Source organism: Heptranchias perlo, chromosome 31 (genome assembly GCF_035084215.1).
Source record: "Heptranchias perlo isolate sHepPer1 chromosome 31, sHepPer1.hap1, whole genome shotgun sequence".
Classification (NCBI taxonomy): domain Eukaryota; kingdom Metazoa; phylum Chordata; class Chondrichthyes; order Hexanchiformes; family Hexanchidae; genus Heptranchias; species Heptranchias perlo.
Genome location: NC_090355.1, coordinates 4315096 through 4457634, shown reverse-complemented (window position 1 = coordinate 4457634; position 142539 = coordinate 4315096). Strand labels below are relative to the sequence as shown.

Below are 142539 nucleotides of genomic sequence, written 5' to 3'. Positions count from 1 at the left end.
GTCATCCAGGGGCTCTAGATTTGGCAATCTCACCCTTTTTCTTTGTGGGAATGTGTTTACTCTGAACCCCCACTATCTCCTCCTTGAATGCCTCCCACTGCTCTGACACTGATTTACCTTCAAGTAGCTGTTTCCAGTCCACTTTTGCTAAATCACTTCTCAGCTTAATAAAATTGGCCGTTTCCCAATTTAGTACTTTTACTCCTGTTCTATTTTTGTCCTTTTCCATAACTATGCTAAATCTAACCGAGTTATGATCACTACCAGCAAAATGCTCTCCCACTGATACTCCTTCCACCTGTCCAGCTTCATTCCCTAAAACTATATCCAGGACTGCCTCCTCTCTTGTTGGGCTTGCTATGTACTGGCTAAAAATGTTCTCCTGAATGCAATTTAAGAATTATGCACCCTCTTGCACTGATTGTATCCCAGTTAATATTAGGGTAGTTGAAATCCCCTATTACTGCCCTATTGTTTCTGCACTTCTCAGAAATTTGCCTACATATTTGTTCTTCTAGCTCCCTCTGACTGTTTGGGGGTCTATAGTACACTCCCAGCAGTGTGACTCATCCGTCATCCAGCTGGGTGGGACAACAGTCGCCTGGTTCCATCGTTATCGATCCAGTCGTAGCCAGAGAATCACCTGCAATGGCTTCTCTTCCCGATGGCATTACCTCCTTCAGTAGGCTCCAACTGCTGGCTAAATATGCAATTACATAACCTTGTCTTAAACACTAGGACTCTAACTTCAGAAAGGTCACAATTCATGGGTGGATTAACCAAGGAATAAGTTTTCAGGTGTGGCTGTAAATGACAACAGAATGATGAGTCAACACTGACGACAACCCCTCAAGCTCCCTCCCCATTATCTATGGGTCTACATACAGGGTCTGACCGTTAACACGTCTGCTGAAGGGTAAAAGTTATTGCATAGCTTGAGTGTCCAAACTACAGCCTATATGGCTACAAGCAGCCTGTGAGCCCCAGTTATCTGGACCAAGAAGCCAAAGGAATTAAGTTCTATTTGTGCTAATACTTGTTATTCGTGGCTAGTTTGTGGGCCTGAGTTTTGGAAAGGGCTGTTCTTAGTGCCATGTCCTCTTGGTGGATAAATCCTAAATCAGAACGAGATCTGCTAGTGGTATCAGCAACATTAGATATTATGTAAACGAATGGGAACATTGATTTACACTTTATATACAAGGCCCCTAAGGTTCCATCATAGAATATGCGCCCCAGAATGATGTGCTCCCCTCCTCCAATCCCACATTCTTACCCGGAGGTGGTGTCCCTTTCTTCGGCTGCTTGGGGGCAGTGTACTGGAAGGACTCGTTCCCCTGACCTGTGGCTACCTGATCCATGCCGAAGAGAGAGGCCAGTTTGGCACTGCAGGGAGAAAGGGCAAAAGTTAACAAATCATCCACCAGGAGTCCACAACTTTTCGAACGACATGTTGGAAAGGGAGACAGACGAGCAAAGTCTGCATTCAAGCCCCAGTTGATTATTTTGCAACATTTCTTGTGGCCTCCTGAGAAGCAAAAATATTTTTTTGAAACGTAAATCTGAAAACTAAAATAAAACAAATTCAAGATAGAGACAAGATTATTGTATTTGGGAAATAACACTGCTAGGCAACAGGGGCAAAGCAGCAAAGGCCCAGTATTCGTCAGTCAACGTAATGAGTGTGGGAAAAGTAGCTGTTCATCTGCATCTCCAAGTGACAAACCTATCCGTTTTGCAAGATTTATGATCAGTCCACTGTTCCCTCCCGTGCTCAGCAATACACTGGATTAGTGAGGAACTGGAGTCTGTATACAGGATGGGGAAGGCTTGCTAAACAGAGAAATAAACAGGGAGAATAAATTCTGATCAACCATCCCACACACAAGTCCATGTATGGCAAATTACAGGCCATCAGGCCCAACTGGTCAATGCCGGTGTTTATACTCCACACGAGCCTCCTCCCACTCTAAATATCTCTTCCCACCCAACCTCACCGTCTGCCCCCTCAGGTGGACTCGAAAGATCCCATAACACTATTCTGAACAGTAGGGGAGTTCTTGGTCAATATTTATCCCTCAACAAACATCACTAAAAGACATTATCTGATCATTATCACATTGCTGTTTGTGGGAGCTTGCTGTGCGCAAATTGGCTGCCGCGTTTCCTACATTACGACAGTGACTACGCTTGAAAAGTACTTCTTTCTTCTTTCTCCTTCCTTCCTTCCTTCCTTCCTTCCTTCCTTCCTTCCTTCCTTCCTTCCTTCCTTCCTTCCTTCCTTCCTTCCTTCTCCCTCAAGTTTATCCACAGTGTACTAATCTTTGTTTGTATATTATTAGGTAGTCACAGGGTGCAGCTGAATACAACTGTAACAAGGACAGGTTACTCATGAATTAGTCTTGAGCACAGAAAGGCTGGGAGAAATTTTACTGCAATACCAAAAGGCAATGTTTTCCACAGTCTAATCCTTGTACCAACAAGTGGCTCAGCAACTAACAGTCAAATCTGCATTTAAGCTTGTGTAGATGTGACAGCCTACGCATCATGCCATTGTTTGGGAGAGCGCTGCACCGGCAGGTCGAGCTACGCGTGATGTGCAGTGGGACTTTGAACTGCATCTCTTTCGTTTCTGTAATCAACGTGTAAGTCTGACTCGAGCACAAGCAACTCGTGACGCTGCTGCAGTCAAACTCTAATCAGTATGGTGACGTTAAACAACACGTCATACACCATACGTGGGCGGATGAACCACTCTGTGCAGCACTGCACACAGCACACATCCAGAAACAGAGCACGGCGGGCGGGAAAACTCTTAATTGGCAAATAATCAAGTCACAAACTGGTTGTACGGATCTTCCAGTCCCACGTGATTCAATGGAGACAAGTGCTGCTGAGATGCTTAAAGTTTGGGCAGGAAAGCCAAATTTTGATGGGGACTATTACAGGAGTGGAGGTCCCTTTAACATTACATTCAGTCAGTTACCACACCTTCAGAAATGAGGGCAGAGAGGGGAATAAGATAGAGATTAACCATGAAGCCGGTGGGGGAGGGGGGGGGGGGGGTGGGGAGGGAGGAGAAAGAGGAGAGCGCAGCACAAGACCCAATACTTGGGGTGGGGTAGGGGAGATACAATCCAATGCCTCCATCAGCTCATTAGGCAAATACACTGTGGGGAAGACCAGAAATTCCTAAGTTTGATTCCTGGTTTCTTAAGCCAATCTCAGCCATTGAGGGCTCCAACAGCTGGACTCACCATTGCCGGAGATCATATGTAATACATACCATCCCTGTCCGATACTAACCCTTGGGTTTCATGCCACATGTACTCACTGCTCCAGCGTCCCAGCATCTCTGACATGGTCTGGTGATCGCAAGGAGTATAGGTGCAGAGCCACGGATCAGCGAGTCAAATATCACACATTCGTGCAGAATGTGGCAGCTCCCCGGGCAGATTCTGAGCAAATCAAACATGCCAGAGCTGGGAGAGCCTGACGAGAGGCTCAATCAAGAAGCAACAGCCCCCTGACGACTGTCTACGCGCTAACTAATTGAAAGCATAGGGCGATTCTTAATGGAGTTAGAGAATGTTCCACAATAGGACAGACACTCCAATCTCAGAGAATGACTAAACTGCTTTCATTCACTCCAATGCTGCAAGATATTTTTCTAATTGGGAACAGCCACATTTGGCACAACTGCATTCAGAATTTCATAAACTGACAAAACTCATTTTTCTACTCTTCAGTTTGCTACACTTTCCATTTTTTTTGACCAAAGAGATTGATTTTTTTTTTAATGAGACAGCCTACCCGGGTGTGAACATTTAGTATCATTCAGTGATGTTACAGCACACCAGTGGTCCAAGACAGCTTGCAGACTTGCATAGCACAGGCTCACACTGGGTGGAAGCCACTGCCATACAGCCAAAAAGGGGCATAAACTAGAGGGCAAATCACTCTCTCTCACTTCATAGCAACCTAGAGGTCAGAGGCTGGGTATTCTGCAGCGAGTGACTCACCTCTTGACTCCCAAAGCCTCTCCACCACCTACAAGGCACAAGTCAGGAGTGTAATGGAATACTCTCCACTTGCCTGGATGAGTGCAGCTCCAACAACACTCAAGAAGCTCGACACCATCCAGGACAAAGCAGCCCGCTTGGTCAGCACCCCATCCATCACCTTAGACATCCACTCCCTCCACCACCGGTGCACCGTGGCTGCAGTGCATACCATCTACAGGATGCACTGCTGCAAGTTGCCAAGGTTTCTTCAGCAGCACCTCCCAAACCCACAACCTCAACTATCTAGAAGGACAACGGCAGCAGGCGCATGGGAACACCATCACCTCCAAGTTCTCCTTCAAGTCAAAAACAAACCTGACTTGGACATATATCACCGTTCCTTCATCATCACTGGGTCAGAATCCTGAAATCCCCTACCTAACAGTACTGTGGGAGAACCTTCACAACATGGACTGCAGCTGTTCAAGAAGACAGCTCACCACCACCTTCTCAAGGGCAATTAATGCCAGCCTTCCCAGCGACACCCACACCTCGGGAATTAATAAATAAAAACCTGCTCAAGTGGCACTGACAAGAGTCTGGGTACGTAAAGCTCAGCCAAACCAAAACAAGAAATACCAGAACCCTGCTGGATAGTTAAGACTTTTCAGAACAGAGTTAAACATGATAAGAGAAACCCTGTTCAACACACTCCCTGGTGTAGTCAGTACTGGAATTCCCCTGTTTCAACAGTGAAGCCTCCTTTTTTCCATTTCTTTGGGTGTCAGATTTCTTGGAGCTTCTGAACTTCAGATGCACACAGACAGAGTTGCGTGGACTCATTCAAACAAGATTCCAGAGATGCCAACACACTACAGCACAGAACACGCTTGCATCAAAATTGGCAAGCCTCCAACTTCTATCCCCCCCAAACACATGCAAAAACATTTACAGTCGAGTGAGTAGTATCCCCGAAGCCTGCTCTAATGAAAAGGATCCGATGTACTCAAACATCAGTTGACAGACCTGGACTTTACCCTAGATCAGTCAGCAAAACACAAAGAACGTCAAATAGGCACCAAACGAAGAATTAGTGGAGGATGAGCAGAAAATCACTGTATAGCTGACAAGGGCATGGAGGGAGAGAAACTTTTCCTTTAAGAGCAAGCTGTTCCTTTAAGACCCAAGACGGCATAGTGCTAACACGGCCCATTGACTAACTTTTCCTTTCTAGAGACTGCTAACCCAAGTACAGCCAATCGGAGAGAAAATCTTAACTCAAAATGGTAAAGAAAAGGGCAGCAAATCGAAATTGCTCAATGATCTGGAATTAAGCAACAAGGTACTGGAAAATTTACAGAATTAAGGAAAAGCAAACTTGTGTAACCTGTAAGATTATTTATTAATTTCCTTTTTGCAGTACCTTCCCTCTCCACACAGTCACCCCTGAGTATCCCAAGGTTCCACCCTTGGCATCTTTCTTTTCTTCATCCACATGCTGCCCTCAGGCAACATCAAAAGCAAACATGGCTCAGCTTCCAGACGTCAATGACCCAAAACTTTCCACTTTGGCATCCCCCTTGATTCTCTGAGTGCAGTGTCGTGTGACTGCCTGCCGAATATCATTCTGCATATCCAGGTCAGAGCTTTCTCCAGATCAACATCGGCAATACTGAAGCCACCCTGTTCAACTCCCACCTGAAACCTCAGACATGGATTCATCCCTCTTCCCGAGGCTGAAACCAAATGGTGCAACGTCAGTGCCCTGTTCAACTCTGAGCGGAGCTTCCAACCATACATTCAATCCATCACCAAGACCACCGACTTCCACCTCCACAATATGGCAAAATTCATCCCTACCTCACTCCCAATGCACCCTTGGGTTTGATTTCTTCAACGGTCACTTCATCTCCCAAGCTCCACCCTACATAAACGCCAACTCATCCAGAACTCTGCTGTCTGTATCCTATCTTGTACCAACACCCACCTATCACCCATGTCCTCGCCAATCTCCACTGGCTCCTTGGTCTGTCAAACACAACAACTTAAAATTATGACCCTCATTTTCATATCCCTCCATGGCCTTGCCCCAACCAAACTGGCAGTCTCCACCAGCCCTACACCCCAGCACACTCCCTCCATTCTTTGGATTCTGGTCCCATGCCATCATGTGCCTAACCCCTCCTTCTGGTCATCTCTCAATCACCTTCCAAAGCCTCCTCAAAAGTATCGCTTCAACCATGCATTTGATCAACTCCCACAACTGCTCTCCCACTTCCTGCTCAGTGGGTTCCCATTCCCTGTAAACTGCTGCGAGGCATTTGTTGCTGGAAGGTTGCCACATATGTGTTTATTACAATTATTTTATCAATAGGCTTTTACTTCCACCTTTCAGTTCTGATTGAAGTGATATTGTTTCAAACTGCAAGCAGTCTAGTGTCCAGGTTTAAGACCAGAGCAATGCAAAGATAAGCACCTGCCTAGATATCTCTGGATATTATAATTATAACCTACATTTCTGGCCGGTAATTATAACTCTAGGTGTAAATCTCTAGGAACAAAAGTCACTGTGCAAAACAGGACCATGACTCAGGAGACATTTCTTCAGCTTAATAGAAAAATGAAAGCTAGAGTTTTGAGTCTAGAATTCAGACGCTCTTCCTTTATGTTTTGGTACAGATGATGTGCTCTAAACGTAACTTCTCCCTGACCCTGCAGCAAAGGGCTAGGTCTAGAAATCACTCCTGTGAGAAGGGTGTCTGCCCATTCAACTGGAGATATTGCATATTGTTGGAGGCAAAGGGATTGTAAAAAAAGAAACAAGCACAGCACCCAACAACTCCGCAGAGGTCCAAGTCTGGAGTAAATTACTAACCTGCACCAACTATTAAACCAGGTTCAATTCCCTTTGGTTTTGTTGCGTGGACAAGTGCACATACTCCAATACAGGGTTTACAAAGTGGTTTCCATTTGTTTTAATTGCCTGGGACAGCCCAGTGCCTTTTTTTTAAAAAAAAATTCGTTCATGGGATGTGGGCGTCGCTGGCGAGGCCGGCATTTATTGCCCACCCCTAATTGCCCTTGAGAAGGTGGTGGTGAGCCGCCTTCTTGAACCGTTGCAGTCCGTGTGGTGACGGTTCTCCCACAGTGCTGTTAGGAAGGGAGTTCCAGGATTTTGACCCAGCGACAATGAAGGAACGGCGATATATTTCCAAGTCGGGATGGTGTGTGACTTGGAGGGGAACATGCAGGTGGTGCGGTTCCCATGTGCCTGCTGCCCTTGTCCTTCTAGGTGGTAGAGGTCGTGGGTTTGGGATGTGCTGTCGAAGAAGCCTTGGCGAGTTGCTGCAGCGCATCCTGTGGATGGTACACACTGCAGCCACTGTGCGCGGTGGTGAAGGGAGTGAATGTTTAGGGTGGTGGATGGGGTGCCAATCAAGCGGGCTGCTTTGTCCTGGATGGTTCTTGTGTGTTGTTGGAACTGCACTCATCCAGGCAAATGGAGAGTATTCCATCACACTCCTGACTTGTGCCTTGTAGATGGTGGAAAGGCTTTGGGAAGTCAGGAGGTGAGTCACTCGCCGCAGAACACCCAGCCTCTGACCTGCTCTCGTAGCCACAGTATTTATATGGCTGGTCCAGTTAAGTTTCTGGTCAATGGTGACCCTCAGCATGTTGATGGTGGGGGATTCGGTGATGGTAATGCCGTTGAATGTCAAGGGGAGGTGGTTAGACTCTCTCTTGTTGGAGATGGTCATTGCCTGGCACTCGTCTGGCACAAATGTTACTTGCCACTTATCAGCCCAAGCCTGGATGTTGTCCAGGTCTTGCTGCATGCGGGCTCGGACTGCTTCATTATCTGAGGGCTTGTGAATAGAACTGAAACTGTGCAATCATCAGTGAACATCCCCATTTCTGATCTTATGATGGAGGGAAGGTCATTGATGAAGCAGCTGAAGATGGTTGGGCCTCGGACACTGTCCTGAGGAGCTCCTGCAGCAATGCCCTGGGGCTGAGATGATTGGCCTCCAACAACCACTACCATCTTCCTTTGTGCTAGGTATGACTCCAGCCACTGGAGAGTTTCCCCCCTGATTCACATTGACGTCAATTTTACTAGGACTCCTTGGTGCCACACTCGGTCAAATGCTGCCTTGATATCAAGGGCCATCACTCTCACCTCACCTCTGGAATTCAGCTCTTTTGTCCATGTTTGGACCAAGGCTGTAATGAGGTCTGGAGCAGAGTGGTCCTGGCGGAACCCAAACTGAGCATCGGTGAGCAGGTTATTGGTGAGTAAGTGCCGCTTGATAGCACTGTCGACGACACCTTCCATCACTTTGCTGATGATTGAGAGTAGACTGATGGGGCGGTAATTGGCCGGATTGGATTTGTCTTGCTTTTTGTGGGCAGGACATACCTGGGCAATTTTCCACATTGCCCAGTGCCTGATCAAGATATAACCAAAACAATGCAAAAATCTGTGCACTTTTACTGGGATGTGGTGCACGGTGCAATATGGGTGTCTGGCTCCAAACCGATTCAAATGTTTATACAGCAAATGGGAAGAAGCAATAGCCATATCATTGTCCAGTGGCTGCAGTGCAATGCTGTTTAAATCCAGCAGCAAAGCCTGCCACAGAAACACAAGCGAATCTAGTTCCATTGGATCGCTCTTCAAACAGACATCCTCAGTTCACTCATGAGGTGTCAGCCGTGGCTCAGTGGCCACATTCTCACATCTGAGTCAGAAGGTCGTGGGTTCAAGCTCCACTCCAGCGACTTGAGCACATAATCCAGGCTGACACTCCCAGTGCAATACTGAGGGAGGGCTGCACTGTTGGGGGTGCTGTTTGTCGGATGAGACGTTAAACCGAGGCCCCATCTGCCCTCTCAGGTGAACGTAAAAGATCCCATGGCACTATTCAAAGAACAGTAGAAGAGTTATCCCCGGTGTTCTGGTCAATATTTACCCCTCAACAAACATCACTTAAAAAAAAATCATCTGGTCATTATATCATTGCTGTTTGTGGGATCTTGCTGTGCACAAATTGTCTGCTGCGTTTCCTGCATTACAACAGTGACAACCCTTCAAAAGTACTTCAGTGGCTGTAAAGCATTTTGGGATGTCCTGGACAGGCGCTATATAAATGCGAGTTCTTTCTATCCCCCATATTTGATGGTCCTGAAACCCACTGAACCAGACCCACTGAGCAGTTTATACCACCCGATAGGCTGATTTCCTCTTCAATCCCAACTGACCATTCTCCCCCCTCTACCCCCTCTACTAAGAGGTGAGGGCAGGGGGGAGTGGAAGAAGTACAAACAAATATTAAACCAAACAGCCACCCAAAGAGACATCTGAGCTGGGGACTGTCTGACATACCAGTACTATACAGATCACTGGAGGTAGGGATTCCAGCCCAAGGTGAACACAGAAAGACACTGTCTGGTCCTGTTTTCCAAGACACCAATACAAACAGTCATCAGATGTGCCAGTTTTTCTTCTGGATCAAGGAACTGTGCTTTTTTTAAATATAAAAGAAAAATCTGTTTGGCCTTTTTTTATCTGCTTGAGTAAAGACAAACCAGAAACAGATTTCCAGTTGCAATCGGCTACAATGCTGGGTTTAAACAGGCGAGTTAAAAAGTGGCCAGTGGAAAGAGGAAAAGGGAACAAAAAAGGGAGAACCAACAGTAACAGGAAACCTCACTGGAGGAACAGGAAATGAAGTCTAGAATTTTAATTTTTCCCCCTCCCACAATCTGCCCAGAGTCCACTTTCTGCAAACTATCAGCCGCAACACATCCCTTCCTTCAAAATGTGTTCAAGAAACTGCTTTTCCAGATTCCCATTATATTCAGGGCCAGCCAGAATGGTTGCCACTTTAATGAGTATGAAAATAACAGAACTAGGGGAAGTGGAGGGTCGTCCTTACTTCAGCTCAAATATTTCAACACAGATCCACCCAACAAAAAAAAGTTTCAATCTCGATCAATTCTGTCACAGCTCTGGGATTTTAAAACCTCCTTCATGGGGACATCGGAACCCTCTGAAGTATTGTAACTACAGGAGGTACAGAACTGATGGAGTATTCTGGGGTACCAGCGAAACAAAGGCATTAAATAGCGCCTTTCGCAACCTCAGGACACCCCAAAGCGCTTTACAGCCAATAAAATGCTTCTGAAGTGTAGTCACCGTTGTACCTTATCTACGTGACGATAGTGCGAGCCCCGACAGCGAGGCTATGCTATCGTGGAAAAATCAATTCTGATATAGAAGAGCTAGTCAGTGGGTTACCGAACTGCGACAGGAAAACAGAGACCAGCAATAAAGGGACAAACTCAAAGGAAGGTATTTTTCTCAATTCCTCAAGGCAGAGAAGGAACTCGCCCCTGAAGAGTCTAAATTATATTGTTTTGCCTGGGCTGAAGACAGGCCCAAAACTGCACTTCACTTTTATTTTCACCCCCCAATACTAATGTATCAGCTGGAGCTAATGGTCATCGACAGCTGCCAATACTAGAATGCAGTGATAACTTTGTTTATTTCCACTCTGTACAAATATAACTGCCAAACTAGGATATCAAGAAGGATTACTGCAATCCTTAGGATTTTGAATTGCCGCAGGGATTCTTGTGCACACAGTAACAACTTGCATTTATACAGCACTATTAACATAGAGAAAAGGCCAAGACGCTTCACAGGAGCGTAACAAGACAAAATCTGACACCAGGAGCCAACGTAGGTCAGCGAGCACAGGGGTGATGGGTGAACGGGACTTGGTGCGAGTTAGGATACAGGCAGCAGAGTTTTGGATGAGCTCAAGTTTATGGAAGATGGAAAGCCGGCCAGGAGAGCATTAGAATAGTCGAGTTCAGAGGTAACACAGCATGGATGAGGGTTTCAGTAGCAGATAAGCTGAGGCAGGGGCCGAGAGGGCAATATTATGGAGGTGGAAGTAGGCAGTCTTGGTTATGGAGGGGATAATGGGGTCAGAAGCTCAGCTCAGGATAGGATTAAATAGGACCCCTGGGTTCCAAACTGTCTGGTTCAACCAGAGACAGTGGCCTGGAAGGGGGATGGAATTGGTGGCTATGAAATAGACTGTGTGGACTGAAGACAATAGCTTCGGTCTTCTCTATATTTAAGAGGAAATTGCGACTCATCCAAGACTGGATGTTGGACAAGCAGTCTGACAACACAGACAGTGGAGGGGTCATGAGAGACGGTGGAGGGGTAGAGCTGGGAGTAGTCAGTGTACATGTAGAACCCGACGTCATGTCTTTGGATGATGTTGCTGAGGGGCTGCATGTAGATGAGAAATAGTAGGGGGCAGAGGATAGATCCTTGAGGGAGCAAGAAGAGAAGCCATTTCCGGTGATTCTCTGGCTACGATTGGATAGGTAAGAGTGGAACTATGAAAGGGCACTTGCATTCAGCTGGACAACAGAGGAGGGGCATTGGAGGAGGATGGTATGGTCAACCGTGTCAAAGGCTGAAGACAGGTCGAGAAAAATGAGGAGGGATAGTGCATCCCGGGTCACAGTCAGAGAGGATGTCGTTTGTGATTTTGATTAGGGTCATTTCAGTGCTGTGGCAGAACCCCAATTGGAAAGGTTCAAACATGGCGATGTGGGAAAGGCAGGCACAGAGTTGGGAAGTATTAGGAGGGGGCGAGCAAAAACTTGGTCAAAAGAGGTGGGTTTTAAAAAGGCTGGGGGGGGGGGGCGGGGGGGGGTCTTAAAGGTTATGGGAGGGAATTCATAGGAGTAAGACCAGGCAGCTGAAGGCACGGCCACCAATGGTAGGGTGAATCACAAGAGGTCAGAGGAGTGGAGAGTTATAGAGTGGGGATTGTAGGGCTGGAAGAGATTACAAATAGAGAGGGACTAAAACCCACTCACTGCTCAGCCCAAACAGAAAATCTCCACCCCCTCTCCACCCCTAACTGATGGGGGGCATCTGCGACTTAGGAGCAACAAGTTACAGTGATCCAGGAGGCTGGTGTTAGTCCCAAAATTATGAACAATCGGTATTGTCAAAAACAGTTCAATCGCCGTCCAGTGACCACCCCGCCAACGTGGAAAGTGCGGCCCGACCGTCCGTCGGGTCAGGGGTGGAGCTGCGGTGCGATGCCCCCCGGAGTAACCCAAGGTCTCGGCCTCGGAGGGCAAACAGCGAGACAGACAGACGGGGTGGGTGGGGATCGGGGGGGGGGGGGGGGGGGGCTGATGCGACACTGCCAGGCCGAGTGACGGTCGACAGGGACCAGGGACCCGGGACCCGGGCCCTCCCGGTTAGTGACGTGCCCAAGGCCGCGCCGCCGATTCACTCACCCGCCGCTCGGTGACAGGAAATCCACGTCGTCATCGTCACCGCCGAACAGCGACATGGTGCCACCACTCCGACACTAATCGATTAGCGCGGCCCGCGATATCAGCTGACCGCCCACCTGCTGCCGTCAACCGAAATGAACAGCGCCGCTTTACCACACACACCAGCGCGCACTGCCGCAAAACGAACCCCCCCACCTCCGCCGCCACACTTTACCGCACCGTGTGCCGGGCAGCTGGGCGCATGCGCGGAAATCACACCGCCCCCTGCAGGCTGGCGCTGCCTGTACAGGCGGAGTGTGGAGGCTTGAAACCCCCTTGATCTGCACTGACTGCCAGCCTGCACTGCAGTGTGATCCTGCAAAGCAAATGCGGGGGATGAGGGAGGTAATAGAATAAAGAATGTGACATAGGCAGGATTGAGTGAAAAGTGTTGGGATTGGGACACTATTTGTGTGCACAGCAAATTGTATTTCCATGGACCAACCTGTGTTCCCTATGAATTAAAGCATCTGCCGAATGGCAATATCATGCTGTAGGAAAAACAATCTATCCTTGTGCCACAGGATTACACATCAGAAATCATATGGGATGTCCAATGTGACTCTTTAGTCGGCAGGATATAGTCCTTTGTGTCAAGTTCAGGTTAAAACTTCCAAATCGATTTCTTATTAGAGGAAAATTTACACAGAAACAACATGCAAACTGCGGAGCATTGTTAGACTTGCAGCTTACGGTGTTAGTCGTGGCTCAGTCAGTAGCATTGTCGCCTCCGAGATAGAAGATTGTTGGTTCAAGTCCTAATCCAGAGACTTAAGCATAAGATCTAGGCTGATACTCCAGTGCGGTACCGAGGGAGTGCTGCACTGTCAGAGGTGCTGTCTTTCAGATGAGACATTAAACAGAAGCCCTGTCTGCCCTCTCAGGTGGATGTAAAAGATCCCATGACACTATTTTGAAGAACAGCAGGGGAGTTCTCCTGTCTTGGCCAACATTTATCCCTCAACCAACATCAGTAAAACAGATTATCTGGTCATTATCACATTACTGTTTGTGGGATCTTGCTGTGAGCAAATTGGCTGCAGCGTTTCCTACATTACAACAGTGACTACACTTCAAAAAAGTACTTCATTGGCTGTAAAGTGCTTTGAGCGCTTGGTCAAAGAGATAGGTTTTAAGGGGTGATTTATAGGAGGAGAGAGAGGTACAGAGGCGGAGAGGTTTAGGGAGGGAATTCTAGAGCTTAGGGCCCAGGCAGCTGAAGGCACAGCCAACAATGGTGGGGTGAAGGGGATGGGGGATGGGCAAGAGGCCAGGGTTAGAGGGATGCTGAGATCTCAGAGGGATGGTAGGGCTCGGGGAGGTTACAGAGATAGGGAGGGGCGAGGCCATGGCAAGATTTGAAAACAAGGATGAAAATTTTAAATTCAAGTCATTGCTGGAACACCCTCTTAAAACAATGTCTTTGGATATTAACAAAGTCTCTGAGTTGGCAACGTCAGCCTGTCTTTAAGCTCCCTTCCAGTGCCAGCCATGGCTCAGTGTGTAGCATTATTGCCTCTGAGTCAGAACATTGTGGGTTCAATCTCACACTAGGGACTTACGAACATACAAACAATGATGGATAAGAAAAGATCTCTGGTCCACCCAGCCTGTCCCACACTATATACTCTCCAACCCACCCAAAAAGATGTGATCTCCTGAGAGAGGCTAAAGACCCAGGTCAACTTAGAGAAAAAAATCTGGGAAATTCCTCTCCAACAACCCCCCCCACCCCCCCAACCCAGGTGATCAAAACTAGTCCAAGAGATCTCTCAGGCCCTGATACTTCAATGCCTTTTATACAAGGTGACCTCTGCCCCAGCCAGAAACAGGTCCAGCTCTCACTAGAGCACAAAAATATCCAGGCTGACACTCCAGTGCAGTACTGAGGGAGTGCTGCACCACCGGAGGTGCCGTCTTTCGGATGAGATGTTAAACTGAAGCCCCGTCTGTTCTCCCAGGTGGGTATAAAAGATTCCATGGCACTCTTTCGAAGAACAGCAGGGGAGTACTGGCCAATGTTTATCCCTCAACCAACATCACTAAAACAGATTATCTGGTCATTATCACATTGCTGTTTGTGGGATCTTGCTGTGCGCAAATTGGCTGCTGTGTTTCCTACATTACAACAGTGACTACACTTCAAAAATACATCAATGGCTGTAAAGCAGTTTGAGATTTCCTGAGGTCATAAAAAACACAATATAAATTTAAGTCTTTCTTTTTCTCTTCACTTTTAGTCTCAATGTTTATTGGGATTGAATTATGAAGTTTACATTACAAAGTCCTCCATATGACAAAATCCCAGAACTCAAATTGAACTGCACTATTTATTGGGTGTTCCGTTTTTAAGTACTCAATGTTCCGAAACAGCTGAACAATTCAGAAATGCAAAATCCACAATCAACAATTTGAGTATATACATATGCAGGTAGAGCTCAACCAGATTTCCAAAATAATCAGCAGGAGATTAATATTTCTGTCCATTGGGAATCACTTGATACACAAAATTCTAAACATTGTCAATGGATAAATTACACCAGAGATTGCAGTTCAGTTCAAATATAATTCACTGGACAGGAAGTGTTTTGGGACGCCCTGAGGATGTGATAAGGCGATATTTATAATGCAAGATTTTTTCTTTCTTCTTTCCATTCAGCATTGAGGGAAAAAAACAACTATGCAACAATTAGCAATTCAGCTACAGTCCATATGGTTACAACACCTAAATTTGTACTAAAAATCCATTCATATTTTTTTACCTCTAGCATAAGTTTCTCACATGAAACTGCCTTCTTTACTCAAAACTTCCTGTGCTGTGTGTGACATCACTAGCTAAACTATCTTAAGGATTGGAAAGTTGGTGGATGACCAGATTACCTTTGAAAAGATATGGTTAAATGTGATGCCAGGCTCCAGTCCCTTACTAATGTAACGTGGTTCCTGAAGAAGTTACCTCGAGGGCAGTATTGTCCAACAGAAATCGCTGACTGGCTACAGGTGTGGCTACGGTGGCATTGTTTTAGTCACATGCACTAATTTTAGTAGAAAAAACTTTGCACACAATATGGGTAAATGTACCTCGACGTGTATATTTACTTCACAAACATCTACCACCATTCAGTGTGAAATTCCGCAGTCTTTGGGGGTGAATTCAACTTCGGCTGGGGCACAGAACAGGTGGTAGCAAATCAGTGACTCGTTACACATTATGCCCAATCACTGAAGTCAATAGGAAGGAGAATCGGCACAGTGTATAACGGGCGGCCGATTCGCTAATCCTTGTTTTGCTCCGCCACTGAAGTTGAATTTCACTCCCTTTCTCATGCACTACAGTTTAGAATTCTAGCACGGATTAGTCAGGCACAGCACATCGTAGTGCAGTTTCTAGGTTTTTGTCCAAACGGTTGCAAGTGGTATTTTGACTTTCGATTGATTGCTGAGAATGTTGACTCACACAGCGACCTGCCACCCCCCCTTCATCCAGCCCCGCCCCTACTCTCCATCCAGCCCCGCCCCCGCTCTCCATCCAGTCCCGCCCCCGCTCTCCATCCAGCCCCGCCCCCGCTCTCCATCCAGCCCCGCCCCCACTCTCCATCCAGCCCCGCCCCCGCTCTCCATCCAGCCCCGCCCCCGCTCTCCATCCAGTCCCGCCCCTGCTCTCCATCCAGTCCCGCCCCCGCTCTCCATCCAGTCCCGCCCCCGCTCTCCATCCAGCCCCGCCCCCGCTCTCCATCCAGTCCCGCCCCCGCTCTCCATCCAGCCCCGCCCCCGCTCTCCATCCAGTCCCGCCCCTGCTCTCCATCCAGCCCCGCCCCCGCTCTCCATCCAGCCCCGCCCCCGCTCTCCATCCAGCCCCGCCCCCGCTCTCCATCCAGTCCCGCCCCCGCTCTCCATCCAGTCCCGCCCCTGCTCTCCATCCAGTCCCGCCCCCGCTCTCCATCCAGTCCCGCCCCCGCTCTCCATCCAGCCCCGCCCCCGCTCTCCATCCAGTCCCGCCCCTGCTCTCCATCCAGCCCCGCCCCTGCTCTCCATCCAGCCCCGCCCCCGCTCTCCATCCAGTCCCGCCCCTGCTCTCCATCCAGCCCCGCCCCCGCTCTCCATCCAGCCCCGCCCCCGCTCTCCATCCAGCCCCGCCCCCGCTCTCCATCCAGTCCCGCCCCCGCTCTCCATCCAGTCCCGCCCCCGCTCTCCATCCAGCCCCGCCTCCGCTATCCATCCAGTCCCGCCCCCGCTCTCCATCCAGCCCCGCCCCCGCTCTCCATCCAGCCCCGCCCCCGCTCTCCATCCAGCCCCGCCCCCGCTCTCCATCCAGTCCCGCCGCTGCTCTCCATCCAGCCCCGCCCCCGCTCTCCATCCAGCCCCGCCCCCGCTCTCCATCCAGCCCCGCCCCCGCTCTCCATCCAGTCCCGCCCCCGCTCTCCATCCAGCCCCGCCCCCGCTCTCCATCCAGCCCCGCCCCCGCTCTCCATCCAGCCCCGCCCCCGCTCTCCATCCAGTCCCGCCCCCGCTCTCCATCCAGTCCCGCCCCCGCTCTCCATCCAGTCCCGCCGCTGCTCTCCATCCAGCCTCGCCCCCACTCTCCATCCAGTCCCGCCGCTGCTCTCCATCCAGACCCGCCCCCGCTCTCCATTCAGCCCCGCCCCCGCTCTCCATCCAGACCCGCCCTTACGAGAATACATCCAGACCCACCCCCCCCACTCTCCATCCAGCCCTGCCCCCGCTCTCCATCCAGACCCGCCCCTGCTCTCCATCCAGACCCGCCCCCGCTCTCCATCCAGACCCGCCCCTGCTCTCCATCCAGACCCGCCCCCGCTCTCCATCCAGTCCCGCCCCCGCTCTCCATCCAGACCCACCCCCCCCACTCTCCATCCAGCCCTGCCCCCGCTCTCCATCCAGACCCGCCCCTGCTCTCCATCCAGACCCACCCCTGCTCTCCATCCAGACCCGCCCCTGCTCTCCATCCAGACCCACCCCTGCTCTCCATCCAGACCCGCCCCTGCTCTCCATCCAGACCCACCCCTGCTCTCCATCCAGACCCGCCTTTACGAGAATACAGTTGGATGTTGCTTGTCCTTTGCCGTGACCTGCCCTTTTGGAGCTGCTCGTTATTGGTTGGACTTGCTTTCTTCTGCTGGTCTGGAGCGGTTATTCCGATTGGTTGAGCTGACCACGATGACACCTCCCCTCGCCGTACAATGTTGCTGAAATCTGAAATTTTCACCTGTGTTACTCACCATTATAACAGAAACCTAATAAACAGGAACCAAGGAAGTAAAGCACAGACAACGATCAAACAACACCGACACACTCTGCTTTTCATCTTACCATTTTATCAACAAACGCATAAAAATGTTGAAGTACACTTGCACCCGCCATGCAAACATGAGTATTGAGATCAACTGCGTCTATTAATCATTTTTCATTTACTAATTAGAAATTAAATTAACAATATCTGCATTCCCTTCTATCCAGACCCTTACAGACAATTACAGCTGTGAGGAGGGATTATGTTGGAAGGATCATCAAATGAGGCCATATGGGTTGAGCTAAGGAACAAAAAAGGGGCAGTCACACTGCTGGGAGTGTACTATAGACCCTCAAACAGTCAGAGGGAGATAGAAGAGCAAATATTTAGGCAAATTTCTGAGATGTGCAAAAATAGCAGGGCAGTAATAGTAGGGGATTTCAACTACCCGAATATTACCTGGTATACAATCAGTGTAAAAGGTATAGAGGGCACAGAATTCTTAAATTGCATTCAGGAGAAGTTTTTTAGCCAGTACATAGCAAGCCCAACAAGAGAGGGGGCAGTACTGGATTTAGTTTTAGGGAATGAGGCTGGGCAGGTGGAAGGAGTATCAGTGGGAGAGCATTTTGGTGGTGGTGATCATAGTTCAGTTCGTTTTAGCATAGTTATGGAAAAGGTCAAAGATAGAACAGGAGTAAAGGTTCTAAATTTGGGAAAGGCCAATTTTACTAAGCTGAGAAATGATTTAGCAAAAGTGCACTGGAAACAGCTACTTGAAGGTAAATCAGTGTCAGAGCAGTGGGAAAGATTCAAGGGAGAGATTCAAGGGGTTCAGAGTAAACACATTCCCACAAAGATAAAGGGTGGGGCTGCCAAATCTAGAGCCCCCTGGATGACAAGGAGCACAAAGGGTAAGATAAGGCAAAAAAGGAAAGTTGGGCTCGATTTTACAATGGTGGTGGGTTGGCAGCTGGGGGGGAGGAGGGAAAGGTGCGCGTGGCAAACCCGCATAAACAAAACTTACCGTTTCCGACGCGATCGCACATTGATTGATAGTGGTTAACATCCTCTCCGGGTTTCACGCCCGGCATCTGGCCTGATTGACACAGGCTGGCTGCCGTCAGTGGGGGAGAGAAAGAGAGAGAGTGAGACGTCATCCCGGTGCTGGAAGGGAAGACCGGGGTGGGGGGGGGAGAGTGGAAGATCTGGGGGGAGAATGGAAGATCGGGGGGGGGGGAGAGGAGAAGATCAGAGGGGGGAAGATCGGGGGGGAGAGGGGAAGATCGGAGGGGGAGAGGAGAAGATCGGGGGGGAAGATCGGGGGGGAGAGGGGAAGATCGGAGGGGGAGAGGAGAAGATCGGGGGGAAGATCGGGGGGGAGAGGGGAAGATCGGAGGGGGAGAGGAGAAGATCGGGGGGGAAGATTGGGGGGGGAGGGGAAGATCGGGGGGGGAGAGGGGAAGATCGAGGGGGGAGAAGGGAAGATCTGGGGGGGAGAGGGGAAGATCGGGAGAATATCTGGGGAAGATCGGGAGGATATTGGGGGAAGATCAGGGGGGTGAAGAGGGGGACATCGGGGGGACATTGGTGGGGTGAAGAGGGGGACATCGGAGCAGGAGACATCGGACATCGGAGCAGGTTTCAAAGGAAGGTTCATTTAGTGTTTTCACTTCCTTCCATGGTTTTTTATTTAATTTATTTAGTTTCTTGTTCCCTGATCCGGCCTTTCGGCGTGAATCAGAAGCGGTGGGCAAGCCGCCCAGGTAAGTTAAAAATCATTACAATTACTTCATCTGTCACAGGTAAAGTGCCTTAAGCACCTCAATGAGTACATTTGGCTCTTTAACTGTCACCCCGCCGGCTTTAATTGGCTTCCAAACCCGAATGGGATTCCTGCAATTTTCGGAGCTCACCCTGGCCCCAACGCACCCGCAATTGCCTCCTAAAATCACCCCCATTATTTTTTTTTATTCGTTCTTGGGATGTGGGTGTCCCTGGCAAGGCCGGCATTTATTGCCCATCCCTAATTGCCCTTGAGAAGGTGGTGGTGAGCCGCCATCTTGAACCGCTGCAGTCCGTGTGGTGACGGTTCTCCCACTGTGCTGTTAGGAAGGGAGTTCCAGGATTTTGACCCAGCGACGATGAAGGAACGGCGATATATTTCCAAGTCGGGATGGTGTGTGACTTGGAGGGGAACGTGCAGGTGGCAGTGTTCCCATGTGCCTGCTGCCCTTGTCCTTCTAGGTAGTAGAGGTTGCGGGTTTGGGAGGTGCTGTCAAAGAAGCCTTGGCGAGTTGCTGCAGTGCATCCTGTGGATGGTACACACTGCAGCCATGGTGCGCCGGTGGTGAAGGGAGTGAATGTTTAGGGTGGTGGATGGGGTGCCAATCAAGCGGGTTGCTTTGTCCTGGATGGTGTCGAGCTTCTTGAGTGTTGTTGGAGCTGCATTCATTCAGGCAAGTGGAGAGTATTCCATCACACTCCTGACTTGTGCCCTGTAGATGGTGGAAAGGCTTTGGGGAGACAGGAGGTGAGTCACTCGCCACAGAATACCCAGCCTCTGACCTGCTCTTGTAGGCACAGTATTTATGTGGCTGGTCCAGTTAAGTTTCTGGTCAATGGTGACCCCCAGGATGTTGATGGTGGGGGATTCGGTGATGGTAATGCTGTTGAATATCAAGGGGAGGTGGTTAGACTCTCTCTTATTGGAGATGGTCATTGCCTGGCACTTGTCTGGCGCGAATGTTACTTGTCACTTATCAGTCCAAGCCTGGATGTTGTCCAGGTCTTGCTGCATGCAGGCATGGATTGCTTCATTCAGACGAGACTGACAGTTCATCAACTGTCCCCCTATGGACTGGTTTGTCATGTTCCACGCTGCCCAATAGTTTTGGTGCAGATATCAGGACTGTTTCAGAGGTGCATAGAGTGACCATTTCAGTTCCAATGTAGTTCCTTTAAAAGCAGGGTATGGTAGTGTACTGGTGATGTTACTCGACTAATAATCCAGAGAATGTGTGTTCAAATCACACCATAGAAGTTTGAGAATTCAAATTGAGTTAAAAAAAACAAAAATCTGGAAATAAAAAAGTGGTATCAGTAAAAGTCTGGTATTGGGTGGTCGTAAAAATCCAATTGATTCACTAATGTCCTTCATGGAAGGAAATCTGCTGTCCTTACTCGATATGTGACTCCAGTCCCACAACAATGTGCTTGACTCTTAACTGCCTTCTGACATGGCCCAGCAAGCCACTCAGCTTCAAACCAATACCAGTAGTTCAAAAAGAAGGCCCACCATCACCTTCCCAGGGCAATTAGGAATGGGCAATGAGTGCTGGCCTTGCCAGTGACGTCCACATCCTGAGAATGAATTTTTAAAACAGCATATCGTGTAGAGCAAGAAGGTCTGAGTTCCCTGAGTCTCCATCCTCTCCTGCTGATAAAAGGAGGAGGAGTAAACGATACATACTTTAGTCATTCCTAATCTTCCACCTCCAACCACAGCAAAGTATCTATAGTTGTGTCTAAGTGTGAAAACCAGCCTCAGATTAATATCCCTCTTTCCATCTGATGATTTATTGGATAAGTGCATCATGTGGTGTGGTGACAAACCATAGACCAGGAAGGCTTCAGGATTGACCCCCGATTTGTACTGAGTTAGCCGATCTCAACCAGGGCAGGATTTGGGGTGCTCGGTGACTTGGGACTGAGAGGGGGAAATGAATGAGCCAGCAATCCTCGCCGCTATCTGTTGACTCCTGCTGGATAGTGTGCAGGTGTGGATATTGGGTGAGGAAAGGACCGGGTTCAACCTCACGATCAAATAACCCGCTGACATCCAGTATCTGGGCTCACAGATAAAGAATGGCCACTTGGGTAAAGGACGTCCATTATCCATGGAACTGTACCCCAGCAAGAATCAGCAGTGCCTTCGGGAGGGAATGGATAAAACTGCAAAAATAGCACTTCTTCCATAGCTCCCAATGACTTAGTGAATAGGAACATTAGGAACAGGAGTAGCCATTCAGCCCATTGACCCTATTCCACCATTCAATTAGATCATGGCTGATCTGCACCTCAACTCTATTTTCCTGCCTTCGCTCCATATCCCGTGATACCCTTACCTAACAAACATTTATCAATCTCAGTCTTGAAAGCTCCAAATGTCCCAGCATCGATAGCCTTTTAGGGGAGAGAGAGTTCCAGATTTCTACTATCTTTTGTGTGAAAAAGTGCTTCCTGATTTCGCCCCTGAATGGCCTAGCTCTAATTTTAAGATTATGTCCCCTCGTTCTTGATTCCCCCACCAGAGGAAATCGTCTCTCCGTATCTACCAATCAAACCCTTTTAACATCAGATCATTCCTCAATCTTCTATGCTGAAGGGAATACAAGCTAAGTCTATGCAACCTGTCCTCCTGATTTAACTCTCTAAGCCCCAGTACTATTCTGGTGAATCTGCACCGCACCCCCTCCAAGGCCAATATATCCTTCCTGAGGCATGGTGCCCAAAACTGAGCGCAGTGCTCCAGATGGGGTCTGACCAAGGCTCTGTACAATTGTAATATAAATGGAAAGCTTGATACGGAACTGAACCGTACACATCGAGAAGGATTTAGATACGATCCCTGTTTTGTACTGAGATGGCTGATTTTAGCTTGGACGGCAGTGGGGCAATATAATTGGTCTCAGCCTCCCCGGGCTAGGAGAGAAAAACTACCTCTGATTGTTACCCAGTTCGACTGGCCGGAAACCATGCCAATCGTGCATGGGTATTTGGAGAGGAAAGGATTGTGTTTGGATATGATGCTTCTTACAATCAAATAACCTGCTGACAATCGTTGGCCAAGTTCACACATGAAAAATGGCCACTTGAGTGAGATAAAGGGGTTGTCACTGCCTTCAGGAGAGAAGAAAGAAAGGAAAGAAAGTCAGAAGCAAAAAAGAGTGTTGAGTTAATTTTATAGTCGAGTCAGCCCTGGAGGTGGTGATCCACCCCGATCAGACCTGCACTGTACCCGGCAGGAAGATCTCTGATAGCCTGGCGCTACTCAGGGATACGATCGCCTACGTACAGGACAGGGGGGTGAACACCTGCCTGATCAGCCTGGACCAAGAGAAGGCCTTTGACAGAATATCCCACATGTACATGATAGACATGCTCTCCAAAATGGGGAGGGAATCCGCAATTGGATCCAACTGCTCTACACAGACATCAGTAGCGCAGTTTCAATCAACGGGTGGGAATCAGAAAGCTTTCCGATCAAATCTGGAGTCAGGCAGGGCTGTCCGCTCTCCTCCGTCTTGTTCGTGTGTTGCATCGAACCCTTTGCTGAGTCCATCAGGTGGGATGCAGGCATAAGGGGGAGGTGACGCTCCCAGGCAGCGGAGGCACTAAGGTCAAGGCCTCCCTGTACATGGACGACGTCGCCGTCTTTTGCTCGGATCAGCTGTCGGTCCGCAGATTGATGAGCATCTGCGACCAGTTCGAAGTGGCCTCGGGCACCAGGGTAAATCGTAGCAAGAGCGAGGCCATGTTCTTTGGGAACTGGACCAACCGATCCTTTGTCCCCTTCACCGTCAGGTCGGATTACCTGAAGGTGCCGGGGATCTGGTTCGGGGGGGCCGGGGCGTGCACCAAGAACTGGGAGGAGGGTATTGCCAAGGTCAAGCAGAAACTAGGACTGTGGGATCGACGATCCCTCTCGATCATGGGCAAGAACCTGGTCATCAGGTGCGAGGTGCTTTCAGTGTTGCTGTACGTGGCGCAGGTCTGGCCCATACCTCGCTCCTGCGCCACGACAGTCACCTGAGCCATCTTCCACTTTATCTGGAGATCAAAAATGGACCGTGTCCACAGGGACACGATGTACAAATCTCCAGAGAGAGGGGGGAAAGGCGTGCCCAACGTGGCCCTCTTCCTGATGGCCACCTTTGTGTGCGGCTGCATCAAGCTGTGCATAGACCCTCGGTACGGAAACACAAAGTGTCACTACGTGCTGAGGTTCTACCTGTCCCCGGTGTTGAGAAGGATGGGCCTGGCCACGCTGCCACGGAACGCTCCATCCAGTTGGACCGTTCCGCCCCACTTGTCCTTCATGGAAAAATTTGTGCAGAAAAACACCTTTGACCACAAGGCGGTCAGCAAGTGGTCCGCACATAATGTCCTTGAAACCCTACGGGAAAAGGAGGCGGTGGATCCTGTCGGTTGGTTCCCCGAGCAGACTGTCAATGTCATTTGGCAGAACGCCTCAGCGCCAGAGTTTTCAAACAAGCACCAAGACATAGCTTGGCTGGTGGTGAGAAGGGCCCTTCCTGTCAGAAAATTCATGCACACCCGGAGTCTCAGCGCCACCGCGCGCTGTCCCCGAGGAGGCTGCGGTGAAGACGAGACCGTCACCCATCTCCTTTTGGAATGTGCCTTTGCAAAGAAGGTCTGGAGAGAGATGCAGTGGTATCTGTCCAGGTTTGTCCCGAGCAGTTCCGTAACACAGGACTCTGTGCTCTATGGGTTGTTCCCGGGGACGCACACCGAGACGGACATCAACTGCTGCTGGAAGACCATCAACTTGGTCTGCCCAAAACTTGCTGGTCTTCCAGTGCATGGAGCTGTCCTTGACCGAGTGTTGCAGACTGGCACATTCCAAGCTCCAGGACTACGTGCTCAAGGATGCAGCCTCCGCAAAGGCTCTGTGGGGAAAGGCAACCGTTTCGAGCCTTCCCGCCATTGTATACCGAGGGGCTGCAATCAGGGAAAAACTCCCTCGGGCAGAATGTAAAATGCAAATTGATGCAACGTACCTGTAATGAATCTGTAATGTACCTGTAATGAATCTGTAATCAATAATCTGTATTGAGTGTAATGCAATGAGGCACCCTAGTGTGTCATGAACTGTAATTATGTACAATGTGTTCATTGAACTGTACTTGATGTAACCTGCAAATTGTACAATCTGTATTGTGTACGTTTGAAATGTGATATGACAACTGTATTGTATATATCGTTGCAAATTTTATGAATAAAGTATATTTTTTGAAAAAAAATCCCTCTTACTGTGTAATAATGAGCTGTTTGCCCTTAGGAAGTTTTTTTTTAATCTTAAGTACCAACATTTGTGGTCTACAGCAAAATAAAGAAAGATAATGATCTGAATGTCCCTTGACTGAAGAATCCCTGATCATGGGTCTGTGACATTAAGAGTCTTTGAGGCATTGTCTCAAAGTTGTCGCAGTTTTATCAGCATCAAGCTGTATGGCCGTTTTCTTCAACTGTTGTTCAAGAGTTATAATTTAATTGAGAAAATTCCCATAATGGGAGAGATGCTATCAAGATATTCTGCACCTCAGGGGAAGACAGCAACATATTGGATAATGTACATTCTGCACCACATAGCCAAATTCAATTGCAGTTCACTTTAGCATAAACCCCCCAAGCATAGTCCTCCCTTTCAGTGCAATCTGGGTCACTCAGGTAAGATTCTCTTTCCTGGTCCTCCTCTCCCACTAACTGAGCCTGTGGCCCAGTTGGTGTCACGAGATAATCTTCACGGAGAGTATGGTTCATATCTTTCTTCAAAAAGATCTCAAATGATATTCTTCTAGGACCCTCAAGGTCGCCGCACTGAATGGACCGTGCCAGAGATCCATGGAAGTCACTATGGTTGCACATGAGCAGTCAACAGAATGTTAGTTTAATTTTTACCCTCGTCCAATAATGAACTGGTTTCTCTGTTTTTGATAAAATAATTATACTCCAAAGTTGAAAAAAAAAGTGCTGGTGGGAGTGGATGAGAAATGTTGATTATGGCACCAGGATTCTTTACACTGATGAGCTTAATTACAAGGCAGGCTCTGAGTTCACAGCTTCTCCACCCTGTCTTTTAGTGCAGTGACACAGGCTGTAATAGACAGTGTCTCTCAGACAGAATATTACAACCTCAGCAATCAAAATCCAGAACACAAAAACATCAGACAGAAAGAGGCTGAGGGAATGAGCTGGGAACTTTAGTGAGCTGAAAAAATTACAATTTACGCATATATTAAAAGCGAGAGTGTAAAGTAACATGAGAGAAGCAGGACTCAGGAAAAGAAAAATAGGAAAAGGAAGAAAACAAGGACTAATTGTTATTCTTGAGTACAAAAGAATCTAACCATGCATATTACATCCTCACAACTGTGGTCATGTTTAAAAATATTTTTCAGTTTAATATTACACAGCACGTTTCCTGGATGGACTGTTTGAGCAATAGGCTGGGTGGGGGCCCGGAAGTCTTTCTTTACTGCTACACATTAGGACCGATTTTCCTAGTTTACTGTACCTACAAACAGTCTTGTCCACGGCCGTGGGAGATCGGGGGTGGGGGGAGGGTAGGTGGCAGTGATTTCCAATATGCACAACCAGCCGGAAAGCCTCCTTGCTGATAACAGGAACAGGGAACAATTACCCCCAATAATTCACTTCAACTTCAAAAGGAATAAACTTCTCTCTTGTGTTGGTGGTTTTAGTTATGAGTGGATTCCTCATGAAGGGGCATTCAGACGGAAGCCTGGATTCTCCAATTGGTTCAACCTCCAAACAAACGGCCACTGAATGGGCAAAAAATGACTGGAATTCTGGGTGGAGAAAGAAAGACTTGGATTTATAGAGCGCCTTTCACAGCATCCCAAAGTGCTTTACAGCCATTGAAGAACTTTTGAAGTGTAGTCACTGTTGTAATGTAGGAAACACGGCAGCAAATTTGGGCACAGCAAGCTCCCGCAAACAGCAATGTGATAATGACCAGATAATCTGTTTTAGTGATGTTGGTTGAGGGATAAACATTAGCCAGGACACTGGGGAGAACTCCCCTGCTCTTCTCTTGAAAATTGTAAACAATTTTACAACACCAAGTTATAGTCCAGCAATTTTATTTTAAATTCACAAGCTTTCGGAGGCTACCTCCTTCCTCAGGTGAACGATGTGGAAATGAAGTCCTCGAAAGCCATGGGATCTTTTATGTCCATCTGAGAATGGAGGCAGGGGCCTTGGTTTAACATCTTATCTGAAAAGACAGCACCTCTGGCAATATAGTGCTCCCTCAGTACCGCACTGGAGTGTCAGCCTAGACTATGTGCTCAAGTGTCTGGAGCAGGATTTGAACTGCATGACCTTCATTACTCAGAAGTCAAGAGTGTTGCTCACTGAGTCACAGCTGACAACATCTAGTTTCAATTCTGCACTGAGGGAGCTGATCTCAACTGACTGGTTTTGGATCAGACTGCCCAGATTTTTACATTTTTATATGTAAACTGAACACCAAACGTCTTGTTAAAATAAAGATTCGGTTTTAACGCTTTCTCCTGATGTGGAAACATATGTGTTATTAATGTTTTCCAATGATTTTCATCAGCATCAAAGAAAACAGAGCTTAAGTCATGATCCAACCCTAACCTGTCCTATTTACGGGTTTGGCAGATTTTAATTGGATCAATAGGGGTGGCATTGAGTTTCCCACTGTCACCTGACAGGAGTTGGCACCACTGGGTCTCTTTAAGGGCACCACTAATATAATGAACAAACATCTGGCCCAATCAAACTAAAGATGCTTAAAATAAAGAAACAAAGTCCCATCCATCAAAACCAAAAGTAACCTTAACAACTAAATCTTGCTGTTATTACCAATGTCCATCAGACACTCTATTCCCTGCGGTGCCCACTGGTCGCAGAAGGGGCCGTGTTTGGTATTGGCTTCTTTATTTCTATCACAGTACATAAGGAGTTAAAAACCAGCTTCATTCAGAAATCACATCCCAGCTGAACTGGACACAATCTGTTGATTGGTCTCCCGGACAGTTGTTTGAGGAGCCAAGCCGTTCCAATCTCCATTTCGAGGGAGTTACCAGCCTGCAGCTTTAAAACAATATTTCAATCTGAAGTCTTTGAAACCAGGTTGTATGACTCGAGCCTCTGAAAGTAAGACAAGCCAGACGACTGAGAAAATAATTAAAAGCTGCTTAATTATAGTGCTAGTTTTAGCACTAGAGTTGCAAACCATTTATTCTTTCTGGCTAGTGTATCGACTACTGTAAATATATAAAGCTTCTGTTTTTAATTACTTCTTCAATTATTGTTCAATAAATTTATTTGGCTGCTAAAGGCCAAAACAAGGTTTACTCTGCCACTGTTAAAAGCAAGGAAGATCCCATGGAGAATCCGAATAAATACAGCTGAAGAAACCTAAAAAAGGGTTTTCATTTGTTACTTGCTTGCTACAATAATTTACTCCAGTTATCAGAGCTAGTGAAAACATTCTCGAGGATGTCAGGAGCAAGAGCTCACCAACGAGACTGGTCTGACGCACAAATGCTTAGGGTAAAAAGCATCCAAAAAGCAGAACAGAGGAGTTTCATAGCATTCCCATATTAGAGCAGGGAATGGTTAACCAAGGTCTCTGCTTCTGATAGCTATTCAGGGGCCCTTGCTGGAAAATATTGTGTTTGAAGAATACTGGGCTCAGGCTTGACGCCATCCATCCTCAATATCCTTAGTACTTATGGTCTGTCCGCACATACGAAGAATTGCCATAAAATGCTGGTAACACACAGCAGGCCACCTGAAAATAACAATACTAACATTTTGACTTTTGACAGAGCGTCAGCCTGTCCTTTCTCTTTTTTGGGGACACTTCCCACACCGGCTGCATACTTACAGCATTTTTCAGTTTTTATTTTAGATTTGCAGTTTTCCTCTTTCTAGCTGAACAATAGGCAAGGTGTCTGAAAGCTGGTGGCTTGTGTCGAACCGTACCCTTGCTCCAGCCAACACAATAAGGGGTGGGAGGGGAGAAAACTGAAAAATAAATTCCAGCCTGGTTCAAAATCAGATGGGTGGCAACCCTACGGCTGTGACAGGTTGGAGAGTAAGGGTGGTTCCCATAGCACAACAGTGACTACGCTTCAAAAGTACTCCATCGGTCGTGAAGAGCTTTGGGACATCCTGAGGTTGTGGAAGTCGCTATATAAATGCAAGTCTGTCTTTTATGAACAGGACACCTTGACCAATAACCTCAATGCCATGCACCTCTAGAATGGGGCAACTACTGGCTGCTTGCCCCTCTTTTTTTTTTCACAGCCTGAATAAAACAGAACTTTATAAACCAGTTGACTTAAGGGGAAGAGACAAAAACGTCACAAACATGCGCCAAACAGCCAGCCCTCCCGCTCCCACAGGACAGAGCGGCCGCTTCAGGCCACCGGGGGGGGGGCGGCATTCGCGATGACGTCGGCGCGCGCGTGACGCCATCACGTCCGATCCCCTACCCGACGCACGGTGCGGTGGGCTGGGCCGGGCCGGGCCTGCTGCTCCAGGTTTTTTGGAGGACGTGGACGGCGGACGGTGAGGAGTTGGAGCGCCGGCTGAGGGAGGGGGGAAAGCGGAACGAGGTGAGGAAGTGCTCGCACTGAGGGACCGACTTACCCGGTGACCCCCCTCCCCTCCCCTCCCCTCCCTTGGGGAGCACGCTTGACAGGGTGACCCGGGTTGGCCTACTCCATAGGTGACCCCGGAGTGTCCTGGGGTGAATGAGTTTGGGCTTCATTTCCTCTTGTCCTCTTCCCGCCCACTGTGTAAACCGTTAGTTTTCCCACCTGGAGTCCAGGGGGAGGGGGTCGGCCAGCACGTTATTTGCTGTACTTTGCACCGAGGCGCTTTCTGGTTGATGCGCCCTGTTTGCCTTTGGGGGAGCTGCCTTTTGGAAATCGGCTCCTCCTGAAGGCTGCACTGATCTTCCAACCCCGCCTCACAGAAAAAGTTTGAAGTACCTGGCACAAGCCATGCACCAGTGCATGTTTCCAGCTGATCGGCTGCAAACAAATTGAACTTTTTAATCCACCTTTGTGATTTTTAATCCTTTGGTAGCAGTGTCATTAGAAAGCAAGAACTTATGGCGCCTTTCAGGACGTCCCAAAAACTCTTCACAGCTAATGAAGTATTTTTGCAGTGTAGTCACTGCTGTAATGTAGGAAACGCTGCAGACAATTTGCGCACAGCCAGGTCCCACAAACAGCAATGTGATAATGACCAGATAATCTGTTTTAGTGATGTTGGTTGAGGGATAAATATTGGCCAGGACATCGGAAGAACTGCCCTGCTCTTCAAATCGTGCCATGGGATCTTTTACATCCACCTGAGAAGGCAGGCGGGGCCTCAATTTAACATCTTATGAGAAAGACTTCATCTATGATGGTCCTGCACTCCCGCAGTACTGCATTGGAGTGTCAGCCTAGATTTTGTGCTCAAGTCTCTGGACTGGGATTTGAACCCAAATTCTTCTGACTCAGGTGAGAGCGCTATCACTGAGCCAAGGCTGACCTAATCTGCTCCAATCCCTTCCCTTTAAAGTACTTTGGGACATTCTGTTATGTTGAAGTGGCATAGAAGTGCAACTTCTGCTTGTATTGTGAGCATTTTTTTGCATTATACGCTCTGTACCAGATGCAGATCTCATGGTTGTCAACTGCCAGTTATTTCTCAGCAATCATATGACAATCATTATTTCTTCTACATAAATGTTGAGGCCTGATAGCAAGTCATCTGTTGTGGGGAGTGTGAAAACTGACAAAGCAGAATAAAGCCATTCATAGAATGCATGGCCACCACTGGCAAGAGGTTGTAACTACAGTGTGACAAGTTTAGATCAGCAGTTCCCATTATAAATATGGACATAGGAATTTATAATGCAAATATAAAAATAAAGACAGAATGTATGCTTTTAAAATGGGAGCTGAATTATGTCTGTGTGCCCTAGTCCAATTGTCCCCTGCACTCTAATGCAGCTTCATCTGAAGTCTACACTTATCTTGACTCCCTGTCTGCAATGCCACAGGAGATTGACAAGAATATTATGTAACGTTAATAAAAGACACTCTTATCTGCAGTTAATTATGCTTGGTCTGCTGCTAGTATTGAGAAATGAACTGTTTGCAGTACTGTCACGGGTATCTCTGATATACATAGTTCTCCTTCAGTCAGAATTGTATGAAGCACTTTGTATCAAATGCTATAGTCCAGTAATAGTTTGTAGTGTGCAGAGGAATCAGAGATGATTGTGTACTGATTGATTGTCCCTACTTATGGGAGGGGAGGAACCTTCAGTTATCTGCAAGAATGGTTTAACATTCTGTTTCAGCCAAACATGATTGCAGTATAAACAAAACTGCAGATGCTGGAAATCTGAACAAAAAAAAACAGAAAATGCTGGAAACATAGCTATTAGCCAAAAAGAAACTACTTTTAAATGCTATTCCCCCTCTTCTCACTTTGGTAATTATTATGACTATAATTATGGGACTGGGTGGTGCAGTGGATTTGCACCTTGTCTTTTCACCTAGGTTTGAATCCAGCACAGACTGCTGAATGTTTGGGTTCTATGTAAAATGAGATTGGGGCTATTATCCCAGAGCCCAGAGCACACAACTGCTGAAGATTTGTCACTACTTTGTCAGCCTCACTTAGGCCGTAAGGAAAGCTGAAAATGGAAATGTCACACTGGTGAAGTAGTACTGTTCAGAGATTGGGGCTGAATGCAGGGAGCTTTACTCTGCATCTAATCACTGCCCTTGCAAGTGGGCATTTTTCATGTGTGAGCCTAGAAAGTGAGTGTCATCCAAGCAATGGGGGACGTTCAGCTGAGTCCAACCCCATCCTCATTCAATGTCCACTTTCTAGTTTTGGGGGGTGGGGGGGTCACTGGATAATTGATTAGGAACAAGAACCTCTGTTGCTTTTTTTCCTCCTGAGCCAAGATGACTTGAGACCAATTATAACATCCCTCCTGCCGCCCCCTCTGAAATTGACGACTCAGCACGGACCATGGATCAAATGTTGGTCCATTCCTGGTGCGCTTTCAGTTCACACTGGGCAGTGCATCCACCAGCCGAGTTACTGGGGATGCTTATGGCTGTATTTTTACTCAGTCTCTACAGTGCATGAAATCAAAGGGTGACATGTTGGTAGTACATAGGGATGCAATCCTGAGACACGTGCTTCAGCTGATGGGGAGATTCAGTCACAAGCCCAGTAACAGTTTTTGCAGCACATACCTAAATCTGCACTTGTATAAATTCTACCCACAGGTGGACCTGATTTATTTTGTGCTAGAGGGGCTAGATTGTTTTACAAGTTTTTGAAGTGCTCAAAAGTTTGAGTTTCTCAGATTCCTATTAGCTAGCTGGCTGAGCTGCACTGTTGGTTGAATCCTGGTTGTGGTGCTTTAATTGAACGTTACGTGTTGGCACAACTGTGTAGGCTTGTGAGTGGATGGAACCTGAGAGTTGTGCCCAGTCATTGTAATGGACTAGGCTGGTTGGTGGAATGAACTGACCAATCACTTGGGCGGAAGTAAACAATCGGATCTTTGTTCAGGAGTTAAACACTGTTCCTAATTCAGTTTGATTCAGGAGTCTGAAATAAGTTCAGTGAGACACTGTCTATTTCCAGACTGAGTTCAACTTGGACACAGCCAGGTTTGTCTCTTTTTTTGGGTCTGTATTTACTTTACTCATTGACTCCTTTGCTACAGGTGGATGCCCTACTTTTATCAAGTAGCACTGATGCTGTGTTTTAAAGTATTAGCTTAAAAGTATTCAAGGGTAAAAATAATGAATAATCTCATAGGTGATATCTCACCTGCACTTTCATGAACATTGTGTGGTGCTGATGAGGAAGTTCTGAGAATGTTGCAGAATCGGTCGAGGATTATTTAACCCTGCGAGTGCAGTATTCAGTGAGTTTAATTGATGCGATGCAAGCTCATTGCAGACAAAGACTCCTGTATTGTGCACAACCTTCAGTGAGTGATGACCTGTTCAATGTAATGTTAGATACAGTGTAAGTAATAGGTCTTGGCTTTATATCTGTATACCTGTTTATTGTTTGTTTTTAATCAAACTGGTCTGACTACCGATTACATTGAATCATAACTGTGTTTCAACTGGATTTGTCAGCAAGGGAGTTTGGGATGACAGGGAATGTGGAGAATGCCATAATTGGCACCTGTCCCCATGCACATGATGTAATAGTTTTCACGCGTGAATAAGCCTCAGTGCTCCAATGGAAATTGCTGGGTTTCTGTTGTGAAATTCTAAACGTAGTGTAAATCCATACTCACTTTTGTTTAGATATTTGAGCAGTACGTGCAATTTACAGCAACAGTGTTGGACTCTGTTACCCACTGATGTAATCAGGGCATATTGTGATTGGAACTTTAAATGATATATTTTTAAAGTCAGGAAGTTGCATGCATGCATTTACTTATCTGACTGTGTCACCCCTGCACCAGTACCTTTGATTCCGATAGGCAGTACTCCACTTCTGTTATTTTGATGAGTACTGAGGTATTGGACACAAGCTGAGTTGCACCTCGTACACTGGTTCTGTTGTCCTAACAACAGCTGACGCAGCAAAGTTTCAGAAACAAAGTGCTTGCAGTACATAGTCAGCGTATGAAAGAGGAAAATGGGAGTGAAAGTTTGGGTGGGACCCTTCATCGACCCATTTTATAGAATTGATCAAAACAAAGGTGGGAAAGGGTAACAGCTGGAGGCTAAGAGTTCATATATTCGAGCTCAGGGATGCCCAGATTACAGCCCACAGGGCAAGGCAACTCAGTTCTGTTTGTATTTATATTTCTTATTTGCTGCTTTGTCCTATTTGTATTTTATAGACTTGGAGGTCTGCAGGGGCTTATTAACACTGTTGCCTCATTGGTGGAATTCTTATAAATCAAAACATCAAGAGCTGTTCATATCTGCAGCGGCATGAGAGACCCACAAAGTATTGAATTAAACGTTTTGTGGGGACGAGACTCCATGATATGCACTTAAACAGCCTAAGGAGACAAAAAGCTTTGGGGAGTTCCTCCTAAGTTTTAATTAAATCCTGCTCCTACCCTAACTACTTTCATATAGAGGCAGTTGATGGGTTAAATAGTCTGTAAGAAGAGTTTTTAAACACAGTCAAGAGGTGTAAAAGGCTGCATGCTATACTCAGGTCATTCCAATTCTGCAGTTGAAAAGTCGTTAGACTGGTAATGCACTGTCTGAATGCATTTGTCAGATGGAAACTTTCTATGAATGTATAATTATGCATGGGTGCTGCCCAGTCTTTGTTGTTATACTTTGTTACAGCCCACGTAAAGGTTAATGGACCAGTCTCTGCCACTCCTGCTATTGAGGCTGCTGCATTACTGCTGATGGGGAATGAGATATTCCCGTATTTGGACAATAACCTTGTTGTGCTACATGTGAAGCAACCTTGTTCAGCTGACTTTTGGGCTTGCGAGAAACGAACACATCGTTTATCACAAGCATCAGTGTTTTGCGGAATTGGGTCCTCAGGCAAGCAATGGAAAAGGCTGGTGGTGCATGATTTCATTAAAACTTAGGAGGAGCCCTCCAAATAGTAAAGATAGCGTAGAAATATAGCTAATAGAGACCAGAAGGTTCCAGTTTTGACTTCTGGTCTGTGCTGAGTTAGTTGATCTAAACCAAGGCGGTGGTAGGGGTATTGTGTCTGTGTGCTTGGAGTCAGCAGAACTTGGGATTGGCTGTCATACCCCTCAAGGCTAAATGCACGTCAGTATTAACTGTCTAGATTCTTATGGAATGGCCACTTGGTGAAGATATTGGAGGGCGCTCGACCCTTGTGATCTATATCCCAGCAGGAGTAAATTGGCAAAGAGAGGTGGAGAAAGCTTGGATGGATGTACCTTACTGATATCTCATTTACCATAACAGAGCTTCAGTGCAGCATTGGCAGATCTTAAGATGCAGTTTAAGGCCATGTGTTTTAAATAACTACCCTTTGCCTGTATTTAAATGATAAATGTCCATAGAGCGCTCTCTTAATTCTATATTGTACGAATGTGAGGAATTTTAAAAAAGCCCCACAGGGCATGATGTCCATGCTATTACACAGCGAAGTGCTGTACTACGCGAGCAGTCATCTTAATGAGCTTCTTGGCCAGTGGAATATTTGTTTTAAAAAAAAACCCTACAGAATCCCTGGTGTGTGCTGAGTTAGTCAATCTAAGGGCAGTGGTGAAGTGCTACAGTTAGCCACCATCATACTAGGGAGAGGGGAAAAATCTGCCAGGGATCCGGCTCTTGACTGCTATCCAGCTGATTGCTGCTGGAAATTCGATGTGTTAGGAGTTTGGCCGTGATCTCCGACCTTTAAGGCAGACATAGATGATCCTGTAAAATCCTGTCGCCTCCAGAATTGACTATTCCAATGATCTGCTGGCTGGCCTCCCATTCTCCACCCTTCAAAAAACCTCAGCTCAGCTAAAATTCTGCCTGTATCCTATTCTGCACCAGGTCCCACTCACCCATCACCCCTGTCCCCCTTGACTCCCAGTCTACCAATGCCTCAAATTTAAAATGATCATTCTCATGTTTATATCCTTTCATGGCCTAACCCCTCCCTCTCTCTCTAACACCCTTGGACACCCTCCCCCCCCCCCCCCCCCCCCCAACCCCCGAGAACCCTGTGTCTGTTGTGCACCCATCGTTCCATTGGCAGCCGTGCCTTCAGCTGTCTAGGCCCTACTCTCTGGAATTCCCTTCCATAATGTCTCTGCCTCTCCACCTTCCTCTCGTCCTGTAAGGCCCTCCATAAAACCCATCTCTTTGACCAAACTTTTCATCACCCTCCCTAATGTCTCCCTCTCTGGCTCAGTGTTTTTGTCTGATTACACCTCTGTGAAGTACCTTGGGATCTTTTTCTGTGATATATAAATGCAGCAACAATGTTGATGTGAAATGAAAGGTTGCTCTGGATTTCCCAGTCTAAGGCTCGATATTGTGTTTTGGCAATTGAACCCAGAGCTCTTTGTAACTTTACTAATGAGTTACTGCTGACTTTTATTCAAGTTACAGCAGTAGTTTTAAGTGAAATCCCAAGGGTCTCTTCAAAGTTACTGCTGACTTTTATTCAAGTTACAGCAGTAGTTTTAAGTGAAATCCCAAGGGTCTCTTCAACTTGATTAATTTTGAATAGAATTTATTGAGAGAGCATCTCTTTGTTGGTTGAGTGGGTGTGATGCGATTTGAATTAAGAACTATACAGACTACCATAATTGAATAAATACGTTCAATGAGATTACTTTCCCTTGAAAATCCTGTTGTTTTTAACTCCAGTTTAAGAATTCAGCATGTAATAGAGAAAAGAACTTGCATTTATATAGCGCCTTTCATGACTTCAGGAAGTCTCAAAGCTCTTTACACCAGTGCTAACTCTTTAACTTACTCCAATCGTTCTTCCCTGCCCTTTCTCGCTATTCTTTTATATTCTTCCTTTTCAAATGCTTATCTAATTCCTTTTAAATGATAGTCTCTGCCAGTCACTTGCAGTAAGTCATTCCATGTTCTAATTACCCATATGATTCTTCTAACTTCTTCCGCTATTCACCCTGTAAGAACCATTCATAACTTAGAAACGTCTATTAGATTAAGCTTCCCTACCCCAGTGAAAAAGCCCAAGTTTTTCTAGCCTTTCTGCTTCGCTACAACGTCTGGTATTTCTGCTACACGCATTCCGTGCCTCTAATATTATTCCTATAATATGCTCAGAACCGTACAGAATAAGGAGCTGTTGAGGCGACGAGCATAGATGCATTTAAGGGGAAGCCAGATAAACACATGAAGAAGAAAGGAATAGAAGGTAGTGCTGATTGGGTTAGATGAAGAGGGGTGGGAGGAGGCTCATGTGGAGCATAAACACTGGCAAAGACCAGTTGGGCTGAATGGCTGCTTCTGTGCTGTAAATTCGATGCAATACTCCAGCTGTGGCCAAATCTATGTTGTATGCAAATTCAAAACACTTTTTTTCTATTCAGTGAACCTGTTTATAAGACCCAGAATCCCATTTTCCTTTTTATGATCTTTTCTCCCTCCCAACTTTAAAGATCTATGTACTGGCTCTAGATCTCATCCTCCCCGCCCCCCTCCCCGCTTTCTGTTAAGAATCTAACCTTTCGAGCGTATTTTTCCCCAAAATACACTACTTCACATTTGAACTGCATCTGTCATCTATCAGCCCACTCAGTTAACCTGCACATTCTTCTGAAATCTCCACCGTTCTTTCTCACAGTTGCTCCCTGAATTGATGTCATTAGAAAACTTCAGAATCTATGTCCCAGCACAGATCATTAGGGAACACTATTAGCACATCCTGCCAATTCAAAAAGAAAACCTGTTTAACCCTACTCTGCGTCCTGTCTCCTAGCTATCTGCATGCACCTACATCCCCCTTATACTATTATTGTCTTCATTTTTGCAACAGGTTTCTATTATGATAGCTTACCAAACTCACCCCGAAAATGCGCATATACAATATCCACCACAATCCCTTTATTGATGTGCTTGTGATTTCTTCTGAATTTACTTCTGTTTCCTACATTACAACAGTTATTACACTTCAAAAGTACTTCATTTGGCTGTAAAGGGCTTTGGGATGTCCTGAGGCCATGAAAGATGCTGTATAAATTGCAAGGTCTTCCATTCTATTCAAGCAAGCACGCCCATTACAAATCTGTCAACCTTTCTACCCTGAGGCAGCCAGAATAGTTCTCAATGTGCGCTTAAATCTCTGCGTAGACAATTAGTGTTTTCCCTCATGCTAATTTCTGGCAGACGACCCTGTCTGAGATGTGGCATTAAAAGCTTCAAATGAGAAAACTGTGCAGTATTGCCAAAGCTTGATATCAAGAAGCCTCCTCAATGTGAGGCTCTCATTTCTTAGAAACCATACTATGGGTCTGATTTGGGGATGTTTTACTACATTAAAAGCACTATATAAATGCAAGTTGTTGTTGTGTAACAGTCTCCATTACATGTGTGGAGCCGGTGAGTCTGCAAGAGCAGACATTGCGTGGAGAGGGAGGCAGGGGGCTGGGTTCTATTGAAAGTTTCCTGGATGCTCGGAATTTATTGCAACTGTTAAAGTTAAGTGACGATACGACTTAACAGTTTCATCCTTTCTTCATATCCTAAAGGCTTCATTAGAACAGCTCTGATTTTATAAATGGGACCGTGTAGGCTGAATCATTCGGTTTGTTTGAGGATCTGGATCATTGTGAAACACCTTGCAGTTTAAACATAGTTAAAATAGAACTACTTCTGTTTGTTTACTTCTTTCTTCTCTATACCTCTTCCAAAAATGACACATCTGTCTTGGAGATAATTTATCACAGGAGTATACATAGCCTGTAGATTATTTCACTTTGTCGTTACTTCCTTCAGTTTTCTCTCTCACCCTTTGTTCTTCCTCTTAAAGGCGGTGATTCAAGTTGGGATCTGGTTTCATGGGTGGTGGTAGCATTGCCATGGTACCTCATCCAATGTGCATTCTTTGTGTGAGGAAGGGTAGCGAGTTATTCCATTGACAATTCCCTAAGGCAGGGGGTGTCCAACATGCCCCCCTGCCTCCCGTAATCTTACCTCAGTTCTCTTTGTGCTTATTTTTTGTTTGCTTTGTTAGAAAGGACTAGTTTTAGTGCTGTTGCCTCTTTGGTGGACTAATTGTAACTCGGAACATTTAGATCTGTTTGGTGTCAATAACTTGAGATATATGCAAGTTAGTGGGAAGGTGGATTTAAACTATATGTGTGGCCTCTGAGGCTCCATGATACTCCTGCCCAAAGGAATGAAGTTATCCCCAGTTTAAAAGCTCCTTATAGAGAGCCAAAGAGCCCTTCACGATATTAACAATGTCCTATGGCAGGGGATGCGACACAAGGCACTTCAACCACAGGCAGCAGATTCCTGTGCAGTGTACCGGTTCTGCCATGTTGAGTGGAAAAGTTTCTGTATGAAATCTGGAGTGGTTCATTTGTTCTGGACTGACCTTTGCTGAGCTTTAGCATTCTTTGCTAACTAACAGCGAAACTAAAATAAGTGCTGTCAATCATTATGCATCAAAGCAATCTACTGAATGATGCTGGCCAATGGCCGCACTTCATGGGGTCTCCTACTCTCTTTCAGAATGCTTCCTCTTTGAATTTGCTTGCTGAAATCGAAGACTCCTACCCTCTGCAAAGGAGCTTGTGAATTGGGGTTAACTATAAAAGAGATTGGTCTTGTTCAAGGCTTAAATATTGGGATGGGGAGACAGGTGGTCAGTAGAACAAGCACAAACTTCCTCCAACACCAATAATTCCCTTTTAGATGAAACCTCTCTAATGATCCATGTGAGACCCCCCAGTTGTAAACCAAGAGTACTTGGGCGTTCAGATGTGAAACTGTATTGAGATCAAGCGAATTTGAGTAGGATTCATTATCCAACAACTGCAGTAGTGAAAATTCTGAACAATTCACAACCATGTAGATGATCTATTACACGTACGCCCGCGCACAAACAAAATGGAAACAGGAGACCACCCTGCCAGCAAGGTGTTCCAACATGGTGTTTTTGTTTGACTTCCAGCCTCTGTAGATTTTTGCTTTTTGGACTAAGCAAACCTTGGTTTTGTGTATTTCAGTTGAAAGTTTTAGCACACTTATTTAACTTGCAAAACCCAACTTGTACTGCTCTGATTGTGTTTGAATGCCAGTGTGAGAATAGTGCTCTGTACTGTAACCTTGTGATTGTGTCACTGCACTCTGCCTGTGAGGTTTCTTAGCTAATGATGGCAATTTTGTGTTGTGTGCGATGAATATGGCCTCCATCTCAACATATTATAAGACGTTTCTGTATCGTACCTTGTTAATGAGGAATTAATGAGGCTGTGATTTTTAAAGTTGTGCAATAGCTGCTCTTTCTGATAATTTCCTTAGGCCCTTGTCTTGAAGGCCTGTGGATAGAGTGAATACACAATGCTGGATAGAGGCAGACATGAACTGATTGTCTGTCTGTGATTGTTAACAGCCATTAAAGGAGGTGCTGTGCTAGATGAAATTCCAATAGTCTGTACAACTCCCCAGGATGGTTTTCACGTCCCATCCACCCAAGTGCCACAATTAATATTGGTTAAGAAACTATTGAGTGGATGTGGTACTTCCTCTAAAAGCATTTGCACATTGTGAAGGCTATGCTTTCGGTCTGAGGTGTCAGAAGCTGCCTTTCGTTATGTCTTTAGTTCACTTTTTTTCAGTGGTGTCAAACAACTTGATTAAAATATTCCAAGAGCACAAACACTTCATTTTGGTTTTGAAAACCCGTTTAAAGTATCAGGGTACGCCAAGCACTGCATTGTTGATTTATCAGCCAGTTTATTTTTGCTTCTGTGTATGTTTCTTGTAATAAACTTGACTGGTAGTTTAGCCTGAACAATATGGGCAGCCCACGTGGAACTGTGGTAAAAGCGTAAAAATTAATCATGCAGTGCATTCCATGTGCAAGGTTATAGGTTTCTGCTTGTAGGTCTGCTTTCGTCTGTGGTTGCTTTCTTCTTGAAGGGAGTATCTATAGGGAGTGTTGGGAGAGAGTTTGAAATGTAACCGGCCAGCACCTCACTTTGAACCTTAACTAAGTGCCAAGAAGTGAGAGAATCGAGTTCTTATACTTGCTATTTGGCCTTGTATCACAGAAACAAAGCCTTCAACCTTTCTATCTGTGCTGAATTTGAACCAGAGTAAATTCTGTAATACTTGTATGGAAAGTTGGATCCGTGTTCTAGGCTTGGTGTGTGAGCTGTGCATGTACGTTGAGCAGACCTGTGCATTTTTCTGTTAATGGTTGGCTGTTGGGCTTTTCCATATCTTGTTACTTGGTACAGAGTGATACAATGGGGAGTGAATGTGGCCAGGAATCCAGGAGCCATTGTGCAGCAGTGACTTGTATTTGATCTAAGCAATGTTTTTTAGATGTGACCTACCCTCCAATACAATCTGTGCTTTGTATCTATCTATCAATCAATCATCAATCAGCAGAAAGGAGACCTTCATAACTTCCATCTAGGTTGGATTAAAACCAGGTTCACGATGTGAGTACATAATGTGCCAATCAGGTTCCAACGCCACTATAAAAAACATATAAAAGACCTATATGGCAACTGAGGCTAAATCACTTCCGCAGGATAAAGTAATCAAAGTGTAATCAACTTGCTCAGAGATCGGAGGGTTTAACTTCTAACTGACATTGATTGCGTTTCTTTTTTTAAAAAATTATTCCCCTAGTTTTTACCCATGTTCTTAGAAGACTTAGATGGCTCGATGGGTTACCGCCTCATGCATGGATGGTATCCCTTGGGTACCTGACTCAAGGGGCCATTATTCATATTTGATACTAGACGATGAGTATTGGTAGACTTTTTAAACTGAGGGCATCACAGCCAAGCTTGATCCCAGTCGTCACCCATCATCCACACGTACTTTCCAGCAGGAGGCACTAGATAATGGTCGACTGGGAAAAGCTGGCTGACTTTTACCCTCCCTAGCCTGAGTAACCAAGATCACTTTTAATGCACCCATCATCACTCTGGTTCAATTATTAGGGTTGCCACCCTCCAGGATTGTCCTGGAGTCTCCAGGAATTAAAGATTAAGCTCTCAGACACTGCTGCAAGCAATCTGGGAAGAAATTTATAGGAGCATTAAAAAAAAAGTTTTTTTTTCATTGAACATTTTGGTTTATGAATTATAAAAATATTAGAGAAGGGGGAGAAAAGGCTGTTTGACTGATGGTCGAGCATCACCCAATTGGGTAACTGAGTTTGTCCGCTTTCCTGCAGTGGCAATACTGGGCGCTGCGAGGATAGACATGTCGTATGATCTATAGCGGGGGTGGGGGCATGGGGGACGGGACGGTTGGAGTTCGGAGGTCATGTGATGAAACCTTGGAGAATATGTCCAACCAGAGTTGGCAACCCTGTGAATGAAGTCAGCACCGAATGTAGATCAAAACCTGGGATGCTCCTGGTCTGTATTACTAGGTAACCTGAGCCACAGTGAGGCGACCCTGTTGATTGCAGTTCTACTTACATCATCAGAACAGTGACGTGTTGTTAACAGCGAGTTATCGATGTCGACTGGTGCTGACTTGTATGCTTTTAGCAAACATTAACCAGTATCTTTATCAGCGTGTCAGCAGATGACGGTGTGGATGTGGGGATCCTGCAGCACTTAGCTGGCACACAGCCACAGGCAGCCATGAATAATAGCACCGGGGTAAGTAGGATTCCAAAGAACTGTTGTCAGGTCACGGTGAACTCTTGAGATATAGGATAGAGTCTGTTGGAAAGGCAAGGGGAGCAGTATAACTTCAAACTGTGTGGAGTTGTTATATTTGGCAGAGATTGTGTGCGATGACTGTGTCCGGATAGATGCTGTATGTAGGTTTGGGAGGGAGCTGCTCACATTCAGCAGGTACGTCTCTGGGAACGACCCTGTGACTGTGTCGTATCTGCATTGGGGAGAGAATCTGAATTCAACTTATTAACTGTGTGAAGATTAATTTTTCAGCAGCAGAACTCCTGTTAACCCAGACCCCTCGATTCGTCCAGCTGTGAGAATTACAGATGTTTAAGATATGTTTGCTTTCTTTCCCGTGTATGCTAGTTTTCAGCTCTGATGTCCATCTGATGTGTGGGTAGGGGGTTGTGTCCTGATCCTTGTGTAGTGTCTATCAAGCAAACTGTAGAATTGTAACCTCCTGGCTCCAGTGTGGATTAGCAATGCTGCCCTTGCCTTTTGTTCTGAATGTCTCATCTCTACCTGTTAAGATAAGACTTTATGGGGAGGTTGCTCTTTATATCATTTTTATTCTGCATTATTCAATCTGCTTTGTTCTGCAGGTGCCTGATACTATTCTCGCCCGAGCAGGACTCTTGTCACCCCACTGTATATGCTATCATCCTGCTGACTTCTAAATCTTGTACTCGATAACTATTTTGTGATTGCCGCATTATCTTTTTCTCCCCCCATGGCTAAGGTGCTCAAATACTCTGTTGGAGTGAAAATGCTCTTTTTTTCCATTGGTTGTTCCATTGTTAAGCTGAATTAGTGTCATTACTATCGAAGCTTTGTTGAGACTTCATAATTCGCTGGTCAGACCATGTGTATAGAAGGGGTTTACATACACTGAGGAAGAGGCAAAGAGGAGAAGCAAGACTGATCCTAAATGTAAAGAGGAATGCGTTATCGGGAAAGATTAGAGAAGCATAAACTTTACAATCTGGAGAGAAGATAAGGGAGGATTCTTATCAAGGCACATGAAATATGAAATAGAATGGACAAGGTGAACCTAGAATATTACCTTTGGTAGTAAAGCCAGCCAAGAAAGAAGAAATGAAAAAAACTTGCATTTATCTAGTGGCTTTCATATCATCAGATGGTCCCAACGTCGATTTTGTTTTAAATGCAGTCCCTGTTGTTATGTAGGCAAATGTGGCAGCTAATTTCAGTACCACAAGGACCCACAAAATCAAATGAGAAATGACCAGATTGTCCGTTTGTGGTGGTGGTTTTGGGCTGACTATTGCTCAGGATACCAGGAGAAGTATCCATGGGGCCACTTGTGTCCACCTGAACAGGCGGACGTGGCTTCGGATTAATGACTCGTGTGAAAGTTAGCACCTCCAGCAATGCAACTCTCCTTCAGTACTGTCTTGCAGTGTTGGCCTAGATTATGAGTTCGAGTCCTGGACTGTCTCTGTCTCTGTCACTCCCGCTCCCTCTCTCTGTCTCTGTCTCTCTCTCTCCCGCTCCCTCCCTCTGTCTCTGTCTCTCTCTCTCCTGCTCCCTCCCTCTGTCTCTGTCTCTGTCTCTGTCTCTGTCTCTGTCTCTGTCTCTGTCTCTGTCTCTGTCTCTGTCTCTGTCTCTGTCTCTGTCTCTGTCTCTGTCTCTGTCTCTCCCTCTGTCTCTGTCTCTGTCTCTGTCTCTGTCTCTGTCTCTGTCTCTGTCTCTGTCTCTGTCTCTCCCTCCCTCTGTCTCTGTCTCTCCCTCCCTCTGTCTCTGTCTCTCCCTCCCTCTGTCTCTGTCTCTCCCTCCCTCTGTCTCTGTCTCTCCCTCCCTCTGTCTCTGTCTCTCCCTCCCTCTGTCTCTGTCTCTCCCTCCCTCTGTCTCTGTCTCTCCCTCCCTCTGTCTCTGTCTCTCCCTCCCTCTGTCTCTGTCTCTCCCTCCCTCTGTCTCTGTCTCTCCCTCCCTCTGTCTCTGTCTCTCCCTCCCTCTGTCTCTGTCTCTCCCTCCCTCTGTCTCTGTCTCTCCCTCCCTCTGTCTCTGTCTCTCCCTCCCTCTGTCTCTGTCTCTCCCTCCCTCTGTCTCTGTCTCTCCCTCCCTCTGTCTCTGTCTCTCCCTCCCTCTGTCTCTGTCTCTCCCTCCCTCTGTCTCTGTCTCTCCCTCCCTCTGTCTCTGTCTCTCCCTCCCTCTGTCTCTGTCTCTCCCTCCCTCTGTCTCTGTCTCTCCCTCCCTCTGTCTCTGTCTCTCCCTCCCTCTGTCTCTGTCTCTCCCTCCCTCTGTCTCTGTCTCTCCCTCCCTCTGTCTCTGTCTCTCCCTCCCTCTGTCTCTGTCTCTCCCTCCCTCTGTCTCTGTCTCTCCCTCCCTCTGTCTCTGTCTCTCCCTCCCTCTGTCTCTGTCTCTCCCTCCGTCTCTGTCTCTGTCTCTCCCTCCCTCTGTCTCTGTCTCTCCCTCCCTCTGTCTCTGTCTCTCCCTCCCTCTGTCTCTGTCTCTCCCTCCCTCTGTCTCTGTCTCTCTCTCTCCCTCCGTCTCTGTCTCTGTCTCTCCCTCCCTCCGTCTCTGTCTCTGTCTCTCCCTCCCTCCGTCTCTGTCTCTGTCTCTCCCTCCGTCTCTGTCTCTGTCTCTCCCTCCGTCTCTGTCTCTGTCTCTCCCTCCGTCTCTGTCTCTGTCTCTCCCTCCGTCTCTGTCTCTGTCTCTCCCCCCCTCTGTCTCTGTCGCTCCCTCCCTCTGTCTCTGTCTCTCCCGCTCCCTCCCTCTGTCTCTGTCTCTCCCGCTCCCTCCCTCTGTCTCGGTCTCTCCCGCTCCCTCCCTCTGTCTCGGTCTCTCCCGCTCCCTCCCTCTGTCTCGGTCTCTGTCTCTCCCGCTCCCTCCCTCTGTCTCTGTCGCTCCCTCCCTCTGTCTCTGTCTCTCCCGCTCCCTCCCTCTGTCTCTGTCTCTCCCGCTCCCTCCCTCTGTCTCGGTCTCTCCCGCTCCCTCCCTCTGTCTCGGTCTCTCCCGCTCCCTCCCTCTGTCTCGGTCTCTGTCTCTCCCGCTCCCTCCCTCTGTCTCGGTCTCGGTCTCTCCCGCTCCCTCCCTCTGTCTCTGTCTCGGTCTCTCCCGCTCCCTCCCTCTGTCTCTGTCTCTCCCGCTCCCTCCCTCTGTCTCTGTCTCTCCCGCTCCCTCCCTCTGTCTCTGTCTCTCCCGCTCCCTCCCTCTGTCTCTGTCTCGGTCTCTCCCGCTCCCTCCCTCTGTCTCTGTCTCGGTCTCTCCCGCTCCCTCCCTCTGTCTCTGTCTCGGTCTCTCCCGCTCCCTCCCTCTGTCTCGGTCTCGGTCTCTCCCGCTCCCTCCCTCTGTCTCGGTCTCGGTCTCTCCCGCTCCCTCCCTCTGTCTCGGTCTCGGTCTCTCCCGCTCCCTCCCTCTGTCTCTGTCTCGGTCTCTCCCGCTCCCTCCCTCTGTCTCTGTCTCTCCCGCTCCCTCCCTCTGTCTCTGTCTCTCCCGCTCCCTCCCTCTGTCTCTGTCTCTCCCGCTCCCTCCCTCTGTCTCTGTCTCTCCCGCTCCCTCCCTCTGTCTCGGTCTCTCCCGCTCCCTCCCTCTGTCTCTGTCTCGGTCTCTCCCGCTCCCTCCCTCTGTCTCGGTCTCGGTCTCTCCCGCTCCCTCCCTCTGTCTCGGTCTCGGTCTCTCCCGCTCCCTCCCTCTGTCTCTGTCTCGGTCTCTCCCGCTCCCTCCCTCTGTCTCTGTCTCTCCCGCTCCCTCCCTCTGTCTCTGTCTCTCCCGCTCCCTCCCTCTGTCTCTGTCTCTCCCGCTCCCTCCCTCTGTCTCTGTCTCTCCCGCTCCCTCCCTCTGTCTCGGTCTCTCCCGCTCCCTCCCTCTGTCTCTGTCTCGGTCTCTCCCGCTCCCTCCCTCTGTCTCTGTCTCGGTCTCTCCCGCTCCCTCCCTCTGTCTCTGTCTCTCCCGCTCCCTCCCTCTGTCTCTGTCTCGGTCTCTCCCGCTCCCTCCCTCTGTCTCTGTCTCGGTCTCTCCCGCTCCCTCCCTCTGTCTCTGTCTCGGTCTCTCCCGCTCCCTCCCTCTGTCTCTGTCTCGGTCTCTCCCGCTCCCTCCCTCTGTCTCTGTCTCGGTCTCTCCCGCTCCCTCCCTCGGTCTCTGTCTCGGTCTCTCCCGCTCCCTCCCTCGGTCTCTGTCTCGGTCTCTCCCGCTCCCTCCCTCGGTCTCTGTCTCGGTCTCTCCCGCTCCCTCCCTCGGTCTCTGTCTCGGTCTCTCCCGCTCCCTCCCTCGGTCTCTGTCTCGGTCTCTCCCGCTCCCTCCCTCGGTCTCTGTCTCGGTCTCTCCCGCTCCCTCCCTCGGTCTCTGTCTCGGTCTCTCCCGCTCCCTCCCTCGGTCTCTGTCTCGGTCTCTCCCGCTCCCTCCCTCGGTCTCTGTCTCGGTCTCTCCCGCTCCCTCCCTCGGTCTCGGTCTCTCCCGCTCCCTCCCTCGGTCTCGGTCTCTCCCGCTCCCTCCCTCGGTCTCGGTCTCTCCCGCTCCCTCCCTCTGTCTCTGTCTCGGTCTCTCCCGCTCCCTCCCTCTGTCTCTGTCTCGGTCTCTCCCGCTCCCTCCCTCTGTCTCGGTCTCGGTCTCTCCCGCTCCCTCCCTCTGTCTCGGTCTCGGTCTCTCCCGCTCCCTCCCTCTGTCTCTGTCTCGGTCTCTCCCGCTCCCTCCCTCTGTCTCTGTCTCTCCCGCTCCCTCCCTCTGTCTCTGTCTCTCCCGCTCCCTCCCTCTGTCTCTGTCTCTCCCGCTCCCTCCCTCTGTCTCTGTCTCTCCCGCTCCCTCCCTCTGTCTCGGTCTCTCCCGCTCCCTCCCTCTGTCTCTGTCTCGGTCTCTCCCGCTCCCTCCCTCTGTCTCGGTCTCGGTCTCTCCCGCTCCCTCCCTCTGTCTCGGTCTCGGTCTCTCCCGCTCCCTCCCTCTGTCTCTGTCTCGGTCTCTCCCGCTCCCTCCCTCTGTCTCTGTCTCTCCCGCTCCCTCCCTCTGTCTCTGTCTCTCCCGCTCCCTCCCTCTGTCTCTGTCTCTCCCGCTCCCTCCCTCTGTCTCTGTCTCTCCCGCTCCCTCCCTCTGTCTCGGTCTCTCCCGCTCCCTCCCTCTGTCTCTGTCTCGGTCTCTCCCGCTCCCTCCCTCTGTCTCTGTCTCGGTCTCTCCCGCTCCCTCCCTCTGTCTCTGTCTCTCCCGCTCCCTCCCTCTGTCTCTGTCTCGGTCTCTCCCGCTCCCTCCCTCTGTCTCTGTCTCGGTCTCTCCCGCTCCCTCCCTCTGTCTCTGTCTCGGTCTCTCCCGCTCCCTCCCTCTGTCTCTGTCTCGGTCTCTCCCGCTCCCTCCCTCTGTCTCTGTCTCGGTCTCTCCCGCTCCCTCCCTCGGTCTCTGTCTCGGTCTCTCCCGCTCCCTCCCTCGGTCTCTGTCTCGGTCTCTCCCGCTCCCTCCCTCGGTCTCTGTCTCGGTCTCTCCCGCTCCCTCCCTCGGTCTCTGTCTCGGTCTCTCCCGCTCCCTCCCTCGGTCTCTGTCTCGGTCTCTCCCGCTCCCTCCCTCGGTCTCTGTCTCGGTCTCTCCCGCTCCCTCCCTCGGTCTCTGTCTCGGTCTCTCCCGCTCCCTCCCTCGGTCTCTGTCTCGGTCTCTCCCGCTCCCTCCCTCGGTCTCTGTCTCGGTCTCTCCCGCTCCCTCCCTCGGTCTCTGTCTCGGTCTCTCCCGCTCCCTCCCTCGGTCTCGGTCTCTCCCGCTCCCTCCCTCGGTCTCGGTCTCTCCCGCTCCCTCCCTCGGTCTCGGTCTCTCCCGCTCCCTCCCTCGGTCTCGGTCTCTCCCGCTCCCTCCCTCGGTCTCGGTCTCTCCCGCTCCCTCCCTCGGTCTCGGTCTCTCCCGCTCCCTCCCTCGGTCTCGGTCTCTCCCGCTCCCTCCCTCGGTCTCGGTCTCTCCCGCTCCCTCCCTCGGTCTCGGTCTCTCCCGCTCCCTCCCTCGGTCTCGGTCTCTCCCGCTCCCTCCCTCGGTCTCGGTCTCTCCCGCTCCCTCCCTCGGTCTCGGTCTCTCCCGCTCCCTCCCTCGGTCTCGGTCTCTCCCGCTCCCTCCCTCGGTCTCGGTCTCTCCCGCTCCCTCCCTCGGTCTCGGTCTCTCCCGCTCCCTCCCTCGGTCTCGGTCTCTCCCGCTCCCTCCCTCGGTCTCGGTCTCTCCCGCTCCCTCCCTCGGTCTCGGTCTCTCCCGCTCCCTCCCTCGGTCTCGGTCTCTCCCGCTCCCTCCCTCGGTCTCGGTCTCTCCCGCTCCCTCCCTCGGTCTCGGTCTCTCCCGCTCCCTCCCTCGGTCTCGGTCTCTCCCGCTCCCTCCCTCGGTCTCGGTCTCTCCCGCTCCCTCCCTCGGTCTCGGTCTCTCCCGCTCCCTCCCTCGGTCTCGGTCTCTCCCGCTCCCTCCCTCGGTCTCGGTCTCTCCCGCTCCCTCCCTCGGTCTCGGTCTCTCCCGCTCCCTCCCTCGGTCTCGGTCTCTCCCGCTCCCTCCCTCGGTCTCGGTCTCTCCCTGCCCCCTGTCTCGGTCTCGGTCTCGGTCTCTCCCTGCCCCCGGTCTCGGTCTCGGTCTCTCCCTGCCCCCGGTCTCGGTCTCGGTCTCTCCCTGCCCCCTGTCTCGGTCTCGGTCTCGGTCTCTCCCTGCCCCCTGTCTCGGTCTCGGTCTCGGTCTCTCCCTGCCCCCTGTCTCGGTCTCGGTCTCTCCCTGCCCCCTGTCTCGGTCTCGGTCTCGGTCTCTCCCTGCCCCCTGTCTCGGTCTCGGTCTCGGTCTCTCCCTGCCCCCTGTCTCGGTCTCGGTCTCGGTCTCTCCCTGCCCCCTGTCTCGGTCTCGGTCTCGGTCTCTCCCTGCCCCCTGTCTCGGTCTCGGTCTCGGTCTCTCCCTGCCCCCTGTCTCGGTCTCGGTCTCGGTCTCTCCCTGCCCCCTGTCTCGGTCTCGGTCTCGGTCTCTCCCTGCCCCCTGTCTCGGTCTCGGTCTCGGTCTCTCCCTGCCCCCTGTCTCGGTCTCGGTCTCGGTCTCTCCCTGCCCCCTGTCTCGGTCTCGGTCTCGGTCTCTCCCTGCCCCCTGTCTCGGTCTCGGTCTCGGTCTCTCCCTGCCCCCTGTCTCGGTCTCGGTCTCGGTCTCTCCCTGCCCCCTGTCTCGGTCTCGGTCTCGGTCTCTCTCTCCCGCCCCCTCCCTCGGTCTCGGTCTCGGTCTCTCTCTCCCGCCCCCTCCCTCGGTCTCTCTCTCACCGAAATGACTGGAAGAAATTGCACATTTCACATCTTCAGAACGTCCCAAAATGCTTCACAATCAATGAATTACTTTTGAACTGGAGTCATTATTACGTAGGGCAAATATGGCAGCCAATTTGCACGTAGCAAGGCCCCACAAATAGCAAACTTATTGTTTTGGTTGAGGGATCAATGTTGGCCAGGACACCTGGAGACTTTTTCGAGCCATGGGGTCCTTTATGTGCACTTGTGGCAGACAGGACCATGGTTTAATATCTTATCTCAAAGACAGTATCACTGACACAGTACAGTACTGAGGGAGTGTTGCATTAAGTGTCAGCCTAGGTTACATGCTCATCCTGGAGTAGGTCTCAACCCACAACTTTGTGACTCGAGATATGAGTGTGCTGCCACAATGTCAAGCTGACATGAGAGTTCACAGTCCAGGGTGAGGCTGTATTGTGTGGAGTTGAGATAAAGTGATGAATGGAAGTTATAACTGAAACTGGGACCAGCTCCACACACAGTACAGCAGAAAAAAGACTGTTTGGAAGGACTTTACTCTGGAAGAGGAGGAATTAATTGATCCCATCTAAATTACTGTAAAATATTTTAAAAAGGAAGGATAAAAAACAACAGGTTACCAACAAATTTCCTAATAAATGCTAAGGAAGCGTCTCATGTAATCTAATGGCTATCAGTGTTTTCTAAATCAGTCCACCCTTGTTGTGACCTGCAGATTTCGAAATGATTTTCGAGCAGGGAATGGACCTTGGGCCACTGGCATAAATCCACAACATTAATCTGATCGTGCAATTAACTTTATTTGCGGAGATCAGAAATTTCTGTTGGTCAAAACTTCTATGCATTTTAGGCAGTTCCATTTGTTGTTTTGGAATCATAGAACATTGCATCGCAGAAGCAGACTGTTCAGCCCATCAAATCTGCTCCAGTGTTCGTCATTATTTGAGTCACCTGGTCTTTTGCCACTCTCTCCCGACAGTCTTTAATGTTCCCTTTTCTCAAGCATCTCTCTAATTACTGTTAAAACTCTGAGTTACCAACGGCTTCAGGCAGATATTTCCACATTCTATTCACTGTGTAAAGAATTTTTCTTAACTTCCCCTTCAGTTTTTTTCTGTGATTATCTTAACTTTGTGGCCCCTGGTTACAGTCTTACTGACCAGTGGAAACTATCTAACCAATCTATCACTGGTTACTTTATAACACCATAAAGTCAATAGGGTGGAGAGAGAAAGTCACTGGTGGGGCTGCTCTTGCAGCCAAAGGTCTGGGAGCTGCCTGCCGGCCATAGTTCATGTGTGTTGGAGACCAGACAACAACTTGCATTTATATAGTGCTGTTAACGTAGTAAAACGTCCCAATGCACTTCACAGGAGCCTTATCAGACAAAATTTTACACCGAGCCACATAAAGTGCTATTAGGACAGGTGAGAGAGCGAGAGATAGGCTTTTAGGTGCGTCTTAACGGAGGATAGAGAGGCGGAGAGTTTTAGGGAAGGAATTCCGGAGCTTAGGGCCCAGGCAGCTGAAGGCACGGCCGGCAGTGGTGGAGCATAGGAAATCGGGGATGCGCAAGAGGCCAGAGTTTGAGGAATGTCGAGTTCTTGGAGGGTTGTAAGGCTGGAGGAGGTTACAGGGATTGAGGGGGTGGGGATGGGCGGACGGTGAGGCCATGGAGGGATTTGAACTCGAGGATGAGGATTTTAAAATTGAAGCATTGGTGGACTGGGAGCCAATGTAGGTCAGCGAACACAGGGTTGATAAAGGGACATGGTGTGAGTTAGAATATGGGCAGCAAAGTTTTGGAAGAGCTCGAGTTTATGGAGAGTGGCAGTTGGGAGGCCGGCCAGGAGAGCATTGGAATAATCTTTGGAAGTATGGATGAGGGTTTCAGCATCAGATAAGCTGAGGCAGGAGCGGAGATGGGCGATGTTACGGAGTGGATGGCCTTTGTGATGGAGAGGATATGAGAAGGATTCAATCTTTTTGTTGGGACCAGCTCTTTGTAACTGGTGGGGGAGGTGTACTGATGTAGTCTAGTATTAATTGGCTCGGAATACCCACTATATTGTGCTCTCGGCCTGGCAGTGTGCATTTTATTTGTCTTTCAAAGCAGACACGCTTAAGAAATGTGGCTCAGCTTTAGTGTCAATATTTACTGCTGTGGGGAGTAGTTAGCCCTGTAATGATTCATGTCTCTGTGAAATCTTTCACTATTGAAGTTTCCATTGACTCAAGTGATTTGTACAGTGCTGCGCAATCTTATTACCTGTCTTCAAAGCAAATCTGCACCTGGGTTTTATTTTTCAGAAACCAAGGTGATGGTCAAGCCCAATAGGGCAGGGCCGCCGGTGGTGACGGCGGGGTGGTGAACCAAGGCCCGTAGGGCAGGGCCGCCGGTGGTGAACCAAGGCCCGTAGGGCAGGGCCGCCGGTGGTGAACCAAGGCCCGTAGGGCAGGGCCGCCGGTGGTGAACCAAGGCCCGTAGGGCAGGGCCGCCGGTGGTGAACCAAGGCCCATAGGGCAGGGCCGCCGGTGGTGAACCAAGGCCCATAGGGCAGGGCCGCCGGTGGTGAACCAAGGCCCATAGGGCAGGGCCGCCGGTGGTGAACCAAGGCCCATAGGGCAGGGCCGCCGGTGGTGAACCAAGGCCCGTAGGGCAGGGCCGCCGGTGGTGAACCAAGGCCCGTAGGGCAGGGCCGCCGGTGGTGAACCAAGGCCCGTAGGGCAGGGCCGCCGGTGGTGAACCAAGGCCCGTAGGGCAGGGCCGCCGGTGGTGAACCAAGGCCCGTAGGGCAGGGCCGCCGGTGGTGAACCAAGGCCCATAGGGCAGGGCCGCCGGTGGTGAACCAAGGCCCATAGGGCAGGGCCGCCGGTGGTGAACCAAGGCCCATAGGGCAGGGCCGCCGGTGGTGAACCAAGGCCCATAGGGCAGGGCCGCCGGTGGTGAACCAAGGCCCATAGGGCAGGGCCGCCGGTGGTGACGGCGGGGTGGGGGGGGGCGTGCGGGGGCAGGTGGGGTGTGGGAGGTGCTTCTGTAGAAATAGGTGGTGGCTAGGATGTGGGGGTCTGAAGCTCAGCTCAAGATCAAAGGTCTTGGTCAAGATCTGAGGTCACAACTGAGTGAGCAGAGAGAGTGTTAAGTGTAGAGTTATTGGTGGGAGTTGAGCTGGATGGTTTCGGCCTTGCCGCCATTGAATTGAAGGAAGCTCGGTAATGGCCTATGGAGCAAAAGTGTGCCTGGTTAAGTAAACTCGTCTGGCACACTAAAGTTAGACCAGTCACAGTATCACGTTCAGAGTGGTTGGTGTACTTTTCTTCCTCTGGTTGCGAAATACTAGTCGGAGAAGATTGCAAACTTGAGTTTTCTAAATGAACTGGTGCTGTTTCTGATACCGTCACCCCAGGCTGTCTCTAATTGAATGAGACCTTTCACTGTGTACGTGGAAGTGCAAACAAGCCAACGCTGCAAATCTGCTTTATACATCTGGTTGCTAGTACCTATCCCTGCAATTTAATTTCCTGCTGTTCAGCTCTGGAACAGTGCCGCAGGGTAGGTGGAGATTAGGTTTTAAGTGGCTGAAAGGCTGGGCAATGATGGAGATCACGAGCGATGACTCATGTCGTGAGACCAAAACCATAGCAAGCGCCCGAAGCTGTAAAATGGAAACTTGCTACCAAAAACAGAGAAAACGTGGATAAAAAGTTATTCTTGAATAGTCCCAAGATACAGACTGATAATTTCTGAAGCCTTTTTTACACAATGACTCACATTTTCATGCTTTCAAAGATCAGTTGTATAAATGTGTGTGGAGAGATATGTGCACAGCTAATTTTTTTTTTTCAAAAAATATACTTTATTCATAAAATTTGCAGCAGTACATACAATACAGTTGTCATATCACTTTCCAAACGTACACAATACAGATTATACAATTTGCAGGTTACGTCAAGTACAGCTCAATGAACACATTGGACATAGTTACAGTTCATGACGCTCTAGGGTGTCTCATTGCATCATACTCAACACAGATTATTGCTTACAGATTCATTTCAGATTCATTACAGGTACATTACAGCAATTTGAATTTTACATTCTGCCCGAGGGGGTTTTTCCCTGATTGCAGCCCCTCGGTTTACAATGGCGGGAAGGCTCTAAACGGTTGCCTTTCCCCACAGGGCCTTTGCGGCGGCCGCACCCATCCTCAGTGCGTCCCTCAGCACGTAGTCCTGGACCTTGGAATGTGCCAGTCTGCAACACTCGGTCGAGGACAGCTCCTTGTGCTGGAAGACCAGCAAGTTTCGGGCAGACCAAAGGGCGTCTTTCACCGAGTTGATGGTCTTCCAGCAGCAGCTGATGTCCGTCTCAGTGTGCGTCCCCGGGAACAGCCCGTAGAGCACAGAAACCTGTGTTACGGAACTGCTCGGGACGAACCTGGACAGATACCACTGCATCTCTCTCCAGACCTTCTTTGCAAAGGCACATTCCATAAGGAGATGGGTGACGGTCTCGTCTCCACCGCAGCCTCCTCTGGGACAGCGCGCGGTGGCGCTGAGAGCCCGGGAGTGCATGAAGGATCTGACGGGAAGGGCCCTTCTCACCACCAGCCAAGCTAGGTCTTGGTGCTTGTTTGAAAGCTCTGGCGATGAGGCGTTCTGCCAAATGACATTGACAGTCTGCTCGGGGAACCAACCGACAGGATCCACCATCTCCTTTTCCCGCAGGGTCTCGAGGACGTTACGTGCGGACCACTTGCTGATCGCCTTGTGGTCAAAGGTGTTTTCCTGCACAAACCTTTCCATGAAGGACAGGTGGGGCGGAACGGTCCAACTGGACGGAGCGTTCCGTGGCAGCGTGGCCAGGCCCATCCTTCTCAACACCGGGGACAGGTAGAACCTCAGCACGTAGTGACACTTTGTGTTTGCGTACTGAGGGTCTATGCACAGCTTGATGCAGCCGCACACAAAGGTGGCCATCAGGATGAGGGCCATGTTGGGCACGCCTTTCCCCCCTTTCTCTGGAGATTTGTACATCGTGACCCTGCGGACACGGTCCATTTTTGATCTCCAGACAAAGTGGAAGATGGCTCGGGTGACTGTCGCGGCGCAGGAGCGAGGTATGGGCCAGACCTGCGCCACGTACAGCAACACCGAGAGCACCTCGCACCTGATGACCAGGTTCTTGCCCACGATCGAGAGGGATCGTTGATCCCACAGTCCCAGTTTCTGCTTAACCTTGGAGATACGCTCCTCCCAGTTTTTGGTGCACGCCCCGGCCCCCCCGAACCAGATCCCCAGCACCTTCAGGTAATCCGACCTGACGGTGAAGGGGACAAAGGATCGGTCGGTCCAGTTCCCAAAGAACATGGCCTCGCTCTTGCTACGATTTACCCTGGCCCCCGAGGCCAGTTCGAACTGGTCGCAGATGCTCATCAATCTGCGGACCGAGAGCTGATCCGAGCAAAAGACGGCGACGTCATCCATGTACAGGGAGGCCTTGACCTGAGTGCCTCCACTGCCTGGGATCGTCACCCCTCTTATGCCCGCATCCCTCCTGATGGACTCGGCAAAGGGTTCGATGCAACACACGAACAAGACGGAGGAGAGAGGACAGCCCTGCCTGACTCCAGATTTGATCGGAAAGCTTTCTGATTCCCACCCGTTGATTGAAACTGCGCTACTGATGTTTGTGTAGAGCAGTTGGATCCAATTGCGGATTCCCTCCCCAAACCCCATTTTGGAGAGCACGTCCATCATGTACGTGTGGGATATTCTGTCAAAGCCAGCTAATGTGAAGCTGGAGATTTGGGTGTTGAGTTTCACTGTGTGTGGGCAGCTCAGTCGGTGCTCCTCGGTACCTGGCTGCTGGGACATGTTTGGCTCAGACTGACTTTATCTCCCATGTTTCTAATGAGATCTGGAGTGAAGCACTCAAATAAATTTTGGAACTGATTTAATATGCACTGAATATTTTTGCCCTTCATATTACAATGTTTCTTGCACTCAGGGAGACAGAACTGTTTGGGGAGGTGTGAGGCTGTGCCCACCTGTCTTTGGGGCAGGAAGCTAAGGGATGTCCAATTTGTATTGACTGGTGTTTGCTCAATGGACGTATATTACCAAATTGGTTAAAAGTTTACCTACACTGGGGACAGCAGTAGTCTGAGGTGCAGGACTGTCCATTTTTTCGAGCTATCTCGCCATCTCTCCTGAAGACCCTGACTCCCTGCTGAGAACCGACCAACCCTGCCTTAAGTGTAAGTTCTTTCTTTATGTAGTGACCTTCGGACATCTCAAAGCACTTTACAACCAATTAAGTACTTTTAGAAGTGTAGTCACTGTCATCATGCAGGCAAAACGCAGCAGCCAATTTGTGCGCAGCAAGGTCCCACAAACAGCAATGAGATGAAGGATTGGTGATCTGTTTTGCCAGAATTAGTTGAGGAATTAATGTTGGCCAGGATAGAGAACTCCCCATTCCTTCTTCAAATAGGGATCTTTTACGTCTACTTGAGAGGGCCGATTTAGTTTAACATTTCATCCTAAAGAACACCTTGACTGTGCAGCACTCCCTCAGTTAGCCTGGCGAGTGTGCTTAAGTCTCTGGATTGGAGTTTGAACCCACTTCCTTCTGGCTCCAAGGCGAGAGTGCTACCACTGAGCCAAGGCTGAGTGCCCATTCTTTACACGTAAGCATAGATAAGAGGGTCTGAGGGGAGGGAATCGAGGCTGAGCCTGATATGTCCCCATACTTGTCTATGAACACATGCACGTGTTCCAGCAGGGGTCACTGCACAGTGATCAGGAGCAGGTACCCAGGCTGCTTTTTTTTTCTTCCTTACCTCAGGAGGGCTGAGGTAAATTGCATTATTTGAATTCAATTAACTCAGCACAGACCTGAGACCTTCTGGTCTGTCGGACTTAGTACCATAGCATATGGTGCATTTATCCGCTAAGCCATCTGGAAAGCTTGGGACTGAACTTCTTTCAAAATCTTGCTGCTGTTGTGCTACCACTAAGCACAACAGCAGCAAGATTTTGTCCAGTACTAGCCTCTTGATGTGTGTACACTTCAAAAGTACTTCATTGGCTGTAAAGCGCTTTGGGACGTCCTGAGGTTGTGAAAGGCAAGTCTGTCTGTCTGTCTTTCTTAATTGGATTATGTTACTTGGCACCACCATGTGGTACGACTGAGTGCTATAAGAATATAACATTTCACCATGAGTTACTGCAGGACTGTTTATATTCACGATAACAATATTTTTGCATGGTGACCAATTTGTGAAAATATTCTTATAACAAGCACTGTGGACCTGTACATGGTGTGTGGACAATTTAATTTCTCCCAATCTCTGCACTGGTCATGCGAGTAGATACAGTCTGCAGTAGCTACTGTGATATATAGCAATAAATGTGGGTAATATAACAGTTACTACAAAACAGGAGGTTCTGTCGGTCATGGAGTGAGAGGGGATAAGTTCAAAAAGTAGAAAAAGAGCAAGAAAGTTGATCTCAAAACTGATAAATGAATGTGGAGGGGAAAAAAATTCATTGTTCCCATTCATTGACTGATCACAGACCCAGTAAGTTTCAACCCACAAGTTTGTACAGCAATTCCCCTGACTGCTCACAGCATCTGAATCTTCAGCTGTTTCCAAGGTGGCTGCACCTGTTGCTGTCTAGGTTCATGCTCCTTTCAGCAGGTGTCACTGGACTGATTATTTCTCTTTTCCTCCCTCGCCCTCCATGTGAAAGGATGTCAAGGCCAACTTTAGGCCCATCCACACTGAGATAAACTTACATCACAGACTGCGGTTTGAACCCGGGATTTTGATCTGGCCTGTGTTTCCGGTACAATGCTTGGCAGTGCATTTAACCTCAGCTACTAGGGAGCTGTTTTAAAAATTCTAACCTGAGGTGGTGCAGTACATTGGTGTGTCACCATGCACCACAATATGATATAAAAATGGGATTGCTTTTGTGATTCCCTGCATGCAACACCTCATAGGGAATTGGTAACACTGAGAAACCATTCCACTGCAGTGCATTGGTGTGGCTGCAAGCATTCACATGGGCCTGGAGTGGGAAGAACAGATTTCATGCATGTGTAAAATATGAATCTGTATGAGCCCCTGTTTATCTGTAGTCACTTTTATAGTACAAAAGAATGGCCAATAGCAGATGCAAGGTTCCCCCTCCATCAGCTGCACTCCATTGGGTGAACACCCCAACAGCATTGTAGCCCTCTGAAAAAGTTGGTCTACAAATGGGTCTTTGGAATAAGGCTGTGGGATTCATCTGGAACCAGAATAATTCTAGAATGAAGTACCCTTGAAAATTAAATGAATGGAGGGGGGAAAAGAAATGAATGTTGGTGACAATGTTCAGTGGGAGGAGGAAGCCAAATTCTCCCTGGGAATGTTGTGCACTCTGAAAGGTGTAGAACGGAGCACAGCCGACACGTGCCGATTTCCCTCAGAGGCCGCACTCCGCCGTGTAAACCAGTGCTGCCCAAAACGTTCGCCGCTAGCTGCATGTGGCTGATTTGGAATCCAGATGTGGCTAATTGCATTTCCGATTAATAAATTTTTTAAAATGAATAATCGGCACCGTTGAGCATGTGATCTCAGTACTCATCAGGTGTGAGCCGTGGCTCGGTGGGAGCACCCTCGTCTCTGACTCAGAAGGTTGTGGGTTCAAGTCCCACTCCAGAGACACTTCAGTGTAGTACTGAGGGAGCGCTGCACTGCTGGAGGTGCTGTCTTTCAGATGAGATGTTAAACCGAGGCCCCGTCTGCCCCCTCAGATGGACGCGAAAGATCCCATGGCACTATTTTGAAAGAGAGTTCACCCCGGTGTACTGACCAATATTTATCCCTCAACCAACATCAATAAAACAGATTATCTGGTCATTATCACACCGCTGTTTTTGGGATCTTGCTGTGTGCAAATTGGCTGTCGTGTTTACTGCATTACAACAGCAGCTATACTTCAAAAGTACTGAATTGGCTATAAAGTGCTTTGGTCCTGAGGTTGAGAGAGGCTTTATTTAAATGCAATTTCATTTTATTCGCACAAAATGTGCATGTGTACTTTAACCATTTTGTGTGTTTGTTAAAATGGTAAGACTAAAAGCAGAGTGCGCAAATGTTTTTTTGATCGTTCAGTATTTACTTCCTTGGTTACTGAATAGTGGTAGATGTTAAGTAAATATACACATGAAACACTTTTACCTGTATTGTGAGTGTATGTAAGGTGTTTTCTATACCATTAGTGCATGTGACTGAAATGTTGTTGCCATCACTATACCTGTGGCCAGTCAGCTATTTCTATTGGACGACACTGGTGTAAATGACCCAACCTTCAGGGAAACAGTGGCACAATAGACCCGCAAAAGTACAGACCTGCGAACGTGCCATCAGGTGAAGGCCCCCTTTTTCAATAAAGTAACTGCGAGGAGCTGGACTCTGCTGGATCCCTATTGTACTGTAGGCCCCAGCAACACTATGGAGACAGGCTCCTGTTGTGGAGCGTAAAAGGGAGGAGCCTGCTCTTCCGAAATGGGATCAAAAGTCTGGTTAAGTGTAGAAGTGTGTTTCAGGTGAGCTGTGCCTGTGACTTATGGCAATGAAAAGATACAGATGCAATTAACAACTTTTGTTAGCTCCTTGTTCCTGTAATTGTGTTGCCAGGAAACAAGTGTTTACTGCCCGTATCTGCATTGGATGGACGGTGCCACAATCAAATCAATCGCTATTTTAAACGGATTGCTCTGATCGTCACTGCAAGTAAACTTGATTTGTGCTCCAGTTTCTCCTGAAACCCGATTTAACTTTAAATGTCAGGAGGAGCACCAAGGCCCAGAGGCTATTCTTGTCTGGCCAATTAACTGCATTAGGAGGATAGAAAGTTTAGCTGGAATCAGATTAAGAGATTATCTTGTACTCTTAACTCCAGCCACAAAATTGGTTTGGGGAGTAGGTGTTGTCTCTTTATGGAGTCGATAGTTGGTGGGAGACTGTTTAAGGTGAGTTGCAGAGTTCTCTGGTGTGTGTATTACATTTAAAATAATAGCATAACTTTTCACATAATGTGCACCTATGTTTCAGGCACATTTCCCTGTGTATTATTAAAACATGGGCTCACGAGCTCTTTATCTCAATTGGTCCACTGGGGAATGAGGCTGCTAAAATAAAGGGTATAAAATAAATCACACATCTGCTGTCCTTGGTGTAAAGTTCATCTCCAAATAAACCTCATAGAATCAAAATCTTATCTCTAAGTTAACAAAGTCTCTCCACTGTGTGTGTATATGTACGTGTGTATGTGTGTGTATATTCAATTTCATACAAATCAATCAGACAGCAAAAGGAGTGAAATATTGTTTGTAAAGTTAACCGAGTCAGCATTGTCTGAGGGGAAAGGGGATCATCCTTCCAGTGGAAGAAAATGAAGTGTGGGTCAGAGAGACTGAGCAGCAGTAAATCTACAGATGCCCAGAGACCTGGGACAAGGGTCGCATTTTTTAAGACCCTGGGGCAGTGGGGGTCTGTTATTGGTTGCTGCCTCCTGAGGCTGTAAGTCTTGTGATTCAATTACCGCGCCTCTCTCACTCTCACTCACTCCCTTTTTTTCCCCCTGTTATCTCTCTCTCTCACTCCCTGTTATCTCTCTCTCTCACTCCCTGTTATCTCTCTCTCTCACTCCCTGTTATCTCTCTCTCTCACTCCCTGTTATCTCTCTCTCTCACTCCCTGTTATCTCTCTCTCTCACTCCCTGTTATCTCTCTCTCTCACTCCGTTATCTCTCTCTCTCACTCCCTGTTTTCTCTCTCTCTCACTCCCTGTTTTCTCTCTCTCTCTCACACTCCCTGTTTTCTCTCTCACACTCCCTGTTTTCTCTCTCACACTCCCTGTTTTCTCTCTCTCTCACACTCCCTGTTTTCTCTCTCTCTCACACTCCCTGTTTTCTCTCTCTCACACACTCCCTGTTTTCTCTCTCTCACACACTCCCTGTTTTCTCTCTCTCACACACTCCCTGTTTTCTCTCTCTCACACACTCCCTGTTTTCTCTCTCTCACACACTCCCTGTTTTCTCTCTCTCTCACTCCCTGTTTTCTCTCTCTCTCACTCCCTGTTTTCTCTCTCTCTCACTCCCTGTTTTCTCTCTCTCTCACTCCCTGTTTTCTCTCTCTCTCACTCCCTGTTTTCTCTCTCTCTCACTCCCTGTTTTCTCTCTCTCTCACTCCCTGTTTTCTCTCTCTCTCACTCCCTGTTTTCTCTCTCTCTCACTCCCTGTTTTCTCTCTCTCTCACTCCCTGTTTTCTCTCTCTCTCACTCCCTGTTTTCTCTCTCTCTCACTCCCTGTTTTCTCTCTCTCTCACTCCCTGTTTTCTCTCTCTCTCACTCCCTGTTTTCTCTCTCTCTCACTCCCTGTTTTCTCTCTCTCTCACTCCCTGTTTTCTCTCTCTCTCACTCCCTGTTTTCTCTCTCTCTCACTCCCTGTTTTCTCTCTCTCTCACTCCCTGTTTTCTCTCTCTCTCACTCCCTGTTTTCTCTCTCTCTCACTCCCTGTTTTCTCTCTCTCTCACTCCCTGTTTTCTCTCTCTCTCACTCCCTGTTTTCTCTCTCTCTCACTCCCTGTTTTCTCTCTCTCTCACTCCCTGTTTTCTCTCTCTCTCACTCCCTGTTTTCTCTCTCTCTCACTCCCTGTTTTCTCTCTCTCTCACTCCCTGTTTTCTCTCTCTCTCACTCCCTGTTTTCTCTCTCTCTCACTCCCTGTTTTCTCTCTCTCTCACTCCCTGTTTTCTCTCTCTCTCACTCCCTGTTTTCTCTCTCTCTCACTCCCTGTTTTCTCTTCCCCCCCCCCCCCCCCCCCACACCCTCTGTCCTCCCTCTGGCAAAAAGCTAGTTGTTCTCCTTCGTATCTTTCTAATGGAAATGCATTATTTGTGTGGGGTCACTCAAATGAAACACAGTACTCGAGGTGTGATCTGACCATTACGTTGTAAAACCTTGGCATACTTTTTGTTGATTTATATTTCAGCTGTTGCATCCACGTGTTCAACATTTTTTTATTACTGGTTTTGTTCCATACCATCACCAGGTGAATAGTCTGTCCCTGGAACATTAATGACCTGTTTCTCTATTGTGGGCAAATTTGAAGTGTGCATTACGGCCAGCTAGAGAGACCTAATAACGTGTGCTTCTATTTTTAGGCATTCACAGAGAGTCTCGGACTCACCTCCACCATTGCAATGAATATGTCAATGCATGACAACCACAATCACGACACCATGCCAATGGCTCCCAGCGGACCCCCTCACCACCACCCGATGTCTCCATCAGGGCACGAGGGTATGATGATGGTAAGGACTCTCTCCTCCCAATGTCTCAGGGTCTGCAGTAAATATGTTCTTTGGCTGAAACAGCAAGTTGGTGCGGTTTGTAATTCCCTGTGGGGGTTCTGAGTGAATGGAATAAGCTGATTTTGGTTGGGAGTGGGGTGTGGATGGGAGTCGGTGTTGAAAGTTGCAACACTCGATGCTTGGTTTAGGCACCATTACGTTTGGAGTTGGATCCTCCTCATCATTAGGGTAAGGGACTTGGCACATTGTGAATCATGGAGCAGCTGTTTGTGGGGAGAGGAATAGTTCATATTGTAGGCAGTTGCAGTGGATACTTTGCTCACTGTTTCAGTCTCTCTCCTCACGGCCGCTTTTAATTTTATTCGGCAGCATGTTTTGAAGTGTCTCACTTGGCCCACTTAGGAATGGAGAACGTTTCCACCTGGTTACTATAACTGTTGTTCAGCTGACTCGAACTGTTCGTTTAAAACGGAAGAGTTTGTATTGAAGTGCCAGTAAGTAGAGTGGAGCGTGTGCTGACTCTACGAGCAGCTGTTACATTTAGCACTTGAAAACTTCCTTCAGTCTTAGCTGGACTGAGGGAAGTAAAAGCTTAAACAGGGTGTTGATTACATTTAAAGCACTGGTGAGGGGGAAATAGAAATATGGGAAAAAGATTAAAAAGGCATGGGAAAAGGGCAAGGAATGGGACTGAGTGGATAGCTCTTTGAGAGAGACGGCACAGGTGCCGTGGGCCGATTGTGCTGTACTACTATATGGCAATGAACACTAGCTGAAAACTGTTCCAAAACACCAAACCCGTCTAGTTTCACTGCTGCAGCAGTTCCCCTCTGTTTGGATTAGAACACTAACATTTGGGACTAACAGGACTAGACAGACTGGATGCAGGGAGGATGTTTCTTCTGGAGTTGGTGGGGGGGGTCCAGAATGAGGGGTCACAGTCTCAGGATACGGGGTAGGACATTTAGGACTGAGATGAGGAGAAATTTCTTCACTCAGAGGGTGGTGAACCTGTGGAATTCTCTACCACAGAAGGCTGTGGAGGCCAAGTCACTGAATATATTTAAGAAGGAGTTAGATAGATTTCTAGACACAAAAGGCATCAAGGGGTATGGGGAGAGAACGGGAATATGGTATTGAGATAGAGGATCAGCCATGACCATATTGAATGGCGGAGCAGGCTCGAAGGGCCGAATGGCCTACTCCTGCTCCTATTTTCTATGTTTCACCCAAACAGCTGGAAGCCACTCTTTGAAAAATGAAACTTTGAACTCTCCTTTTACCTCCCTTTTTGTTTTGTAAATTGTATTTTGTTGTTCTCGTTCAGTGTTCCTCTGGTGGTTGAGATGATCAATAGTTGCACCCGCATGCGCTGAGGTCCTTGGGCGTAATGTTTAACGTATCGGCAGTGGAAAACTGACGCTGCGGGCATCGCCCATTGTAAGGTATCAATGGAAAGGAGAATGGCACGGTTTCTATAAAGGGCGCCTGACCCACAATGTCAGGTTTACGCTCTCTGGCAGTAAGTTGAAAATTACCCCTCCTTGTCTCAGATGATATCTCTGTTAGGAGCGTGGTACCGCAGTGGCTCGCTGGGCTGTTTATGCCCTTGTTTCCCCAGGACCATCCCCACGGTGGGTGGGGGAGAGAATCTGAGGGCATGACCCCACTGCCCACTGACCTGCTCCGCTGAGAATGGTTGGCAGTAGCCTGGGAACTGATTGCCAGCCATCTCTTCGCCAAGAAAGAATTTTAACAAAAGGAGGCCTGAAAAGATAAAAGGATCATTTTTTTTAAAAAAAAAGTAGGCTTTTTATTTGTGAATTCTCAAAGTTCCACGAAAGAGAAAAGCAACGAGATGGAGGGAAGATTCAGCTGGCAGCAGTACTGGCAAATAGCAAAAAAATGCAGATGCTGGGAAATCTGAGCAGATCAGGCAGCATCTGTGGAGGGAACAGAGGAGTCAAAGTTTCAGGTGCGATTCCTTCATCAATGATTCCAGCAGTTTCTGTTTCTGTTAGTTCTCCTCTGGCCTTTGCTGAAACTGAGGCTGGTAGGGGTCAAAGAGATGTGGAAAATGCTACAATGTCTTTATCGAGACCAGTAACCCCCTGAGGGATGTTGGCTTCGGTGTGTGGAAGAGAGCATCATTCACAACACAAGGACCTTTCCAAGTTCAATTGCAAAGAATTAGATAGAAATTACATCATGGAAACGGGCCGCTCGGCCCAGCCAGTCCCCGTTGTCATCCTCCCCGGGGGCAGTCGTTCTAATCCCATGTGTCCACCCTGTACCCCTGTCCCTTCATTCCTCTTCAGTCACTTATCTGACCTATTCTTAAATTGTCTCTGGTTCATTCATTAACTCTGGTAGTGCATTCCACAGCCTCACAACCCTCCGTGTTTTAAAAAAAAAGTTTCTCCTGCTTTCTTTCCTAAATCTCTTATATTTAATTTTGTATCTATGTCCCCTTGTTCTAGACCCCTCAATCACTGGAAAGTCTTGTTTCTATCTAATCTGTCCCATCTATTCATAATTTTAAATATCAAATCACTCCTTTAATCTCTAGTCTAACAAACACAGCCCCAAGTCTTTCTTTGTATTTGTATTTCCTCATACCAGGTAGCATCCTAGGGAATCTACGCTGTACCCTCTCTATTGCCTCACCATCTTTCTTTCAGTTTGGTGCCCAAAACTGCGCACAGTTCTTCAGCTGTGGTCTTACTAAGGTTTTATATAGATTCATCGTTGCATCTCTATTATATTCTACACCTCTTGCCATAAAACCCAGAATTCCATTCGCTTTCTTATCCACTTGAGGTGCTGCTTTTAAAGTCTTGTGAACCTGATTTCCCCCCCAAAATCCCTCTGCTCTTCCACATCACTCAGCTTTACCACATTGAAAATATAATTATTCATAATTGAATTTCATCTGCCACTATTTTGCCTGTTCCACCATCTTATCCCCACGCAGATTCCTCTGGTCCTCAGAATTATTTACTGTGCCTCCTATTTTAGTATCATCTGCAAACTTGGTCACCACTCCCTCTAGCACTATATCCAAGACCTTAAACATTGAAAACGTGGTGAAAGCATAAAGGCTGCAATCTACCGCAGTACGTGATCTATCCATTCTTACCCCTTACCATGTTTGGGACACTGACTGGGGTTTATGGCTATGGTGTAATCGGAGTCTCACTCTATAATTTCTTTATCCCCCAGCAAATGACGTTCTACTTTGGATATAAGAACGTGGAGCTACTCTTCTCTGGGCTACTGATCAACTCGGTTGGAGGTGAGTGCTGACTTCATGGCAGTTCGGAGGCGATGTGCTGCAAGGCAGAGTTTGAATAACTGCTTGCATTTATATAGCGCCTTTTAATGTAGTAAAACGTCCCAAGGCACTTCACAGGGGCATTATCAAACAAAATTTGACACCAAGCCACAAAAGGAGATATTAGGACAGGTGACCCAAATAGGTTTTAAGGAGCGTCATAAAGGAGGAGAGAGAGGCGGAGAGGTTTAGGGAGGGAATTCCAGAGCTTAGGGTCTAGGCAGCTGAAGGCACAGGCGCCAATGGAGTGGTGATGAAAATCGGGGATGTACAAGAGGCTAGAATTGGAGGAACGCAGAGATCTGAGGGTTGTCGGCCTGGAGGAGGTTACAGAGATGGGGGCGAGTATGAGAATTTTAAAATCGAGGCGTTTGCGGACTGGGAACAGTGAATGGATGAAGTTTTCCATCCAGCTGGTTTGATGGATAGGTGCAGGTGAATGTTGAAACCTCATACTTAGATTCACTGCTGTGTTTATGGTATCAGCATGGCAGCCAAATAATGTAGGGATATATTTGGCAAATCAACCACTGAATTTGGTGACAAGACAATTTAAGTGCTGGTGCTTAAAATACTCCCATTCACAATGTGTTTTTCAATAAACATACAGGCTCAGAGTTAAATTCATTCATGAGGGGCTGTGGCAAGTAGATTTTTTTTGCACACAGTCACTTACATTAGAGGGAGATCTTCAGCTGATGAGTAACTCAATAATTGTGGAACAACCCACCTATTGTCATTTGTTTGCCCAACTCTAAGGTGTTAAAGATTGATTTGCATTGTGTAGACTTGAGTTCAGTAACCTGGTTAATCTGTGTAATGGTTTTGGGAAGTAGGATAGTGACTATTGACTAAAATTAACTGACTATTAAATGTAAAAATTGGGGTTTGACCTGTTCAACTGTGATCTCTCTTGTCGAGAGCTGAAGGGAAGCACATTCTCTTGATTTCAGGAATGACCATCTGACCTAAAATACGTTAGTATTATTTTGTAAAACCGCTTCCTGCTGATTTTTTTTTTGTAGCTGCTAATCTTAGCCTTTTAAACTGATCATCAATTGTATGAAACCCTGTAGATCTGGTGGTCAGTGAACAAATGTGTTGGGATTCCCAGGACCCACAAGAATTTCAAGAGAGCTGAGAGCCTTATTGATGCAGAGACCCAGAAATTGTAACCCAGGCTCTGGTTCCACTGTTTCACGGATTTGGCTTGTTTCATGCTGCATTGCTCAACATGTAAATCGTGCTTCCCTCACCTTGATAGCTGCCCATCAGCCTGACGGAAACGTAAACTGAAACATAAACAAAAATCTGTTCCTATTTCCCCCGCCAATTATATTTCCATTGCTTGCTGGCATGGAGGACAAACATGGAATCATTTTTTTTTGCAAGTGGTTATCGAGGCTTTAACATTGCCATAAAAAGGAATTGTAAAAGTATTTGAAAAGGAAAAATATGAATGGCTATGGAGATAGGGCAGGGAAATGAAAAGAAAGATTTGTATTTATATAGTGCTTTTCATGACTTCAGGATGTCCCAAAGCACTTTACAGCCAATTAAGTACCTTTTGAAGTGTAGTCACTGTTGTAATGTAGGAATTGCGGCAGCAATTTGTGCACAGCAAGATCCCACAAACAGCAATGAGATAAATGATCAGATCATCTGTTTTAGTTGATAGTTGAGGGATAAATATTGGCCAGAATACTAGGAGAACCCTCCTGCGCTTCATCGAATAGTGCCATGGGATCTTTTACATCCACCTGAGAGGGTAGATGGGGCCTTGATTTAACGTCTTAGCTGTAAGATGGCACCTCCGATAGTGCAGCACTCACTCAGTGCTGCAGTGAAGTGCCAGCCTGGATTATGTGCTCAAGTCTCTGGAGTGGGACTTGAACCCACAACTTTCTGACTGAGGCGAGAGTGCTACCAACTAAGCCAAGGCTGACACTCGTGGAATGAGAGTTGACAGTCCCATGGCCCAGGTGGCAGTTTCCTGTGCTGTTAATCCTGATTCTATGATTTCAGGCTCACACCTGCAGACCAGTCACGAGTGAGTTACAGTAGGGTCACTGCTGCCCATGGAGCTGTAACCAGTGTGTGTCAGCACCTGGCAGAGGGGCACCATCAGATGGAAACATGGAAAGAAGAAAAATGTCCTCTGTGGTAAGCTGGCTACAGCTGGAATAGACCAGACCCTGTTCAGGGCCTGTAGGATCTGTTGGTGAAGTCTGCCTTCCCATTTAAGCAGGCTGGATTCCACATGCCCCTGAGCTGTCCTGGGGTTGAGACATTTCCCAAAATGTCAAGTTGTCGTCACCATCATGTGTCCTTTTCAGCCAATATCAAATTACACTATTTAGTATCTCCTGGGTCCAGGAGCAACATTTGAGATTGCAGATAAGTAGTGGTGTTTTGTCACAATTTGAGCTGAAATGCTCCTGATTCTCTTTTCCCTATCCCCTTCCACCCAAGTGCCTGTGGTACTATGCCGTTGATCATTATATAATTCCTAACTGTAGGTCAAGCTAATTGTCCACAGGTTGGGCCCCTGCGGTCATTGTATAATCCTACCTTCCCTTTCCTGCTTCCTTCTCTCCTGCAGGGATGGTCGGTGCCTGCGTGGTTGTCTTCCTGTTTGCGGTGATTTACGAGGGGCTGAAAATCAGTCGAGAATGTTTGCTTCGAAAATCGCAGGTTAACGTTCGTTATAACTCCATGCCTGTTCCTGGACCAAATGGGACAATGCTGATGGAAACGCATAAAACTGTTGGGTGAGTGTGGGAAAACACCTGTGTGCAACGTACACCACCTAGTTTGGTACTGAGCTACACAGGTTAGGAAGCTTCCAGGTTCAACCCCCCCCCCCTGTATGTCCTATTGGGGGTAGGGGGGGAGGGTGCTTGCTACAATTGGCCATAGCTGTTCTGGGCTAGGAAGAGAAAAATCTACTGGAGTTGGTGTCCCCCTCAGTTGCTCTGCTGTGCACCCCCCCCCTCCCCAGTTGCTCTGTGGTGCTGACATCCACTGAGGTCAGGATCTGGCTCAGCAAATATACCTGCTGCAGTCAAGTAGCCTGCTCGCTCTCACTTTCTAGGTCCGCACATGAGCAGTAGGCTCTTGGGTGAGGTACTGAGGGGCTGCTGCCATCTGCAGAAGGCTGGCCCAGTATTGGCCAATGCCTTCAGTGGAGGAAAGAGAAAGAAAACCAAGGGCCAGTAGCTGTTGGCCAGTACTTCTGATGTAAACTGCTTCCGCCTTTGGTTCTTTGTTTAAAAAAAAGTTTTTATTGATTGGGAAATGTGGCTGAAACCTTCTCCAGCTGCAGAGACACACACCATTTTGGATCTCAAACATAGAACAGTGATTATATCATGACTATTGATGGGGGAGGAGTTCGCCATTATTAAAAACAAGTGTAGGTGTAATGTTGCAGTGTAACCCGGGTAACTTGTCTGTACTATGCCCTAATTTTACTGTGACTGAAAACTCTGGGTGGGAGGAAGTTGGAGGAAAAGGAACAGCTTTTCAGAACCGTTAAACCGGGTAGAAACGGTGATTGCTGCATTGCATGTGTGCTCCCAAGAGTGTATCGCTTGCCCACTCAGTCCAGTACAGAGATGTGGCTTTTCACTGACTTTGTTCCCTTTGTTTGAAGCCAGCAGATGTTCAGCATGCCCCACCTCATCCAGACCGTACTGCACATCGTACAAGTGGTCATCAGCTACTTCCTCATGCTGGTCTTCATGACCTACAACGGTTACCTGTGCATCGCCGTGGCATTAGGTGCGGGTGTTGGATATTTCCTGTTTAGCTGGAAGAAAGCCGTGGTGGTGGACATCACAGAACACTGTCATTAACAGCCACAGTGGCCAATTGTAATGCATCGCACTCCCTAGCATTATGATCTGCCAAGGGGGAAAATGACCATTGAGCCAGTTACTTACACACACACACACACACACACACACACACACACACACTCATATACACACACACACACACACACACACACACACACACACTCATTTACTCCGTTCAGACTCCAGTTGAAGGATCGTCGCTCGAATCGTTTTTATTTGCTTCATGCCTTAAATGCTGCCAGAGAGCAGTTTGCCACTTTCCTTACTGCAGCCTGAGGCACGACCTCTGGTATTGGTGCTGGAGCGGCCGCTTTGGACTTTGTTTACAGTGAAGCGTGCCAGGAATCTTCAAACGATGAGCTTTATCTGGAGTCGCTCGTGAAATCTTTACAATGTCATCTTCACTTAGACGGGATTAGGTAAAACTCTCATCAATCAAACCATCGTCATTGGGTTCCCATTTTGATTGTTGATGCCAATAATCCCAATGATTACAATTAGAAATAGTCACACCCAGAACCATATCTTTTTGTATTGATATGGAGGATCAGTACGTAGATGGAAATGGCATAATGTCTGTGTGAGGCTGTGAACTTGGTTTGCAATCCCTCCCCTCCCCTCCCCCTGGTGAACAGTGAAGTTATTCTTTTGGCAAGGATTAAGATTTTTTTTTTTGAGTTTCCAAAGGAGTTGTACCCAGCTGAATGCTATCAGGACCAAGACTTCACTATTAATGACGGTCGGAATTAGTTTTTAAAAAAAAAATTCTTGATCTCTGTTGCTTCCATCACTAAAATATTCAGTGGCAGTTCGACAGAAATCTAATGGCAAGAAATTTTATTTGTTTGGGTGATATCAGGAATATTTAATTCTTATTTTAACATTTTTCACTTTTTAAATCTAAAACCGGAAACAGGACTGTGTGCATGTCTCGTGCTCTAGCCCCACCCCATTCCACGCCCAATCCCCTGGTTCTCGAGATTGATACTTATATGCTTGATTCATGAAATGTTTTGGATTTGTGCTGATGGAATTGTTGTAGTTTTTAAAAATTATGTATTGATTCCCGGCAGATGGGTGCAATCGCCCGCTGTTTGAGATAGGAAGCTCCTCACTATTGGCCAGGAGAGTATTTATACTAATGTCACTTGGAGGACCGGGAGAGTCCTTTTAATTATTTCTTGGATGCTGCTGGGCCTGCACGGGTGCAGTACAAATAAAGTAATCTTGTCCAGGACCAATAGGAATGAAATTGAAATTTAAAAATTGATTGGTTTTAATCAGCTGGTGACTACAATAAGCCAGAAAAACTCAGTAATGAAGATGTAATTATAGGTTCGGCCAATTGTATTACTTCAAATAATTAGCCCGTTTTTCCTGCTTGTGGGGGCGAGGAAAGAGATCGGATTCTTGAAACTAGGCATGTTTCAGTTGCAGCTGTGAAGATTTGTAAGATTTACGAAACTATTCCTGCGCTCCTCCTCTGCAGATATTTACAAAGATTACAAAACTATGTACAGATAAGGGAGGCCTTTTGGCCTCATCTAGCTCACCCTTCCACAGAAACCTACTGTCCTACTAAGATGGAAACTGGTGTCTGTTCTGTTTCAAATAATTGACTTGTGCTGAAGTTCCACAGGTGCTGGCTGCTCTCCAGTACCCGTGACCCAAACAGTTGAGTTTGCAGGCTGTTCCATCATGGGGAGCATCACAGCTGAATCCAAATGCTTTTCACACCCAAAGCCCACGTACTTGCACTTTCCAGCAGGATAGTGGGTCGCTAGGTTTATTGCCCTCTCCCCCTCCTTAATGTAACAATGATGGATGCAGTATACCCACTCTCATCCCAGCTGAGATCAGTGATCTCTATGGTTCAAACTGTTTATTCACCCACCGAGTAGTTACAATGACCTTTTAAAAAATATTTTTCCCATTACCCATCTAAAGAACTCATGGGGCTGCACCCCCCCCCCCCCCCCCCCCCGGAAGAAGGGGTGAGGTGCTGGGGAAGCAAATAACAACCTTCCAGTTGATGAGCAGAACTAGAAGACTGGAGCACTCTGTTTCCGGACTGACTGCCCTCTGCACTCGGTTTCCAGACTGACTACCCTATCAAAGCTGCTGATTACTCCAAACACTACTTTGAATCTCTGGTGTCCGGCTGGATCGGTGACAGTAGATGTGTTGCACCTAGGAATATCCTGAGTGGGTTTAAATAAACACTTGTGTTTTGTAGCAGATGCGCAGTACCTGACACAACTGATCGATGGCATGTTGTTGGGATTCAAGCAGGCTGTGAGATGTGGCATTATGCTGATTGGGAGGGGAGGACATTATTAGAGCTCCAGGTCATGTGTCCCACACAGAGGAGTCTCGTTACATAGGTCTTTAATTGTTGTTCATTTGTGATGGGCTGATTGTTCACCCGTCCTAGCGGTACTTCATCCTATGTCACACTATTCATTAGTCTTGTATTTCCCAAAGAAGTGATACCTGGATCATGGTTAAGGAAGAAATTGTCAGATGGTGCTACTGTCCAATACCTCAGTTGCAGCTTGGACCTGATCAGCATTAAATTGGTACAATAGCCATGTTAGGTGACTGTTCTAGGATAGAACTTCTGGGGCCACCACTAAGTGACACTATTATACTCTTAAAGTACTATGGAGTATTTACAAAATATGCTACTATCTAGGGGTACACTTGAAACTTGCTAATGGAGACATTGGATTGGGAATGACACCATCTCATTTATCAGATCCATTCATCAGATTATTGCACCAGATTTGTTAAGAAAATGCCCACTGCTAATGGTGACTCCTGAACTCCAGTGTATATATACTGTTCCTCCCCATTTGCTCCCTCACTTGTATCTTCATCCCTTGGTCTTTTGAACTATAATTGATTTACTGATAGTAATTTGGTTTGAGTTTGAAGTAGAGTCTCTGTTCCCCATCCTGCAGAAAGCAACCCACATTGGCTGCATAAAGTGACACCAAGTCCCGGCCAGAATGCAATGATTGAATAATTTCCCCGTTAATCACGCTTGCAGACAGCACTGCTGTGACCGAGATTGATTTTACTCACATAATTTGTATGTAACAGTCCTCCACTCAGTGTTTTGCTGGAGAAATAATCAATTTGTATTATTTAACTATCCTCCACTCACTGCATTTTGCCAAGGGAAATAATCCTGCTTTTATTGGGAGACTTTTGGTCATGAGTTCTGTTTGCTGTAGTTCATTGAGACTCTGTTTAAACAGACTCTGTTTGCTGAGTAAATTGACTGTTTAAATAGACTGGGTTTGCTGTAAGTCCTGCCCTGCCTCCGACTTATTGGCCGACATAGTAGTTCACATTTGTCTGTACTGCAGCTAATGACCTGACACCGGATCTGTGGGCTGCGATGTGTGGTTGACAGACCCGTATCATAGTGCACAGTGACCCTCGGGCTGGCCAGCGCCTAAGTGCAGAGCTCCGCATTTAGGTGCGTGCGCAGTGTTCCTCTCCTCTGGCACTTCTATAATATTGAGTGTTTTGAAGGAAGTATCTGCTTTCTGAAAACAAATCATTTTTTAAAAAAACATTCCGTTCAAGATTTTAAAAGTTACCAGGAGGACCAGCGAACACCGGGGACTTTTGAAATAAAAATTGGTACCAGACTGGACATCAGCTTGGAGTCTCGTACAGCTTGGCTTTTGTGCATTTGGATGTTGGATCAGGAGCTAACGTGTTATTCTGCTACTTTCACATCTGCGCACCCAAAACTGTCTGGCATTGGTGGGAAGTTGTTAGTATAGCCGTAAATGTCAAACCTTCGCTTTGCTGTGGTGCAAAGTGCATTTTCCTTCTGGAATGTACAGTAATCATACTTTTTATATTGAATATAAATAGTAAAAGGATCTGACTGGAAAGTACTGTACTTGTGCTTGCAATGTGTAATTTTTTTCTTTGATTTGTCAATCTTGTTTAAGATGTTGTCCGTCACCTGTTGCTATTTTCTTTAAATCTCCCTTCAGAATGTGGTGAATTTTTCCTCAACTTTCATTTGAAGTTCAGTGCCTTTGGTTATCTCCTCAAAACACACGAGCAATGGTCACCACTGTTTACGCCTTTGTCTTGTAATTTGATTTCTCAGCTGTTCGGCCAGTCCTCAGATGCGTTGACGACTACCCTCCCACTCCAGCACGTCAGTGTTGCAATGTTACCTCGGTGGTGATCTGTCATAACTAGTTCTTCTTTTCTGAGAGACTATGCAATACAACTTTTTTTGGTTGCTGGAAAAATCATAATATATTGTATCATGCTTATTTCCAATAAACTTTTTAGTTTTTATTATCTTAAACTGCCTTTTAATTTCTTGTGTTGACGAAGCACCTTGTTCACTTCACATCCAAGTGCTGGAACACTCTGCACGCTGTCAGCACTCAGACTTAAGGACACAAAAATAAATTCACTTAATGCGCAGGTACTGGTGAGCAATATGAACGATCATCTGTGTCTCCAGTGAGCTGGTGTAGATAAACCGCTACAAATATGTGCAAAGACATGTTATTTTACATCTAATGATCCCAAAACAAGTATGGTAGTCTGGTTATTTCTACACTAGCAACCTAGATGTTGGAAACTTGCATAAGAACTTAAGAAATAGGAGCAGGAGTAGGCCAGATGGCCCCTCAAGCCTGCTCTGCCATTCAATAAGATCATGGCTGATCTTTGACCTCAAATCTACTTACCTGCCCAATCCCCATATCCCTTTATTCCCCTAGAGTCCAAAAAATTTATCGATCTCAGTCTTGAATGTACTCAACGACTGAGCATCCATGGCCCTCTGAGGTAGAGAATTCCAAATAGTCACAACACTGAGTGAAGAAATTCCTCCTTATCTCAGTCCTAAATGTCAGACCCCTTATTCTGAGACTACGTCCCTTGGTTCTAGACTCTCCAGCCAGGGGAAACAATCTCTCAGCATCTACCCTGTCAAGCGCTCTTAGAATCTTATATGTTTCAAAGAGATCACCTCTCATTCTTCTAAACTCCAGAGAGTATAGGCCCAATCTACTCAATCATTCCTCATTGGACAACCCTCTCATCCCAGGAATCAATCCAGTGAACCTTCGTTGCACCACCTCTAAGGTAGTTATATCCTTCCTTAGGTAAGGAGACCAAAATTGTACACCGTCCTCCAGGTGAGGTCTCACCAAAGCCCTGTACAATTACAGCAAGACTTCCTTACTCTTGTACTCCAACACCCTTGCAATAAAGGCCAACATACCATTTGCCTTCCTAATTGCTTGCTGTATCTGCATGTCAACTTTCTGTGTTTTGTGTACAAGGACACCCAAATCCCTCAACACCAATATTTAATAGTTTCTCACCATTTAAAAAATATCCTGTTATTCTATTTTTCCTACCAAAGTGAATAACCTCACATTTTTTCACATTATACTCCATCTACCACCTTCTTAACCACTCACTTAATCTGTCGATAATCCCTTTGCAGATTCTTTGCGTCTTCCTCACAGCTTACTTTCCCACCTAGCTTTGTATCGTCAGCAAACTTGGATACCTTACACTCGGTCCCCCCATCTAAGTCAACAATACAGATTGTAAATAGCTGAGGCCCAAGTACCGATCCTTGCAGCACCCCACTAGTTACAACCTGCAAACCCGAAAGTGAACTGTCTATTCCTACTCTGTTTTCTGTCTGTTAACCAATCCTAAATCCATGCTAATATATTACCCCCAATTCTATGAGCCCTAATCTTGTGTAACAACCTCGTATGTTGCACATTATCGAATGTCTTTTGAAAATCTAAATATACTACATTCATTGGTTCCTCCTTATTTACCCTGCTGGTTACATCCTCAAAAAAACTCTCATAGATTTGTCGAAGATGATTTCCCTTTCATAAAACCATGTTGACCCTGTCTAATCATATGATTTTCTATGTGCCCTGTTACTATGTCCTTAATAATGGATTCCAGCATTTTCCTGACTACTGACATCAGGCTAACTGGCCTGTAGTTCCCTGTTTTCTCTCCCTCCTTTCTTGAATAGCAGGGTTACATTTGCTATCTTCCAATCTACGGGGACTGTTCTAGAATCTAGGGAATTCTGGAAGATCAGAACCAATGTATCCACTATATCTGCAGCCACCTCTTTTAAAACCCTAGGATGTAGCCAATCAGGTTCAGAGGATTTGTCGGCCATTAATTTTTCTACAAGTTTTTCTTCACTAATCTTAATTACTTTAAGTTCCTCTCTCTCAGTAGACCCTTGGTTCCCACTATTCCTGGTATTTTTTATGATTTCTACTGTGAAGACAGATACAAAACATTTGTTTTACGTCTCTGCCATTTCCTTATTCCCCATTATAATTTCTCCTGTCTCTGCCTCTAAGGGACTCACGTTTACTTTTGCTACTCTCTTCCTTTTTTAATACTGGTAGAAGCTCTTGCAATCTATTTTTATATTTCTTGCTAGTTTAATCTCATTCAATTTTCTCCCTCTTTACCAATTTCTTGGTTATCCTTTGCTGATTTCTAAAACCCTCCCAATCCTCAGGTTTACTACTCTTTTTGGCAACATTGTAAGCCTCTTTTTATCTAAAACTATCCTTCTCTAGTTAGCCACGGTTGGATCACTCTTCCTGTGGAATTTTTATTCCCCAAGGGGATGTATATTCATAGAGTCATAGAAATTTACAGCACAGGAGGAGGCCATTCAGCCCATTGTGTCTGTGCCGGCTGAAAAAGAGTCATCCAGCCTAATCCCACTTTCCAGCTCTTGGTCTGTAGTTTTGTAGGTTATGGCACTTCAAGTGCATATCCAAGTACTTTTTAAATGTGATTAGGATTTCTACCTCAACTGCTCTTTCAGGCAGTGGGAATTATGAGTTTGTTCGGAATTATGAATTATTTCTTTAAATATTCGCCATTGCTTATCTTCCATCATATCTTTTAATCTAATTTCCCAATCTACCTTAGCCAACTCGTCCGTCATACCTATATAATTGGCTTTGTTTAAATTTAAGACCCTAGTTTTGGACTTAACTACATCACTCTCAGAATTTCATATTGAGTTTATCATATTATGATCACTCTTCCCCAGAAGATCCTTTATTATAAGATTACTAATTAATCCTGTGTCGTTACACAATACTAGATGTAAAATAGCCTGTTCCCTAGTTGGTTCCTCGACATATTGTTCTAGAAAACTTGGATGCATTCCATGAACTCGTCCTCCAAACTACTTTTGCCAATTTGGTTTGCCCAGTCTATATGAAGATTAAAGTCCCCCATGATTATGTTACATGCTCCTCTAATTTCCTGATTTATACTCTGTCTAACATTATAACTACTGTTAGGGGGCCTGTAAACTACTCCCACCAATGTTTTTTGCCCGTTGTTATTTCTTAGCTGTACTGATTCTACATCCTGATTTTCTGAGCTAAGATCCTTTCTCATTACTGTCTTTATCTCATCCTTTATTATCAGGTTTACCTCTCCACCCCCCCCCCCCTTTTCCATTTTGTCTCTTTTCTAAAAAATCAAGTACGCTGGAATATTTACTTCCCAACCTTGGTCACCCTGCAACCACGTCTCAGTAATGGCTACTAGATCAAACCCATTTATCTCTATTTGTGCCATTGAATCATCTACCTTGTTACAAATACTTCGTGCATTCAGATACAGCGCCCTTAATTTTAACATTTTACTTTTTTTCCCTTATGTGACCTCAGTCACTAATGCTCTATTACCTTTGTTAAACTCTCTGTCCTTGACACACTCTGCTTGTTTTTACTCAAATCGCTACTCTACTCTACAACCTTGACTTTTTAGGCGGATAAAATTACCCTCACCTGAACCCTCCCCCACCTCTTATTAGTTTAAAGCCCTATCTGCCGCCCTATTTATTTGATTTGCCAGGACACTGGTCCCAGTCTGGTTTAAGTGGAGCCTATCCCAACGGAACAGCTCCATCCTTCCCCAGTACTGGTGCCAGTGCCCCATGAACTGAAACCCCTGCTTCCCACACCACTCTTTGAGCCACACATTTAACCATCTAATCTGTTTGTCCCTATGCCAATTTGCGCATGGCTCAATTAGTAATCCAGTGACTATTACCTTTGAGGTTCTGCTTTTTAATTTGGTCCCTTGCTCCTCAAACTCCCTCAGCAGAACCTCATTTTACATCTACCTATGTTGTTAGTTCAGATGTGGACCACGACAACCGGCTCATCCCCCTCATGCTCCAAGTTCTTTTCCAGCCACGAGGTGATGTCCTTAACCCTGGCACTGGGCAGGCAACACAGCCTTCGGGACTCCCGATCGTGACTGCAGAGAACAGTACCTATCCAGTATCTATCCCCCTGACTGTTATCCCCTACCACTATCACATTCCTTTTTACTCCCCCCATTTGAAAGGCCTCCTGTTCCACGGTGCCGTGGTCAGTTTGCCCAACCTCCCTGCAGTCTTTGATCTTATCCATACTGGCAGCAAGTACCTCGTACCCGTTGGACAAGGTCAACGTCTGAGACTCCTCCATCACTGCATCCTGGGTCCCCATACCTGCCTGACTCGCAGTCACATCCTCTTGAATGAATCTAAACCACAACCTAACCTAAGGGGTGTGACTGCCGCCTGGATCAAAGTGTTCAGGTAACTCTCTTCCCTCCCTGATGCATCGCAATGTCTACAGCTCGAACTCCAGCCCAACAACTCTGAGCCAATGTTCCTCCAGCTGCAGACACCTACTGCAGATGTGGTTGCTCGGGGTCACGCTGCTCTCCACAAACTCCCACATGCTGCAGTTACGACTCACCACCTGCACTGCCATCTCTATCTAAACTTGTTTTATTTATTCACTTAATTAGAGTTTTTTTCATTTGATATTTTTAGTTTTATTAATGAATTAGATTATCTACTTAAGTTATTAATTTAATAAAGTACTAGTTATAGTTTCCCAGCTTTTAGTTTAACCCTCTTGGTTCAAATCCCAACAGGGCATGTTGTGGAACTGAATTCAATAAATCTGCTAACGGATGGGCTAGCACCAGAAAAAATTACCATGAAAGCTGCTGGATTGCTATTAAAAACCTGACCAGTTTATTCATGCTCTTCATACAAAAGAACCAGGCACTCGTATCTGCTCTGGCCTATACTCTGGTTCATACAATGTGATTTACTCCTCCTGCCCTCTGAAGTGACCCAGCAAGCCACTCGTACAAATAATTGGTTCAAGAAGGCCCAGCACCTAGGGCAAATAGGAATGTGCCATAAGTGCAGCTCCCTCAGTGTCACCCACATCATTGTAAGCTAGTTTATAATTCTGAAATTATACTGAATTGCTGACTCCTGGAATTTCTGTAATCCATGCGATTGAATTATATTTAGTGTACATTCCTGGGAATGCTACAACTAGCCTCAGTGGCATTGGACTAGGAAGGCGAGGAACATACAAATGAGAAGGATAGAGAAAGACCATCTGGTCTATTAAGCCTGCCCCATCCAGGCATAGCACAATTGACCCATGCAACCAAACATATCATCTGTTATGTTTGATATACAGACAGTATATCTGTATACATGGATCTGTTGTCGACAAGAAGTGGGTCAGCTCTAATGGTCCCCCCACTCAATTGGATTTTATAATGCAAGTAGGTGACAGGACTGCATGCTAGTTAATCTCCTGTGGTGTTACACATGGGATGTTACGACCAAATGTACTTTAAGTGGAGTTTGAGGCCAGAGAATAATTGTACCAGGGGGCACAGAAGTAATTGTCACCATTTTTATGTTATACATTCTCATATGTCCACATTTATAATGGAAGCTGCCTACAAACTTGTGCTGTAATTACATCCTCCTGCCAATGGAAGTTCTGAAGTGTCACCATTAGCAGGAGGGTGTAATTAGTGTGATAAGTTTACAAATGTGAGCATAGGAATTTATAATGGAAACTATTTACAGGCAGTGTGTGCAGATGTAATATTTTTAATATAGTTAATATTTCCTGTGACATTGGACGTGGGGATCCAAGGCCATTGGAGTCTTCAGTTGAATCAGAGTTGGAGGCCAGGGGTTAATTGGACCAAAGTGCACAGACATATTTTAGTCCTCATTTTGAAGTCACAAATTCTGTCTTTGGTTTTATATTCCATCATAAATTTTTGTCAATATTTATAACAAACTGCTTATGTAAATGTATCCTGCTATAATTATGCTTCCTTCTCTCTTAACCTCCTCTCTTTCTTACCCCACCCTTCTATCCTCCCTTCCTATCTGTTTCAGTCTTTTAAAATTCAATTAAAAAAAAATCAAATTAGAATAAGGAAACTAACTTCCTTTCTCAGTCTCATATTAAAAATTGGAACCTCGTGCACTGGTGTAAACCATTGGCATTCATTTTTTCTAACTGCTAACAAGGCAAAAGTGGGGATTAGTTGGTACGCTGCCAATTTTACTTTTGGTTTGCACCTGCTGTCTTTAGACTGAAGTCAGACCCCTTTCACGATGAGGGTACTACATAGAGACTAAGCATGTTTCCATAAGGAGGGCAAAACAAAAGTAAAGCAGAAGGAGAGTCATCTCATGCCATGCTTGTGCACCTCCCAGTTTTTCAGATTCATTCTGGGGATATGGACGTCACTGGCAAAGCCAGCATTTATTGCCCATCCCTAGCTGTCCTTGAGAAGGTGGTGGTGAGCCGCCGCCTTGAACCGCTGCAGTCCGGGTGGCGAAGGTGCTCCCAGTGCGGTTAGGTGGGGAGTTCCAGGATTTAGACCTGGTGGCGATATATATCCAAGTCAGGCTGGCGTGCGACTTGGAGGGGAACTTGGAGGTAATGCTGTTCCCATGCACCTGCTGCACTTGTCCTTCTAGGTGGCGACTTGCTGCAGTGCAGTTAGTGACGTTATTGTAATGGGTTAAAATGCAGAAAAATAACTCAGAACATAACAGAACATTAAAAACAACACAGCAGCACCGTAAAGTGGTGAATATAAATTCACACTCATTAACTACCAACTGCCTCAGTGAAGGTAATACACAAGTAGGGTAAGGCAATTCCGTGTGTGTGTGTGTGAGCGAGAGAGTTAAAGGAGTCTTGCACACCTTTGTGCAATGCATCGGAGAGTCACAGGTGAAGCCCAGAAGCAGATCACCTACCCGCCAACTAACCGTTTCAGCTACTGATTGTGCAGTATAGGGATGGGAGAGAATAACACATCCTGGATCTTCTGATCGGTGCTATTTTAACACTGGCAGTATCCTATGTGTTAAAATAACACTGATCGGAAAATCCATGCTAATCAACCCTCGCCACTACCTCACCTCAAAATAAATTCAACTGGAGAATTAATAGACACATAAACATCAGCTGCACGTTTATTATCCTGAAATAATCCCATTTGTGTGTAAAATCCAAGGTGGTGCAGCAATCAATTGGAGTTCATAGCAACACAAGCCATTTCTAATAAAATCAACGTTACCTCTTTATAAGACACTTTGTGGAAATATTTACAGAGTACGTGGCTGAGTCAGTGCTTTTCACACCATTTTAATCATACATTCAGCACTATCCTCAGCAGGAAAGCCAGCAGTGCACCAAATTTTCCCGAGAACACTGACAGCTCCAGGTCCTCGAATTCACGATCCTTGAAATACTCAGGTACAGGTTCCGGACCAGGGCGAACCTGTACGCTCCATGCGTGTCCCTGCCAATAGGCTATCAGTGGAGGTTCCCAAACAGGGAGAACGGTTTGTTGATGTGAGGATTGGGTCGGTAACCGATTCGCTCGTTTATCTTCTCTCGGACTTTAGCGTCGTCTCTTGCTCCATTAGCACTGTCCACGTCACTGGAGCTCACCATTTCCCCCTCCTCCCGCTGCTGCTTCTTCCGATTCTGCAGACAGACCAGACCAGATTGAGAATTTGCTGCTACGTTCACCCATAGCTCCTCCAAACGCAGGTTCTTGGGGTTAAACACTCAAGGCAGAAGCTACAGGCGCTGCTTAACGGAGTCAGAGGGGCACAAACCAGAAAACCAGATGAGGTCAGAGACTGGGACAGAAAGAAAGCTTTAGGCCCCACACCTAAAACTGTTAAAAGCTCAAAGGAGCCTGAGTAACACCAGCACCTTTGACTCTATTTTTAATAAGTCAGCCAGATGTTTGAAATGTGGAAACCCATCACCATGGCTAAGAGTCTTCAAACCACGCCAGTGAGAAATCTACATACAGTGTTTGTTTGCCTGATATGGGGTGCATGCTTTCCCCAGAAAGCTTAGGTACAAGTCGGCAAGAGCAAAGGCTTAGGGAATCCCAAGTACACGCAGGGATCCTGCTGGAGTATAACCAGTTAAAACCATGCAGCACACTGGATTGGTAAGCTGCATGCTGCTCATCACACCATAACACCATGTTTGTAGGGTTATATGGAACTGATGGAAAGAAACCCAGTGCCCACTGACAGGGCTGAATCTTCAGGTCTCATTAGTAAGCAAGACTGGATGGTCAATTACTCACAGTGGCCTGGACTGTTGTGGACCTGCTCAGGTATCAGATTACAGAGTCTGTCACACAGGGTTGACTCAGTTCCAATCTTCCATCACCAGATGGGTCATCTTGAAACCAACTCAAATTCCGTGATCCTGTTTAACCTAGGAGTTCTGAGCTGTGAAGGGGAACTGTCTGCACACATCTTATGTGCTACAAGTTTAACCTGCATTGGGACTTTGTTGTTGTTAAAAAAATGACAAGATCAAAGCACCTTTTGCCCCTTCTCAGCATGGACTCAAGGGGCAGAAGTTGGTATCTAACAGGACCCAAAGGTATCAATATAAAATCAACAATTCAAACAGATGCTTGTATTCCCCAATCAATACCCTTGTATTCCCCAATCAAGACTTTTGAGACCCACTCTTAAACTACGGAATACCAGAATACTGCACTTGGATGTACCAACACCATATCTTAATGGTTATTCTGTTCAAGATAATGAGCAAGTGCAGTCGATCCCCAGGTGAGTCCGTCAACAATCTAATGTCACAACTTTTGGATATACCCAGCACAGACATTCTGTGACCATCCCAAATGATGTCCAACACATCACTGCTGAAGACATCATATAGGATGGTTTACAACCCTGCTTCTCTCTTACACTTATTAAAGCACCTTTAACATAGCAAAACATCTCAGTGTGCTTCACAAACCAGAAGTGGACAGAATTTGGGAGGAGGATTTGGGAAGTGACTAATGATGCGATTTAATTTTTGAAATTGGGAAGAGATGTGTCAAAATTTTGGGAAAGGGGTTCCAGAGTGAAAGAAATAAAGAACTTGCATTTATAAAGCGCCTGTCATGACCTCAGGACATCGCAAAACGCTTTACAGCCAAGGAAGTACAATCTAATTTAAGGGTTAAGTCATGGCAGGAGATCCCAGGGCCGTGTCATGTTCCTCTTGTGGGATGTGGGAATTCAGGGCTCCTTCCTGTATCCCTGATTCCTTCACCTGCGGGAAGTGTGTCCAGCTGCAGCTATTGTTTGACCGCTTGACGGCTCTGGAGCTGCGGATGGACTCACTTTGGAGCATCCGCGATGCTGAGAAAGTCGTGGATAGCACGTTCAGTGAGTTGGTCACACCGCAGATAAAAATTACTGAGGGAGATAGTGAATGGGTGACCAACAGACAGAGGAAGAGTAGGAAGGCAGTGCAGGGGTCCCCTGCGGTCATCTCCCTCCAAAACAGGTATACCGTTTTGGATACTGTTGGGGGAGATGGCTCACCAGGGGAAGGTGGCAGTGGCCAGGTTCATGGCACCGTGGCTGGCTCTGCTGCACAGGAGGGCAGGAAAAAGAGTGGCAGAGCTATAGTGATAGGGGACTCGATTGTAAGGGGAATAGACAGGCGTTTCTGCGGACGCAACCGAGACTCCAGGATGGTATGTTGCCTCCCTGGTGCAAGGGTCAAGGATGTCTCGGAGCGGCTGCAGGACATTCTGGAGGGGGAGGGTGAACAGCCAGTTGTCGTGGTGCATATAGGCACCAACGATATAGGTAAAAAACAGGATGAGGTCCTACAAGCTGAATTTAGGGAGTTAGGAGTTAAACTAAAGAGTAGGACCTCAAAGGTAGTAATCTCAGGATTGCTACCAGTGCCACGGGTTAGTCAGAGTAGGAATGACAGGATAGCTAAGATGAATACGTGGCTTGAGAGATGGTGCAAGAGGGAGGGATTCAAATTCCTGGGACATTGGAACCGGTTCTGGGGGAGGTGGGACCAGTACAAATTGGACGGTCTGCATCTGGGCAGGACTGGAACCAATGTCCTAGGGGGAGTGTTTGCCAGTGCTGTTGGGGAGGGTTTAAACGAATGTGGCAGGGGGATGGGAACCGATGCAGGAAGTCAGTGGGAAATAAAGTGGTGACAGAAACAAAAGGCAGTAAGGGAGAGTGTACAGAAACATGACCGGACAGATGGTCTGAGAAAGCAGGGCAAAGACCAAGGGAAGTCTAGATTAAACTGCATTTATTTCAATGCAAGAAGTCTGATGGGCAAGGCAGATGAACTCAGGGCATGGATGGGTACATGGGACTGGGATGTTATAGCTATTACTGAAACATGGCTAAGGGAGGGGCAGGACTGGCAGCTCAATGTTCCAGGGTACAGATGCTATAGGAAAGATAGAGCAGGAGGTAAGAGAGGAGGGGGAGTTGCGTTCTTGATTAGGGAGAACATCACGGCAGTAGTGAGAGGGGATATATCCGAGGGTTCGCCCACTGAGTCTATATGGGTAGAACTGAAAAATAAGAAGGGAGAGATCACTTTGATAGGATTGTACTACAGACCCCCAAATAGTCAACGGGAAATTGAGGAGCAAATATGTAAGGAGATTACAGACAGCTGCAAGAAAAATAGGGTGGTAATAGTAGGGGACTTTAACTTTCCCAACATTGACTGGGACAGCCATAGCATTAGGGGCTTGGATGGAGAGAAATTTGTTGAGTGTATTCAGGAGGAATTTCTCATTCAGTATGTGGATGGCCCGACTAGAGAGGGGGCAAAACTTGACCTCCTCTTGGGAAATAAGGAAGGGCAGGTGACAGAAGTGTTAGTGAGGGATCACTTTGGGACCAGTGATCATAATTCCATTAGTTTTAAGATAGCTATGGAGAAGGATAGGTCTGGCCCAAAAGTTAAAATTCTAAATTGGGGAAAGGCCAATTTTGATGGTATTAGACAGGAACTTTCAGAAGTTGATTGGGAGAGTCTGTTGGCAGGCAAAGGGACGTCTGGTAAGTGGGAGGCTTTCAAAAGTGTGTTAACCAGGGTTCAGGGTAAGCACATTCCTTATAAAGTGAAGGGCAAGGCTGGTAGAAGTAGGGAACCTTGGATGACTCGGGAGATTGAGGCACTAGTCAAAAAGAAGAAGGAGGCATATGACATGCATAGGCAGCTGGGATCAAGTGGATCCCTTGAAGAGTATAGAGATTGCCGGAGTAGAGTTAAGAGAGAAATCAGGAGGGCAAAAAGGGGATATGAGATTGCTTTGGCAGATCAGGCAACGGTGAATCCAAAGAGCTTCTACAAATACATAAAGGGCAAAAGGGTAACTAGGGAGAGAGTAGGGCCTCTTAAGGATCAACAAGGTCATCTATGTGCGGAACCACAAGAGATGGGTGAGATCCTGAATGAATATTTCACATCGGTATTTACGGTTGAGAAAGGCATGGATGTTAGGGAACTTGGGGAAATAAATAGTGATGTCTTGAGGAGTGTACATATTACAGAGAGGGAGGTGCTGGAAGTCTTAACGCGCATCAAGGTAGATAAATCTCCGGGACCTGATGAAATGTATCCCAGGACGTTATGGGAGGTTAGGGAGGAAATTGCGGGTCCCCTAGCAGAGATATTTGAATCATCCACCGCTACAGGTGAGGTGCCTGAAGATTGGAGGGTAGCAAATGTTGTGCCTTTGTTTAAGAAGGGCGGCAGGGAAAAGCCTGGGAACTACAGACCAGTGAGCCTGACATCTGTAGTGGGTAAGTTGTTCGAGGGTATTCTGAGGGACAGGATCTACAGGCATTTGGAGAGGCAGGGACTAATTAGGAACAGTCAGCATGGTTTTGTGAGAGGAAAATCATGTCTCACGAATTTGATTGAGTTTTTTGAAGGGGTAACCAAGAAGATAGATGAGGGCTGTGCAGTAGACGTGGTCTACATGGACTTCAGCAAAGCATTTGACAAGGTACCGCATGGTAGGTTGTTACATAAGGTTAAATCTCATGGGATCCAAGGTGAGGTAGCCAATTGGATACAAAATTGGCTTGACGACAGAAGACAGAGGGTGGTTGTAGAGGGTTGTTTTTCAAACTGGATGCCTGTGTCCAGCGGTGTGCCTCAGGGATCGGTGCTGGGTCCGCTGTTATTTGTTATTTATATTAATGATTTGGATGAGAATTTAGGAGGCATGGTTAGTAAGTTTGCAGATGACACCAAGATTGGTGGCATTGTGGACAGTGAAGAAGGTTATCTAGTATTGCAACGGGATCTTGATAAATTGGGCCAGTGGGCCGATGAATGGCAGATGGAGTTTAATTTAGATAAATGTGAGGTGATGCATTTTGGTAGATCGAATCGGGCCAGGACCTACTCCGTTAATGGTAGGGTGTTGGGGAGAGTTATAGAACAAAGAGATCTAGGAGTACAGGTTCATAGCTCCTTGAAAGTGGAGTCACAGGTGGATAGGGTGGTGAAGAAGGCATTCAGCATGCTTGGTTTCATTGGTCAGAACATTGAATACAGGAGTTGGGATGTCTTGTTGAAGTTGTACAAGACATTAGTAAGGCCACACTTGGAATACTGTGTACAGTTCTGGTCACCCTATTATAGAAAGGATATTATTAAACTAGAAAGAGTGCAGAAAAGATTTACTAGGATGCTACCAGGACTTGGTGGTTTGACTTACAGGGAGAGGTTAGACAGACTGGGACTTTTTTCCCTGGAGAGTAGGAGGTTAAGGGGTGATCTTATAGAAGTCTATAAAATAATGAGGGGCATAGATAAGGTCGATAGTCAAAATCTTTTCCCAAAGGTAGGGGAGTCTATAACGAGGGGGCATAGATTTAAGGTGAGAGGGGAGAGATACAAAAGGGTCCAGAGGGGCAATTTTTTCACTCAAAGGGTGGTGAGTGTCTGGAACGAGCTGCCAGAGGCAGTAGTAGAGGCGGGTACAATTTTGTCTTTTAAAAAGCATTTGGACAGTTACATGGGTAAGATGGGTATAGAGGGATATGGGCCAAGTGCAGGCAATTGGGACTAGCTTAGTGGTATAAACTGGGCGACATGGACATGTTGGGCCGAAGGGCCTGTTTCCATGTTGTAACTTCTATGATTCTATGATTCTATGAATTGAGGTGTCTAAAATGATTAAAGGAGTTGATGGGGTAGAGAGAAACTATTTCCTCTGGTGGGGGCGGGGATCCACTGTTGTAATGTAGGAAACCAGCAGCAAATTTGCACACAGCAAGCTCCCACAAATAGCAATGTGATAATGACCAGATAATTTGTTTTAGTGATGTTGGTTGAGAGGTAACTGGGGAAAGGCCAATTTTACTAAGCTGAGATGTGATTTAGCAAAAGTGGACTGGAAACAGCGATTTGAAGGTAAATCAGTGCCAGAGCAGTGGGAGGCATTCAAGGAGGAGATAGTGAGGGTTCAGAGCAAATATGTTCTAACAAAGAAAAAGGGTCAGACTCCCAAATCTAGAGCCCCTGGATGTCAAGAAGCACACAGGGTAAGATAATAGTTAATCCTGGGGATGAGGGGGTGGACATATGAGGAGAGGTTGAGTAGATTGGCACTCTACTCATTGGAGTTCAGAAGAATGAGAGGCGATCTTATTGAAACATATAAGATTGTGAAGGGGCTTGATCGGGTGGATGTGGTAAGGATGTTCCCAAGGATGGGTGAAACTAGAACTAGGGGGCATAATCTTAGAATAAGGGGCTGCTCTTTCAAAACTGAGATGAGGAGAAACTTCTTCGCTCAGAGGGTAGTAGGTCTGTGGAATTTGCTGCCCCAGGAAGCTGTGGAAGCTACATCATTAAATAAATTTAAAACAGAAATAGACAGTTTCCTAGAAGTAAAGGGAATTAGGGGTTACGGGGAGCGGGCAGCAAATTGGACATGAATTTAGATTTGAGGTTAGGATCAGATCAGCCATAATCTTATTGAATGGCGGAGCAGGCTCGAGGGGCCGATTGGCCTACTCCTGCTCCTATTTCTTATGTTCTTATAAGGCAAAAAATGTAAGCTTATGTCAGATACCGAGAGCTCAATACTGCAGAAAGCCAAGAGGAGTAAAGTGCAGGGGTGAAATTAAGAAATAAATTAGGAAAGCAAACAGAAGGCATGAACAAATATTGGCAAGTAAAATCAAGGAAAACCCAAAGATGTTTTATAAATACAAAAGAACATGAGGATAACTAAGCAAAGAGTAGGGCCTATTAGAGATCAAAAAGGTAACCTATGTGTGGAGGTGGAAGATGTGGGTATGATTCTTAATGAATACTTTGCGTCTGTCTTCACAAAAGAGGGGGACGATGCAGACATTGTAGTTAAGGAGGAGGAGTGTGAAATATTGGATGGGATAAACATAGTAAGAGAGGAAGTATTAAGGGGATTAGCATCTTTGAAAGTGGATAAATCATCGGGCCTGGATGAAATGTATCCCAGGCTGTTAAGAGAAGCAAGGGAGGAAATAGCGGAGGCTCTAACTATCATTTTCCAATCCTCTCTGGCTACAAGCATGGCGACAGAGGACTAGACGATTGCTAACGTTGTACCATTATTCAAAAAGGTAGAAAGGGATAGACTGAGTATACAGGCCAGTCAGCCTAACCTCAGTGGTGGCAAATTATTGGAAAAAAATCTGAGGGACAGTATTAATCGTCATTTACAAAGGATTAATCAAGGACAATCAACATTGATTTGTTAAGGGAAGGTCGTGTCTGACTAACTTGGCTGTATTTTTTGAGGAGGTAACAAGGAGGGTCGATGAGAGTGGTGCATTTGATGTAGTGTCCATGGATTTTAGCCAGGCTTTTGACAAGGTCCCACATGGCAGACTGGTCAGAAAAGTAAAAGCCCATGGGATCCAAGGGAAAGTGGCAAGTTGGATCCAAAATTGGCTCAGTGGCAGGAAGCAAAGGGTAATGGTTGACGGGTGTTTTTGTGAGCGGGAGGCAGGTTCCACAGGGCTCAGTACTAGGTCCCTTGCTTTTTGTGGTATATATTAACGATTTAGACTTAAATGATGGGGGCATGATTAAGAAGTTTGCAGATGATACAAAAATTGGTAGACAGTGAGGAGGAAAGCTGTAGACTGCAGGAAGATATCAATGGACTGGTCAGGTTGGCAGAAAAGTGGCAAATGGAATTCAATCTGGAGAAGTGTGAGTTAATGCATTTGAGGAGGGCAAACAAGGCAAGGGAATACACAATAAATGGGAGGATACTGAGAGGTGTGGAGGAGCAGAGTGCATGTCCACAGATCCCTGAAGCTAGCAGGACAGGTAGATAAGGTGGTTAAGAAGGCATGCGGGATACTTTCCTTTATTAGCCGAGACACAGAATATAAGAGCAGGCAGGTTATGCTAGAACTGTGTAAAACACTAGTTAGGCCACAGCTTGAGTACGGTGTACAGTTCTGGTCATCACATTACAGGAAAGATGTGATTGCACTAGAGAGGGTACAGAGGAGATTTATGGGGAAGTTGCCAGGACTGGAGAATTTTAGCTATGAGGAAAGATTGGATAGGCTGGGGTTGTTTTCTTTGGAACAGAGGTATTGAGGTATCTAAAATTATGAGGGGCCTAGATAGAGTGGATAGGGAGGACCTATTTCACTTAGCAGAGGTTCAATGACCAGGGGGCACAGATTTAAAGTGATTGGTAGAAGGATTAGAGGGGAGTTGAGGAGAATTTTTTTCACGCAGAGGGTGGTGGGGGTCTGGAACTCACTGCCTGAAAAGGGTGGTAGAGGCAGAGACCCTCATCATATTTAAAAAATACTTGGATATGCACTTGAAGTGCCATAACCTCCAAGGCTACGGACCAAGAGCTGGAAAGTGGGATTAGGCTGGGTAGCTCTTTTTCAGCCGGCACAGACACGATGGGCCGAATGGCCTCATTCTGTGCTGTAAATTTCTATAATTCTATAAATATTGGCCAGCTCTTCTTTGGAATAGTGCCATGGGATCTTTTACTTTCACCCGAGAGGGCAGACGGAGCCTCGGTTTAACATCTCATCCGAAAGACGACGCCTCCGACAGTGCAGCACTCCCTCAGCACTTCACTGGGAGTGTCAGCCTCGATCCTGTGCTGAAGTCTGTGGAGCAGGACTTGAACCCAAGACCTTCTCACTCAGGCAGCGAGAGTGCTACCTTCTTGAGACACAGCTGACGCCTGGTTGCGGCACAGAAACAGGCCGTTCAGCCCATCAAGTCTGCATCTGTGCTGTTCTCCACCTGGTCTAATCCCACTCTCTTGCCATTCCTCACGCCCCTTTTTGAGGCAACTTCCCAATTCCCTTTGGCTCTGTGTGTGTGTGTGTGTGAGCGGTAACAGTGAATCCCACATCCCAACCGCCACAGTGTGTGACGGCTCCAGGCTCTGGGGCAGCGGGCGCGGAGGCAAAGCAAAGGCCGTGGACGGACGGACGGACAGACGAGGACATGAGTTTGGTGATGGGTCCCCTGTCAGGTGGAAGATGCTGGAATAAGGCCCGGAACCTAAATGTCCCCCACCGCTCACCTCCAGCTCCTTCTTCATGCTCTCAAATTCCTCGATGTCGTCCAGTTTTAGTTCGAGCCGGGTGGGTTTCCTCCGCAGCATGCTGCCGCTGCCGCCGCCGCCGACGCGCCGGGAGTTCACACTCGGTCACTAAGTCCCAGTCCCGCTCCCGGCCCGGATCCGAATTCAGCAGGGCGCATGCGCAGCCGCGCGGCACGCCGGGACTTGTAGTCCCTGGCCGGGAAACTGCGACTCCCAGCGGCCTGCGCGCCGACTCCCCGACCTCTGACCCCCCCTCCCGGGACGGAGTGAGCGCCACGGAGCGGCGGCCCCAGGTTCAGAGCGTGTGAGGTAAGAGGCCGCTTAATATCCCGCGTGGGCTCTGGTCGTGAGCCCAGGCCCCAACCCGGGAGAGAGGGGGAGAGGGGAAGGCCCAAGTCCACGCCGAGCTGCGTCTCTCAACCCATTCCCCCCCCCGTACTCCGACCCGGCCAGCCGTTGCCCCCCCCCCCCCCCCACTCCCCTGTCAGCCGTGCCTGGCACCAGGCAGGCCTGCAGTACGGAGGGGTCGACTGCTGGGCGTGAGGACCGAGCCTGTGAGTGACCCACTGCCACCATCACTCAGTGACCGAGGAGAGGGCCCAGGCTGTACCGGGATGGGGCTGTGGGTGGGAGCAGGTTGCAGAGGGCCTCAATAAACATAACGCTCCTGGGGGTTGCAATTCGCCTCCCTGGCTTAAAATCCACCTTCCTGTAAGGGCAGGCGCAGAGGGGTGAAGCTAAATACTGCAGAGTCTGAAGTATTTGCAATGAATCCAGTATTAGTCAATATGGGACCATTCTGTTTGCATCCTATGCTAAAAAGGAAAAAAAAATTGGTCATCTGATGGGAGTCCTTCTTTCACCTGTAGTTAGGAACAGTTGGAGGCCATTCAATTAGATCATGGCTGAAAATGTACCTCAACTCCATTTATCCGCCTTTGCTCCATATTCCTCGATACCCTTACCCAACAAAAATCTGTCGATCTCTGTCTTGAAAGCTCCAACTGTCCCCCATCATCCACAGCCTTTGGGGGAGAGTGTTCCAGATTTCTACTATCTTTTTGATCCCACCTTCTGTCACAGCCTTTCTTGTCTTCATTTAATGATTCTGCTGCGGTTATTTCTCTGAATGTTTCTTGTTTGTTCTTCTGAAGCTCCAAATGCATGATCCTACACATTCCTCCTTCTCCCTGTGTTGATATCAAGACTCTCATTGCATTGTCTCCTGCTCCAACTTGTTGTTTCCCAGACCCTCAAAAGACTGCAACTCCTTCCCTCCTTCAGTCTTGCCTTCCACTTACTGGCTACAGGATTGTAGAACCCATGCTTGGTGTCTCCCAACCACTATTTCCTGATTTGTATTGTCCTCTTGTTTCTTTTCAAACTCTGTGGTGGCCTGCACTATAGCCTTGGCCATAAGGTTTTCATTTTAAAAAAAAATGGCCTAAAGATGTTTAAATAATTTAGTTCAGATGGTGACATTTTACTGCCCTGCCCCCAAGAGTGCATGTACTGACCTTTAAAAGTGTATTTATGTTAAGCTGTGGTGCTACATTTTATTCTGGTCCTGGAGGAATATTTTTTGTCACAAAAGACTCGTGAAAGAAAAAGAAAGACTTGCATTTCTGTAGCGTCTTTCACACCCTCAGGACGTCCCAAAGCGCTTTACAGCCAATGAAGTACATTTGAAGTGCAGTCACTGTTGTAATGTGAGAAACGCGGCAGCCAATTTGCGCACAGCAAGATCCCACAAACAGAAATTTGATAATGACCAGATAATCTGATTTTAGTGATGTTGGCTAGGACGCCAGGGAGAACTCCACAGCTATTTTTCAAATAGTGCCATGGGATCTTTTACATCCACCTGAGAGGGCAGACAGGGCCTCAGTTTAAAGTCTCCTCCGAAGGACAGCACTTCCGACAGTGCAGCACTACCTCAGTGCTGCACTGAAGTGTCAGCCTAAATTATGTGCTCAAATCTCTGGACCCACAACCTTCTGACTTGGAGGCGAGAGTGCTACCACTGAGCCAAGTCTGGCACCTGACTAATTCATTAAAATATTTATGCAGTAATGTAGCTGGGAATTATGGAAACCAGATTTTCCAATGGTAGATAAATAACTCCCATCCTTTGGGAGCGCATTGAATCAGACGAGGGAAGGCAGATGACCGTTTTACTGCAGCTGGTTTCTCTAGAATTCATGAACAAATCCTCTACCAAGGCAGGCCTGCTAGAACCTGGACCAACTGCTTTCTCAATTTTAAGAATTTTGCTTCTGTAGCTGTTCTCCTTAGGACAGAGAAGGTTAAGGGAAGATTTAATAGAGCTTTTCAAAATAATGAAGGGTTTTGATAGAGTAAATATAGAGAAACTGTTTCCACTGACAGGAAGGTCGGTAACCAGAGGACACAGATTTAAAGTAGTTGGCAAAAGAACCAGAGAGGTGATGAGAATTTCTTTAAGCAGCGAGTTGTTATGATCTGGAATGCACTGCCTGAAAGGGTGGTGGAAGCAGATTCAATAGTAACTTTCAAAAGGGGAATTGGATATATACTGGAAAAAGAAAAAATTGCAGGGCTTTGGGGAAAGAGCAGGGGAGTGGGACTAATTGGATAGCTTTTTCTATGCTGTATGATACTGTGAGGTTGTAGTCAGATGTAATATGGTTTTTTGATCCGTGGCCCTGGAGAGCACATTGCCATCTATTTTAGAGATATGTTTACATTAAAAAATACATTAAACGGAAAGGAAATGTTTGTATAAATTAAGATGTTGGGAGGGTGAAACAGCGTAAGGTGGTGTAGTGGGGTTAGTGTGCTGTATTTTCACCTCATGGCTCTGGATCTGAATCAACTCATTGATAGATTGTAGGGTGTTTCTGTCGGTTGTGAAGGTTCTACCTGAAAACTTCGAGCAATCCCAACTGAGTTCAGGTGTACAAAAGCCCACAGCTAAAAAAAAAAACACTGCTCACATTCAGCCCAAATTAAAACTAGATAAGAAATTCTACCCAGAGCATAGGGACAGGAGAAGGCCATTCAGCCCCTCGAGTCTCTACCGCCATTCAATTAGATCACGGCCGATCTGTACTTCAACTCTATTTACCCTTTGATCCATATCCCTTCATGCCCTGACCTAATAAAAAAATGATCGATCTCAGTCTTGAAAATTTCACAGCATCCACAGCGTTTTAGGGGAGAGAGTTCCACATTTCCATGACCCTGTGTGAAAAAGTGCTTCCTGAGTTCACTCCTTGAGTGGCGTTGCTCTCATTTTATGAATATGCACCCTTGTGGCCATAAAATGACCATTGTCTTCTACGGCTGGGGTTAAGGCATTTTGTTGGGGCAGGGAAGGGGAGCTATACTCTGCATCTAACCTATTGCCGTGTTTTGGACCGTTTCAGAAGGAACTTACTCTGCACCTTGCCCTTGCTATACTTAACTTAATACTAACACCGAGAGAAGATAAGTGGGAAAATATTTAATTCTCCAGGACTGACCCTCTGATTCAAGTGTGCATATGAATACAGATTAGAACTTGTTCCCCTGGTTCAGAGTCGAATGCTCTATCCTTCTCTTGTTTCAGCAATGGTTAAAATGGTTGGTTAATGTTGCACGTTTTCCCCACCCACAGTTATCCTATCCCAAATTACGAAAATGTCTGATGACGATGATATTCCATTGCCTAAGAGATCTCGGATTTACTATGGAAGCCTTGAAGAGAAGGAGAGAGAAAGGATTTCCAGAGGAGATGCAGGATATCTGGGAAGAGATGCTGTGAAAGTTGGAATAGAAGCTGGGCATATCAACATATCTAGTAGTAAGTAACGTTGGTCGAGTGTCTTTTACCTGTGCCATTGGCCGATTGTTGCATCTGATAAAGTTAGCAAATGTGGAGTCTCTGAGAAACGGCTAAAGATTTTAGAAATCCAGCTGTCAGCAGCAGCAATAAATAACTGCTTTTGGGTGTAACGGGCTGCATTTTAGAAAAATTTTGCTCCCTAACTTCAGATCAATGCCCGCTGGGATCATGGTGGGTGGAAGAGGTTTTAGTGCCGTGTAATATTGCAAGGCAATGGTTATAGCCTGATCGAAGTGAGTGAAAACATTTTTAAACCCCGTTCAGCCCAAGGGCTGAATGATGGCACAGCATGTCAGAACTGTGCTGTGCCATGGAGTGGCAGGACACTGATCCACCCCCAGAATTTCCCACGCGGTGAATTACTGATCTCCGCCATGCTGCTGTCGGGATGTACCAACTGCATGGAGAGGAAGAGAGAGAGCGCAAATGCGAGTCAGTCACCCACCCAGTCCACTCTCGCATTCCTCTGAGCAGCATTAACAGAGGCCCGGGAAGCAGTCTCCTGCTTTTCTGCTCAGCTAGGGTTGAACGGTAATAAGGAGAGGCCATAAAGTGAGCAATATTGGGATAAATGGTTTGATAAATAGGTTGTGCTGTGAGGAAGGACCGCAGCTACTGGTGATCTTCACAATGGGGAGAAACGGTGACTTTAATGAGGTGTTTAAAATCTCAAAGGAATTGGAGCTCAGTGAGATGTTTAATGTTAACCAAGGACAAAGGGGCATGGATTCAAATTTAGACAAGAAAGGGAGAATACACAGGTAAAATATAACTTCTTCACGCAGAGAGTGTTGAATATGTGGAAGAGCCTACCTAGGGGCGCAGTAGAAGCAAAGGATGTTGTAAATTCCAAGAAGGGTAATGGATCCATTTTTGGCGGACGCAGCTATTAAGAGTTCAAAAAGGGGACAGAGGTAACTCGGGTAATTACAGGCCAATTAGTTTAACATCTGTGGTAGGGAAAATTTTGGAATCTTTGATTAAAGAGGAAATTAATAGATATCAAGATGAGGAGAAAATAATCGGAAGCGGCCAACAGGGATTTCGTAAAGACAGACAAACCTGATCGAGTTCTTCGAGGAGGTGATGGATATGGCGGATGGGGAAAATGCCGAAAGCCTTTGACAAGGGACCACATACTGGTTAAAAGGAAGAAAACTGTGTCGGAGTTAAGGGCAGTGTCTCTGAGTGGTTGGAAGTGGGTAATGATGTTCCCCAGGGTTCTGATCTGGGACCACTACTCTTCACTGTGATTTGGATATAGGGTTAGAGGGACTGGTGTCCAAATAGGCAAAACAAAACTTCCAAGTACCAAAGGGGACATTGATAAGGTGGGAGAATGGGAAAATGTGGTGTTTGGAATTCAATATCAGTAAATATGAGGTGGTACATTTTGGTTAAAAAAAATAATTGTACCTTGAATGGGGGAACGCTGAAATGTGGAAGAGCAGAGGGACTTTGGGTTCAGGTCCATAAGACTTTAAAAGAAGCACCTCAATTGGATAAGGCCATAAAATAGCTAATGGAATACTGGTCTTTATGGCAAGAGTTATAGAATATAAAAGTCAAATAGTAATGGTGAATCTATATAAAACCTTAGTAAGACTACTGTGTGCAGTTTTGGGCTCCACTATAGGAAGGATGTTGAGGCAATACAGAGAGTACAACGCAGATTCACTCGGAAAAAAGTGGCTGATTTTGTTAGAATAGAGGAGATCAAGGGATGATTTGATTGAGGTGTTTAAAATTCTGACGGGATGGGACAGAGTAGATGGAAGCAGACTGTTTCCAATGATTGAGGTGTCCAGAAAAAGGGACATAGATATAAGATTAAATGTAAGAGATTTAGGACAGAGAGCAGGGGAAACCTTTTTATACCGAGATTGTGAGGCTGTGGAATGCAGAGACCATGTCAACATTTAAGAATAAGTCAGATAGGTGATTGAAGGAAAAGGTGGGGTAAAGGGATATGGGAACAGGGCAAGCACATAGGATTAGGACTTCTGCAGATGTGGAGGGCAGACGCCAACATGGCCTGGTTTGTGGCAAACAACCTGTTTCCATGTTGTAATTCTACGTAATATAAATACTATCATTAATCAGAGATTGTGCACAACATACAACAACAACAACTTGCATTTATATAGCACCTTTAATGTAGTAAAATGTCCCAAGGCGCTATACGGGAGCGTTAGCAGACAAAATTTGTCATCAAGCCATATAGAGATATTAGGGCAGGAGACTAAAAGCTTGGTCAAAGAGGTAGATTTTAAGGAGTGTCTTAAAGGAGGAGAGAGAGGCGGAGAGGATTAGGAAGGGAATTCCAGTGCTTAGGGCCTAGGCAGCTGAAGGCACGGCCGCCATCAGGCATGCGCAAAAGGCCAGAATTGGAGGAGCGCAGAGGTCTTGGAGGGCTATAGGGCTGAAGAAGGTTGGAGAGTTGGGAGGGTGAATACCCAAGGGACGCAAAACCTTTTACCACCATTGTGAGTCAGTGCTGTGTGACAGTCTGATCCTCTTCTGTCCAGGTGAGTTCTATGATGTCGAAGACCACGTCAGTGAGAGGCAGGCTGAGGTGCTGGCGGAGTTCGAGCGCAGAAAACGAGCACGGCAGATTAACGTTTCTACAGATGACGCAGAAGTGAAGGCGTGCCTGCGAGCACTCGGAGAGCCAATCACGCTTTTTGGTGAAGGGCCAGCGGAGCGACGAGAGAGGTAAAGTTCGATTAGCTCTAGTGAAGAGTTGGCGGTGATTATGGGTGGTCTGGTGGGGCTGGCTGTGATTATGGGTGGTCTGGTGGGGCTGGCTGTGATTATGGGTGGTCTGGTGAGATAGTCTGTGACGATGGATGGTCTGGTGGGGGATGTCTGTGGTGTTAGGTGGTCTGGTGAGATTGTGATGATGGGTGGTCTGGTGAGATTGTGATGATGGGTGGTCTGGTGAGATTGTGATGATGGGTGGTCTGGTGAGATTGTGATGATGGGTGGTCTGGTGAGATTGTGGTGATGGGTGGTCTGGTGAGATTGTGGTGATGGGTGGTCTGGTGAGATTGTGGTGATGGATGGTCTGGTGGGGGATGTCTGGTGATGGGTGGTCTGGTGGGGGATGTCTGTGGTGTTAGGTGGTCTGGTGAGATTGTGATGATGGGTGGTCTGGTGAGATTGTGATGATGGGTGGTCTGGTGAGATTGTGATGATGGGTGGTCTGGTGAGATTGTGATGATGGGTGGTCTGGTGAGATTGTGGTGATGGGTGGTCTGGTGAGATTGTGATGATGGGTGGTCTGGTGAGATTGTGATGATGGGTGGTCTGGTGAGATTGTGGTGATGGGTGGTCTGGTGAGATTGTGGTGATGGGTGGTCTGGTGAGATTGTGGTGATGGGTGGTCTGGTGAGATTGTGGTGATGGGTGGTCTGGTGAGATTGTGATGATGGGTGGTCTGGTGAGATTGTGGTGATGGGTGGTCTGGTGAGATTGTGGTGATGGGTGGTCTGGTGAGATTGTCTGATGGGTGGTCTGGTGAGATTGTGATGATGGGTGTTCTGGTGAGATTGTGCCGATGGGTGGTCTGGTGGGGGATGTCTGGTGATGGGTGGTCTGGTGAGATTGTGCCGATGGGTGTTCTGGTGAGATTGTGATGATGGGTGGTCTGGTGGGGGATGTCTGGTGATGGGTGGTCTGGTAAGATTGTCTGATGGGTGGTCTGGTGAGATTGTGATGATGGGTGGTCTGGTGAGATTGTGCCAATGGGTGGTCTGGTGAGATTGTGATGATGGGTGTTCTGGTGAGATTGTGATGATGGGTGGTCTGGTGAGATTGTGACGATGAGTGGTCTGGTGAGATTGTCTGGTGATGGGTGGTCTGGTGAGATTGTGATGATGGGTGGTCTGGTGAGATTGTGATGATGGGTGGTCTGGTGAGATTGTGATGATGGGTGGTCTGGTGAGATTGTGATGATGGGTGGTCTGGTGAGATTGTGCCGATGGGTGGTCTGGTGAGATTGTGCCGATGGGTGGTCTGGTGAGATTGTGCCGATGGGTGGTCTGGTGAGATTGTGGTGATGGATGGTCTGGTGAGATTGTGGTGATGGGAGGTCTGGTGAGATTGTAGTGATGGGTGTCTGGTGAGATTGTGGTGATGGGTGGTCTGGTGAGATTGTGATGATGGGTGGTCTGGTGAGATTGTGCCGATGGGTGGTCTGGTGAGATTGTGATGATGGGTGGTCTGGTGAGATTGTGCCGATGGGTGGTCTGGTGAGATTGTGGTGATGGGTGGTCTGGTGAGATTGTGACGATGGGTGGTCTGGTGAGATTGTGCCGATGGGTGGTCTGGTGAGATTGTGGTGATGGATGGTCTGGTGAGATTGTGGTGATGGGTGGTCTGGTGAGATTGTGGTGATGGGTGGTCTGGTGAGATTGTGGTGATGGATGGTCTGGTGAGATTGTGGTGATGGGTGGTCTGGTGAGATTGTGGTGATGGGTGGTCTGGTGAGATTGTGGTGATGGGTGGTCTGGTGAGATTGTGGTGATGGGTGGTCTGGTGGGGGATGTCTGGTGATGGGTGGTCTGGTGGGGGATGTCTGATGATGGGTGGTCTGGTGAGATTGTGCCGATGGGTGGTCTGGTGAGATTGTGACGATGGATGGTCTGGTGAGATTGTGATGATGGGTGGTCTGGTGGGGGATGTCTGGTGATGGGTGGTCTGGTGGGGGATGTCTGATGATGGGTGGTCTGGTGAGATTGTGCCGATGGGTGGTCTGGTGAGATTGTGATGATGGGTGGTCTGGTGAGATTGTGATGATGGGTGGTCTGGTGAGATTGTGGTGATGGGTGGTCTGGTGAGATTGTGATGATGGGTGGTCTGGTGAGATTGTGGTGATGGATGGTCTGGTGAGATTGTGGTGATGGGTGGTCTGGTGAGATTGTGATGATGGGTGGTCTGGTGAGATTGTGATGATGGGTGGTCTGGTGAGATTGTGATGATGGATGGTCTGGTGAGATTGTCTGCATGGTTGATTCGATTACACCCTGAAGATTACTTTTAAATATCGTGGTCTCATGACCCAGGATTCATTAGTGAAGTGGAATCTGATTACTGCAGCTACCTCGCTGTCTGCGATCATGGCGTTGATCACCTGGAATACAGTGCAAGGATTCAGGCTGGGCAGAAACTAAGGGCACAAAGCTCTGGTTATGGCACACACGCTTTGTAGGTGTTTAACTCCAGGGGAGGAAATAATACTTTGTTTATCAATAGTTTATCTTTCACCTTTACACAAAGCACACTGATTGCTGCCTAAACAACATACCTTCTTACACTGTGTGTAAAGGTCATGTGCAAATATATTGTCTGCTTAACTATTTAATACAGAAGGATTGCTGCCTGATAGGTAACTTGGAGATTGTAAAGAATAGAGCTGAGGTCTTGTGTTGGAGATCAATTAGCTCCTAAGGGTTCACTTTGCTTTGTGCTCTCGGTTGCCCAGTGTTTATGCCACATGTTGCCCTGGAATGAGCCTCCTTCCACTTCAGGCAGTCCAGCCTTCGCCATTCCCTGGAGCCACACCATTGTTCCAGTGTTTTGAGCGAGCCACCATGCAGCCCATCTCCTCCCTGCTTTGGTCCAGTGTCTCTGTTGAAAGCCCAAGACCGATTGCTCCAAAAAAAATTTCACAGGTGGAGGGGCAGGTGACTGAATTGCTGGTGGCAGTCTTCGCAGAGAACAAAACCGAGATGGATGTTGGATGTTGGGTGCGACTGTGTAAGGTGTGAGAGTGGCGGCCTGTGCATCATTACATGTGGGTTAATTTGGGAGCCTGTCCATTTCCCAGTGCCTGCCCTGTCAAGGAGGCAATGACGCTTCAGATCCCTTTCTCCTTATTTCTGCGTCTGGACCGGGAAAGCTGTTTCTAAACACAAGAGGGTGCCATTGGTCTAAAATCTGAACAGGAAAATGATCACAGCTATTTCAGTAAAAGAATTGCTCTTTTTAAAATTCCGTTCCCTGTGCCCCATTTCCAATTGGGAATCATTTTACTTGATACCTGATTTATATATTGGGATTTGACTGGGTTTCTCCAATGGCAATGGAGCACGTTCCCTGTCCTCGTCCCACCTGGGATAAAAATATTGGTCCTATGTTAACCTGTCTTCACTTTACCAGTGCTGAGTGACCCTGTATTTCCAGGTCTGTTTTTATTTCAGATTTCAGCAGTTGTAGTTTTCTTTAGTCCAACTTTTTGCTTAGCACACTGGATCCTCCTGCCCCTCTTTCTATTTTCCCTCCTGCTCGGTGTCCTCTCACTATCTACCACCCTGTAAAGCGCCCTGTGACGCACCTCTCTGTGTATCGAGCACTATACAAAGGCAAGTCGATCCAATTTTGCAGCCAGCTGATGCACTCGGGTTTAGTTGGTGGGTACAGTCAGGATTCTGGGCTTGTTCAGAGCTTTCCATATTTTTCTTTCTCTCGTGCGACTTTTTGTGCCCATCCTGAGGTTGAAGCACTGTGCTGTTGGCTGTTAAGCGGAGATGCCATGTTGATACCTCGTTGGAGGAATTGCTGTCTGCCTGCGGACTCCTGAATTTGTTGTATGTTCTTTTTCCAGGTTGCGCAATATCCTATCTGTGGTGGGTGCAGATGCCTTAAAGAAAACAGAGAAGACAGAAGACGCAAAGAAAAGCCGACAGGAGGTAATGCATCTTTTGTGGGATTTGTGACGTGTGAAAATGTTTGTGGCTTATTAGTGTATGAAAATGTTTATGGTTTGGAAATGTTTGTGGTGTATTAGAGTGTGGAAATGTTTGTGGTTTATTGGTGTGTGAAATGTTTTATTAATGTGTGAAAATGCTTGTGTATTAGTGTGTGAAAATGTTTGTGGTGTATTGGTGTGTGAAAATGTTTGTGGCTTGAAAATGTTTGTGGTGTGTTAGTGTGTGAAAATGTTTGTGGTGTGTTAGTGTGTGGAAATGTTTGTGGTGTGTTAGTGTGTGGAAATGTTTGTGGTGTGTTAGTGTGAGAAAATGTTTGTGGTGTATTAGTGTGTGAAAATGTTTGTGGTGTATTAGTGTGTGAAAATGTTTGTGGTGTATTAGTGTGTGAAAATGTTTGTGGTGTGTTAGTGTGTGAAAATGTTTGTGGTGTATTAGTGTGTGAAAATGTTTGTGGTGTATTAGTGTGTGAAAATGTTTGGTTTTAAAATGTTTGTGGTTTGTTAGTGTGTGAAAATGTGGTTTAGTATGTAAAAGTGTTTGTAGTGTATTGGTGTATGAAAATGTTTGTGGCTTGAAAATGTTTGTGGTGTATTAGTGTGTAGAAATGTTTGTGGTGTGTTAGTGTGTGAAAATGTGTGTGGTGTATTAGTGTGTGAAAATGTGTGTGGTGTATTAGTGTGTGAAAATGTTTGTGGTGTATTAGTGTGTGAAAATGTTTGTGGTGTGTTAGTGTGTGAAAATGTGTGTGGTGTGTTAGTGTGTGAAAATGTTTGGTTTTAAAATGTTTGTGGTTTGTTAGTGTGTGAAAATGTGGTTTAGTATGTAAAAGTGTTTGTAGTGTATTGGTGTATGAAAATGTTTGTGGCTTGAAAATGTTTGTGGTGTGTTAGTGTGTGAAAATGTTTATGGTGTATTAGTGTGTAGAAATGTTTGTGGTGTGTTAGTGTGTGAAAATGTGTGTGGTGTATTAGTGTGTGAAAATGTGTGTGGTGTATTAGTGTGTGAAAATGTGTGTGGTGTATTAGTGTGTGAAAATGTGTGTGGTGTATTAGTGTGTGAAAATGTGTGTGGTGTATTAGTGTGTGAAAATGTGTGTGGTGTATTAGTGTGTGAAAATGTGTGTGGTGTATTAGTGTGTGAAAATGTGTGTGGTGTATTAGTGTGTGAAAATGTGTGTGGTGTATTAGTGTGTGAAAATGTGTGTGGTGTATTAGTGTGTGAAAATGTGTGTGGTGTATTAGTGTGTAGAAATGTTTGTGGTGTGTTAGTGTGTGGAAATGTTTGTGGTGTGTTAGTGTGTGGAAATGTTTGTGGTGTGTAAGCAATACGTCTGTGACTTAGTAAGTAGCCATCACAGGAGATGAGTTAACAGCAGATGAGAAGCATTATTTCAGTGTGAAGTTGTGCTGCTTCCGAATTTTTTCTCCTGTTGACTGTGCTTAAGGTGACGGAGCAGCTGAGCTGGTTACCAGCGTGGGTGGTGTTGGTTAGTGAGAAAGGGAACTCACGAGCGGTCCAGGGAAGACCCCCCCCACCTTCTCGCCGCTTGTGAGAAATCATGACTGGTAACTCAGCTGAAAGACTGCATTAATGTAACGCTATTTTAATATTTCTTTATGTTCAGCATCAGCAGACCTGGTATCACGAGGGTCCCAGCACCCTGAAGACTGCTCGTGTCTGCATTGCACGCTTTTCTCTGCCAAGGTGGGTCTTACTGACACTAAGCCGGCTGCCTATGAGGATTGGGTATGAATCTAGAGGATCCCTAGTTTTTTTTTTAAAGTGTGTTCTGGAGAGTTGAGCAGCCTGTCTATTGAATCCTTGTTTTGGGGTAATTTCAAATCGCTTAAGTTTGTACTAAAAAAAAATCATACTTCTGCATCGGTAATGCTCAGTAAACATCGAAATGTTGAGGTTTTTTTAGTTATTTCTGTAAATGAAGCATAGATTTTGAACATGTGCAGTGTTAGTGACTGTTTGAGAATTGCAGCAAGCACTCACACTGCAACTACTCCTTGCATAACAGACTGTTTCAAAGTAGCAGGTCAGTACTGAGAGGGGTGAACGAAATCGCGTGCACAAAGGAATGAGTAGGAAAATATTGCTATATGATTCCAGGGACGGTACAAGTAAGTATAGCAGAACCTGGCTTCTCTGTAGATTGGGCCTGTCAGCCCGCACTAAGCTTTATTCATGGTGAAATAGATGTTGGACAAATCTTATGAAGGAGTTGCTGCTCCCAACAGGCTCCATATAATGAGGGACAAAATCAGCAGGAACTGAATCCCCAGAAGGAATTTCTCAGACAGTGCAATTGGGGTCGAGGTCTAAGATTGTGTCAGTGGGATTCAGAGATGGTTTGCATTTTTTTTCGTGGGCTGAGTTTTAACCTACTTGTGTGCGGCTGTGTACGTGAACATTATGTGGGAGTGTTTTCTGCAGTATGGAATCTAGTGTGTACACAACACTGTGCACAGCACTAACACCATCTTACTGGGTCAGTGTATAAAACACAGTGCACAGCACTAACACCATCTTACTGGGTCAGTGTATAAAACACAGTGCACAGCACTAACACCATCTTACTGGGTCAGTGTATAAAACACAGTGCACAGCACTAACACCATCTTACTGGGTCAGTGTATAAAACACAGTGCACAGCACTAACACCATCTTACTGGGTCAGTGTATAAAACACAGTGCACAGCACTAACACCATCTTACTGGGTCAGTGTATAAAACACAGTGCACAGCACTAACACCATCTTACTGGGTCAGTGTATAAAACACCATCTTACTGGGTCAGTGTATAAAACACTGTGCACAGCACTAACACCATCTTACTGGGTCAGTGTATAAAACACTGTGCACAGCACTAACACCATCTTACTGGGTCAGTGTGAATAAAACACTGCACAGCACTAACACCATCTTACTGGGTCTGTATAAAACACTGTGCACAGCACTAACACCATCTTACTGGGTCAGTGTGAATAAAACACTGCACAGCACTAACACCATCTTACTGGGTCAGTGTATAAAACACTGTGCACAGCACTAACACCATCTTACTGGGTCAGTGTATAAAACACTGTGCACAGCACTAACACCATCTTACTGGGTCAGTGTGAATAAAACACTGCACAGCACTAACACCATCTTACTGGGTCTGTATAAAACACTGTGCACAGCACTAACACCATCTTACTGGGTCAGTGTATAAAACACTGTGCACAGCACTAACCCCATCTTACTGGGTCAGTGTGAATAAAACACTGTGTAACAATTTAATTGATATGAAGCGGATTGACTTACTGAGTTTTACTTCGTAATATTTCTTAGAGCCGTGAAGCGACTGGATGAAGCACGGGCTAACAAGGAGATTCCGGAAGCTTCCCGAACCGCTCGACAGCAAGAGCTCCACAAGAGCTTGAGGGTGAGTGCAGATGGAGAGTACACACATTGCTGTCAGTTTTCACATTGTACAGATTAAGGACGTGTAGCTAAAATATGTCTGAATTGAACATTGAAATCAGATTGCAGCCTTTCTCCTTGAATTTTTTGTTGGGTAGTAGAGGGAGCTTTACTTGCGACTACCTTATGTTATACTTGATGTTGGAGTATTTAATGGGACAATGTAGAGGGAGCTTTACTCTCCTTTGAGCCCATGCTGTACCCAACCTAGAAGTGTTCAGAATAATATAGATGGACTTTTACTCTGCAGTCGACCTATGCTATAGCTGACCTGGTGTAATTGCTGGGAATCTGTGGAGGAAGCTTAATTCTGTATCTAACAGTGGGCGTGTTTGATGGGACAGTGTAAAGAAGTGAGATTGTCAATTAATATCCTGCTTGAGGGCCACTCCAGAATGTTGCTAGATGCTGCGCCGTGGAAATGGTAGGATGCAGTTTTGCACCTGTAATCACCTCTACGTGGTGAGCTCCTTGCATTCATATTGGTGTTTTCACACTACAATGGCGCAGAGCACTTCACACAATAAATTCCGTAAGCCTTTCACTTGCTCTCTAGCATTCCTCTGCCTTCTCTTGCTGGAGACCAAGAAAAGAAGGGGGAACAGCCCTGAATCCCAGCTCACTCAGCGAGCTGCAGCTCACGGGCCAAGATTGGAGGACCAGAAGTATATAAAGCAGTAATACTGTGGAGGATTAAAGGTGAAGGGAGGTGGGCTGCAGTAGGCTCAAGGTACTATATAATGAGTACACTGGCATAGTGTTTGATGGGACAGTGTAGAGGGAGCTTTACCCTGTATCTAACCCGTGCTGTACCTGCCCTGGGAGTGATTGATGGGACAGTGTAGAGGGAGCTTTACTCTGTATTTAACCCCTGCTGTACCTGCCCTGGGAGTGATTGATGGGACAGTGTAGAGGGAGCTTTACTCTGTATTTAACCCCTGCTGTACCTGCCCTGGGAGTGATTGATGGGACAGTGTAGAGGGAGCTTTACTCTGTATCTAACCCGTGCTGTACCTGCCCTGGGAGTGATTGATGGGACAGTGTAGAGGGAGCTTTACTCTGTAATTAACCCCTGCTGTACCTGCCCTGGGAGTGATTGATGGGACAGTGTAGAGGGAGCTTTACACTGTATATATAACTTGTGGTGTCTGTGACCTTAAAGTGTTTCATAATACTGTTATAAAACGGAAATAAAATTCCTTTTTCCACTACCAAGCCCTCCCGTGTCAGGTGTGGAGCTGTTTATCATATCCCACAGGTCAAACGCAATGTAATGCTGCCTCTACTATTTGAGACCCTTAATACTGTCTTAAATACTGTCCAAGAGGAGCCCCCTCTACATTTCCGTTTACTACTTTGGTTTCTCCCAATGTGATTGCCAATTTGTACTGTGTTGTGGGCATTGTTATGCTGTGGGCTCTTACCCAGTGGGAACTGGCTTGAGACGGTCTTAAACTGCCTGAACAAAGAGCTCTTAGAGCTTCAAGAAACTGAAGACTTTCATTCTGTTGATCCGGGTTAGGGTTAGACTCGAGCCTGGGTACCAGAGGTGAAAGTTTAGTATTCAAACCGGTGATGGCACCTGATCTCTGGAAAGGCCAGAATTAAACTCACGCTTTAGATCCTATTGAAATTTCTATTCATGTCTCCGCTTTGTGTGTCTGATATAATCCATTGTTGTGCTTTGTGTGTCGCGCTTAATTTCTGCTGTGCTCCCCCTTTTTGTTTATACTGACTCTAATTGTATTGTAAACACTGCACGGTTTAAGTGCAGATTCTGTTTGTTTATCTAAGAGGACCATCCACACACACATATCATGACGCTCGCTCCTGCTCTGTCTGTGTTCTCATTGCAGGCCCTGAATAACTTCTGCAGCCAGATTGGTGACGACCGGCCCATCTCCTACTGCCAGTTCAGCCCCAACTCCAAGCTCCTGGTTACAGCTTCCTGGTAAGATCCAAGGGCGTCAATCCCTAGTTACAACATTCAGTGGGGCTCCTAGTCGGCTCAGTGGGTCGGTGGACCGCTTGGCGTGGTATTGAACAGTACAGGTGACTAATGTCCCAGTTGCGATCCTTGGTCTGCGCTGAATTAGTTGATTTCAGTCGGGTGGTGGCGGAGATGCTGGAACTGCCTCAGGACCCTAGGTTTGGTGACGGAAGATGAGCCAAGATTCCCATGTCTATTCAGGATTCAGCGCCACTTGCTGTAAAGTGCACGCGAGTGGCTGACAGTGAGGACAAAATCAGGCTCACCTGCAATATTTTCCATGGTCGAATAGCCTGGACTGAACGTCCAGCTCACACATAAAGAATGGCCCCTAGATCGAAGTACCAGAGGCCTGTCAGTGTCCAAGGACCTATGTCCCATCAGAGGTCAGCATATTTAGGAGAGATGGGGGGGAAATCGGAAAGAAAAGAAACGTTCAGTTAATTAAAATAATGTCTATGTCTCCTCTTAGGTGTCAGCTGTGGCTTATTTGGTAGCACTCTCACCTCTGTTTCAGAAGGTCATGGGTTCAAGTCCCCCTCCAGAGACTTGAGCCCATGATCCAGGCTGACAATCCAGGGCAGTACTGAGGGAGTGCTGCACTGTCGGAGCTGCCGTCATTTGGATGAGACGTTAAACCGAGTTCCCGTCTGCCCTCTCAGGTGGAGACAAAAAATCCCATAACACTATTTCGAAGAAGAGCAGAGGAGTTCTCCCGGTGACCTAGCCAATATTTATCCCTCAAACAACATCACGAACAGATGACCTGGTCATTATCTCATTACTGTTTGTGGGACCTTGCTGTGCGCAAATTGGCTGCCGTGTTTCCTACATTACAACAATGATTACACTTCAGAAGTACTTAATTGACTGTAAAGGGTTTTGGGACACACTGAGGTAGAATCATAGAAAAGTTAAAGCACAGAAGGAGGCCATTCGGCCAATTGAGTCTGTGCCGGCTCCATGCAAGAGCAATCCAGCTAGTCCCACTCCCCCGCCCTCTTCCCGTAGCCCTGCAAATTTTTTCCTTTCAAGTACTTATTCAGTTTCCTTTTGAAAGCCTGATTGAATCCACCACCCCCTCAGGCAGTGCATTCCAGATCCTAACCACTCGCTGTGTTTTAAAAAAAAAGTTTTTCCTCATGTCATCTTTGGTTCTTTTGCCAATCACCGTAAATCTATCTATCTCTAGTTCTTGAACGTTCTGCTAATGGGAACAGTTTCTCTCTATCTATTCTGTCTGGACCCTTCATGATTTTGAATACCTCTATCAAATCTCCTCTCAACCTTCTCTGTTCCAAGGAGAACAACCCCAGCTTCTCTAAAGTTTCTCCTGAATTCCCTATTGGATTAGTGACTATCTTATATTTATGACCTCTTAGTTTTGGACTGCACCACAAGTGGAAATATCTTCTCCCTTTCATTATCTTAAAAACCTCTATCAGGTCACCCCTCAGCCTTCTCTTTTCTAGAGAAAAAAGCCCCAGCCTGTTTAGTTTTTCCTGATAAGTATATCCTCTCAGTTCTGGTATCAACCTTGTGAATCTTTTTTGCATAATGGTGCCATCAGAAGGTAAGTTGGGACCAACAGCAGTTTGCAAGACCCATGAAAATGTGGGTCCCTGGAGATCTCCAGTTATATATTCGTGAGAGAACTACACGTCTCTCAACATAAAAGTGCCTACTGACTTCTTTGTGGTTTTACATCAGACTCTCTTATCACATAGTTTAAACCCACTGTTAGAGGTGGAGTTAGTGACTGTAGTTGTTGGGTGGCTACCTGGTGTATTGATGCCTGCCCACCCTTCAGGACATAGCAGTGTGTTGCACCGACTTGTAGTATGCTGATTTCTATGGGTTCCGACATGGATGCTTTATGGTATTAGCATACTAGTGTGGGAGGCAGCTTAGAGTGACACACTCTGAGTTTATTTCCCTGTGGAGAGATGAGTCTTCTCCTTTGACCTTTCCGCCGAGAGGTACACTCTGTGTCCGCTTAAGCTGCCTCCCCAACGAGGAGGGTGGTGTCGGCAGAGTCTGGAGAAAATTTTGCCAGCTTGCCCCCTCATTGGTCGTGAGGAATGGAAAGAGAGGGAGATTTACCTTCTTAAAACGATTAAAAAAAAATTGAGCTTGTGTTCCTTAGAGTTGGTAGAATTCTAATGTCTTTCCATTTGCTTGGACAGTCATCACCTTTGTGACATTATTACAGTACACCAGAGAGGGGTGGCAGTAAGTTGCAGCTCTGTCTATCTGTAATATGTTAATAAGCTTGCATTTGCACATGCGCCTGCCAACTTTGCGCATTGTAAATTCCTACGCCCACATTTATACTGGAAACTACCTATAGAAACTTGTAATGCTGTAACTACAGCCTGACCACAGTGGCAAATGGAGCATAGATGAAAATCCAGCTTCACTGGAGGAAACATTAGCCCCCTCTCCCCGACACAAAAATCCGAGCTCAGAGTTGGAGGGGTGGGGTGGTGGTGGGAGGAAAGATCCCCCCCAAAAACTGAGATAAAAATCCGGTTCCCCTGTTTAAAAATGCCTGTCCGGCTTACCGGCTCCAATCCCCAGGTCCATCGATGGAACACTTCACTCTGAATATTGACCCAGTCTTCACATGGCCTGGAGGTCTTTGCCAGCTCCAGCTCCCCTCTGCCCTGCTCGGTGTGGCTTCATCTGTCACCTACCTCGCACTGAAAGTGTTTGCTACTCCCCCCAACCTCCCAGCTGACTCTGTCGCTCTCGCGGTGAAAATGTCTCCAAGACTTGAGATAATTCTGCATCCTCTTTATCCCCTTCTGTTGAAGTAGTTTTCCTGCCTTTGCTTTCCCCATCTCCCTGATCTGTCTCACTCCTACCCCTCCCCCTCCAATGCTGCCTTCCTCATGCTCTTACCCTCCCTTCTCCCAACCTCCTCCTCTCCCTCTCAGTTCTTTTCCCTTCCACTCCCCTCTGCCTTCTCCCCCTGCTTTGGTCCAATTATAACCCTCCCCACCAACCCTCTAACGCTGCATTTTGTTTGGACTACCCATGTGCAATACCATGGGGATCGACTCGCATATTAAATATCTCAGGGTTGCACACATTTATAATGAAAACCACCTATGTAAACGTGTCACACTGTAGTTACAGCCTCCTGCCAGCAGTGGTGCTGTGGTGCCTCAGTTTTGCACCTCCCAGTTCCTCAATCTACTGCAGAGGAACTCCTTTGCTCCAACCAGCTCTGCTTCCCAACATGCTGTACGTTTTGCTATTTACTAAGAATAATATATAAAGAGTATTACATAAAAAAAGACGGAATGTCTGACTTCAAAATGGGCCTGAGTGTACCTTAACAACTCCTCCCCACCCCAAACCCACCTCACTGAAAGACTGCACTCCTGGTCCTGAATCCCTGTGTGCCATGCCAGGGGCGATCGACCAGTATGTATAAAAGGATTTGTGAGTGCTCGTGCGTTCCTTGGATTTCCTGCCATGTTTTGTTAAGTTGTACTGATAGCAGTTTGTACCTGTCTCATTTGTCTACAGGAGCGGGCTCTGTAAGCTTTGGGGTGTTCCTGACTGCAGCCTCATCCGTACACTGAGAGGTAAGCCACTCCCACACCACAATTTGTGTTCCACAAGATAGTTACGGGTGAGGAAGGTCAGTTGGCCAATCTTAGAAAGATTCTAAAATCCCGCATTGTAGCATCCAATTTTTCCGAGGTGATTCCAGAGTTTTCAGCTCCACTACTCTTTCCCGGAGTCCATGTTGATCACTCTGAGTGAAGAAGAATTTACTGTCATCAATCCTAAATTTACCTTTTACTCCTTTGAACCTGTGTCCCCTTATTCTGCTCTTACAATTCAATTTAAAATAACTTTCTGGTTTTACTTTTGCCTGTCCCTTGTCTATCTTGTCCATCTCTATAAGATCACCTCTTGGACACCTCCTTTCCAAGTTGAAAAGCCCATGTTTCGCCAATCTTTCCTGATAACTCATACCGTTGACCCTGGGGATCTTTGCTCTTCTCTGCCCTGTCTCCAGTGCTCACATGTCTTCTTAGTGTCTCGGTGACCAGAACGGACTGCAGTACTCGAGGTGAGGACTGAGCAGAGCTCTGTACAGTTTGAACATGACTTCCTCTGACTTGTACTCTACTGTTTTGGCCGTGTAGTTTAACATACTATTAGTTTTTTTTGCATCAGTTGGACATGCCGAGCGTTGAGTCTACTAAATCTCCCGGGTCTCTTTCAGCTTCATCTTTAGCTACTTCAGACCCAATTCACGGAGTTCGTGTGTTGCCTACTCTTCTTTTCTGTGTGCAATGCTGTACACTTGTGTCTGCATTTAAATTTCATTTGCTATTTTTCTGCCTAAATATATCACTTTCTGCAATTTCTAAGCTGCCTCTTCCAATTCCACAGCCCCTCTTAGTTTGGCATCATTTGTAAATTTGACCACTTTGCATTGAGTTTCTGAACCCAGGTTATTTATGTAACCCCACAGTACTTCCCCACCCACCATGACATAACTGCTGTAATCAGTACTCAGTTTTTTTGCTCATCAACCTATTTCCCTTTTCTTCTTTTCTTGACGTCACTGACTGTGTGGGCCACGTTGGCCCTCCTCTACCTCGTCCAAGTGGCCGCACTTCACGTGTTAGTATGGCAAGTAAGTTTTATGGGCTGTTTGGCTGTGGAGGGCATCACTTAATCAGAGTTCAGATTCTGTCCGCAGCCAGGGCTTTCACAGATGCACTTCCCAGCTAAGGTTGCTGTGTGATAGGAGTGGAAAGTATGGCTAGTACATTTACCCAACAAGCTATCAGACCTATTTAGCGTTATAATTTCTTGCCCTCTGAGATGGGCCATTCCCAGGGATACTGTTTGCTGGGCTTTGAATTGAGCAGGGCCAGGCCCGAGGACGCAGTTAACTGGGCTTTGAATAGAGCTGGGTCAGGCCCGGGGACCCCGTAAGCTCTACTGTAACTAAACAGAGCTGGGCGTGGTCTGGCGAGCTGGGAACTGGACTTCGAACAGAGCTGGGCTAGGTCCAGGGACACCGAGCTGGCCTCTAACCAGAGGGGGCTGGCTCAGGGGTGTCGTGACGTCTGGGGATAAGGAGATTGCTGACTGGGATTTCTGTCTTGCCAGGTCACAGCACAAACGTGGGCGCCATTGTATTTCATCCCCAGGCCACCATCTCGCTCGATGAGAAGGACTGCAACATGGCGTCATGTGCAGCTGACGGCTCGGTGAAGCTCTGGAACCTGGAAAGGTTTGTGAAGATTACAGGGCAGGGGAGGAACGTGCATTTAGAATCGTGGGGAGGAGAAAAGGGATCTGTGGCGTATGTGATGGGTTTTGAAGCAACCATTTGAAGTACAAAGTTGATTTCCTCCCCCAAGGCATCTTGTTCCTGAATTACTGAATGATGTAACATTCCATTCCAAAGGCTCTGTTGTAGTACTAAATAAGCAAAACTTTATATTGAAGTATTTGAAGAGGATGATCTTCAGGACTGTTCAATTTTTAAAAAGCTAAACCTGTAAAACCATGTGATCATATTAATCAGATGAATCTTCCTTTTTACTGAATTTTCATATCCGAGAACTGGATGGGAATTTCCCATCCACGTCCAGTGCCAAGCTTGACTCATCATTCAATCGATTCACTTAATATTTAAATGTTTGAATGATATTACCAGTTACACACAGGGGTGGAGTTTGCCTTGCAAAGTTTCGGTTTGGGCATTCTACATTTTACTGGACAACAATACTAAACACTACCGACTTAATCTGGTGTCAAATCTGCACATGTACGATCGTGCATAGGCATGTTTGCAACGGGTAATATAAAAATAGATTGGTTTACCTCAATCTCTAAACTTATCACTGGATCCGATTGGGGCCCCGTGCAATAGCACAGTTCTAACACTGCCCCTTGTTACACAAACCAAACACAACAGGAACTCAGTACAACAGTGAGTGTGAGTCTCCTGCTTGTCTGTCATAAGAGATAAAGTCAGACACAAAGCTGCATTCACTAATTCTACTTTATTTTATAAATGTAAGTTTGTTCTTATTTAACAGTATCTTTGATAACACAACTAATACCATCACTAGGTTAGACGTTTAGAATTGCTTCATCCTGTATTACTAATCGACCAAGTCTAGATCATCAGAACTAAAATGCAATGCAGTGTCTCAGCCTTACCTGAATCTTGCTTAATGGCAGTATTAGAGCTATGTTCAGTGCCAAACATTGCAGTGTGGCTTAGCAAGCATTTAACATGACACTGACACGGTTCCAGAATTTGGCTATTCCTGTGAAATAATGAACATAAAACGTACAGCCCTTTTCTTTTCAGTCAGCTGGCTACTTGCATTGGGCAGTCCTCCCCGTCCCTCCCAGGCCACCTGGGATGCTCCCCCCCCACCCCCCTTCATATCTGGGACACTTGGCACCCCCCTCTGGGACACTCCCCCCACCCGGGAGTGTCTGTTGCAAGCCGCTCTCCGTGCTCGTTATCTCCATCAGTTGCTGTCCTCTCGTCCTAGTTTAACTAAGTTTGCAAGTACACGATCTCTCTATTCCATTGTGATACTTTACTCTCTCTGGGTTCAGAGACTTAAGCTATCAACTAACACTTGCGACGCACTTTAAGGTTTTGACTTCGATTCGATCAAACTCTTACCATTTCTTCATCTTTCAACTTAACAATGCGTCCTTTCCAGAAAGGTTCCTAACACTCGCTTAAAAACATCTGAATCTTCTTGGAAACTTTCTCTTTTTCTCTTTTCAAATCAGGGTTGGGGAAAACGTATGGCTTTATACTAATTTTCTCTAGGTTAAGCCTGCTAATGGGACCAAAATATTGGTGACAAGATCTGGAAGGTTAACTCTTGTCACATGGAATCTTTCCACGGTGTCAGAAAATATGATCACCTGATATCAGCTGGGTCAGGTGCTGCTTTGCTGGTTCTCTGTTCATGATCAGGACGCTGAGGTTCTGACCCCAACTGGTTCTAAGTACTCCCCAGTCGTTAGTCATTTTGTTGCAAGACCCATTGCACATTATGAATTGCCTAGTCCATAAACCCGAGAGGTCTTGTTCAGACCAGACACCATCTCCATTGGCCTTCTGGTAACGCCAGGACGCACAGGTCCCCTGCCTGAGTTTGTTTTTGCAGAACTGGAGAATGAACTCTTTGTGAAACAGAATGTTTAGTGTGGTTTGGAAGGCCAGCTTTCCTACAAATTATTGTGCAAATCCGGAAAGACACACTGTTTAGGAAGGGATAACTTCTCGAGTCCTCACTGTGGGCGTCTCATTTCCACAGTCACTTGGGCTCCGCTTTGTTTGATGATTGTATACAATCATTTGTTAAATTGGTAAAAGCAACTGAGGGCCGTGCTGTAAAGCTGTGAGATGTGAACCACTTGTTAGTGTTTCCTTTGACAGGTTCAGCACACCATGCAACATTAACCCAGCATCAGACTGGAATGAGGGCACTATGAAGTGGTAAAGAATGGGGCCGGTGAATTTGTACTCTATAAAGACATGCATGGGAAACTGTCAGGCCGTGGGTCAATTATTGTAAATGATCTGATTTATAAATGATACAGTGCACTATCAGACCTGGGTAATACTTCACTTTCAAGCCTGCCATTGCGACCACAGCAATCGGCGTCTATAGCTACCCACTACGTTTTAATGTGTTGGTTTCCAGCTGGGGTGGAATGCAGGACTTTGTTGAGGATTTCGAGTCCCGAGCCAGTCGATCTGCTTACACAAAGCATGCAATGCCTCAGTGCCACCACTGACCCAAGTGTCGGTCATAGCTCAGTTGGTAGCACTCTCGCCTCTGAGTCAGAAGATTGTGGGTTCAAGCTCCACTCCAGAGACTTGCTCACATAATCTACGCTGACACTCCAGTACAGTACTGAGAGGGTGCTGCACTGTCGGTCAGAGGTGCCCTTTCAGGTGGACATAAAAGATCCCATGGCATTATTTCGCAGAAGAGCAGGGGAGTTCTCCTCGGTGACCTGGGCCAATATTTATCCCTCAACAGATTATCTGGTTAGTTATTTCATTGCTATTTGTGGGACCTTGCTGTGCACAAATGGCTGCTGCAACAGTGACTACACTTCAAAAGTACTTCATTGGCTGTAAAGCGCTTTGGGATATCCTGAGGTTGAGAGAGGTGCTGTATAAATGCAAGTTTTTATTTAAAGCACGTAGCCCACATGATGCTGTAATCCCACATGTCTCAGCTGTCAATGCATTGATCTTTTGCAGTGATGAGCCAATAGCCGATATTGAAGGGCACACAATGCGCGTCGCTCGAGTGGCCTGGCATCCGTCAGGCAGATTTCTGGGCACCACATGGTAAGTAACAGCAAACATAAATGTTACAGTAAGTGTAAATGTTGCATTAAATTGAATAATTAAAAAAGAGCTGGAAGTTGTTTGTGTTCCATGATCTGCTGTGGCTGCTGGAATTCAAATACACGGGATTTGACTTTGCTGTCACTTCATAGTATCGTAGTAGGTACAGCACAGGAGGAGGCCATTTGGCCTATCATGCCTGTGCTGGCTCTTTGAAAGAGCTATCCAATTAGTCCCATTCCCCTGCTCTTTCCCCATTTTCCTGTAAATTTTTTCCCTTCAAGTATTTATCCAATTCCGTTTTGAAAGTCACTATTGAATCTACTACCACCACCTTTTAGACAGTGCATTCCAGATCATAACAACTTGCTGCATAAAAAAATGTTACCTCATGTCGCCTCTGGCTCTTTTGCCAATCACCTTAAATCTGTGTCCTCTGGTTACTGACCCCTGGGGAATACCACTGCAAACTTCCCTCCAATCTGAAAAACAACTGTTCACCATTACACTTCTGCCACTGGAAATGGTTTCTCCTTATTTACTCTGTCAAAACCCTTTATGATTTTGAACACCTCTATTAAATCTTCCCTTATCCTCGATTACTCTATGGAGAACAATCCCAGCTTCTCCAGTCTTTCCACACAACAGAAGTCCTGCATCCCTGGCACCATTCTGGTAAATCTCTTCTGCACCCTTCCTAAAGTGTGGTGCCCAGAAATGAACACAGTACTCCAGATGAGGCCATAACCAGTGTTTTATGTAGACTTAGCATAATTTTGTTGCTTTTGTACTCTATGCCTCTATTAATAAAGCCCAGGATCCCATATGCTTTTTTAACATCCTTCTCAACTTGTCTTGCCACCTTCAAAGATTTGTGTATGTGCACCCCCAGGTCTCTCTGTTCCTCCACACCCTTTAAAATTGTCCCATTTAGTTTATATTGCCTCTCCTCATTCTTCCTACCAAAATGCATCACTTCACACTTTTCTGTGCTAAATTTCATCTGCCACGTATCTGCCCATTTCACTAGTCTGTCAATGACCTCCTGAAGTCTGTACTATCCTTCACGTTGTTTACTACATTTCTGAATTTTGTGTCATCTGCAAACTTTGAAATTATACCCTCTATACCCAAGTCCAGGTCATTAATATATATCAAAAAGAGCAGTGGTCCTAATACTGACCCCTGGGGAATACCACTGCAAACTTCCCTCCAATCTGAAAAACAACTGTTCACCATTACTCTCTGTTTTCTGTCTCTTAGCCAATTTTGTATCCACACTGCCACTGTCCCTTTAATCCCATGGGCTTTAATTTTGTTAACAAGCCTATTATGTGGTACTTTATCAAATGCCTTTTGAAAGTTCATATACACAACATCAACCACACTGTCCTCATCAACCCTCTCCGTTACCTCATCAAAGAACTCAAATCAAATCAAACTCAAATCAAACACGATTTTCCTTTAACGAATCCGTGCTGACTTTCATTTATTAGCCCATACTTTTCCAAGTGCCAATTTATTTTGTCCCGGATTATTGTCTCTAAAAGTTTCCCCACCACTGCTGATTGGCCTGTAATTGCCATGTTTATCCTTTGCCCCTTTTTTGATCAGAGGTGTAACATTTGCAATCCTCCAGTCCTCTGGCACCATCCCCATATCTAAGGAGGATTGGAAGATCGTGGCCAGATTTCCGACCTTACTTCCCTCAGTAACCTAGGATGCATCCCACCTGGACTGGGTGACTTTTCTACTTTGAGTACTGCCAATTTTTAAAGTACCTCCTCTTTATCTATTTTCAACCTCCTCCTTTACTACTACAATGGCAGCATCCTCTTCTCTAGAGAAGACGGATGCGAAGTATTCATTTAGTGCCTCAGCCATGCCCTCTGCCTTCACAAAGATTTCCTTTTTTGTCCCTAATCGGTCCCACGCTTCCTTTGACTACCCTTTTACTATTTATATGTTTATAAAGAACTTTTATGTTAGCCACTAAACTATTCTCATACTCCCTCTTTGCCTCTTTTATTCCCTTTTTTAAGATCTCTGTACTTTCTGTATTCAGCCTGGTTCTCTACAATATTATGAACCTTAAATTTGTCATCATCCTCCTTTTGCTGTTCCATTTTTAGTCATCCAGGGTGCCCTAGCTTTGGATGCTCCAGAACGGTGGATTAGAAGGTAGCAAATGTAACCCTGCTATTCAAGAAAGGAGGGAGAGAGAAAAAAGGGAACTATAGGCCAGTTAGCCTGACATCAGTAGTAGAGAAAATGCTAGAATCTATTATTAAGGACGTAGCAACAGGGCACTTAGAAAATCATAATATGGTTAGGCAGGGTTGACAAGGTTTTATGAAAGGGAAATCGTGTTTGACAAATCTATTTGAATTTTTTGAGGGTGCAGGGAAGATAAAGGGGAACCAGTAGGTGTGGTATATTTGGATTTTCAAAAGGCATTCAATAAGGTGTTATACAAGATTAGGACTCATGAGATTGGGGGTAATATATTAGCATGGATTGAGGATTGGTTAATGGACAGAAAACAGAAAGTAGGAATAAAGGGGTCATTTTTTGGTTGGCAGGTTGCAACTAGTGGGGTACCGCAAGGACCAGTGTTTGGGCCTCAGCTGTTTACAATCTTTATCAATGACTTAGATGAGAGGACCGAGTGTAATGTATCCAAGTTTGCTGATGATACAAAGCTAGGTGGAAAAACAAGCTGTGAGGAGGCTGCAAAGGGATATAGACAGGTTATGTGATTGGGCAAGAAGGTGGCAGATGGAGTATAATGTGGAGAAATGTGAAATTATCCACTTTGGTAGGAAGAATAGAAAAGCACAATATTTTTTAAAAGGTGAGAGACTAAGAAAGGTTGGTAGTGGAGGGATTTGGGTGTCCTTGTACGCGAATCACAGAAAATTAACATGCAGGTACAGCAAGCAATTAGGAAAGCAAATGGTATGTTAACCTTCTTGCAAGAAAGGATGTACTTGCCTTAGAGGGGGTGCAACGAAGGTTCACTAGATTGATTCCTGGGCTGAGGAGAGATTGAGTAGAATGGGCCTATATTCTCTGGAGTTTCGAAGAATGAGAGGTGATCTCATTGAATCGTATAAAATTCTTAGAGGGCTTGACAGGGTAGATGGAGAGAGGCTGTTTCCCCTGGCTCGAGAGTCTAGAATTAAGGATCATAGTTTCAAGATAAGAGGTCGGCCATTTAGGATCGAGATGAGGAAAAATTTCTTTACTCAGAGGATTGTGAATCTTTGGAATTCTCTACCCGAGAGGGCTGTGGATGCTCAGCAGTTGAATATATTCAAGATTGAGATCAATAGATTTTTGGACTCTAGGGTAATCAAGGGATATGGGGATCGGGCGGGAAAATGGAGTTGAGGTAGAAGATCAGCCATGATCTGATTGAATGGCGGAGCAGGTCCGAGGAGCTGTATAGCCTACTCCTGCTCCTATTTCTTATGTTTCTTTCCCCCTCGTAGGGATGTGTCTACTCTGTACCCAAACCAGCTCCTCCTTGAAGACCTCCCAAAGTTCAATTACTGTTTTGCTTACCAATTTTTGATTCCAATCCCATGGGCAAGATCTCTTTTAACTCGCTGAAATTTGCCCTCCTCCAGTTAAGCATTTTCACATTTGATTGTTCCTTGTCCTTTTCCATACCTATTCTAAACCTAGTGATATTATGATCACTGTTCCTCAAATGCTCCCCCACTGAAACATGCTCCACTTGCCCCACTTCATTCCCCAGAACAAGATCCATCATGGTTTCCTTCCTGGTTGGGTTGGAAACACACTGTGCCACATGGTGTTCCTGTACATCCCCGGGCTGCTCTATTCTCACCGTTTTGTTTCGCACACTCATTGATGGTTTGTACACACTAGTGTGTCTCATGCACTTACTCACTGGTAGTGTGTACACTCTGCAGTGGCACACATGCTCTTATGTTAGTGTTCCCTCATCTCCCCTCTTTGTCAGTGTGCACTCTCGGCTGTATCTCTTGCTCTCTCTCGCACACTCATTCGTAATGTGCACACTCTGCCATGCTACATGACTGTTTCCTTATTCCATGATGGACGCGGGTAAGATGTAGTTTCTATGGTGACAGTTGGTTGCAGGTAAGATGTCAATTCCATGGTAACAGGTGGTTACAGGTAAAGATGTTTCTATGGTAACATGGTTACAGGTAAGATGTAGTTTCTATGGTGACAGAATTTTGATTGCTGTTTCTGCTCTTTAGCTATGACCACTCCTGGCGACTGTGGGATCTGGAAGCTCAGGAGGAAATCCTGCACCAGGAAGGACACAGCAAGGGTGTCTACGACATTGCCTTCCACCGTGATGGCTCGCTGGTGGGAACTGGGTGAGTCTGGACACATTCTATGTACATGTCACTTAGAAAGGCACGGAGTAATCAAGGACAGTCAGCATGGATTTGTTAAGGGAAGGTCGTATCTGACTAACTTGATTGAATTTTTTGAGGAGGTAACAAGGAGGGTCGATGAGGGTAGCACGTTTGATGTAGTCTACATGGATTTTAGCAAGGCTTTTGACAAGGCCCCACATGGCAGACTGGTCAAAAAAGTAAAAGCCCATGGGATCCAAGGGAAAGTGGCAAATTGGATCCAAAATTGGCTCAGTGGCAGGAAACAAAGGGTAATGGTTGACGGGTGTTTTTGTGACTGGAAGGCTGTTTCCAGTGGGGTTCCGCAAAGATGAATACCAGGTCCCTTGCTTTTTGTGATATATATTAATGATTTGGACTTAAATGTAGGGGGCATGATTAAGAAGTTTGCAGATGATACAAAAATTGGCCTTGTGGTTGATAGTGAGGAGGAAAGCTGTAGACTGCAGGAAGATATCAGTGGACTGGTCAGGTGGGCAGAAAAGTGGCAAATGGAATTCAATCCGGAGAAGTTTGAGGTAATGCGTTCGGGGAGGGCAAACATGGCAAGGGAATACACAATAAATGGGAGGATACTGAAAAGTGTAGAGGAAGTGAGGGACCTTGGAGTGCATGTCCACAGATCCCGGAAGCTGGCAGGACAGGGAAATGAAATACTTTCCTTTATTAACCGAGGCATAGAATATAAGAACAGGGAGGTTATGCTAGAACTGTATAAAACACTGGTTAGGCCACAGCTTGAGTACTGCGCACAGTTCTGGTCACCACATTACAGGGAGGATGTAATTGCACTAGAGAGGGTACAGAGGAGATTTATGAGGATGTTGCCAGGACTGGAGAATTTTAGCTATGAGGAGAGATTATAGATTATAGGTTGGGTTGTTCTCTTTGGAACAGAAGAGGCTGAGGGGAGATTTAATTGAGGTGTGTAAAATTATGAGGGGCCTAGATGGATAGGGAGGACCTATTTCCCTTAGCAGAGGTTCAATGACCATGGGGCATAGATTTAAAGTAATTGATAGAAGGATTAGATGGGAGCTAAGGAAAATTTTTTTACCCAGAGGGTGGTGGGTAAACTTGCTGCCTAAAAGGGTGATAGAGGCAGAAACCCTCAACTCATTTAAAAAAATCACCTGGATGTGCACCTGAAGTGCCGTAACCTATAAGGCTACGGACCAAGTGCTGGAAAGTGGGATTAGGCTGGGTGGCTCATTTTCAGCTGGCGCGGACACAATGGGCCGAATGGCCTCCTTCTGTGCTGTAAGTTTTCTATGATTCTATGTAGGAATTATCCCCCTGAAGTTAGTAGAAAACTGAAAATCCAAAATAATCTCCTGTCTACGATTATTGTATTAATTGCTGTTAACTGCAGGCATCCTTTGTGCATTAATAACATTTTACTGCAATAAAGCCCAGGTTTTCCCTCGTTCATTCATTCATTCAACCTCCATGTGCAAGAGACTATTTCCCTTGCAGATGTGGAAGGGAAAGACAGGGAATTCAGTTGAGAACTGTCCCTCTGAAAAACATTGGCACCGCCCAGGAGCTGTATTAGTCAGACGGTTCATTCTATAAGCAGAGTTTGTAAGAATCTCATTGTGACCCACACCTGATCACCTTACCTCAGTTTCCACATGGCAACAAGTTCATCTTCACTCTTTGAGTCGGTTCTTTGCACGACTTTATGTGGATTAATCTAAAAGTTTGAGATTTTAAGTTTCAGTATCTTGTTTCCAATATTAAAGGCACGAGTAATAAAAATAGAAGATATTGGGCATACACAGCGGGTTGGTCAGTGTCTTTAGAGAGGAAAACAATAGATTAACGTTCTGAGGGTCGAGCTTTCATGAACCTCTCCATCTACATCCAAAACGTTACTCTGTATTTTCTTTCTGCCGTTGCTGACGGGCCTGTTGTGTATTTCCAGCATTTTTTCTCCTTATGTATCTCTACAATGTCACCAGTGCTGACTTTGAGTCTGAACACTGCCTTCATGTGCTGCACCAGTTTGGTAGGTTGGTAAAGCATTTCACTCAACGTCCTGTCTGCTTGATTTGTTTGTGACTTTGGTTGACACTGGAAATGGTTTCAGCATCTGCATGTCTTATGGCAATGTGTCTTTCAACGTCACGTAAGCCCCCAGCATGGCTGGGTTTGTTCCAAGCTCGGAAGCAGGGTCCAGTGAACGTGCTGAAAGAGATGAGGTTAGGGTGATGTCGCTGGCTCCATCATGTAAAGACCCCAAGTTTCAGTTTTTTCGAAGAATGCCTCCGGGTCAGAGAAAGAGTCAGGTACCAGTTGTGGGTATTCCAAGGAACACCCCTAAAGGGGAGGTCAGGATGAGTTGGATCTCCAGGGGTAAGATGGCCTCATCCAACTAATGTCATAAAGTGGCATTTTATGATCATTCCAGTTCACAAGATAGTTACGATGAGGGAGGTCATTCCACATGTCTTAATTCATCAATCAAGAACGATCCTAAAGACTCCCCATATCAGTTTCTTAAAAGATTCCAGGGTTTTCAGCTCCACTACTCTTCCTGGAAGTCTATTCCATATGATGTTCATTCTTTGCATGAAGAAGACATTCCTGACTGTCCTAAATTTATCTTTTACCTGCTTGAACCTGTGTCCCGTTGTCATTTGCTTGCAATTTAATTTATAGTAATGTTCTGGATTCACCTTTTCCATCCCCTGAGCTACCTTCTACACCCTTGTAAGATCACCCCTCGGACGCCTCCTTTCCAGGATGAAAGCCCCAAGATTCTCCAGTCTTTCCTTATAACTCAGACCTTTGACACCAGGGATCAGCCTCATGGCTCTTCCCTGCACTGCCTCCGCTGCTTGAATATCTCTCTTGTGTCTTGGTGACAGTAACTGAATGCAGTACTCAAGGTGCGCACTGACCAGAGCTGTGTACGGTTTGATTGTGACTTCCTCTGACTTGTGTCCTACTCTTTTGTTCGTGTAGTTTAACTTCCTATTGTTTTTTTTTAATTGCTGCTCTGCATCACTTGGACAAGCTGAGCGTCGAGTCTTATAAGGCTCCTGGGTCTCTTTTGCCTTCATCCTTTCCTGGATTATGAGTGCTGTTTATTTTTCTTCCTGTCTGCATTAAATTTTATCTGCCATTTTTCTGCCCAATTACGGATATTATCCAGCTCATTCTGGGGTTTTCTGAGCTGTCTATTCAGATTACCTGCCCTTCCCGTTTGGTATCGTCTGCAAATTTGACCACTTTGCATTTTTGTCAAGTATTGTGGCACTCCAAACTGGGCTCAATTTTAAACCCATGAATAAGTTTCTCTGCGTTTTCTGTACTAATTTGGGACGATGCATTTGTATGCAGCAGTTGAATGAGGAGCAGTGTTAGGAAATTATCTGCCTTTGTGGTTTTCTTCATTCACTGAATGCATTTCAGCCTCCACATACAAAGCTCCCTTTATCTGCCCCTTGGTTCTACTGTGTGTTTAATTTCCTTCTTGTGTCCACTCCACCTAGATGATGTCTCGTGTGGTTCAGAATGCAAATTTAACATGGAGCAAGGGTGGGGTAGGTTCCCTGTTTGGATAAAGTACATTCATTCCTGTGTGAAGGTCAAACTATGCTCAAAGAACGAGGGCACCTGTGTCTCGGGTGGGCAATCGAACTTTCTCGGGATGTGGGCGTCGCTGGCAAGACTGGCATTTATTGCCCGTCCTTCATCGCTTGAGACGGTGGTGGTGGGCTGCTTTCTTAAACCGCTGGTAGCGCTTTGATGCACAGCGATGTGCTGGGCCACTTCAGAGGGCTGTAAAGAGTCAACCACGTTGGAGTGGGATTGGAGTCACGTATAGGCCCAGACCAGATAAAGCTGGCAGGATTCCTTTTCTAAAGGACACTAGTGAACCAGTGTAGTAAACAGGGAAGAGGACAGTAGCAGACTTAAGGAAGACATAGACAGGCTGGTGAAATGGGCAGACACATGGCAGATTAAATTTAATGCAGAGATGTGTGAAGTGATTCATTTTGGAAGGAAGAATGAGGAGAGGCAATACAAACTAAATGGTACAATTTTAAAGGGATGGAGTTGGAATAGAGACCTGAGGGTGCCCATACACAAGTCTTTGAAGATGGCAGGACAACTTAAAAAGCCGTTTTAAAAAAAAAGTATACGGGATCGGAGGCTTTATAAATAGAGGCGTAGAGTACACAAGCAAGAAAGTTATGCTAAACCTTTATAAATCACTGGTTAGGCCTCAGTTGGAGTATTGTGTCCAATTCCGGGCAGCACTTTAGGAAGGATGTCAAAGCCTTTGAGAGGGTGCAGAGGATATTTACCAGGATACCAGGGATGAGGGACTTCAGTTATGTGGAGAGACTGGAGAAGCTGGGATTGTTCTCCTTAGAGCAGAGAAGGTTAAGAGGAGATTTAATAGAGGTGTTCAAAATTATGAAGTGTTTTGATAGAGTTAATATGGTGAAACTGTTTCCACTGGTGGGTGGGTCGGTAACCAGAGGACACAAGTTTAAGTTAATTGGCAAAAGAACTAGAGGGGAGATGTGGAGAAATTTTTTTTATGCAGCGAGTTGTTATGATCTGGAATGCACGGCTGAAAGGGCGATGGAAGCAGATTCAGTAGTAACTTTCAAAAGGGATTTGGATAAATATTTGAAAAGGAAAAATTTGCAGGGCAATGTGGAAAGAGCTGGGGAGCGGGACTAATTGGATAGCTCTTTTAAAGAGCCAGCACAGGTGCGATGGGCTGAATGGCCTCCTTCTGTGCTGTAAGATTCTATGATTCTGTACACGCCTTTATTGCCAGTTCCACTTGATTGTTCGTGTAGTTGTACAAATAGGAACCAACAAAACAAAGGGGAGTGTGACTGAGTACAGTGAATGCTGAGCTGGGTAATGGGTTCTAATATAGACAGATTCCATGGAACAGAAGGATAAGGGCTTGGCACCAGTGCAGCAACAGATCACGTCTGTGTGGGTCGAAGGAGGAGCTAAACAATGATTGAGCTGAACAGATTGAACATCTTTTTCCTGATTGTGTGTTATCTACAGAGCAACTTGTGCTGCTTTTTGAGTAGCTACTACAACGGTGCTCCTCTTGATCAGCATCGAAAGGTATAGGGATAATGCAGGTAAGAGGCAAAGTAAAGAGCCTCGGCCTTGATTCAACCTCAGAAGATCCGGCAACTGTACCACTGAGACATTTCCGTTTCCCACATCAGCTATCCTTCTCAAATTGAGAATGGCGATTCTGCCTGGGTATTAAAGATTGCCTGGTGGAGCGCAGAGCGGAAAATCGGGCAGGGAAGGTCGCCCGCCTGGAACAAAGCCTGTCTGATTTACCTTCCATTCATTTACGTGGAACATCTCCCCTCGCTGCACCACGTAGGCTCCCACTCCTGGGTGAATTCCATCCAAATAAAGGATCTGTTTAAAAAGAAAACTACAGTATCGCAGCGAACTTAAGCCCCAGTGGTTCACCAGTCTGCGGGGGTAGGATGTGGGTGAGGAATGGGGGCACGTTCGCGTCGTTCCACAGCAGTGGGTGTGATGTGTGGGGAAGGTAAGAACAGTGTTGACCTCTTGTTTGGGCTACGTGATATGCTGAGCTGGTGATGGTTTGCTAAAGACATTTACTCTACCTCTAAGGGATTGACCTATGCAGGGAATGAAGGTGTTATCAGGGCAGCCTAACGGCAGTACCAAAGTGTTCAATTCCCAACAGGGAGACCCAAATACCAACTCCTGCCTCAGCGGCTACCTTGGATATCGGTGGGTGAGTTACACCAGTATTGGCAAAATCAGGGTCCCATCTCCAGAGGTTAGGGAGGAGAAGGGAAGGGGCATCACTGATGTCCTGACTCGGGAGAATAATAAGGTGAAAGACCAACCTCAGTAGGAGTGGTGATGGGAAAATCATTGATTTGAGGAGGGGAAGGGATTTGGTTGATCTTGCCTGAGTTGGCTGCATCTTGGGACTTGTTACTGTCACTAATGCTGAGCATTTCTTCCTCTGACCAGTGGGCTGGACGCCTTTGGGCGACTGTGGGATTTACGGACAGGCCGATGCATCATGTTTTTGGAGGGACACCTGAAGGAGATCTATGGGATCAGCTTCTCTCCCAATGGGTAAGCCAAGTGCACGCGGACTTTAGGAAAGCCTTTGACAAGGTAGCACCTGGGAGATTACTAGAGAAGATTAAGTGGCATGGAATTAGGGGGAAGGTAGCAAACTGGATTAAAAATTGGTTAGAAGGGAGAAAGCAGAGATTAGGAGTTAAGGGCAGTTTTTCCAGAGTGGTTTGGTGGGTTCAATTCTGGGGCCACTTCTGTTCACTCTGTATATCAACGATTTTTATATAGGCCTAGAGGGAGTGGTGTTGAAATTTTCAGATGATACCAAAATAAGAAATATAGTTAATTCCTTAGAAGGCCACAGGAAACTGCAAATGGTTGTTGATAAGATGGGGGAATGGGCTAAAAAGTGGCAGATGGAATTCAGTGTCAGTAATTGTGAGGTGATTCAACCTGGTAAAAATATAACAGCAGTAATGATACTCTGAATGGAATAGGGGCTGTGGGGGAGCAGAGGGATTTGGGGCTACGGGATCACAGGACATTAAAGGCAACATCTCTGGTTGATGAGGCTGTTAAAAAAAAAAGCTAATGGAATTCTAGGTTTCATCACAAGAGGTATAGAATGTAAAAGCCAAGAGGTAATGAGGTAAGAGGTTATAAAACTTTCATAATTCCTTAATTAGAGTACTGTGCAGTATTGGGCTCCACACAATAGGAAGGATAGAGAGGGTGCAACACAGATTCACTAGCGTGCTGCCGGGTATGAGGGAATACAAATATGAAGAAAGATGTGAAAAATTGGGCCTTTTTTTCCATAATGCAGATTATGGGGCAGTATGATAGAAGTGTTTAAAATGATGAAAGGATGGGATGGTAGGCAGAAGCATACTGTTTACTGTGGTTATGGGGCCTTAGATACAAGATTAAATGTAAGAGATTTAGAACGGAGGGCGGGATAGATTTCTTCACACATGCAGTTGTGAGACTCTGGAATTCATTTCCAGGGTTAGTGGCTGAGGCAGAAACTATATTAACATTCCAGATTAGACTAGGTGGGTGGATAAGGAAACTAGGCTGAAGCATGGTCGAGGGCAGATAATTCACAGAAAATGAAAGGACATAGTAGCAAAATGTTAAGCAATTCTGCTCATACCACTGGTGCGTGTAATCTCCATGGAGAAACAGTTTTAGGGTTTCATAGAAAGGTTACAGCACGGAAGGAGGCCATTCGGCCCATCGAGTCCGTGCCAGCTCTATGCAAGACCAATCCAGTTAGTCCCACTCCCCCGCCCTATCCCCGTAGCCCTGCAAATTTTTTCCTTTCAAAAAGGTTTTGTTCTGTAAAGCATAGGTCCTGCTGTTCTCCCTATAATGTGTGGAATCTTACAACACCAGGTTATAGTCCAACTGTTTTGTACACATTATAGGCCTCCCTATAATGTGTACAAACTTTCCTATTCTTGTAACGTATATAGGCCCTGCTATTTCCCATGTAATGTGTACAAACCCTGAGGTTTTTTCTGTAATAAGATACAGACGTAACTAATTCCCCCTGTAATGTGTACAGACTCTGCCCGTTCCCCTGTAGTGTTTACAGATGCTGATATTCTCCCTAGAGCATGTTGTGACACACTGAATCTTTGACATTCTACCAAGTCCTTGATGTGTTACTTCCGTGTAACACACTACAGCCTGCACATCACCTTGCACACAGCCAGTGAGAGTTGCGTGATAGGTTAACCCTTCGCTTATGGTTTGTCGGGCTCAAATGATGACGTCTCCCCGAACCCAACGACGAGCTGGTTATCAGTTTCTCGCTGTTGAGACTTACAGCGATCCTGTTGATTTTGTTTTTAGATATCACGCAGCGACTGGAAGTGGAGATAACAGCTGCAAGGTTTGGGACCTTCGACAGAGGAAATGCATCTACACCATCCCAGCACACCAGAACCTCCTGTCTGCGGTCAAGTTTCAGCGTAAGTACTTTCAAGTGCAGCAGTAACCTAAGGGTGACACAATTATGCGATTGCTCTCTTTGGAGCAGAGAAGGTTGAGGGGAGATTTAATAGAGTTGTTCAAAATTATAAAGGGTTTTGATAGAGAACACAAGGAGAAACTGTTTCCAGTGGCAGGGGGGTCAGTAACCAGAGGACACAGATTTAAGATAATTGGCAAAAGAACCGGGGTGGGGGGGGGGAGATGAGAATTTGTTTACACAGCGAGTTGTTAGATCTGGAATGCACTGCCTGAAAGGGCGGTGAAAGCAGATTCAGTAGTAACTTTCAAAAGGGAATTGGTTAAAGACTTGAAAAGGAAAAAAATGCAGGGCTATGGGGAAAGAGCAGGAGAGTGGGACTAATTGGATAGCTCTTTCAAAGAGCTGACACAGGCACGATGGGCTGAATGGCCACCTCCTGTGCTGTACGATTCTATGAATTAGCTGACCAATTACTGGCCCAGGACAAGAATTACCCATTGCAGGTTGTCCAGAGTCTCAATAGTGAGACAGTTCACCTGGAGAATTCGAGGTATTGTTTCTTGGTGGTTTCTTCTGCAAGGTACTCCATCTAACATCAAAGTGGCGAGATGGTTAAACACTGAGCAGTAGTCGAGGCAGAACCGCAGCCAAGGCTGTGATTCGGGCCCAGGCTATGATACAGGGGCACTGATCCATCCTGTAATGTTTCCTGCTTGGAGTGGGAGGGGAGAGAGGGGTTCATTTCCAATACTAAAGATTGCTTTTTGAAAAACACTGAAGCTTGGATTGTGCATGACGCTGTGCGAGGCTCCTACAGCTCCCCGGTCCCAGTGCCGAGCCCGGCCTCACCGTACAGTTTCCCCTCACTGTGTCCAATGCAACTGCTCTGTTGACACTCAATGCGATTGGTAGGTCACTCCGAGCCTGTCCTGCACACAAAGCACTCATTGGTTCCGTTTTCTTACATTGCTGGGGAGGGGCGGTGGGAGCGGGGGTATCAAGTTTTGATTTACACACTCTGTGTTTATTGGGGAGAGTGTTCCAGTGTCTGCTCCCAAATTGACGCAATACTTCCCACCGCCCCCTAGTTTTCCCCAGCCTCAGTGCGAGACCTGCTACAGCAACACTGGCATCCCCATGCCAGCCGCTCATATGGCCCCTCTGACCGAGGTTCCCAGTTTTGTGCTGTGTTCCTTGTGTTGAGACGTCCAGTCTCATTCCATGTAAGACCATTACAGGCAGCAAAGAAACGAGGCGTTTGTCCCATTGGTTTGGTGCCACAGGTGAGGAGACGGTGTGGTGACCCAGAGCAGCACCCATTTTCTTGATGCACGGTTTTCATTCCATTTTGATCTCTCTGCAGTGCCGTCCTGTCTGGCACTCCAAATCTCCCATTGTGTAACGGACAGCCGAATTATGTCTCTCCGCAGCCACAGACGGACAGTACCTGGTGACTGGTGCCTACGACAACACAGCAAAGGTTTGGACGCACCCTGGGTGGTCACCTCTCAAAACAATGGCCGGGCACGAGGGCAAAGTGATGGGACTGGACATCTCTCCGAACGGGCAGCTGATTGCCACGTGTTCTTACGACAGGACCTTCAAACTCTGGACGTCTGAGTAGAGCGAGTGGAGCAGAGCACTGACTACAGGCCGCCCCTAACCTGTAGCAGGAGAGGGAGGATGACACCGTCTGGGAGTCACGCATCCGAACCACTGACAGCTGGTCACCAGGTTCAACAGCCCCAAACAGTAACATACCCAGTTGTCAGGCGCTAGTTGCCATGGTCACCCGGACACTGATTTGATCACCGTGTGGTTTTTTTTTGTCTTGATGATTGACAGGACTATTGAGAATTGTTTGGTTTTTGGGCCTTCCCAACTTGTTTCCAGTTCATTAAATCCTCTCTGGAGTGGCACAACCCTGACACGGAACACACATTGAACGAGATCTTCTCTACATGCAAAAAAAAGCCCTTGAGAAGTTTGTTCTTCCTGTTCCCCGGTGACTGCTTCATAAAAACAACACACCCAGAAACGCTGATTAGAACCTGGCACACCCACAGCTGAGGTCAGAGGTTAACCGAGTCCGGCAGCACCGAGCAAACTTTTGATCAGTTTAGGGCAACTCCTGGAATCAAACAAAATCTGCAGTGCTCTGGATGGAATTATTGAAATATGTCGGAGTGTTCTGGTTGTCAGTGTAACACTGAGCCCAGCGGTGTTGGTGGTGACCCTGGAATCTGTCTGTGTGCGTTCAGTATTGTATAAGCCGCACAGACGATGGGGCTCTCCTTTTTACCGATGTGTTTATAAATAAATATTTTGTTAAAGCACTGTCTCTGTAACTTATGTTTCCAGCAAATTGTGTATCAGACGGAGTGATTTCCTTCAATCAATACACAGCAGCACATTATATATAAACCATCCAAACCCCTCGATTAGATTCCAGCCTGTAACTCACCCCCAGGTATCTATTATTCTATATATAAACCACCCGAACCCCTCGATTAGATTCCATCCTGTAACTCAAATTCCCGGGTATCAGTTATTCTATAAAGAATTACGAAATCTGTATATATTTGAATTCATATTTGTCTCCTTCTCAAGCCCATGAGTGACCAATAAAATCATGACAAACTTCACAGCATATTTAACAAAGTAGACTGAGCCTACACTGGTGTCTGTTTAAAACTCTTGTCCTATGTCTGATTTAAAGGGACAGCAAATAGGACTGCTTCATATTTGTCACAAATACCCGGGCGTACGTTACAGGCTGGAATCTAAATGAGTTTTTTTTTATATACTAGTTGACCTTCTGTGGCATTGCGCATGGCGGGCTGAGATCAAGTCTTGGGTAAAGTGAAGTTAGAAGGCGGGGGATAATTGGACCAAGATGAGGGGATGTAATTCAATCCTTTTAAAGTCATACATTATGTCCTTACTTCAGTATAGAATCTTAGAACGGTTATGGCGTGGAAGGAGGCCATTCGGCCCGTCAAGTCCGAGCTGGCTCTATACAACAGCAATCCGGCTAGTCCCACTCCCCCGCCCTATCCCCGTAGCCCTGCAAATTTTTTTCCTTTCAAGTACTTATCATACTTTGATTTTATATTACTATTCGAAGCGAGAACAAAACTTAACAGCAATTTGGGAAGCAGAGGAGGAGAGTTGGTTGGAGCTTAGGAGTTCCTATGGAGTACAGACCGAGGAGCTGAGAGCTGCAAAATTGAGGCAGCATCGGCGTCACTGGGGGGGAAGATGTAATAAAAAGTTAACACAAAGCAAATCAACGGGAAGTAAGGTTTTGTGAACAGGAAGTATGCAGATGTAAGGTTTTTATGCAAACTATCAAACCCCTGTAACTGAGCCATATGCAACCACTAAATTCCAGGTTCATTCCCAGTCTGCTGGTATAGATAGGGAAGGGAAATCTGATGCGAGTTTCCGCTCCTGCTTGTTGTGCAGTGACTCTTGTTGGAAAGTGTGTGTGGATATTCAGTGAGGACCGGATTGAGCTGTCCACGGTGCAGTAACTCGCCTACACTCATTGTCAGGCTCACGGGTGAATAATACATAGTTGACCGAGATTCCAGGGAGTGATTGGTATTCATGGTATTCTATCCCAGGGAGGACCCAATATCTTTGAGGTGGGGCGGGGTGTACTATTTTAAAACCGTAAACATCCATTCTCTCCACTTGTGACTGCAGTGTGTACTGTCCACAGGATGCACTGCAGCAACTCGTCAAGGCATCTTCGACAGCACCCCCCCAAATCCGCGACCTCCACCACCTAGAAGGACAAGGGCAACAGGCACATGGGAACAACACCACCTGCACATTCCCCTCCAAGTCACACACCATCCCGATTTGGACATATATTGGCTGTTCTTTCATCAAAATCCTGGAGCTCCTTATCCTAATAGGATTGAGGGAGTACCTTTGCCACATGGACTGCAGCGGTTCAAGAAGGCGGCTCACCACCACCTTCTCGAGGGGCATCTAGAGATGGGCAGCAAATGCCGGCCTTGTCAGTGAAGCCCACATCCCCAGAATTAATTTTTAAAAAACACTTGAAGTTGGGGTAAAAGTGACTGGCTAACCTTGACCACTCAATGGTTGTCAGATACTTGGGGATCTGTTTCAAAATGCCCATTTTTAGAAGACATCAGAACCACCTTAGAGGGCTGGACAGGCAGGGCGAAGCATTGGCCCCAGGGTAAGATGTTGCTACAGTCAATTGGATAAGACGGTCCCCAGCTGATGATCAATCCCTTTCGATCCCAATGATTCTGCACATTTTATTCCTTCATCTACCAACACCACAATCAGTCTGTTTTCAGTATTTTTAATTAACATTTTGTTAAGAGTTTTACAGAGATTCAAAATAAAGGGACAACGTTACAGTCCGTATCCCAGCAAATGCATGCAGTGTGAGCAATAATTAGAGGCCCTGATCGATCAGCAGCGTACAGGGCAGGAACTGTCTATATGGTGTTAATCCCTAATAAATTCTCAACATTATGGGGTAGTTGTATATGTATAGTGTGTATATCAGGGTATGTTCTGTGTTCTTCAAGTCCTGCACCCACCCTCTGCTCCTCTAACATTGGACTTCTCACCTCTTTGGCTCCTACTGGAACTCTCTACCCAGCTCCCTCTGCTGCTACCCCCCTCCCTATCTAACCATGCCTTCCGTTCCTCATCCTAGCCTCCTTTCCCCAATTCCCCGTGCGTGATATCCCTTTTCTTCTTAGTGTGGAGCTCTACGTGCCATCCCCTGCACTCTACAAATGCCAGCTGTGTGCCTACAGACCTCTCAAATCTTATGTCTTTCAGTTTACAAGTGTAATTTATTTTAATGTATCTCACTTGGAGTAACTATCACCCCATCTACTTCAGCGGGTTTGCGATCAATCTCACTCAGGACTTCCCTCCCTGTCCCTGACTGTGTTTACGAGGAGTGAATCCGTGGAATGGAGACTGGCAACTACGCGTGCTGTAGGTTGGGTTGGTGCAGTCGGTTGAGGGCCACTGCTGGATTCCTGCCTGAATTTTGTGTCACAAAATAAATGATGGGACACACCTGGCTATTTATCCAAACCTCAACAAATTAGGAGTCGCGCGAGCTCCAGATCGGAAAGATCACTGGTACCTTTGCTGTAAGCAAAACAGTCACTTATGTAAGAGCTGAGCCCATTGGATGATTCAAACACCAATTGGAGCCTTCCTCAGGAGACATCCTAGAGGAGATGCAGGCAGCCAAGGTACCTTGTTGAGACTTGTTTCTTGTTGGACGTCGTAGGGGACTTGTGCAGGTTGTGCACGATTAGGACATGTTTTGTTTAGCAAGCACCTGAATACCCATGGAAATGATACTCCTTACTGGTGTGAGCTCCTAATGACAAAAGAACATAGGAACAGGAGGAGGCCATTCAGCCCCTCGAATCTGTTCCACCATTCTTTTAGATGAGGGCTGATCTGTATCTCAACTCCATCTACCCGCCTTTGATCCGTATCCCTCCATTCCCTTACCCAACAAAAATCTATCTATCTCAGTCTTGAAAGCTCCAATTGTCCCCCACCATCCACAGACTTTTTTTAGGGGCCAAAGTTCCAGATTTCCACTACCGTTTTCTGTGGAAAAAGTGCTTCCTGATTTCACTCCTAAACGGCCCAGCTCTAATTTTAAGATTATGCCCCATTGTTCTGGACATTCCCCACCATAGTTTCTCTCCATCTACCCAATAAAATCCTTTACTTATCTTGAGCACCTCAATTAAATCACCCCTCAACCTTCTATGCTCAAGGGAATATAAATCATATTTATGCAACCTGTCCTCATAATTTAACCCTTTTAGCCCCGGTATCATTCTGGTGAATCTGCGCTGCACCCCCTCCAAGGCCAGTATATCCTTCCTGAGGTGCGGTGCCCAGAACTGACCGCAGTGCTGCAGGTGGGGTCTGACCAAGGCTCTGTAGAACTGAAACATAACTTTCTCCCCTTTGCATTCCAGCCCCCTTGAAATAAAGGCCAACATTCCAGTAGCCTTCAGTGGTTTATGTGCCTGAATACTCAATTCTCTTTGCTCCTCCACAGTTTCTAGTCTCTCACCATTTAGAAAATATTCCAATTTGTCTTTCTTGGATCCAAAGTGGGTGACCTCACACTTCCCCGCATTGAACTCCATTTGCCGCTGCTTTGCCCTCTCGCTTAATCTGTCAATGTCCCTTTGTAACTTCCTGTTCCCATTTACACAACTTACATACACATATATATAGTGAAAAGCTTCATCTGACTTTGGCTGCCAAAATACTCATCAAATTATAATTTATTTCAGCTGTAAAGCTCCTGTAAATATTAGAATAAGCCCCAAGCAATCGCGCCGTACAATAATAACACACGTGTTCCTCATTCCTGAGGTGCCTGGCTCCCACACACCTGAAGTCTTTCATTAAATACGTGGCTGCTTCTGATCTGTCCTGTATTTGAAAGACTCAAACCTCTCGCCCTCTTCCTCCCGCCCCCCTCCTGCCTCTGTCGCATCCCTGGCGTGAGTTCAATTTTGGAATTTCACCTGCGCAAATGTCAACTAGGAACTCTCACTCAGGGAGCCCAGCTGTTAACTACGGTGGGGGATATCTGGTCATTATCACATTGCTGTTTGTGGGATCTTGCTGAGCACAAATTGGCTGCTGTATTTCCTACATTACAACAGTGACCGCACTTCAAAAGTACTTCATTGGCTGTAAAGCGCTTTGGATCGTCCAGAGGTTGTTGTAGGCACTATAGAAATACAAGTTTATCTTTTCTTTCTTTAATGAAGACGTGGCGGATGGAGTTGAAGTTTTCTGCCGATTAATGGCCGTCCTGGACTCCGATTCAAAGTGCATAAAATCGGAGTTCCTGTCTTTTCAGGTGTGGCATCGTGATCTCATGATTGAGGCTGATGGCGGTATCTCCCCAGCAACCAAAGGCTGATGGCGGTATCTCCCCGGCAACCAAAGGCTGATGGCGGTATCTCCCCGGCAACCAAAGGCTGATGGCGGTATCTCCCCGGCAACCAAAGGCTGATGGCGGTATCTCCCCGGCAACCAAAGGCTGATGGCGGTATCTCCCCGGCAACTCTCCCGGGAACTAATGGCTGAATGGAAGACATCAACTTTTCAACAGATTTCTCTGGGAATGTGGCAGGGTGCTGGGATCTCGACGGTGAGAGACGATGCCTTTCAACAGAGATTATATGGGGGCTCTGTTTCAGTGCCTGTTTTTGTGCCTCACACACTGCGAACAGTGTAATGATCTTTGATCTCATAAACGCCAGCTTGTTCCATCTAAATGGCTTTACCTCCTCACTTTGTACTAGAATCTGCCCAGTCACTTGTTGCACTGTGTGAGGGATACAGAGTGTCCTCATCCTACACCTTGACCAAGAGAAACTTCATCTCAACACCGGCAAGGATTGGAAGTTTTCTCCGCTTGGCTGGGAGTCAGTGTACCAGGTATGCATCTGGCTGGGAGAGAGCGTACCAGGTACACATCTGGCTGGGAGTCAGTGTACCAGGTACACACCTGGCTGGGAGAGAGCGTACCAGGTACACATCTGGCTGGGAGTCAGTGTACCAGGTATACATCTGGCTGGGAGCGAGCATACCAGGTACACACCTGGCTGGGAGTCAGTGTACCAGGTACACACCTGGCTGGGAGTCAGTGTACCAGGTACACACCTGGCTGGGAGTCAGTGTACCAGGTACACACCTGGCTGGGAGTCAGTGTACCAGGTAGACACCTGGCTGGGAGTCAGTGTACCAGGTATACATCTAGCTGAGGGAGAGCGTACCAGGTACACACCTGGCTGGGAGTCAGTGTACCAGGTACACATCTGGCTGGGAGTCAGTGCACCAGGTACACACCTGGCTGGGTGTCAGACACTGCAGCAGATCTACTGTCCCTCACTCCCGTGGCTGTCTGTTGTAATATTGATGAGATCCAGTTGTGACTCTCGGCACTGATCCAGATCAGAACCTGACCACAGGCCTCCAGTTTGGGCAGTGAGCTCACACTGAGGGACTTTCACTCCGCAAGTGCAAAAGTGAAATGCCGCCTGCTAACAATCTCACAAAGTGTTTCCTGCAGCCGTGTGACGCCAGAGTCAGGTCACACCAAATCCAAGGAGATCGCGAGCCCAGGGCCAGCCTTTCCTGATGCCAGTGCGCCCATCTGCTGCCCTCGGACTGTGGGTGAAGCGGTTCTGATATGAACCCCCTTTTTGAATAAAAGAAATAGGGGGGTGGGATCAATTGCAGTGAAGCAGAGTGGAGGTTCCGAAGCAGAGGGTGTGTGCCGAGTCCTGAGTACAGAGCTCCCCCTGAGTCGGCGTCCTGCCCCACGGACTGTGCGGAGCTCTGTCCTTGGTCAGGCGCTACGCCCAATCCTTAGGGGCCAGTCGTAGCTCAGTGGGAAGCGCTCTCACCTCTGAGTCAGAAGGTCATGGGTTCAAGTCGCACTCCAGAGACTTGAGCACAAAATCTCAGCTGACACTCCAGCGTGGCACCGAGGGAGTGCTGCACTGTCGGAGGTGCCGTCTTCCGGATGAGACGTTAAACCGAGGCCCCGTCTGCCCTCTTGGTTGGACGTAAGCGATCCCACGGCCACTACTGGAAGAAGAGCAGGGGAGTGCCCCCCGCCCCGGTGTCCGGGCCAATATTTATCCCTCAACCAACACATAAAACAGATTACCTGGTCATTATCACATTGCTGTTTTGTGGGATCTTGCTATGCGCAAATTGGCTGCCGCGTTTCCTACATTACAACAGTGACTACACTTCAAAAAGTACTTTGTTGGGCTGTAAATCGCTTCGGGATGCCCTGAGGGTGTGAATGGCGCTATATAAATGCACGTCTTTCAGCCCAAATCCCACAGTATTTTCTTTGTCCAGAAGAGTGAAATGATGAGAATGACAGTAATGCCGAACATGACGATCATGATGTAGGTGACGGTGCGACAGGGCGGGCTCTGGCAGCACTTCCACATGGTGTTCTGGGGCAGGCGTTCCTCCAGTGCCGGGGCGGTCTGAGTGGGCAGCGGGAGCCCGCCCTCTCGCTCCATGTCCAGGCTCAGGGTGTAGACGGTGGGTCTGCGCAGCAGGAAGCTGGCCTTGCCCGGACCCTTGTAGAAGAGGCGCCCGCGGTCCAGGAAGACGTGGAGCGGCTGCAGCCTCATGCGGCCGAGGACCTGGGCGTTGGTGCGCAGGCCGGTCACCAGCTGCCCGGCGCCAAGGGGTGTTAGGTGGCGGCACAGGGGGCAGGACATGCCCGGGTCCATCTCTGGCACTGTCGCCAGGCTCATCCGGGCCAGGCACTCCAGGCAGAAGGTGTGCTTACATTCCAGGATCTTGGGCGTGCGGAAGGCGTTGTCGTAGGGGTTCCAGCAGATGGCGCACTCGCACTCGGAGCCGTTTCCCTCCGGCGTCATGGCCGCTTCTAAATCCCGCCCGAGAGTGAGCTGCCCAACATCTGAATCTCCCGGCCTTTCCCCCTGACGGTCAACGCCGGAGGCTCCCCTCCCCGTACACCGTAATCAAAGCTCCGTGCGTGTCGAGGCGTCTCACCCGGTTGGCCGCAGAGCAAAATATCCCTCGCTTACCGGGTGTCTGGCTTCTCCCGGTGATCGGCCCGCGATTGTCCAGTGAAGTTGACCGGTCCAGTCAGGCCGAAGCCCCCCCCCGCCCCCCACCCCCACTGTGGACTGAGACTCGCCGTGTGTCCCGACAATAACCTGTTCCTCACAACGCGGCAGGGCTCAGGCGTACATTCCAATCGGTCCCTCGGCGCTAGTTGAAACCGGACTGCCGTGAGTCGCAAGCGAACGAGTCCCGAATGTTTCAGCCAAGAACCCGGGCACCTGAAGGTGAATCGACACTGTGCTGTCTCTCCCCCCCCCCCCCCGGCCCTTGCCCACCAGGCCTCCACGTCAACTGTAGGCTTCCAATGAAGTTATTCCCACTTCCTCGCACAGCCTTGCTGTTAACCCTCCACCAGTTGAGACGCCCTCTTCCTCGTTATTGAGCACAGATCGCTGGCTCTCCCAGTTCGCTGCAGTTGTCTCTCTCCCTCTCTCTTTCTCCCATTCTCTCCAGGAAGTGCTGCCTCTGAAGTGTTCGTGTTATGTGCTACATGAGAAGCTGGTGGAGCAGGTTCTCCTGGTTTCAACCTGAGGAATGAGGCAACTGCCCTCTTTTAGTCTGATTCATTGTAACCTGCCTGCCTGGGTCTCCTCACCACACTCAGCCTGCCTGAGATTGAGAGGGGGAGAGGGGAGGGGAGGGGGGGTGGAGGGAGGGGAGGGGGGGAGAGAGGAGAGGGGAGGGGGGTGGAGGGAGGAGAAGGGAGAGGAGGTGGGGAGGGAGGAGAGGGGGGGGGTAGGAGGAGGGAAGAAAGGGGAGGGGAGGTGAGGGGGAAGGGTTGGGAGGTAGGGAGGGAGGAGAAGGGAGGTGGGGAGGGAGGAGACGTGAGGGGAGGGGGAGGAAGGAGAGGAGAGGGGAGATGAAGGGGAAAGGAGGAGGGGGAGGGGAAATGGGGAGGGAGGGAGGGAAGAGGGAGGGGAGGGGAGATGAGGGGGGAAGGGAAGGGAGGCGAGGAGGGAGGAGAGGGCAGGGTAGGGGGAGGGAAGAGAGGGGAGGGTAGGTGAGGGTGGAAGGGATGGGAGGTGGGGAGGGGGGAGGGGGTGGGGAGGGAAGGGATGTGAGGGGAGGAAGGAGAGAGGAGGGGAGATGAGAGGAAGGGAGGAGAGGGAGGGAAGAGGGAAGGGAGGGGAGAGGGCAGGGGGGAGGGATGGAAGAGTAGGAGGTGAGGGGAGGGGTGGAGGCACAGCACAGGATGCAGTGACCTTTCACACCTACAGCAAAAGGTAAACAGACACGCTTCATCAGGTGACCCTCAATAAAAGCTGCCAGAGGCGCTAACAGGTGTTTTCAGGAGGAGGTTTTGCTGGTAGCGAGTGTTCCCCTCGAGGCAGCAGGTGGTGACGGAGGGGAATCCCTCGTAAAGTGATAATTCGAAACAGAGCAAAACTGAACCCTGCCAACAAATGGAGCTGGAGCGTCAGGGGAGGGCCCTGAGCTGCTCGGTCCATTTACGATCCAAATAGTCACGTGTGAACCACACAGCAAAACATGTGTGAGTAACACAGCTACACGCGTTTGAGCGACACAGCTACACGCCCGTGAGTGACACAGCTACATGCGTGTGAGCGATGCAGCTACACGCCCGTGAACGACATAGTTACACGCCCGTGAGTGACACAGCTACATGCGTGTGAGTGGCACAGCTACACGCGTGTGAGCGGCACAGCTACACGCGTGTGAGTGACACATAGGGTTGCCAACGCTCCAGCATTGACCTGGGGTCCCCAGGAATTAAAGATTAATCTCGAGGACACTGCTGCGAGCAATAACCGGGAGAGAAATCATTGGGGCGTCAAAAAATATGTGTACCCTTTCCATTTTCTTTGAACACTTTGGTATATTATGAAAGATATTTGAGACAGGGGAGAAAAGGCTGCTTGACTGGGCGAGGCGGTTGGGAGTGGGAGGTCATGTGACGAAACCGCCAGGAATATGTCCAACCAGAGTTGGCAACGGAAGTAAAAATAGAAAATGCTGGAAATACTCAGCAAGTGAGGCAGCTTCTGTGGAGAAAGAAACAGAATTAACGTTTCAGGTCGATGACCTTTGGTCAGAACTGGAAGATGTTAAAGAGTTAACAGTTTTTAAGCAAGTACAGAGCCAGGGGAAGGGTGGGGGGAGGGGAGGAAAGAACAAAAGGGAAGGTCTGTGATAGGGTAGTGACCCACACAAATTAGTGTCCAACACAAAGTAGTGCCCCACAATTGGTCGTGTACAACACAATGTAGTGTGCAACATAAAATAGTGTTCAACATAATTCAGTTATTGTGTGGACATTGTGTGGGCCGCTGTAGGTTATCGTACTACTTTCAGGATTTAATTTAATGCAACACAGGAGACTCGTTCGTGACTAAAACAAACCACTATGGGTACAGGTATATTGGTTATAAGTACAACAGGTTTATTAAGTAATTTTACATCTGGTACAAAGAAGTAATACTTAACAAAGACGATAGTCACAGTCTGTTCCTCGAAACCTCGATGAGGAGATGCCGGTGATGGACTGGGGTTGACAATTGTAAACAATTTTACAACACCAAGTTATAGTCCAACAATTTTATTTGAAATTCACAAGCTTTCGGAGGCTTCCTCCTTCCTCAGGTGAATGTTGTGGAAATGAAATCCTCGAACCCTTCGCATTTATAAATCACAGAACAATACCTTCGATAAAGTCCCCCACAGGAGACTGGTCAAGAAGGTACGAGCCCATGGAATCCAGGGTGCCTTGGCACTTTGGATACAAAACTGGCTTAGTGGCAGAAGGCAGAGGGTGATGGTCGAAGGTTGTTTTTGTGACTGGAAGCCTGTGGCCAGTGGGGTACCATAGGGATCGGTGCTGGGTCCCTTGCTGTTTGTGGTCTACATTAATGACTTGGATATGAATGTAAAAGGTATGATCAGTAAGTTCGCTGATGATACAAAAATTGGTAGGGTGGTAAATAGTGAGGAGGATAGCCTCAGTCTGCAGGACGATATAGATGGGTTGGTCAGATGGGCGGAACAGTGGCAAATGGAATTTAACCCGGAAAAGTGCGAGGTGATGCACTTTGGAGGGACTAACAAGGCAAGGGAATACACAATGAATGGGAGGACCCTAGACAAGACAGAGGGTCAGAGGGATCTTGGTGTGCAAGTTCACAGATCCCTGAAGGCGGCGGAACAGGTAGATAAGGTGGTAAAGAAGGCATATGGGATACTTGCCTTTATTAGCCGAGGCATAGAATATAAGAGCAAGGAGGTTATGATGGAGCTGTATAAAACACTGGTTAGGCCACAGCTGGAGCACTGTGTGCAGTTCTGGTCGCCACACTACAGGAAGGATGTGATCGCTTTGGAGAGGGTGCAGAGGAGATTCACCAGGATGTTACCAGGGCTGGAGCGCTTCAGCTATGAAGAGAGACTGGGAAGATTGGGTTTGTTTTCCTTGGAGCAGAGGAGGCTGAGGGGGGACATGATTGAGGTGTACAAAATTATGAGGGGCACAGATAGGATGGATACTAAGGAGCTTTTTCCCTTCGTTGAGGGTTCTATAACAAGGGGACATAGATTCAAGGTAAAAGGCGGGAGGTTTAGAGGGGATTTGAGAAAGAACTTTTTCACCCAGAGGGTGGTTGGAGTCTGGAACTCACTGCCTGAAAGGGTTGTGGAGGCAGGAACCCTCACAACATTCAAGAAGCATTTGGATGAGCACTTGAAATGCCATAGCATACAAGGCTACGGACCAAATGCTGGAATATGGGATTAGAGTAGACAGGGCTGATGGCCGGCGCGGACACGATGGGCCGAAGGGCCTCTATCCGTGCTGTATAACTCTATGACTCTATGACTCTATGACCTGGTGATTACAGATAGTCTTTCCAACTGCCCGTTGCCAAGGCAATCACAGTGTGCAGACAGAGAGGTGTTACCTACAAGGCCACCGAATATACAAGCACCCAAAAAAAAAGAGAGAGAGAGAGGCAGAAACATAGAAACATCCGGAAGGAAGAGAAAGACAGCAAATGACCCGTTATATTAAAAACAGATAACATTTGTTCGCTGGTGGGGTTACGTGTAGCGTGACATGAACCCAAGATCCCGGTTGAGGCCGTCCTCATGGGTGCGGAACTTGGCTATCAATTTCTGCTCGACGATTTTGTGTTGTCGTGTGTCTCGAAGGCTGCCTTGGAGTATGCTTACCCGAAGGTCGGTGGCTGAATGTCCTTGACTGCTGAAGTGTTCCCCGACTAGGAAGGAACCCTCCTGTTTGGCGATTGTTGCGCGGTGTCCGTTCATCTGTTGTCGCAGCGTCTGCATGGTCACGCCAATGTACCATGCTCCGGGGCATCCTTTCCTGCAACGTATGAGGTAGACAATGTTGGCCGAGTCACAGGAGTATGAACCATGTACCTGGTGGGTGGTGTCCTCTTGTGTGATAGTGGTATCTGTGTCGATGATCTGGCATGTCTTGCAGAGGTTACCGTGGCAGGGTTGTGTGGTGTCGTGGACGCTGTTCTCCTGAAAGCTAGGTAATTTGCTGCGAACGATGGTCTGTTTGAGGTTGGGTGGCTGTTTAAAGGCGAGTAGTGGAGGTGTGGGGATGGCCATAGCGAGGTGTTCGTCGTCATTGATGACATGTTGAAGGCTGCGGAGAACATGGCGTAGTTTCTCCGCTCCGGGGAAGTACTGGACGACGAAGGGTACTCTGTTGGTTGCGTCCCGTGTTAGTCTTCTGAGGAGGTCTATGCGATTTTTCGCTGTGGCCCGTCGGAACTGTCAATCGATGAGTCGAGCGTCATATCCCGTTCTTACTAGGGCGTCTTTCAGCGTCTGTAGGTGTCCATCGCGTTCCTCCTCGTCTGAGCAGACCCTGTGTATTCGCAGGGCCTGTCCATAGGGGATGGCCTCTTTGACGTGGTTAGGGTGGAAGCTGGAAAAGTGGAGCATCGTGAGGTTGTCCGTGGGCTTGCGGTAGAGTGAGGTGCTGAGGTGCCCGTCTTTGATGGAGATTCGTGTGTCCAAGAAAGAAACTGATTCTGAGGAGTAGTCCATGGTGAGCTTGATGGTGGGATGGAACTTGTTGATGTTATCGTGTAGTCTCTTTAGTGATTCCTCGCCGTGGGTCCATAGAAAGAAAATGTCGTCGATGTATCTGGTGTATAGTGTTGGTTGGAGGTCCTGTGCAGTGAAGAAGTCCCGCTCGAACTTGTGCATGAAAATGTTGGCGTATTGGGGTGCGAATTTGGTCCCCATGGCTGTTCCCTGTGTTTGGGTAAAGAACTGGTTATCGAAGGTGAAGACATTGTGATCCAGGATGAAGCGGATGAGTTGTAGGATGGCGTCTGGAGATTGGCTGTTGTTGGTGTTGAGTATTGATGCTGTTGCAGCGATGCCGTCATCGTGGGGAATACTGGTGTATAGTGCCGAGACGTCCATCGTGGTGAGAAGTGTTCCTGGTTCAACTGATCCGTGGGTACTGAGTTTTTGTAGGAAGTCTGTAGTGTCGCGACAGAAGCTGGGGGTTCCCTGTACGATGGGTTTCAGGATGCCCTCGATATATCCAGAGAGGTTCTCACACAGGGTTCCGTTGCCTGATACGATAGGACGTCCGGGTGTGTTGGCTTTGTGTACCTTTGGGAGGCAGTAGAAGTCTCCCACGCGGGGAGTACGTGGGATGAGAGTGTGTAGGATGCTTTGAAGGTCTAGATTGAAGGTCTTGATCAGTTTGTTGAGCTGGTGGGTGTGTTCTTTGGTCGGATCTGCGGGTAACCGTCTGTAGTGTTCTTGGTTGTCCAGTTGTCGGTATGCTTCTTTGCAATAGTCCGTTCTGTTCTGTATGACGATGGCTCCTCCTTTGTCCGCTGGTTTGATGACGATGTTGCGGTTGGTCTTGAGAGCGTTGATGGCGTTGCGTTGTGCTCGGGTGACATTCTGGACTGTCTTCTGAGTGCGGCTGATGAATCTGGCATTGACGCATTTCCTGACAGCTTGAGCATACATGTCAAGCTGAGGGCAGCGACCCTCCGGAGGAGTCCAGTGAGACTCTTTCCTCTTCGGTTGCTGTACCGCGGATCCCTCTGTCTGCTGTTCCGGATCGTTGATTGTCTCATTGGGTTCGCTGCTGACTGATCGAAACCTCGGCAGAGCCCACCAACGACTGTGGTGTGATCTCCCTTTCTTGCTGTGTCCTGTTGACTGGAGAGTCTCTTCTTCCTTCCTCCTGGGGTTTCGCGCTGCCTTGGTGTTCAGTAGCTGTTCTTCTATACCTTTTGTGCCTATGTGGCACCTAGCAGTTGCTTGGGTTATCCCATCCTCGCTGTTAGTCATCATTCCTAACCTTCAGTTAGTACATTCTATGCTTAATCAAATTATCATCCTCGTATTCCTTATCTGAGAGTTTTGCAAGAACAGTCCTCGCCTAAATTAAGTTAATGCAGAGGTAACTTCACACTTTTTACATTAGTAACCGTCTGTGTCTCCTGCTTCAGTGACGAGATGTTTTTTAGATGTTTCAAACCCTTTTACTTGTAACTTCATTAATGTTCTGTCGTTCGCTATCTGTTTTTAAAATAA

The 142539-nt window shown here is 46.9% G+C and overlaps 5 protein-coding genes across 8 annotated transcripts in view; 2 read left to right on the top strand and 3 right to left on the bottom strand.

Annotated features, from left to right (window-relative positions):
- fkbp15b (FKBP prolyl isomerase family member 15b) overlaps window positions 1-12490 on the bottom strand; it is an 83787-nt gene extending 71297 nt beyond the window's left edge. Inside the window, exons 1-2 of the mRNA XM_067969536.1 lie at window positions 12345-12490; window positions 1277-1386 (exon numbers count right to left, since the gene is read on the bottom strand). Of these exons, the coding sequence (XP_067825637.1) occupies window positions 1277-1386; window positions 12345-12400 (166 nt within the window). The 5' untranslated portion in view covers window positions 12401-12490. The remainder of the gene's footprint in view (window positions 1-1276; window positions 1387-12344) is intronic.
- A 16440-nt stretch (window positions 12491-28930) lies between these two features.
- On the top strand, window positions 28931-72905 carry slc31a1 (solute carrier family 31 member 1). 3 transcript variants are annotated; one of them, XM_067969534.1, is made up of 5 exons: window positions 28931-29054; window positions 61217-61366; window positions 64589-64661; window positions 67303-67471; window positions 68356-72905. In XM_067969534.1, the coding sequence occupies exons 2-5, from the start codon at window positions 61256-61258 to the stop codon at window positions 68555-68557; spliced, it is 555 nt and encodes a 184-aa protein (XP_067825635.1). In that variant the 5' UTR covers window positions 28931-29054; window positions 61217-61255; the 3' UTR covers window positions 68558-72905. The 3 variants fall into 3 exon arrangements, with proteins under 3 accessions (XP_067825635.1, XP_067825636.1, XP_067825634.1); XM_067969535.1 differs by having other exon boundaries at window positions 28938-29007; XM_067969533.1 differs by lacking the exon at window positions 28931-29054 and adding an exon at window positions 41717-41776.
- A 7023-nt stretch (window positions 72906-79928) lies between these two features.
- Window positions 79929-89571, bottom strand: cdc26 (cell division cycle 26 homolog). Its single transcript, XM_067969532.1, has 2 exons — window positions 89384-89571; window positions 79929-80469 (listed from the first exon to the last, which is right to left on the bottom strand). Exons 1-2 carry the CDS (start codon window positions 89462-89464, stop codon window positions 80296-80298), a joined length of 255 nt encoding a protein of 84 aa, XP_067825633.1. The 5' UTR covers window positions 89465-89571; the 3' UTR covers window positions 79929-80295.
- A 39-nt stretch (window positions 89572-89610) lies between these two features.
- Window positions 89611-128633, top strand: prpf4 (pre-mRNA splicing tri-snRNP complex factor PRPF4). 2 transcript variants are annotated; one of them, XM_067969531.1, is made up of 14 exons: window positions 89611-89713; window positions 93042-93227; window positions 95798-95984; window positions 99877-99961; window positions 101607-101686; window positions 103325-103418; window positions 105313-105407; window positions 108984-109042; window positions 110592-110715; window positions 113740-113829; window positions 118083-118205; window positions 124266-124373; window positions 126180-126298; window positions 127731-128633. In XM_067969531.1, exons 2-14 carry the CDS (start codon window positions 93065-93067, stop codon window positions 127922-127924), a joined length of 1521 nt encoding a protein of 506 aa, XP_067825632.1. In that variant the 5' UTR covers window positions 89611-89713; window positions 93042-93064; the 3' UTR covers window positions 127925-128633. The 2 variants fall into 2 exon arrangements, with proteins under 2 accessions (XP_067825632.1, XP_067825631.1); XM_067969530.1 differs by having other exon boundaries at window positions 127664-128633.
- Window positions 128634-134733: 6100 nt separating this feature from the next.
- LOC137300380 (E3 ubiquitin-protein ligase RNF183-like) lies at window positions 134734-135974 on the bottom strand. The gene has a single exon (XM_067969471.1). It carries the CDS (start codon window positions 135774-135776, stop codon window positions 135207-135209), a length of 570 nt encoding a protein of 189 aa, XP_067825572.1. The 5' UTR covers window positions 135777-135974; the 3' UTR covers window positions 134734-135206.
- Window positions 135975-142539: the final 6565 nt, after the last annotated feature.

Excerpts from the sequence above, each read along its gene's own strand:
- slc31a1 (XM_067969533.1), top strand. Across the intron at positions 61,367-64,588 it reads GGCACGAGGGTATGATGATG|CAAATGACGTTCTACTTTGG; the intron begins GTAAGGACTCTC and ends TTTATCCCCCAG. Across the intron at positions 64,662-67,302 it reads ACTGATCAACTCGGTTGGAG|GGATGGTCGGTGCCTGCGTG; the intron begins GTGAGTGCTGAC and ends TCTCTCCTGCAG.
- cdc26 (XM_067969532.1), bottom strand. The coding sequence starts at position 89,464 with ATGCTGCGGAGGAAACCCACCCGGCTCGAACTAAAACTGGACGACATC. Across the intron at positions 80,470-89,383 it reads GCATGAAGAAGGAGCTGGAG|AATCGGAAGAAGCAGCAGCG; the intron begins GTGAGCGGTGGG and ends GTCTGTCTGCAG.
- prpf4 (XM_067969530.1), top strand. The coding sequence starts at position 93,065 with ATGTCTGATGACGATGATATTCCATTGCCTAAGAGATCTCGGATTTAC. Across the intron at positions 93,228-95,797 it reads GCATATCAACATATCTAGTA|GTGAGTTCTATGATGTCGAA; the intron begins GTAAGTAACGTT and ends TCTTCTGTCCAG. Across the intron at positions 109,043-110,591 it reads CCTCATCCGTACACTGAGAG|GTCACAGCACAAACGTGGGC; the intron begins GTAAGCCACTCC and ends CTGTCTTGCCAG.
- LOC137300380 (XM_067969471.1), bottom strand. The coding sequence starts at position 135,776 with ATGACGCCGGAGGGAAACGGCTCCGAGTGCGAGTGCGCCATCTGCTGG.